The following is a 144,179-nucleotide window of genomic DNA, read 5'->3' as shown; positions in this document are numbered from 1 at the left end:
TAAAAGACAGTAATGAAACAAGGGAGAAGGAGTAGCTGGTTTTCACCACAAGGGGGGGAAAGTGCTGCTTCTCTGTCTTTAACCTGCTGAGCAGAAAACTTAATTCAAATTAAAAATTCAAAACTGGTTTAAATCAAAATTTAAAATAAGCATGTAAGAATTAAAAGGAAAATCTGAATAATATCCTATAATAACCATTGATAGCTTGTAAGTTATCATTAATGATCATGAAATTAATCAAACAGTGTGAGATTAATCAAAGAGGGTAAAAGTGGACATGCAATTCAAAACAGAATGGAAAAGACATAGGTCTGTTAGTCGATTTAACAGGAGACTGCCACTAGATGGCTTACCTTCTAAGGGGGTCAATCAGTGGTTGACCTGAAAACATCTAGATTTCCACTATTAACAATTACATTTTAATTCAAATCATGTTTGAACTAAACTCAAAGTAAATGTAAACAGTCAAAGGCAGGGAACATTCTTTTGTTTCCCTGTAATACTATTCGCACGAGCAAAGCTGTAAATGCAAATAATTATCGAGAATTTAGACATCCAATTCAAATATACATCACAGGGGATTATAAATTAGCAATCAGAGTGCATTATCTGAAATGGCCACAGGATGGCAGCTTTGCACTCATGCAAGCTGGAATCAGAAAGCAGGACGTACCCTGAAATTTCTAACCCACGCGTTCCTCGTGGTGTTTAGATAGAGGAATTACAATTTCAATATGACTTAGAAATTATCTGATCGTTTGTCAGGCTGATTTTCTGCATCAAAAATCACAAGTAACAAACAGAAAGTTTTAATTTCTGAGGTGCTATATTCACATAGGATGAAGGATCCGTTCACTTCCAAAACACAACTGTAATAAAAACAGGAATTTTCCAACTGTTGACTCCAATAAACATTTATCAAAATAGCACTTATGATTTAAATGTTTTAGGTTTAAAAATCGGGTAGCTAAGCCAATTTTAGACCAGGAGTTTTTATCGTTTTATTTTTGAATATTATTGTGGTTTACCACGAATTCAATAAGCAAGGCCTTTTTAACTGAATCAGAGGAACATCGCTCAGGTTCAGATTTACATGTTGCAACTATTAAAAGATTTCTTTATCTTTTAATTATTCATATTAAAATGTTTTCACTGTAAAAAGATTTTGGTCTTTCTTAACAGGATACTTTTAACATTATACTGCAGATTACTTTCATTAAAAATAACAGTGACTATACTGTTAAGTTTCTACAAATACCTAGCGCGCTCACTGACCAGCTTTTTACCTCAGTCAGTTAGGAGTGAGTTCGCGTCTTGCGACTTATCTCACAAGTAACGTTACATAATTTCATAGCGCACGTGCAGAAATTATTAAAAACCATATACACAGATTGATTGCTCACAAAACAAAGTTTGAAATGCCCGCGTTCCTCCACCAAAATGTAACAACAATGAGTTTTACATAGTAATTAACTCAAATGATATATAGGGAATTTGAATAATTAATCAAGAATTTGATTAATATATATCTCAGATGACAGTTACATTTAATTTTATTGATTATGAAAAATAGCTCAATTGCCAATACCAATACTAATCACAGGGCACTGTAATTTACTCATTAATATGTCAATATTACATTCTTCATATCAATTATTGTGATATCTCTTACTGTAAATTACTGCAGATCAAACCGTGGTATGTCCAGCACACCACTGTAGACCTATCAATTTTCAATAAAGTTATCACGCCTTATAATTCAAGGAAAAGTATTCTCTGGCCATGAAAATATTATCCTATCCTTATGATAAATTTAGTTTCTAAATTTAGAGCTTGTAGCTAAAGACCAAAACATTTCAGTGACTCGTAATGAGAGTGGGGTGGAGTCCAAGCCAATCCTTTTATATATGGGTTTTTAATAATTCAACTAGTAATACATCAAACTACAAATCACACAGAGTAAATATGTGTACGAAAATACAGACAATAAACATTTACAAGACATAACGGAATCCAAATAAAAGAGAGAGAGAGAGAGAGAGAGAAGTGGAGAAAGCGAGAGAGATCACAGAATGAGCTCAGGTATGAAAATCAGTCAGTAAACCTTAGTGGAACCAACAACGAATCAAATAATAGCAACACTTTAAAGCAGCATTTAAATCTCCATAGAAAACGATACTTGCATGGCCCAGTGGGTGAGCGTGGTACCGGCGACGCACGTGTGATGTCACGTGGTCCTTTGAAAACTGCGCGCGTGGGCCGGAGGCCGTGTGACGCGCGTGCAAGCTGCGCTGGATCTTGGCGTGAGCGTGGAGTCACGTGTTCCTTTGTTGCAAAGAGGTGTTCGTTCATCTTCGCGCGGTATTTGAAAGGTTCAACAAACAATGTTCCAGAATTCGTCTTCATTGTGTGGAGAGGCGAATAGTTGAATAAACTTAGTAAAGAAAAGAAAAGAACGAAACGAAAGCTTCTAAAGGAGCCATTAAAATGGCTTTTTCTCTCAGCCCCTGTGCTGAGGGGGGGCCTATGGCCGCGCGGAAACAACGTTGGAGAGCAGCGTATCCGAGAACGGGGAAGAGGAAGAAGAGCAAGAAGAGAGAGTGGACCTTGTTTGGTCAATTCTTATAGCTTGAAATAGTTCACGCCCATTTTCGAGGGAGCATCCAATGAATGTCCGCGATCTGAAGCGGAGGGAAAGTTCCTTTGTCTCGGTTGAGACAACCCCCTGATGATTTAGGGCCTGTCCGATTTCATCAGGAATATTAAAGCAAGTTCATTATTCCAGATTAAATACATTTTTCATTACTTTGCTCTAGATAAATGGGTCTGTCAAAGCATGACGATTACACAGATACTAAAATTAATATGTGCAAATGATCAAAACATGAAGATACATTCAAATGCAGAATTACACACATTTAAAGATTTGATTAACACATGATAACACTGCAGATATTCCCAATTTATATGGGAAACCTCTAATGTACCGCAAAAACAATACTATACACATTAAGACTACATTTGAGTACATTCTATCATTCTTTTGTAAGGATTAGGTTTCCTGTCCTGTGGTCCTGTGTGGTCGTAAAATTTTACGAGCTACCAAGGAGTGTGGGGGTTGCAGAACATTTCTTTTTGAGAAAGTATAAGATTGAAATCAAGCATTTCCACTTATAAGTCAGCACTTTAACCATTTACCCAGGATTAACCATTTTATGCAATACACAAACATTCAAAATACATATTTAATAAAGGACTTACAAAAGTAAGGAACAAAAAGAAAGGTTTCTTTTTGTGTGTGTGTGTGTGTGTGTGTGTTAAGGAATTTGGGGGGGGTTTCAGGTATCCTTTGAGGCTCGCATGGGTATCGTAAAGTAATTTAAATCCAGCCAGGCTGGCATTTAGTACCAACAGTCTGAATTTATAAAACAGAATTTAACCCATGAATCGCTGACCTGCATATCTGTTACAATCATAAACACACACACACATACACACTTATGCGATTTTTAATTTAAGACTTTGACTTATTAAGAGCTTTGATTTCCAATGTAAGATGAAATAACTATTAAACGCAAACGATTCGCAATACTTTGCGGGACAAACGCTACACAAATATCAATGCATTGATTTTGGGTTTGTTAAAAATCTTTGCATTTCAAACAAATGAAGTTAATGCCATATCTAACCCCGTCGAGATGAAAGGGCGTCTTTACGCACCAGGATCCGTGATAAAGGCCAGACGGTGTCTGATGTAGATCAGTCAGGTAACAGATACATTCAGTCAAGTTGTAAAACCATACAGGCGTAAATAAATCAACGTGTATGAGTATTAAAGATTTATGTTATTAGGGTATCCTCTACTGAAGTTTATTATATTTCGAGGCGTTCTCAAGAGACGCCCACACGGGGTACCCAGGCTTTAAAAACTAAAAGTTTTGTCATACTGATTACCTGCAAATTAACTTCAAGTCGTGCTACATCACAATAAAACAATAACGAAACCATGGCAGACAACTACCAGGGTGAGATTTTTATTTTATTCATTTTATTTTTATACAAATGATTTAAATATATTTTAAAGTGAATATTTGTTTAACGTATCGTGGATGATTTATAGGAGGTTTTGTGAATCAGGGTTTCGATGAAGATTTGGATCAGATCCTTGAAGAGTTATGTAAGTATTTTCCAATTTTATTAATTCAACGCCTAATAATAATAACGTCAATAACGTGGCTATCGTTCTTATAGTTGATGAGAACGCGTTGTTTGCTTGTGATGAACCCGGTGCTGTTAATAACGGTAATCCTTTTTCTCAATAAGTTAAAAATGAAGGTTCCCATAACATGCTTGCCAGAATAATAATGAAATGTTTTTTTTTTTTTTTGACAGACGAGCAAGGTGTTGTCAACAATCAGGAGTTGATAACCCCACCAGAAAACATTGCGCAAGAGGTTGAAATTACCACCGAATCACAACACGCCCTAGGACACGTCACAAATCCTGCCTCCGCCGACGTTCCGGCCCCTGAGGGTGGTTCTCACAATCTCCCAGATGTCTCAAGCTTACGCACCGAAGCTAGCGTTACGTGTAGACCGCGACACTCGGAGGGTCAGGGGGTGAAACGTTTGAGGTTACCGGAGTGGGGAACGGACGATGTACCAAGCACCAGTCGTTTAAGGAGTTCGGAGAATAACGGTATGTATTAAAGCAGTAAAAAATAGCTTTTACGTTTTATGTTTTGCATTTTATTCAGCAAAATAATTAAAAACCTTTATCTATATTTACAGAGCAGCGATATGATGAAGGAGGGGTGACAGCTTGGAGCGATTCTATGGTGAGCGCGTGGGATCGTGCGTCTTTTAGCGATTCGGCAAGCGAGGAGGAGACGGAAGAACTGCTTAACGAAGACCCTCAAGAGCTGTTCCGTGAACGTGACTTAAATAGAAGGCTTGATTATGATATGCTTCGCCGTGTTAATCGACGGTTTGGCACACTTTTCGATTTGAGCGGTCAAGCATTGTCCTATCGGGGGGCAGAATAGATCGTGGGTAATGCTCAAAGTGATGTGGTAGGGATTTTGAGGAACATCATCGAATGCCAGCAACAGCTCAACGAATCCTTACGTCACGCTGCCGAATTTTGGAGAAGCTGTCACGAACAACTATATGGTGAATTTCGTCAGTTTCAACAGCGCATGAACGGGGTACCGGGAGAAATCCATCAGGTACAAGTTGAACAAAATTTAATTGTTAATGCTCTTACTCTGATCACTGAACGTTTAAATCTAATGCAAAGAATGTTATCAGATTTGTACCGGCGTGATCATCCTTGATATGTATTGTCTTGTTGTTTTTAGTATTATTAATTTTTAAAAAATTTTGGCTTGGGGAAAAAAAATAAAAAAATAATATTGTTTATTATTTCTTACATGTATTATTGTTTTGTTCTAGGTAGTGAATTACCATTAGTTTTTTCATTTATTAATATTGTCTGTTGGCATTGATTAATACCATATTGCATGTTATTGTGTCCCACATTAGGGGTTGTTTTACTTGAGGAGAAAATATATGGTTTTGAATTTATAACAGCTGTATGTTTCTGTTTTGTCATCTATATCGCATTGTGAACTGGTGTTGGTGTTTTCACGGTATGCACGGTTGTGTTTAAAAAAAAAAAAAAAGGTGTTTTCGATTTAAAGTAAATAAAATAATAATTCAAAATGACTAGTAAAAGATGTCACGAAGATTTACATACCCATGCTTCAGAAGATGATCAGAGACCATTAAGACCCAGATATGATTTTCAAAACAGTACACAGCAGTTACACGAAATTAACAATCATTTACAGATGTTACCGCCTAATCCTCTTAACATGATAGATAGATTACACGAACTTATAGACGAACAACACGAATGGTTGGGTGCCGTTGTAGACATCGATGGTCAGGTCGGTGCAGGACCTTCTAATGACGATGCCTCGGGTTACGATCCCACAGCTCCAGATATGGGTCTCAGTCAGCATTACATAGATAGACTAGTGAGAGAAGGAGGTAGTGTGGGTAATTTTACGATTGTCCCAAGACCTCGATTTAATGGTTTAGAAATTCGCAGAACTTTAAATTTTCGTGAAATAGCGACAGATGATTTTGCAGCGTATAATATATTTTTACATGATATTTTGAATGAGATTGTTACGCTTTCCAGATTATTAGCTGGAGAGGGTTTTTTTTTAACATCTCTCTGCAAGGTGCAAGTCTCCCCACAGATATTAATGCCGTTCTAACACCTGATAACAACCACGACGTTAATGTGTTTGTAGAACAAATCGAACGAACCGTTCAAAGCAATACGGATGTGGCTTTTGACACCGCTTTAGAGTTACGTGTCTCTGTAGCGCGAAACAAACAAGGCGGTGGTCGTAGGAAGTTGGTTGATCTGGCACATAACCAGGTCATACAGAAAAATAGAATGCATTTGTTTGCCCCCACAGACAATATGTGTTTTAGCATGTGTATAGCTCACTTTCTAAATCCGCAGTGTACCGACGCAGAATTGATGACATTAGCTAGAAATATACATACCGATCTGGGTTATGATCCACAAGATAAAATTGCGTTGCATGATGTTTCTAAATTTGAAACCCTTCTAGACTTGAAAATAGTTATCTTTCACAGATCAGGTTCAGGTAAATTGTAAGTGTATAAAAATACGGATGAGCTGCATCACAAGACGCTGCATTTGTACCTGCATGAAGAACATTTTTATGGGATAAAAAGGTTTCTTAGGATACGCGTATGTTTGTGAGTACTGCTATCAAGGGTTTAGTGATCGTAGTCTACATCATTGCAAATTTACATGTAACGTATGCATGAACATATCTTGCTACACGCATCCCAAGAAATCGGTGCAATGCGATGATTGCTTGAGATACTGTAGATCTGATTTCTGCTATGAAATGCATAAACAAGCAAAAAGTGACGGATCAAAGTCTCAGTGTGATAGCATAAAATACTGTGATAAATGTTACAGACAGTACAGAGCAAAATGGACCCGTGATAAGCTATTAACGCACAAATGTGCACCATCCAGATGTGTTCACTGTGCCGAAGTTCTCATGGGTGAAGATCAGCACTGTTGCTATATTCAACCAACCAAGCCTAGTGAACATAGTCAAGACTATATTTATTTTGACTTTGAGACGATGTATGAAGACGGTCGTCATAAGGCAAATTATGTTTGTGCAATAACGCAAGCTGGGGATGAGTTTTCGGCGGAAGGTGTAGATTGTGTGGATCAGATGGTCAAGCATTTCAGACGACCGAAATTTGAGGGTTTCACATTTATCGCACACAATTCTTCAGGTTTCGACTCTTTTATACTGCTAGAGTATTTTACTAGTCAGGGACTAACACCAAAAATCACTTGTTTACATGTACGATCAAGCCTTTAAACAGAGATACATCGACAGCTATAGCTTCTTGCCCATGAAATGGTCAAAAATGACCTCTGCTTTAAACTTAAACACCAGCGAAAAAGGATATTTTCCACATCATTTTAATCGCTTGCAGAATGCAAACTATATCGGTCCGTATCCGTCAAAAGATTATTACGGATATCAGGCGATGTCTGACGCTGAACGTGTGAAATTTGATTCGTGGTATGAGGGTGTAGCAGGTGAGGTGTTTGACTTCAAAAAGCAACTAGCATTGTACTGTAAGAATGACGTTGTTTTGCTACGTGAAGGCTGTATGAAATACAGAAAAGAGTTTATAGAATGTACCAACGTAGATCCTTTCGGATGTATAACATTAGCCGGCTGTGCTATGAAAGTGTTCAAAACGCTTTTTTTAACCAAAGACACGATTGCCTTAACGCACAAAAGTGCTTACATCAATCAGTACAAAGCTTACTCAAACCCCTCCATACAATGGTTGGAATACATTAAAGCAAGCAGAAACGTCAACGTTCATCATGCTTTAAATTATGGTGAAGCCAAATTTGGACCGTATCATGTGGACGGCTATTATGAGGCTGATAATGGAGATAAAATAGCTTTGGAATTTCTGGGATGTTTCTGGCACGGTCATTGTTGTCGTTTTAATCCTAACGATTTGAATCCTGTGTCAAAAACACCTTTTGGCCTGCTCAGAAGACAATCTGACAATAAGCTGAACGTTTTGCGTAATACCTACAATCTCAAAGTGCACAAGATTTGGGAATGTCAGTGGGAGTCTGCTAAACAAAACGATCCCAATGTCATCGCATTTATGAGTAATTATAATGCACCAGCGAGACTGAATCCTAGACAAGCACTTTACGGCGGACGCACGAATGCACTCCGCTTGTACCACGAGACTGCCGAGGGCGAACGCGTGTCATATCTGGATTTCACATCTCTATATCTGTATGTACAGTCGTGTAAAACCTATCCTATCGGACATCCTGTGATCATTTTAAAAGATTTTGAACCGGTCAAATCTTATTTCGGTCTCATTAAATGCAGTGTACTGCCCCCACGTAAACTACTGCATCCAATATTACCTGCAAAATCCTCTCAGGGGAAACTACTATTTGCGCTGTGTCGCACCTGTGCTGAGACTCAGTATCAGGGTCAGTGTCAGCATAGTGATGACGAAAGAATCATTTCAGGAGTTTGGACCTCTGTCGAGCTCTCCAGGGCTATTGATAAAGGTTATTCGGTAGTCAGAATTGAGGAAGTCTGGCATTTTCCGCAGACATCAGACACTTTATTCAGCGGTTATGTTAAGACGTTTCTCAAATTCAAACAAGAGGCTTCAGGATTTCCATCACATGTAGTGACAGATGATGAAAAGGAGTCTTACGTCAGAGATTATTTTGAGAAGGAGGGAGTTCAGCTCGACCTTGACAAAATAGCGCTTAACCCCGCACGCAGATCTATAAATAAATATTTATTGAATTCGCTTTGGGGTAGATTTGGTCTTAGGTGTAATCAAGCTACAGCGGAGCTTTTAACAGACCCTGAAGATTTCGCCCGCTATATCTTTGGAAACGGACGTGTCATTAAACACTTCTCATTCGTGTCGGACACTGTGGCTTTAGTTCAATGGTGCTATGCCGATGAAGACCCCGCCCCCGCGAGTGATGTTAATGTATTCATCGCCGCATTTACCACGGCTTACGGCCGTCTGGAGTTATATGAGCTCATGGATCAGTTAGGGCCCCGTGTTTTTTATGTAGATACAGACAGCGTTATCTTTGTATCGAAAGATGGAGATTGGATGCCTAAAACAGGTGCATATCTTGGTGAATTGACGGATGAACTTGATGATGGAGATTTCATAAGTACTTTCGCGTCAATGGGACCGAAGAGCTACTCTTTTAAAACCACAAAAAATAAAGTAACTCTTAAAGCTAAAGGGGTCACGCTGCATTCCGCTAATGCAAAAATTGTAACTCTAGAAAGCATGATATGTCTGATACAGGGTTATGTAACATCACGTGACACTAGCCACCTGCTCACACGCACAGAGACCATTGTGCGGAATAAAAAGAAGTTCACTTTGCATAATACAGCAGTATTGAAAAGATTCAAAGTGGTTTATGACAAACGTGTGCTACTTCCTGATTACACCACACTTCCTTATGGCTACTAAGGGTATTTCTAACGCACAAAATGTGTATGTTGAAGAGGATTTTGACTTTCGTTTAGAATATCCATTCTCAGTCTTGGTGTCTGGCCCGTCAGGAAGCGGAAAGACTGTTTTTGTAAAGAATTTATTGCGTAATGCATACAAGTTGATCAATGTAAAAATTGACAGTATTGTATTTTTATACAGTTGTTGGCAACCTTTGTATGATGAACTGTTGTCATTGTATGATATCATATTTATTGAAGGTATTCCAAAGTCTTTAACCGATGAAACTTTAATAAAACCCAATGTCAATGTACTTATCATATGTGACGATCTGATGTGCCAAGCATTTTCAAACGCTGAACTCTCGCGAGCTTTCACACAATACGTGCATCATATACCATTTTCTATCATATTGATAACCCAGAATCTGTTTTTTTCACGGTAAAACCAGTAGGACTATCGCCCTCAATACTCACTATCTTATTTTGTACAAGAGTCCGAGAGACTCGATGCAAATAATGACTTTAGGACGACAGATTTACCCAGGAAACACAAAATTCTTTATGGAGTGTTATAAGGATGCTACCAATCAACCTTACGGCTTCCTTTTGATTGACTTTAAAGCTAAAACACCGGAGCGTTTTCGTCTCAGATCACATTTGTTTTCAGATCAACAGGTGGTGTATGTGCAGAAAAGAAAATGAGTGATAGGCTGTGTAAAAACTTACCTCTTTTAAAACTATTATATAAGGCTTCACCGAGACAACGTCGTGTTATTTTACAGTCAGTGTCAGATCAGCTGATTCTATCCCTGTGTGAGATAGCTCTTAATGTTCTTCACGGCAACATACCTCTAAACACCAACCAGTTCCGGAGGTTAAAAAAGAAAAAACAGGAGATCAAATACGCTGCTAGTAAAAAGATTAACATCAAAAGTAAAAAGCGGTTGATTAATCAACAAGGCGGTTTTCTTGTACCTCTGTTAAGTGTGGCAATACCATTTATCACTAGTTTAATAACCTCCAGACAGCATTAGAAATGGAATATGCCGAAAAACTTTACCTAATCCCTCAGAATCAGATGAATAAATTAAGGACTGCAGGTGTTCGTGAGACAATTCAACAAACTGTGGAGAACGATTTAGACGCGGCTATACGAAGCGTATTGCAGAGGAGCGATTTAGATTCTCATGGGAAGGCTAAACTTTATTCCAGCGTCTTACAGAGGTTTTTAACTATAGTAAAACAAGGTGATTTGGAGAGCAGTACTTTAACTCTTTCACTACCGAAAACGGACGCTATTCATCCCAATGAACCTGCTAATACACCTGCTACTGCACCTGCCACTGCACCTGTTATTGCACCTGCCACTGCACCTGTTAGTGCACCTGGCGCTGCACCGTCGCATGACGATGATGATGAAGGCGAGGATCAGCTTGTCAATGAAATCTTAAACAATGTGCCTCAAAGAAGTTTAAAAAACATCAAACTCATTCTGAATAAAATGTCTAATGCCAAACAAGTGTCTTCATGGACAAATTCTGGAGAGTTTCTATATAAAGGGAATGTAATTGTAGGTTCACACATGTTGGATTTGGTTAAAAGTATAACGGCACCTCACACGTTCCGTGATGAATACAGACCGCGCGGTTGGGATGAATTTCTGGATGCTTTTGCAACTTTAAATATACCATTTTCCACTATCACGAATCCTCAGGTTAAACGCACGGTTGAAACCCTTAAAAGGAAATCGCCTAACCCCACGAAAAAAGGCGGTCGTAAAAAGCACACGTCAAAGACTGACACAATCTACTACAGCTGTTGGACAGTTGTTTAATTCACCCTCACTCGATACTACTGCCTGGTTATCTTTTTAATTTTTATTTATTTTTGTGTACTTGTAAATATGTTTTTGAAATAATTGCGTTGTGTTATGTATTAAGTTTTTGATGTTAATAAAAAAAGATAAAAAAAAGAGGTCTGTCTATACGTTGTCTTTATTTATACAGTACAAACATATTATTGACATTCAAGATTACATACCATTTTTATTTATTAAACATAAAATAATAACACGGTTCTAGACGCACTAAAGGCACCTTTTACAATTTTGTACACAGTTAATACAATTAAATGTATGGCAGAGAGAAGGTTTCATTCTCTTTACAAATCGTGCAACCATATTATCATTTTTAATCAGATCATCATGGTACAGTTTAACAACGTTTTCATAATCATAACCCTTTGACATGTGATACAGAAAAAACACACAATGTTGTCCGCAAGTGTCGGATGTGAAGTCTTGAACCTGTTTGTTAGAGTATTGTACACAGATAGAGTTGTTTTTTAAAAAGGTTTGTACAGTCTTTGGAAAACGAGGGTCTTTTGGAGATCCTCCAAAGGTGTCAAAAAAGCAGCTCAAGCCATCCTCGGTTATGTAAATTGCTAACCAATGCAACCCCGGTTTTGTGGAGGGGTCAGAGTTAAAAATAAGCATAGATGGGGTTTTCTTTACGGTCACTTTGGGTAGATAATCGCTGGGGAGCACTCCTAAAATATTTGTATCGTGATCAATCTTTTCCATAACAGACGTTAGTTGTACCGTATTCATTTTCCTTCCTTCCTCCTCAGTAATAATCCACTAACACCTGTCTTCGGTTGGATATTTCAACAATTGAATCAAAAATCGCATATACGATAATTGTTATGGATTGTCTGAGAGGTTGTCTGAATCGCGCTTCTAGTCTAATATTACCCGATTTAATTAGTGAAACATGATTCGAACAATCTTCATCAGGGGTCAAATTAAACGCGTAGAGCGTGTATCCGTTTAGAAAATCCTGACAATCTATTACAAGAGGTCGATTTTTAAGATGTCTTCCGGTAGCCGTCACTAGTTGATAAAAGTCCCTAACTGCTGATCCGCTCTCATATTCCGGTTGAAACGGTTTGGACGGAATTTGGACGCCGTCTTGATATAAAGCCAAAAACTCCAGGTTAAAATGTTTAAAAGCAAATGGGTTTTTATCATACGCCCCCTGAAAAGGCTGAATTTTCGGTCATTGCTAAAATGATTGATTTTGGTAGTGTCCCGAGAAAAAGATTTTCTTGATTAGATACGCGAGAACCGGCTGGGATAGAAAAATTCTTCACACACACGCGGTCTATGGGGTATTTAGCAGTAGTACCTAGAAGCGCCTGAGCATGCCCCAACCGGACGCCTGGTGAAACAGTAACCTTTTTGACAAAAAGAGATGCTGACACAATATTGAGTCTATAAGCAACTGCGTCATCGCGCATTAGACAGAACTCATCTTTAGCTCTTGTCATTCTTATTTTTATATCTACACCGTTCAACTTTAATTTTTCTTGAAAGAAAATGTCACTATGAATGGGTGCTAGTAATTCTATCACATTACTAGCATTGGTAAATGCAGCTCTCTTCATTAATCCCGTATTTTCTCCAGCGGGTCCGTAGCATCCATGTGACCCGGTGTATCTTTGTAGAACAAACCGGCTGAAAAGACACTTTCGAGTGTGTCTGTTCCAAAATTAATCAGAGCTTCAATCAAACATCTGTACGGGTAGTTACTGGAACTCTGGGTTATCAGACGATCCCCCAGAGAGACATCCACCTGTGAGAATATACATGCCCCCGGATAGTTTATTAAACCGACAGGTGATCCATCTGGTATATTAGAACCGTCGGGTCCAGTTATTTTGAGTCTAGTGTATAAAAGAGTGTTATTAAGATCCAAATAATCCTCTCCCGTGCCAGCGATAAAAAATTCTAACGGTGATGAATCGGTTATTGCGGATAGAGGTGGTATTTCGACGTAAGTATTTTTTTCAATGGACGTCTGTGTCATGGGGATCGTAAATAAGTCTAACTCTGATTTAATACACTCCTCGGACATGCGATGGAATAGAGCCATGATTAGAAAATAGTGTTCAGAAGTCTTTTGGTACGGACGGTTTTCTTTACACGTTTAGTGCGGGGACGCCTGCTACGTTTTGGGGCAACGCGTTTGTTACTGCGACGTTTAGCTTTCTTCACACGGCCACTCCCCCTACGTAGACGCTCACCCGGTGGTTTAAAAGAACCTCGTGACATCACCATTAACCCGTGGCCATTTTGCCCATTATTATTATTATTATTATTGTCGTTATACGATCTTGATAGAACGCTGGTCACAACATCGCTAGCTATATTTCTAGCAGCAGTTTTTAGATGTGGTTTTACTATACTAAAACCTCTTTTCAACAGAGGTAGTGCCGTCCTAAAAAGAGATTTGAAGATGCCACCTATGCCTGCTCCGTACATAACAGGACCGCCTGCGTATCCTGGTAACCCGTTACCCGCCTGGTTCCTGTAGTATGTAACATATTGCTCAGGGTCCATAGCTGCGTAATAGTTTTGGTAAAAAACTAAAACTTATTTCACCGGTCTGAAGTGAAGTTTAGCCACAACTTTACCATAAGTGAAACGCACGTGTTTGTTCTGATCGTCTTTAACCTCAATGCGGATATCTGTAATATTAGATTTATTCACAGGTACGTAATGCGGCTTGTCGAATCTAACACTGACGCTGTCGTTAGATGTACCGTCTATATGTACAGTTCTCAGTAGCGGCACGTACGAATCACCTACTGGTTGATATTCGATCATATCACTGTATATGTACATGCTATAAAACGCACCTCTTATGTCAGCTTGATGCGGTGCGTATGTGACAACAGGTACACCGTCAGAACTATTTTCGGGTGATTGCTTTGTAGTTCCTAGAGACACACCAGAGTTTAATCCTAGAATAATAGCCAACTTCCCATAAAATATCAAAGATGTATTTGTCGGTGCTTTTAGAAATATCCTGTTTTTGATGTGATCATAACCAAGTGTGACTTTTGGTGGAAGGTTGGCGTTGATTTCTCTAACCAGAAATAGTACATCTTCATAATAACCAGGCTTTAACTTATTGCACACTTTAGATACATTTTGTAGATTTTTTTCTTTAATGTAGATAATCACATCACTGTCCTCTTTGTAATGTCTCTCATCATATCCCAGTATATTAGGATCTGTGTTAATAATAAATGCGGCATCCTCCTCATTAAAAGTGTACCAGGAAACAGTATAATAAAATTCAATTAAACCGACTTCCCATTGGCCCTTGAGGTTCATACTTCTTGCTAGTCTCGTTTTGTAATTTGAGATACGATTGTCAGGGTAAACATCCATAGATGCATTACCAGGTAGCGTGATATAAAAGCCGCCCTCACTCATGGTGTAGTTTTTCACAAATGCTACTTATGACTCCTCGGGTTGTTACTTTAATGGATTCTGTATGTCCACGATCTCCTTTTCTGGTAACCATGAGGAAAACTTAGTAGGCCAGCCCAACCACTTGACAAGACAAAGCACTTGGCGACCACTCTTTTTTCGATCTAAAATCTTTTCTATTTTAAACGATTTGTCTTGGTTCACAATGATTTTTTGTAATTCCTTTTCATAAAAGCAACCGTCGATAACATCGCCGTCATAATCTTGTAGTCTGTACACTGGAGGGTTTCGTGGTATACGAGCGGCTATAGTGAAATATTCCTCGGTGTAATTCTGTTCATAACCCTTCGAAAATACACCTCTAACTTTTGAAACTCTAACTACATCTCCTATTTTATACTTAAAGATAGGTGTTCCTTTATGTAACTTTCCATACAGATTATTGAACACGTCTGTCTCATTTTCTTTATTAACGTCCAACGGTCGCATTTTAATACATTTGTGATAACTGGCGTTATATCCTTCTATAAGATCTTGTAAGATATTGTAGTAACGCTTTGAATTGATAGCCATTAGAAACCGCCACATAAATGATTTAAGAGTGCGGTTAAATCGCTCAACACAAGACGATTTAACATCACTCGCCGTAGCAAAATGATGTATGTTATACTTTTTCATCAGTTGTTGGAAATGTTTGTTGAAAAATTCTGTACCTTTATCAGTCTGTAATTTTTGAGGTATACGGTTTTCTTTGAGTATAGAGGCGAATGCTTTCGTCACCTCTGCACCTGTCTTATTCTTCAGCGGACGCACCCATGCATACTTGCTAAAAACATCTATACAAGTCAGTAAAAATTTTATACTGTCGTTTTCTTTCGAAAAAGCAGACATGTCGACAAGATCTGCTTGGAACTGTACATCTTTTCCGTACACTATCACTCTATTCCGTTTGTATTTGATAGGTGCTGTCTTGTGTAGTGTATAAGTGTCCTGAGATGATAGCCAATCTGATATTTCTTTATCCTTCAGAGTTACCTTCTTTACCACCCAAAGAACCAGGGTGTGCTGGGTTGTAGTACACTTTTTTCATTAATTCAGACATCTTACCACCACTACTGTTTACACAAAACAATGCCAGAGTTATTAGGTCAAAAGCTTTTTATTTGCAATCGTTGCAGAAGACGCATACAATTTCAATTTGATTGGTCCTACATTGTCTAATTATACATCATCTAGATATTGAAGGAATTTCACACACATTAAAACATTTTTCTCTATCATATGTTCAACTAGCATGTCAATAATTTTATATACGTCTATCGGGTCATTTCTTGACAACAACATTACACACACATCGGTTACATAAGTACAAAGACATAACATGTTACCTATTTTAAGACTTTCTTCACATTCAGGCATAAGTTCAAGAATATTTTTAACAGTCATTTGTGGGTTATACGTGTTTGTGATGCACTGAGTTGTCATAACAAACCACTCCTCCGACATGCCCCTCACAGTTAACATTTGTTTTTTTAATTTCGTTAAACGTTTATTGTCCACATAACATTCACTCTCATTATCTATAATCTTATACAATAAAAAAGTTATTTCACTCTTAATTCTTTGTTTAAATATGAGTTTTTCCAGACAGTTTGTGCTGCAGAGGTTACCCATGTCCCCACGGTTAATCAGAATCAGCAGGTGTACTCTTCTTCCAGCTGTCAACAGCGTCGTAAATGGCCTGCTCGCAAGTTTCATCCACAAGTTTCGTCCGGAGTTCTGCCAGACCTTCCACTATGTACATCTCATCTCTAAGCTCACACAGAACGCCGTCGACAACCCCCTGAATTCTTTGCTGATGCGGTGTTAAACCAAACAGTTTCAAGGTTTGTGCCAGAATGAGTTTCAGATCAGGTTTTCACAATTTATGCGAGAGTTGTTCAAAACATCCTAGAAAATAGTACGCAGGTGCCTCATAGAGACATGAATGTTGTGTTTGCGAAGGATGATCGACCTGACATCCGTAACAATCTTTCTTAAGCTGCTTGTCAACCAGATGTTCCAGAATTATGGCAACCACAGCTTTAATGATCTTATGTCCAATCACCCCGATGCAACCGTCGACGGTGTCCGAAACGTTTTCAGAATTCGCCGTGTCAGATGGACCAGCGTGGGGAGGTGGCGGATTGTACTTTGCGAGGAAGGCGAGGTTATGGTATCCCAGTTCTGTACAGAATTTGTTCAGCCAGGCGTCATTGTCCTGCGTTGACCACGGGTCTGATGCGTTGTCATCGCATACAAAGTGTGGAGGTGTCGAAGTATCTTCTTGAGTCATGTTGGTGGTGGTGATGTCGCTCAAAGTCTATTTCCACAGAGGTGCCTGACGTGGGTATTTAATGATTATAGATGGTAGGCGGGGCCACATGAGTCCCTCTCCGGCTGGCCACACACCATTCAGGGTGAAACAGTTTCACTTTTATGTTGTTGTATCTGTCAAACGCCTCGCACCACTTAAACATTTTGTCTATCTTTCCAAATATCTCCTCTAATGCAGGCACGTCTTTCCACTGAAACAAAAATTTAATCTTATAGTATTTAAGATGGTCCGCTTCAGATATCGGCCATGCGCGTTCAGGTAAATCCAGGAGACGGTCGCTGCAAAGAATATATATATAATCGTCAGCGTACTTGTTAATGTGATCCCCAAGCACTCTGTAACGCATTCCTGGAATGACACTGTTCCATGAATAGAGGATCATCGCCTCCATCTTTTAAATCCCGCCAGACATAATTGTAAAATAAACACCAATCTTTTACTGTGAAAAACAGATCAGGATCCTCGCTCGTGTCGTACGTGACCCTTTCATCACTATCCACGGTACTCAGTCTGTCCTCGCAGTTGCTCTTGTCAAAATCGTAACTACAGATACGATTGCCGGATAGATGAAACTCACGCTTAACATTGTCCAAAGGTTCGTGGAGGAAATTGGTCAGACACGGACCATGTTTTACCTTCCTCGGGGCCAGCATTAGCTGTTCCATATCTAACTCGATACTCTTCTCAGGAGTTTTAGGTAATGATGTCGTAGCCATTGTTACAGAATAGCTGTCCAATTTTTCAATTCACAAAAAAAAAAATACCTTTCGTATTTTACAACTAGGTACGGATAAATTTGCTTCAACAAAATCCTCTTTTTAAACACTTGTTACACCCAAATTGACGCTGCTATCACGCCTACAGTGGGACAGTCTCTAGCGCTGGAGGCGTGGTTTTTTTCCAGAGCATTCCCCGAGCCTCATTCTAAGTGTGTCAGCGATGCTGTCAGTATCGCTCAACGGAGATGCCTTGACACTTTGCTGTGAGATCTTTTTTTCTTTCGTATAACTCTCTGTCAGTAATAGTCTAGATTTTTAAAGTTGTAGTTAGTGGTAAAGTACAACATAGATTTGATTTGAAGTATCTTGTCTGATGGATTTTATTTTTGATCCGCGTAATGCCTACCATATTTTTTCTTTTGTTTTTAACTTTTTATAACATCGTGACAAACACCAAGTTTTCTGGTTTGTATCGCCGCTTTACATTCATTTCTTTTTTAGTTTGAGGTAAGGTACAAATGCTAAATGCTTTCTTTTCTAACTGGTAACAAAACACCTTTTTACATTTTTACAAGCTCTCACATCTTTTTCACGTGTTGCTTAACGAAAACACATCTGATAGTTTTGACTTTTTTAGTTGTTTTAGATAAATAACCAGTAACCTATTTTTTTTTCTTTTTTATTTGTTACAACTTTAACAACGTTTTACACTTTTCCAACTACGAAAACAATCATTACATCGTTCCCATTTTGTATGTGTTTATAACCTTTTTCTTGAAATGCACTGTGTACTTAAAACCTTAATAAAAACTTCCCTTATACCATTTTAATGATTTCATCCCCTTTCCACAGTTAAAAAAAAAAAGCACATAGATCCCAACACATTTTCACCCTCCCTCACCGAAATTCCTTCTTAGGGTCGTAAGTTCATATCTAGGTCACCGGGGTGTACAGGGAGGGGAGGGGAGGGGGTGTACAAACAGGTGTCCAGAACAGATGGCTTTTATGACCCTCATCAATCAAATTTTTGACACATGGTGTACTATATCCTCTCTCCAGTATGCTAGATTTGAACACGTGTAAAATGAGTTTGTGTTGGCCTGATAATGCGTGGCTGTGTTAACAATTAACCCTTGATAGAAGAGTATTAAATCTACTGTGTGTAACTTATGTAGGATCGTGACGATTGGCACAAAAGTTCCATGCACCGGTGATCTAGGACAACCCATCAGGATCATGCTTCGGAGAGATAAAGATCGCAGGACCCTTACTCAGTTCAACATGCAGGCTTTATTTTATGTTTTGGTTTTTGCTTGTGCCGTGGCCGTGAGGGGCTGCCATGCTGTTTTGTCTTTTTTTTTTTTTTATTATTTTTTTTTTATTATTATTATTATTAAAGTTATTTGATTGTCCACCGGTTCCCGCCTCCCTCTTCCCGTGATCATGAAGTTGTATTTTTACATTGGATAAAATAAAGTCCAGGCCTGGTCCTCTCTCGTCCATCACTGTCGTTGCTCCTGTTTTATATCCTTCCATCTCCTCCGTGGGACTCGAGACCGGTGGGTCGAGGTGTCGCTCATCTCCAATCACTCCACCGCCACAATTACCACTTGACTGTTTTAGTAATTACAACATTGTGGTTTGTAGTGAACATGTTTTGTTGTATTATATTTACATTGTAAATTATATAATTGAGTTTAAATAGCAAACAGTCCTAGCTCCTGATATGAAGACTTTGATACCCAGCTCCTGAATGTTATTATACTCTGTAATATTTAGAGTTTATTAGGAGGACTAGAGCCACCGTTTTTCGATTGGCTTTTTTAAATAAGGACCTCCAACTACCTTTTGGGGAAGTACCAGACTCAACAAATTCAGTCCACTTAGTTTCTGGAAGTTCTTTTTAATGCTCTTAAATTGAAATATTTTACACAAACACAATAAAGAGCTTTCTTAGAAGTAATATTAAAAAGACCACGTTCAGGCGTCCTAAAAGAGGGCAGACTTCCTTCAAATTCCTGCCAGTCTCCTACATCCACAGTCACACTGATCTTGGGGAATACATTCTTCGACTTTACAACTTTTAGTGGCAGAACAGGAAAAAAAAAGACTTTAATTTCAGCTAGCAGCTTTTGGACAATTCGAACAGAATGTATACCAGTCTTTATGGCCAGTTTTTCTGTACTAATCCACTGGTCATTTGACCTAAGATGGCAGATCTTATATATTCCTGCTCTCACCGAACTTGTGCCTACAGTCTGACAATCCAATATCGCACTGGGTAGGTGAGAGTTAAAAATTAAGGGTTCTTCAAGATCCCAAAGAGTCTGGGTTACAGAAGTCTCCCTTTAACAATAAAAATCTGCAATGCATTGAGTACTGAGGCATAAAAAGATGGGAGCCCACTAAGATCCATCTCCTTTAAATTAATTAAAAAAAGATGTCGATCCAAATTCAACCATCCCACTCGATTCAATAAGGCACAAGCCATTTTTATCCAGCTCTGAGACTGATGATAAAGTAGTTTCTGAGCAGTTTGCAGTCTAAAAGCAGCCACTTTAGACTTAATATCCATAAGACCTTGACCTCCTTCATGAACCTGCAGTTACAAAACTGACTCTCGTAGCCAATGTTGTCCAGACCAGAAAAAATTTACAAACAATTTTTGGATAACTCCAATAAAATCTTATGGTGGATTCTATACAATTAATCGATGCCATAGGATAGAGGCGGCAAGATTATGTATGACCAGCACTCTTCCCCTATAGGAGAGCTGAGGCAAAATCAAGTTCCAATTTGACAATCTGGCACAAACTTTGTCCTTCACACCTTCCCAGTTTTTTCTTTGGTAGTTTTCAGAACCCATAAAAATACCTAAAAACTTCAAAACCAGTTTTTACCCACTTAACATTCTCATGATAACTGGTAAATGCATTTTTGTTTTATCATTACACCAAAATGCTTCTGTTTTACCCCAGTTCAGTTTTGCGGAAGATGCTCTCTCATACAATCTAATACTGTAATTAATAATATCAATATCATTTTGTTCTTTCACAATTACAGTAATGTCATCCGCATACGCAGTCAGTTTAACAGAATTCATATCATCACCAATCCTTAAACCAGACAGATTTTTTCTTAGAAGACATAAAAGTGGTTCCACTGCTAAAGCATAAAGCTGACCTGACAGTGGACACCCCTGCCTAATACCCTTCTGTATTCTTATTGGTTGGCTTAAACCACCTCCAATCTTTAAAATAGAAGATACATTCATATACAAGAGTTTGATCCAAGATATAAAAACATTTCCAAACCCAAATGCATGCAATGTTTCTAACAGAAAACCATGGTCAACTCTGTCAAAGGCTTTTTCCTGATCCAGGCACAAAAAACCTACATCCACTTCATAAAGTTTAGAGTAGTCCATAATATCTCTGATCAAAATTTTTTCATTCAAAATCATTTTTTCAAAATCAAAACAGATTTCATTCTATTGGCCAATAACTTAGCTATTATCTTATAGTCAGATGTTAGAATTGAAACAGGCCTCCAATTTTTTAGGAAACTCAAGTATCCTTTCTTAGGTATCAGTGACAACACTGCCCGTTGACAACTTTTGGGAAGTAGTTTATCTTTAAAACATTCTTGAACCACCCCATAAAAGTCTCTTCCAATGATCTTCCAAAAAGTCTTATAAAAGTCCACTGGTAGTCCATCGATTCCAGGTGCACGGCCAGCATTCATATGCATTACTGCATCAGTTAACTCCTTAAAAGAAACAGCACTGTCCAGAGACTGACTCCGCTCTTTAGAGATGGTAGGAAGTTGTTGTAATAATTGTGAAATGCATCCAGTATTGGTGTCCTCCTTTTTATATAGTCCTGAATAAAAATCCACCGCAATCTTCCACATTTTTCTTGAATCAGAGGTCTTTAGTCCATCTGGTGTTGTTAAACAGTGCATTTAATTTTGTTTCTTTAAGACCTTTTCTAAATTAAAAAAATACGCAGAGCATCCATGTCATGTATAGACATAAAACGCGCCCTTATCAGGGTACCTTTAGCCCAAACTTGCAATAAAGTTTCAAGATCTTGGTTCTTTTCAGATAACTTTCCATCCAATGATGGATCTGACTGTTGGATCATTCCAGATGTAATCTGAAAAATCTCTTGCTCTATTTCAGTTATTTTTTGTTTAATTTTTCTGGTAGACAAGAAAGTAAACTGTTGACAAAAAACGTTTATGGGTCTTTCCTATCTCCCACCACTGTATCAAACTTTCAAAATCATCCTTTTGGGAAACCCACTTACTCCAAAACAATTCAAAATTTTCAAAAAAATATTTTTCTTTTAATAACGCTACATTAAACTTCCAGTACTTTTATATTTTTGATTTGTCAAAGCAATATTCACAGTAATAAAATGATGATCTGATACACAACATGGAAAGATGTTACACTCCATTTATCTATTATTTTCTGTACGCTTAACATAGAACCGGTCAAGTCTACAGTAGCTGCACTAATCCTCCCTTGTGAAACTCTTGTCCATGTATATTGTTTTACTACATTATTCTTTTCTCTCCACACATCTATTAAATTGTGTTGAACAATAATACTTTTTAAGAAAGAAGCTGTCTAAGCTAAGCTAAGCTGTCTAAAAGAAAATTAAGAGTACAGTTCCAATCACCACCGACAATTATAAATTCATCCAGGGTAAAAGTTTTTAAAATATCTCCCAACTTTTTGAATAACAAAGTTCTTTCTGTACCTCTATTTGGAGCATAAATATTTATAAAAACAAATACTTGATTATGAATTTCAGCTTATACAATCAAAAGCCGCCCTTTCAAAAGCAATCATTACCGATTTAACAAATTTGTTACCATCAGCGAAGTATTTTAAGACATCAATTTTTTTTCCTTTAGTTTGATCCAGAAATTCTTTTAATTCTTCCACAAAATAAACGTCATTGATCGACTGACTGTAATCAAATTTAGACACTTCCGAACCACTATCACATTCCTCCATCTGAGCCTCATTGCTATCTTCATCTGCTACCAAAGCAGACTGCAAACCACTACCACTTTCCTCCTCAACACCAGTACTCAGTCCACTGTCCTTTACAGAATCAACTACATCTTTCGGCACAGTTGAGCCTCCTTTGTTTTCAGCATCTTGTTTAGATAAATTAGAAGCACTCACCTCTGATTTTGAACTCAGTTCTGAAGCACTTTGCTCTGTTGAGGATTTAACCTGGGTTGTTTCACTGGGTTGAGGAAATCCACAGGTAGAAACAGGTGCCTCGATATCATCACCTTGAGTTTCCTGCCTCTTTTGTTTTTTTGTTCGAATCGTAGTTTCTTTTACAATGTTAAGTCTTTTTTCCTTATCATGATTTTCAGTATTCTCGGTTCGATCTACAGTATTGTTCAAAATAATAGCAGTACAATGTGACTAACCAGAATAATCAAGGTTTTTCGTATATTTTTTTATTGCTACGTGGCAAACAAGTTACCAGTAGGTTCAGTAGATTCTCAGAAAACAAATGAGACCCAGCATTCATGATATGCACGCTCTTAAGGCTGTGCAATTGGGCAATTAGTTGAATTAGTTGAAAGGGGTGTGTTAAAAAAAATAGCAGTGTGGCATTCAATCACTGAGGTCATCAATTTTGTGAAGAAACAGGTGTGAATCAGGTGGCCCCTATTTAAGGATGAAGCCAACACTTGTTGAACATGCATTTGAAAGCTGAGGAAAATGGGTCGTTCAAGACATTGTTCAGAAGAACAGCGTACTTTGATTAAAAAGTTGATTAGAGAGGGGAAAACCTATAAAGAGGTGCAAAAAATGATAGGCTGTTCAGCTAAAATGATCTCCAATGCCTTAAAATGGAGAGCAAAACCAGAGAGACGTGGAAGAAAATGGAAGACAACCATCAAAATGGATAGAAGAATAACCAGAATGGCAAAGGCTCAGCCAATGATCACCTCCAGGATGATCAAAGACAGTCTGGAGTTACCTGTAAGTACTGTGACAGTTAGAAGACGTCTGTGTGAAGCTAATCTATTTTCAAGAATCCCCCGCAAAGTCCCTCTGTTAAAAAAAAGGCATGTGCAGAAGAGGTTACAATTTGCCAAAGAACACATCAACTGGCCTAAAGAGAAATGGAGGAACATTTTGTGGACTGATGAGAGTAAAATTGTTCTTTTTGGGTCCAAGGGCCACAGGCAGTTTGTGAGACGACCCCCAAACTCTGAATTCAAGCCACAGTACACAGTGAAGACAGTGAAGCATGGAGGTGCAAGCATCATGATATGGGCATGTTTCTCCTACTATGGTGTTGGGCCTATTTATCGCATACCAGGGATCATGGATCAGTTTGCATATGTTAAAATACTTGAAGAGGTCATGTTGCCCTATGCTGAAGAGGACATGCCCTTGAAATGGTTGTTTCAACAAGACAATGACCCAAAACACACTAGTAAACGGGCAAAGTCTTGGTTCCAAACCAACAAAATTAATGTTATGGAGGGGCCAGCCCAATCTCCAGACCTTAATCCAATTGAGAACTTGTGGGGTGATATCAAAAATGCTGTTTCTGAAGCAAAACCAACAAATGTGAATGAATTGTGGAATGTTGTTAAAGAATCATGGAGTGGAATAACAGCTGAGAGGTGCCACAAGTTGGTTGACTCCATGCCACACAGATGTCAAGCAGTTTTAAAAAACTGTGGTCATACAACTAAATATTAGTTTAGTGATTCACAGGATTGCTAAATCCCAGAAAAAAAAAATGTTTGTACAAAATAGTTTTGAGTTTGTACAGTCAAAGGTAGACCCTGCTATTTTTTTGAACACACCCCTTTCAACTAATTGCCCAATTGCACAGCCTTAAGAGCGTGCATATCATGAATGCTGGGTCTTGTTTGTTTTCTGACAATCTACTGAACCTACTGGTAACTTGTTTGCCACGTAGCAATAAAAAATATACTAAAAACCTTGATTATTCTGGTTAGTCACATTGTACTGCTATTATTTTGAACAATACTGTACGTGCTCTTCAATATTTCCGTCCTTCACTTCATTCTCCGTCTGTTTATTGTGCGGGCAAGTAAATCTCTTATTCCTCAAAACTCCGCAATCAAAGCAGTGCATACTATCTGTTGATGCGAATATCATGTTGTTTCATCTCCATGTTGTATGCGAAAAGATACTTCCAAAGTCTTAGAGGGTGCATTTAAAAACATGTAAACATGTCTTCGAAAAGACAACACATGTTCATTGCAGTATTTTTGTATCCAAGTGGAACTGCTTTGATGGGACTAGCAAACTTACCAAACGACCAAGTTCTTTGATTATTTCTTCATTAGAAATGAAAGGAGGCACGTTTGAAACCGTTACTTTAGTAGCAGGTGCGTGCAACGGCGTTACTTGCACAAAAGTGTCTGACACAACAATTCCGTTTTCAACAAGCCTGTTCACTAAATGTTCCTCTTTCAGGAAAACTACGACGGCTTTGTTCATTCTGGAGGCCGAGACTATTTTTCCATGTCCCACAATTTCTCCCATTGCTAGTAGAACATCTTCTACCATAAACGTTTGATCCGGAGCAACTTTACATCCATTCTTGATTGAGAAAACCGGCGTTCCCTCACCCGAGGGAGACGCAATAGTTTTTTAAATCAACAAACAGATTTTTTTTTTTTAAATAATAAAAAAAAAAAGATAAAAAAAGTCATAAATGAAAAAAAGAAAACCCCACCATAAAAAAACGGGAAAATTGAAACAAATTCAAATGCATCGCTCTCACACCCCACGCCACACGCTCGCTACCCAGCATGCAACACACCGAAGAGAGAGAGAGAGAGAGAGAGAGACATTTGACATTTGAAAATCCCTTTATTAATAAAATAACATTTGGGATTTATCTGCATAAATATTTACAAACCCGAAGAAGGGTTTTTTTTTTTTTTACAATGTGTAAAAAAACCAAAAACATTTTTAAAACATCCTCCATTAGACAATTCCACATATATTTTCATTCATATACACATTAGAGAATGTTTAGATTAAAGCTTTCATTCCCATCAGGCTCACACAGAAAATTATAAAACCCCAAAGATGAAAAAAAGACTGAACATTGTTTGTAATGCTATAAAAAGCATACTCTACTGTTAACCCTTTTTTTTTACAAAACATTTAGTCAATAAAATAGGATCAATACACCCACTTTCTTCAACTTTGTTTTTTCTAGTACACCAAATTGCCAACTTTACCATTCCATAAAGAAAATTTAGAATAATAACTTTCTTCTTGTTTTTTTGGCCCATGAATAAACAATGAAACATTAAATGAACCCATTAGCTCCAGACTCCAAACCTTCACTAACTGCATCAAGTTTTTCAGGCGATAACATTCCATAAATGCATGAATCACAGTTTCTGATGCGTTACAAAAAGGACAACCCTCCCCAACTAAAGGATTCAGTCGTGCTATGTGTCTGTTTGTGGCTAAAACTCCATGTACAATTCTCCACTGCAGATCTCCCACTCTCTTTTCAGTTGGATTTTTGTACAGGGCCCGCTAGCTACCTTTCGGGGAAGAGTCTGACCCCAACACTAAAGTCCATTTGCTTTCTGTTTGGTCTTTAAGATCTTGATAGTTCATAGTTTTAACACATGCTGTATATAAAGTTATTTTTGATAAATCATTGAACAACCCCATTTCTGGAGTATTCAAAGACAACAATTTTACCGGATCTTCCTCTTGATAATCCCTTTTCATCGAAAAGTCAAATTCAGGAAAAGTGAATGGCTCTGTGTCCTCTCCTGCACAAGTCTCTTTGAGAAATTCTTTAGCTGAAACAGGAAGTTCAGCTTCTAGATCTTCTAGCACTCGTTTAGCGAGACGCACAGACCTGAAACCCACTTTTCGAGCAAGTTCTTCAGCTTCAATCCACCCATCTCGTATCCTTAGATCCCGAAACATAGATATTCCAGCAGCCAACAAGTTTGACCTTATGGTGTCAGAGTTCAGAATCTCAGCAGGAAAAAGAGGATTGAAAAAAATAGATTTGATAGGGGCCGTTCACATATCGCGCCTAAAAACGTGTGGAAAACGCTAGGTGCACCGCTTTGTCCTTCTTTCCAAAGCGCTCGGACAGAAGCGCTCCTGAGGCATCTGCCTTTGCTTAGCAACTAGTATGTGCTCTCTCCATGAAGACGCGGAAATTTCAGCAAAGGATAAATGGATTTGCACCACAAAAAAATTGCTCTAAGTAGCTCTGCTACTAAATTTATTTCAAAATGCCAATCCATATACAGCTATGAACAGCTGTTCCTTCATCTTGGCTGAGTTTTCAACGTTGTTACGGGAAAGGATGAAGCTGATTGGTTGGTTCTTGTCACATGCGCTTGCGTCATGCTGAAAAGTTGAGATGTTTTTAACTCGATGCGGTGCGGATGCGCCTGGAAAAAATGGGCGCGTCGCACCGCGTGCGCGTCGCGACCGCGTCGCGTCCGCGTCGCTTACATTATGAGCGCGCATGACGCGCCTACATTGGAAATGACGAACTTGCGTGTGCAAAAGACGCGAAATGTGAACGGCCCCTTAAACAACCACGGACCAGGTTTTGACCACTCTCTTGAAACAGAAAACCATTGCCATAAATCCATTATATTGAGGTAAAATGAGTTAGGTCCACCTAGAGAAGTTCTCTTTAGAGTCATGGTGAAAAGCTGTTCATCTAAACCCATTCGTCCAGCCTTGCGTAGAAGAGCACATGTTAGTTCCATCCATCCATGCTGCTGGTGATATAGTAGGCGCTGAATAGCCTGCAGTCGAAAAACTGTCAGCCTAGCTCGAATGTCTATCAGTCCCTGTCCCCCTTCTTGAACAGGAAGATAGAGGACAGCAGCTCTCAGCCAGTGCTGACCAGACCAAAAAAAAAATTAACAAGTCTCTTTTGAATTTCTTGGATTAAAATCACTGGTGGATCCACAACCATCATTTTATGCCAAAGCATTGAGGCAATGAGATTGTTGGCTATCAGTACTCTTCCCCTATATGATGACTGGGGTAGCAACCATTTCCAGCTAGACAACCTCGCACAGACCTTCTCCACTAAACCCTCCCAATTTTTTCTTTTTATATTCCTCTTGACCAAGATATACTCCCAAGATATTTCAAACCAAGTGTACCCCACTGAATATTATTTGGGAGTTTTGGTAAAACCATATTGGTATTTTCAGTAGAACCATACCACACAGCTTCTGTTTTATCCCAGTTAAGCCAAGCAGATGACGCTTTTTCATAGATGTCTAGAGCCCCCTTTAAATTCTGTACATCTTTCTGCTTTTGAATTATCACAGTAATATCATCAGCGTATGCAGATAATATAATAGACTCTTTTTTAAACTACCATTTATAGTTAGACCATTTAGTTTACTTTGCAGCATACACAATAATGGTTCAATCGCCAAGCTGTACAGTTGGCCAGACATTGGGCAGCCTTCTCTGATTCCTTTTTGTATTTTAACTGGTACACTTAACCCACCTCCTATTTTTATCATACTCAAGGATCCATTATACAACAATTTTATCCATGATATAAAAACATCACCAAAACCAAAACACTTTAAGACATGAAACAAATACAGATGATCCACCTGATCAAATGCTTTTTCTTGGTCTAGAGACATGAGACCTGCACCAACATTGTACATTCCTAAATATCATAAATACATCTTTTAGGAACACAATAAGACTGATCTTCATGAACCAATGAACTTAAAAACATCTTTAAGTCGATTTGCAATTTACTTAGACAATATCTTATAGTCAGAGTTAAGAACAGCAACAGGTCTCCAGTTTTTAAGTAAACACAAATCTCCTTTCTTTGGAAGAAGAGAAAGGACTGCCCTTTGACAACTTTTTGGCAGTTCCTTCAGTTTATAACTTTCTTCAATCATTTAAAAACGTCCTGTCCAATTATTCCCCAAAACGACTTGTAAAATTCTGCGGTAAGTCCATCAAGACCTGGTACTCGGCCAGTTGAGAGTTGTTGTACTGCATCCGTTACTTCTTCAAAGGTAATGCTGGAGTCTAGAAAAAGTATTTCATCTTCTTTCAAGTTTGTTAAATCTTTAAAAAGTTCACATGTTGTATTCAGATCAATGTCTTCTTTTGCAAATAACTTAGAATAAAAATCAACAGCAGTTCTTCTCATCATTAAAGGATCGGATGTAATACTACCATCAGGTCTTCGTAAACAATGCATAAAATTATTATGAACAACCTTCTTTTCCAAATAAAAATTTTTTTGTAGGTGCATACATATCATTCATTGAAATAAACCGTGCTTTAACGAGTGCTGATTTCACTTTTTCATGTAAAATACCCCTTAATTAATGTTTTATGGATAACGTCTCGGTTACGTATGGTAACCCTCGTTCCCTGAAGGAGGGAACGGAGACGCCACGTCGGATGACCGACGAATATGGGATATCGCTTCGATAGACCAATCTACTTCGAGTGTAAACTAAACGAGCCAATGCACATTGGCATGCAATTATTGCATCCAGCTGCCGCTGATCACTGCGTGAGTATAAGAGGGCAGCAGGTGCAATGCATACCAGTTTTTCGCTGAGGAGCCGAGCCGGGAACCGAGCCGGGGACCCGGCAGCTCAGCGGCGGTACAGCAACCGTGGCGTCTCCGTTCCCTCCTTCAGGGAACGGGGGTTACCATACGTAACTGAGACGTTCCCTTTCAGTCGGTCACTCTCGACGCCACGTCGGATGACCGACGAGTATGGGATCCCTATCAAAGCGCCATGGGTGCTGCCCCTTCCAGTGCCCTGTGCGAGCCGCCTGCGCCCCTATTAGGTGTAGGCCGGGGCTCAGAACAAGTAGCTCCACTCACCATTGTCAAAGCACTACCTCACTGGGTGAGATTGGATAACACTGGGAAAACGTACCCGGTCCGCTTGGAGCCGGGACGCTGCGGAAGCCCCATCCTTCCCGAAGGAGGTCTCGGAGGCAAATACACATATAGCATCCGTTTAGGAGTATACGGAGAAATTTGAGGTGATTAAAACCCTCTTGGGAAGGCAGAAGTCTGCCGGGGAAACACGGGCTCTAAGGCTATACCGTGGACTATACACATACGAGTACCGCTTAGGTCTCAATATGGAGCCCAGCCTTCCATGGTTCTCACGGATTCATCATGAAGGCCTGGCGCCGGACGTTCCGCCGCGTCCAGCTGCCTAGGGTGATGGAGGATCTCAACAGGGTCTACAGTACGGACACTCTGGAGCAGTTTTAGCAAGCCGACACTAACCGGGGCTTCTCAGTGCCACTACCAGTTTGAGGTGAGAACACAGGAGGATACCGGCTCTACACGAAGGCTATAGAACCTAGCGAACGTGTTAGGGGTCGCCCAGCCCGCAGCTCTACAAATATCTGTCAGCGAGGCGCCACGAGCCAGCGCCCAGGAGGATGCAACACTTCTAGTTGAGTGAGCTCGCAACCTGAACGGGCAGGGCACATCCTGAGCCTGATAAGCCAGGGTTATGGCATCCACAATCCAGTGGGCCATCCTCTGCTTAGAGACGGCATTCCCCTTCTGCCGGCCTCCGTAACAGACAAAGAGCTGGTCTGAGGTCCTGAAGCTTTGCGTCCGGTCCACGTAGCACCTTAATGCTCGAACAGGACAAAGCAAAGCCAGGGCTGGGTCTGCCTCCTCCAGGGGCAGCGCTTGCAGGTTCACCACTTGGTCTTTGAAGGGTGTAGTGGGAACCTTGGGCACGTAGCCAGGCCGGGCCTCAGGATTACCTGGGAGTCAGCCGGCCCGAACTCTAGGCACGAATCGTCGACCGAAAATGCATGCAGGTCCCCTACCCTCTTGATGGAGGCCAGTGCAAGCAGGAGCACAGTTTTCAATGAAAGAAACTTTAGCTCAACTGAATGCAAAGGCTCGAATGGGCCCTGCTGTAGTGATTTAAGCACTAGAGACAGATCCCAAGAGGGTATACAGGGGGGCCGGGATGGATTTAACCTCCTGGCCCCTCTAAGGAACCTGATGATGAGGTAATGCTTACCCAAAGACTTCCCATTCACAGGGTCATGGTACGCAGCAATAGCGGCAAACCGGACTTTGAGGGTGGAGGGAGACAGCCTTCGCTCCAACCCTTGCTGCAGAAAGGATAGCACGACCGCAATCGGGCATCTTCGGGGGTCTTCTCGGCGAGAAGAACACCACTCAATGAACAGGTTCCACTTCAAGGCATAGGCGTGTCTCGTAGACGGTGCTCTTGCCAAAGTGATGGTGTTAACTACCTCTTGGGGTAGGTCACCTAGAACCTCCGCGTCCCATCCAGGGACCAAACATGGAGTTTCCAAAGGTCTGGACGCGGGTGCCAAATGGTGCCCCATCTCTGAGTCAGTAAATCCCTCCTCAGAGGAACTGGCCAAGGAGGGGCTGTCGAGAAGAGCACTAGTTTGGGGAACCAGGTCCGAGTAGGCCAATATGGCACTACTAGCAAGACTTGCTCCTCGTCCTCCCGGACTTTGCACAATGTCTGTGCGAGAAGGCTCACTGGGGAAAACGCATACTTGCGTAGGCCCCGCGGCCAGCTGTGAGCCAGTGCGTCCATGCCGAGAGTTCCCTCGGTCAGGGAGTAGAAAACCTGGCAGTGAGAGGTCTCTGGAGCAGCAAACAGGTCTACCTGAGTGGCTCTGAGCCGCCTCCAAATCAGCTGGACCGTCAGGGGATGGAGTCGCCATTCTCCCGGGAGCATTGCTCAAGACAGCTCGTCGACTGTACGACTGAGCAGGCCTGGAATGTGAACGGCACGAATTGACCTCAGAACCTTCTGACTCCAAAGGAGAAGGTGGCGGGCGAGTTGCGAGATGCGACGAGAGTGCAGACCACCTTGGCGGTTGATGTACGCAACAGTCGCAGTGTTGTCCAATCGGACCAGCACAGGCTTGCCTCGTAAGAGACCTTTGAGACGGTTCAAGGCAAGGTGCGTTGCTAACAACTCTAGGCAATTGATGTGCCACTGCAGCTGCAGGTCCGTCCAAACCCCTGAGACTGCATGCCTGTTGTACGTGGCCCCCCTGGCGGTGGTGGAGGCATGCGTGTAAACCACAGCATGCCTGGAGATCTGCTCTAGAGGCACCCCTGCCCATAGGAATGCCAGATCTGGCCACGGAGTGAGGGCTTGGCGACAGGCCGGTGTAACTTGGACCCGGTGAGTGCCGCGCTTCCACGCCCACCTCGGGACTTGGCCATAAAGCCAGTGCTGGAGCGGTCTCATATGTAATAGGCCGAGCGGTGTAAGTGCCGCTGTGGCCGCCATATGCCCCAGGAGCCTCTGAAAGAGTTTCAGTGGGATCGCTGTCCTGCTCTTGAACGTGTTCAAGCAGGCTAGCACTGACCGCACACGTTCCTCTGTGAGGCGTGCTGTCTGTTCGACCGAATCCAACTCCATACAGAGAAAAGAGATCCTCTGCAATGGTGAGAGTTGCTCTTTTCCCAGCTGACCTGAAGGCCCAACAGGGTCACACAACTGATCTCGAGACTGTGCTAGTATCAGCCAACCATCTAAGTAGTTGAGAATGGAACACTCTGCTCTCTGAGAGGAACAAGAGCTGCCTCCGTGACTTCCGTGAAGACACAGGGAGACTGGGACAGCCGGAAGGGCAGGACCTTGACCTGTTCTAGGAAAAGGAAATTAAATGATGATCTGAAATCGGGCTTGGGCATATTTTTGTCTCTTCTATTCTACTGCACATTGTATTCTTGACATAGAATCTATCTAACTGTGCTGCACTGATCCTGTTTTCTGTCACTTTAATCTGTGTTGTAATCTCTCTCAAAGATACTGCTGATAAAAAATGAGGTTCTTCTTCATTCCTATCACAAGTAAAATCTAATGTACAATTCCAATCTCCTCCAATTACTAAAAAAATCTTCATTTATAAAAGAGGAAACTACATCTTTAAGTTTAAGAAAAAAAGCTATTCTCTCTCTACCCGTTGCAGGAGCATAAACATTTATTAGCACAAAAACTCTTGTTTTTTATTTCTACTCTTAGTGCAAGTAGGCGCCCTCTCACTACTTCTTTCTTAGACAAAATTTTAACTTTACATCTAGGTGAAAATAATATTGCCACGCCTTCTTGTAGAAACACAACTTGAGTTTCTTTCAAATTTAGACACTCTTTTAATAAAGGCCATTTATTTCTGTCCCTTGCCCCGTTTATATTCAAGGATCCTATTTTAAGACCATCCATAAATAGGGGGAAGGAAAAAGAAAAAGAAAGAAAAAAACATAGCAAAGGCCAGATCCCCATGTGCATTTATTTAAGACTAGTTCTAGTAGGCCTACATTTACCCTTCATCTTTTGAATTTTTTGTCTGACTGCTGTCAAATATTTCTTTAGTCTAAACCTTTTTTGCTGCGACAAAATCTCAACGTTACATTCTTTACGAGCTTTCATTACGGATGCGATAAATTTCTCTAGGTCAGGAAAAAACTCTTCAACATTAACACTCCTCCCCTTAGTTTCATCCAGACAAGAGTTTATCTGTTCAACAGTAAACAAATCTCCATATCTGCCAACGTCTACATCAATGCATGAATCATCATCTCTAATACTCTCGTCTTCGGACTCTTTTTTCTGCTTCATCATTTGAACCTGTATTGTCTTCTTGCATTCTATCATATTTGAAGCAGAAAGCACCAGTAACACTACACCCAATAGACGAAATCTCTTAATTTATACCCTCAGTACTTCCAGTCGCGTTCACACCAACCTCTACTCTATCACCAGCTTCACTTTCTTTTTCTGCATCTCCGTCCTCATTCCGAGCACCCGCATCATTCACCGGCTCTCCCACCTCAGTCGCTCCGCTACTCGCGCTCGTCAAACCTGACGGCCCTGCTGTTTCCTCTGCCTGCAGCTGTTTATGAGGGCAAGACAATCTCTTGTGGCCAAAAGCTCCGCACCCAAAACAACGTAAAGTATCAGTGCTCGCGTAAACCATATAAGAACTCTCTCCACATGTCACTCGAAATGAAACGTCCAGTGTTTTAGTAGGCGCTGTCAGAAACATAAACGCTTGTCGTCTAAAAGACAATACGTGTTTAAGTTCGGTAGATTTACAACCCAAAGGAATCGTTTTCACAGCACTAGCCATCTTTCACTTTCGTGTCAATTCTCGCACGATCGAGTCATCTTTAATGAAAGGAGGTACATTGAAAATTGTCCCTTTTGTAGCTGGAGCAAAAAGAGGTGTAACAGGTAGAAAAGTTTCTTTCACCCAAATGCCGCTTTCAATTATTCTGATTACTAGTTGTTTGTTTTTTACAAATACGACAACTGCCTTGTTCATACGAGATGCAGAAACAATGTTTTCATGGCCTACCTGTTCTCCTGTTGCTAACAGCACCTCCTAAATCCCTGTGCCTGCCTCAGGAACACACCTGAAACCATTCCGAAGCGAGAGAGATGGCTCTTCCCCCGCAGGGAGAGAGGCCATCTTGTTTGACTAGAAAACACCTCACAAACTTGAATACAATAATCGGGAGCTCTGAGCAGCAGGAGAAGTCATGAGCGTGCTTCAGCTTCTGAGTCTGACTGCACCTTCAGAGATGAAGAACCCTCATCTGCACGAGATCCTGTCCTCGGGAGACAATGGACAACGGCTGATCACGAACGTGCATGAGAGGATGCGTGTGCACACCATCAGCGCAGCCTTCGGGGCGCTGCGGAAACTGTTAGGTTAAGCTGCAAAACTTTTTTTCACAAGATGTTTCAGTAAATGACTGTTGGCGTGTTGTAAAAGTGGTTTCTCTTTATTCTGACTAGTCTATAGTAACTATAACTCACATAGCAAATGTCTTCTGGCCCAGATCCGGGCCACACGTGACTTTTCCCTCGGCCCAAGTGCTGCAAAGAATGACGGCCCGGAAGCAGAGTATGTGAGCGGAGCGGAGTGGGAGCGGAGCGGAGCGTGGAGTGGAGCGGTGTGATTTTGACAGGAGCGAGGAGCAGATTTTTTTAAAGTCGGAGCGTTGTGGTTTTCCACCACCACCTCTCCATCACGAGTACAATTCATGCCAACGGCCCGCAGTATAAATGCATATTTAGCAAGTATTCACATTAAATATATTTAACTATAGCTAGTTACAGATGGATCTCTCAAATCAGAAGGTTACAATGACGACAATAGCCGAGCGGGAAGTTATAGGTTAGTTCTCAAGGAGTTTGTCTGTTCCTTTTACTGAATATTTTCAGGTCGAAGCATGATTTAAACAGTTACAGCACATTCACACGCAATCGCTTTCGCAATAATGCATTCAAACAAATGTAATCTTACAGTGTTACTTCATCTGTATCTGATTTTGAATGAGCAGAAATCTGTAAGAAATGCATTGGTCTGTAGATAAAATAAAAATGTACTGTTATTTTCATCACAAACAAAATTTGCACAGAAGAATACAGTAATTATATTAATGCTGACATCCATGTTATTAGTTTGGCATGTGGTAGGAAAAAAAAGTTTGCACACAATAGCCTAAACCACTTTTTATTTTATTTTAATATAGACTACGTTATGAACATAACATTTTAAACATACTGAAATACTTTAGCCACGGAGCGAAGGCGGAGCGGTGTTTCTGGTATCACTGAGCGCGGAGTGGAGCGGGAGCGGGAAATTGTGAACCCGGAGCGGAGCTGGAGCGGAGTGATTATTAAATGCTCTGAGCGCGGAGGGGAAATTGTTTCCACTCCACTCCTCTCACATACTCTGCCCGGAAGTGGCCCAGATCTGGATTAAAGACTCGGGCCACACATGGGCCATAACCGGCCCGAATCTCAGCCAGTTAATCAGCAAAACAGGTTGCATTATTGGTGCCAATTATCAGCCTTAAGTAAACCAGAATCCCCAGATCCGGCCCAAATGGATTTCACACATTAACATTTACTACATTAGAGCTGTCAAAATGGCTGAAAAACGAATTTAAAATGCATAATTTCAGTTAGGGTGAAGAAAGCTTTTTGCTTTATCCTGATGCCACAAGAGGGCGCATCGAGCAAAATATCACTAATGCACGTTTAATAAATGCATTAGAATACATGACTATGAAGTGAATAATATTTAAAAAAATATCTTTTTATAAACCAATTATAATTAAGTTGCTTAAACAACTATAAACAAAACAGCAACATGTATACATGCATAGTTTAATACAGAGCGCGGAAAGCCAATCACAGAGTCCATTTTACATTTAAAAACATGAGATGCAGTGGGATGGGGAAAACCCACCATAAATTCTCCAGATAAGTTTTTAAAAAGTTAATTTTAATTTTACATGGCTTCCCAAATATCCGTCTCTCTTGTGAGAGATGCGAGTGTGCGAAATGGGTTCTATGTGAACAGCTTGATTTAGGTTTTGATGTAAACAACGTCTTCTCCACATTTCCGCAATAATTTGAAAGAACGTCGCTGCAGCACTGCATCTAGTGGCTTTAACTGGAAAGGCTAAAAAGCATTATAAAAATTATAATGCAATGAAACTTACATTGTCATCCCATCTCGAACTGCACTGATAAAGGCCAAAATATACTTGGGCCATCCGCATACACGCTGCAATATGTCATTTTCATCATCAAGAGGGCTCGCAGACAGTTGCACACCCCACCCGCGTGTAGGCAATCATGAGACGTACAACAGTGCACGCACGAGGTGAATGATGAGACAGAAGTGGTACTGCGTGTCGAGCTCATCCGCCTTTGGAAAGCTTGGAATGTGAAGTAGGCCGGGCAGGGCCTTTTTTTTTTGACAGCCCTAACGTTACTAGGCATGTCCAGATACTGTTTTTTATTATAAAGTTATGTAAAATAACTCCTCAGTGCTGCTGCAACAAACAGCTCTGCTAATGCTAACTTAATTCTGTAAAAACTACAGTATATAACCACATAGACCTATTCGTTACTAGCTTAAACTGGACGGAGACAAAAAGCGCCCTGTAACTCACTGACCTGCCAGCGATCACAATTCACACGGTTCAGATGGGAGGGAGAACGGCTGACTACACAGTTTATAGGAATAAATTGTGTATTTCCCTCACAATGGTCACAAAAAAAAAAACTAAACTGTCTGTCTGGTATCTCTGCGAGTTGCTTTGCGAGATCATGCGGTGCAATTTTGTTCCTCACTGCTGCACGAGTCTGCGTGAGAATATGGGGGTGTGGAGTGAGAGCGTGAGAATTGGGTCAGTTGCGTGAGTCTCAAGCTGAATGTGTGAGAGTTGGCAGCTATGGTTTAAACATCTTAAGCAATTTTAAACACCATGTTCAATGGCATATTAAACACATTACAACTCCAACATTAGCAGTTCTATGCATAGATATGACAGCTTCTTAATCTCATTATCAAAACATGACTAATAGACTGCAGTTACAAATAAAACCTGTTACCTAAGCCCCTGACCCCACCCCCCAAAAAACTCCTTGGCCAAGGGAATTTGGAAAGGTTTTTACACTAATAAAAAACCTGAAACGGAGAATCTAGAAATATATATATTTTTTTATTATTGGTATTTTAACAAGACCATACAATATGTATTTAGTGAAAAATAAGAAATTATAAATTGTCTCAATATAAACCCACTTAAAACCATACCACCAAAAAGACATTTAAATATAAAGCAGAGAGAGAAAAAATAAAATAAAATAAAATAAATAAAATAGAAAAGTAACTAAACAAATGATTAAATAAACAAAGCTAAACAAATATATATATTAAAAAAATGAACATTCTTCTCTCTAGAATCAATCTTCCCTCCTTCCAATAGAAGTCAACTAATGTGTATTAGCACTGGTATCAGCAGAACAGAGTAAGCCTTTATGTTATGATCTAAAAAAGGTTTCCAGGTCTTATGAAAAGATTTAAGATATCCTGAAAGCGAGAATCGTAACTTTTCAAGCTTTATACAACAAAATATTTATCAGATCCACATATCATGTGACGGGGGAATGACATGTTTCTATTTGAGGAGAATAGCTCGTCTAGCTAAAATGGTAGTAAAGGCAATGACCTTTTTCCTTGAGGAAATGCCAAAAAGAACTGTCAAGGGGTTAGGGTCTAAGTCTATGTTAAGAGCATTGTTAAGTGTATCAAATACATCAGACCAAAAGTCTTTCAGCTGGGGGCAACTCCAAAACATATGGAGATGGTTTGCAGGAGATTGCCTGCAGTGGTGACAGGCATCGCTCCTTTCTGGAAATTTTTTGCTAGTTTGGCATTTGTTAAATGAGCTTGGTAGAGCACTTTACACTGCAATAGACCATGCCTGGCACATATGGAGGTATGAACCAGATTCAAAATGTCATCCCATTGCTCATCGGTAATAGAAATACCTAGGTCATGATCCCAAGATTCTCTAAGAGAAACAGTGGAGTCTACATGAACTATAAATAGTAAATAACTGAAATTAGATGCTTCTGGCCTGCACCTAATGTGAGAAAATGATCAAGATGGCATTCAGGAGGATGGTTGGGAAAGTGGGGAAACAATTTCTTAACAAAGTCTCTAACCTGAAAGAAACGAAACAAATGACTACTGGGCAGACTGTACTTAGTGGATAAAAACGAAAAAGATACGAACACACCATCTTCATACACAATCATCAGCCTGGACAGAACTGTTCCAATAGAGAATATTATTAATATTACAAGCCCAATAATATTGTTGGAAGTTGGGAAGTGCAAGTCCTCCCTTAGACTTGGGGAGCTGGAGAACTGATTTCTTAAGGCGTGCAGGCTTGTTTGCCCAAATTAATGAATGCAAAATACCATCAAAATTTGAAAAAAAAAAAGACTTCTTAATGCAAATTGGAATATGTTGAAAAAGATAAAGCAATGTGGGTAGGATAACCATTTTTAATAAATGAATGTGGCCAACAACGGACAAAGGAAGCGAAAACCATCTAGACATGTCTAACTTGGTTTTATCAACAAGCGGTTGAAAGTTTTTGGCAAATAAGTTATTAAACGAATTGGTGAAAAAAACACCCAAGTATTTAAAACCACCTGAAGCTATTGTAAAAGGGAACAAGAGAATACAAGAACTTACTAGCCTCTGGGTTGACAAAAAATAGTTCACATTTTTGCAGATTTATCTTGTAATCAGAGAGATGACCGAATTTATCAAGCATGTCCAGAATCACAGGCAAGGAAGAGAGGGGGTTAGAAATGTACAATAAAAAATCATCAGCATAGAGAGCAAGTTTATGAACTGAACCATCCCTCAAAACCAGTATGGATATGAAGCCAAATAGCTAGAGGCTCTATAGCAAGATTAAAAAGTAAAGGAGAGAGGGGACAGCCCTGACGAGTCCCCCGCTGGAGAGAAAAAAAGTGGTGAATGCAAGCCATTAGTTTATACTGAAGCAACCAGTGATGAGTAAAGAAGCTGAATCCAAGAAATAAAGTTAGGGTAAAACCCAAACTTCTCCAAAATAAAGAATAGATAAACCCATTCAACCCTGTCAAACACGTTCTCGGCGTCTAAAGACAGAATTATTTCTGGTGAGTCAGATGGAGGGGAGGAAAGAATATTAAGAAGCCTCCTAGTATTGAAGAATGAATGTCTCCCTGGTGTAAAACCCGTCTGATCTAGACAAATTAAAGATGGTAAAACCAACTGAAGACGACAAGATAAGACTTTGCCCAAATTTTTAAAATCAGAAGTAAGGAGTGATACCGGTCTGTAGCTAGGTGAGATCTTTATCTTTTTTAAGAAGCAGGGAGATTGAAGCCTCACATAATGTCGGAAGCAGGCGGCCTTCCTTAAAATAATCATTGAATAACCTGGCTGAGACAGGGGTTACTGAGGAGGAGAACGACTTTTAGAGACCAGGGGATTTACCAGATTGCATAGTTTTAATTGCTTCTTGTATCTCTGCCTCAGTGATTGGACCACCTAGGTTGTTAGCAAGGGTTTTATAAATTTTTGGAAAAGTTAATGAATTAAAAGAATCTAAGTTCGTTGTAAGATTTGAAGAACTCTCAGACATATATAATGTGGCATAGTGATAAAAAATGAATACCTGTTTGATCTGAAATCAGTTCAGCTGTTGTTGATTTGACTTTTGAAATCCACCTAGAGGCACCGGACATGCGAGTTTGTTGAGCCAAAAGCTTGCCCGCTTTTTCACAGTATAAAAAAAAAAAAAAAACTTTGCACTGTCTAAGTTGCCTTTCTGTTATATGTGTCATCAAATGATCATGCTCTGCCTGTAACTGTACATGTTTAGTATAAAGGGAAGAGGAGGGGGAAGAGGCATGTAAAGCATCTAGCTTGAAAAGATCATCTGCAATCGAATACAGTCTTTTGTTTAAGTTTTTCTTAAATAAGAAATAGAAGAAATAACTTGTCCACGAATAAAAGCCTTAAAAGCTTCCCAAAGAGTAAGACTGTTGATATCCGGAGTCTGATTAAGCTCAAAATATAAATTAATTTGTGAAGCAACAAAAACTTTAAATTTATCATCGGAAAGTCTAGATGAATCAAATCTCCAGGTAGGAGGTGTGAACCTGCCAGGGGATAAAACTACATCAGTAGACACAGGGGCATGCTCAGAAATTACTACTGTATGATAGGTACATGCCTTAACACAGTTTAACAATTTGTTATCCAGTAGGAAGAAATCAATCCTTGAAAATGTATGATGTACATGTGAAAAGAATGAGAAAACTTTATCTTGAGGATACTTGACTCTCCAAGGATCAGAGAGCCCCAATCGAAGAGCATAATCTAATACTACTTTAGCCGACCTGGATAGGAAAGATTGCTTAAAGGAGAAACTATCAAGCGAAACATCTTGGACCAGATTCAAAATCCCCACCAATAATTATATGATGATCATCCACATTTGGAAGGATTGAAAAGAACTTAACAAACAACTCATCATTATCCCAGTTGGGGGCATAAACTGAAACTAGAATGACAGGCACATTATGAAGCTTACCTGAGACCACCACAAAACGACCATTTGGGTCTGAAATTGTGTGGGTCTCTTCAAACATAACCTTTCTATGTATAATAATAGCAGCACCACGAGCTGGAATGGTACAAATGACCCATCCAGGCTCTCTTGATCCGGAGTAAATCTGCCGTTTGCAAGTGTGTTTCTTGCAGAAACATAATATCAGCCTTTAGGTGCTGTAAATGCAATAGTACCCTGCCAGCCTTGACACTATTATTCATTCCTTTGACATTCCAAGAGACAAGATGCAGTGCATGGCCTGTCATTGTAGTCACACTAGCCATTTTATAAATTTAAAATTGACAGAATTCTGATAAGGTCCACACTGAACGAGAAGAAGACGAGAAGAATGAAGAGACAACCTGGTCTCACAGAATTCCGTGAAATGTCCACGGGCCCTTAACACAAAATTCCGTGACCCGGCCACGGATATTTCTCCAACGCAAGTCAATGACACTGACCTCCCGTGGTCCACACACGGATACTCGTTTCAATGACGGAGTACAGAACTCGCTGAACGGACGTGCTTTCTCATTTGGAAACGCAACATTTGAAGTATTTGTTTATTTTCCAACATCAAATGCCATATGTAGTTGTTGTAAATGTAGTTATTGCATTGTCCTGTCATCATACAAATTACGTTTGTTTCAGTTAGACAGCCAAAGTCCCGTGATGGCACGGACCTCCACAACCTGACCTCACTCACTTGTTTAGGAACTTGTAAGCTTTTCGTCGACTCTGTTGCAATGGCATGTAATTAACTTGGCATTTTTTTCTCGTCCTGTCATCATAAAATCCATTTTGATGTCGTTTTACACACATTTTGGCTATAGTCAGAGCTAAAATCTGTGATAGGAGCACGGAGTGAGTCTGTGCTTAGATCACGGATAACTCTAACGCAAGTCAATGACACTCATCTTCCGTGGTCCACACACGGAAAGGCAGTTCGTGATTTTGTCACGTAATTTAATCTATTTATTCGTGGCAGGCACACGTTTATTTCCTTATTTTCATGATTGCAGCACGTTTTTTTAAACTAATGCATTTCAACTGGAGGCATCTTTCGTGCATCAGCACGATATTTTCTGATTAATTATTATTATTATTATTTTTATTTTCCACAGGACAACAGAAGAAACTCACTGAAACTTGAAAAAAAAAAAATCAGAGCTTAACTTACTGTAACAAAACTGAGCAACATACTGTATTGCTGGTGACAAAAACACATTAAAACTTTTTTAGCTGTAAAATGCGCAATGGTTCTTTTTTTACTTTTTCATTGATTTTTTTTTTTTTTCATAGGCCTAGATTTTTTTATTTTTTTATTACAGAAATCAAGTCCTTGACACATAACTGTAACACATTTTCACATTAAGAAACAATTTAGTTTAAATAAAAAGAACAACAATAAATAAATAAATAAATAAATAATTTATTTATTAGAGATAGGCCTACTGATTTTTTTTTTTTTTTTTTTTTTTACTCTAGACTCTAAAGTTAAAAGTTTTTATTAAGGTTATTGTAAAGGCTTCTTAAAAATGCTGTCGCTGATGAGCCTCTGATCGCTGTCAGATTCTGTGATATGAATGTCCGCTAATGGGCTTAGAATGAGCCCCGCTCGGCCCGTGTTCTGGCTTAATGTAATATTTCACCGGTAATAAGACCGAAATAATATAATTAAAATAAAGAAATGAATGAATACATGATAACATCTAAATAAATGTTGATAGATTTAGCGTTATAGTTTTAAAAATATTAATAAACAGCAAATCAACACAGCTTCAAAATAATAACCGAGAAAGACCTAAATAATAATAATACATAATTAATAAACAGCGCCGCCCCTCCCACTACGCGCATCACGCGCTGTGCGTCAACCCCAAAGCGTCAAAAACTGAAGCGTGGTCAAGCGCCTCTAGCGTCACTGACATGAGATGTTTATCGCTTTGAAATCACGTTCAAGAAGTCTCATTCAGCACACATCGCGATACTTTCCATCAGTTTGCAAGAGCCGCAGGTGGGGTGAGTTATACAGTCTATGGTGAGTAGTAGTAAATATGCTCTTTTAATGCCTGTCATAAAATTCTGTAAAATTCGTATTCTGTCTTCTTTATTAATCAGATGAGCGCCTTATGTTTACTCTCTGTATTACATCGGTCATCCGAGGCTGTCTTTGAGTTTCATTGTGTTTAACTAAATGAACACAGCTGCTAACTGGTTAAACTCTATCGGTCACGTGACGTGAGGTGCCACAGACCTGGGATCCGTTTTATATTCATTTCAGGTTCAAAGATGTAAGTTGTATTTGTAGTAAAATCATGTTAACCATGACACCTACAAAAGTAGGTAAAACCCAGTAAACAAGACATTTACCATGTTTTCTTTTTCTTTTCTTTTTTTTTTACCACAGTAACTGTAGTTTTACTGTGGTATAGTAATAGCACAATAATCACCAAAATAACTATAGTTGTACCACTGTAATGGTAGTGTTTTAATGTGCTTTTATATGACATATTTCACAGTAATCACATTTACTGTACCATGCTTGTAATACCTTTTTAATGTAAATAAAAAAATAAAAAAACATTTTTCCCATCTTGCAGTTCACTTCATATTGGTTTATATCTTAAATATTTTGCTCACAGATCACTATTAACATTCTGTATATAATTCTGTTTTATTTTCTTTCCCCTTGTATTAATTTCTTAGCTGAAAAGGCGTAAAGGAAGCAGTCACCCCAGTGGTGTTTGTGGAGAGGTATTCCTTCAGAAATGGAGAAGACAGAAAGCTGCAGAGGCAGGTTGGTCTGTGATAGTTTGTCCCTTTTATCAAACATTCCTGTTGTTATCATTTGCACAGCATTTGTTGTTTCTTAAACTGTTGTACGGTCCAAATACCCACACTTGCCATCATTGCACATTTCCTTTATTTGGCCCAAGTGAGCATGAAGATCACAATGTGTGTCGATCTTAACATGACAAAGTTCATTTCAACTTTGCATTTGAAAAGAAACTTCTAAATGTCTTTTCAGTAGTCCCTATTAAAGATGACAATTTATTTTGTGGTGCTTCTAATTAAGTGATGTACAAAATAAATATACTTTTCTGTGCACCAAGAAAACATGCAACACTTTGTTTCACTACTAAATTATTCTCAATTTCTAATTATTATTATTAATATTTCACAAACATTGGAAAGTTGCGTGACCTCCTGTGAGATCTCTGCAAAAAGTCTCACATTAATTCTAAAACATGATGCATGATGGGATACACTAAGCGTTGTATAGCGCTCCGGAGCAGTGTTGGAGAGGTTTAGTGTGAGTTAAGGACACTGTTCTTTGGCATTATTAAGACCGGGGACAGTCTCATAGTCACGTACACACACTCTCAAGTGAATAAGACCTCAAGTGTGGGTATCTGGAAAGGGGAAAAGTCTTTAAAATGATCCCTAAATACAGTCACACATCAAAGTCTTAATAATTCACTAATGCTTTCATGGTCTAAAAAATAATGTATAAGTAATGTATAAGTTAAAGTATATAGTAATGTATAAGTTGCATGTAATGAAATAATATTTCCTTTCTTTCTGTCTTACAGGATTGTTTGCAGATAATGCTGTTCTTCTTTTTCAGAAGTTTTTGGGGAGCCAACCCTCACAAACCTTCCTAAAAACTAAAAGAGCTATTACTGAGTCTCAGCGACTCTTGCCACGATCAGCTCTTCCCAGGTACATTTGTTTACTCATCAAATGCTCTGGTCTGAATCTTACTTTAAATTAACTTAATTATATGTTTAATGAGCAATATTGCTCATTGCACACAGAGTAAGATTATCTTGTTTCACAGAAGAGAAGGAAGACCAAGGAAATGATTTGCTCAGGATGAGGAATGAAGATGGTCATCTTGTGCTCAAGCAAACAGAAGTCCTCTGGTATGTGTGTGTTGAAGCAATGCTGTGTTACAGGACTTTATGATGATCTCTCACAGGACTGGTCATGTCAGCCGTAATTATTCTTTCCAATGTTTTTATATTTATTTTATTTTATTTGATACAGCTATAATAATAATAGCATGTTAGCAAAGTTTGACTGGAACATTTTTAATCTAAAGTTTAAAAAAAACACCACCTGTTATTCTTAAAAGCATACAAGTGTCATAAAAGTGGTTTAATTGATATAAACACCAATTGACATTATCTCACTGTTTTGTGAATGTTGTGTTATAAATTGTGAATTGATAGTTGATTGGTTTGAGCAAAGCCTTACACTGCACAGACTAAAACACATTTGTGAGAGAAGTCATTAGCTCTGGAGAAAGACTCTATAGGAAGAAAACACATTTACTGCAACAATAGATGAATTCTAGAGTCTCTGAGAAGTACACATGCTAATGGAGTCTCATGAGCAAGCCTCTGTAACTTTTTCTAAATTCTTGCATAATGAAATTGTTTATTGCAGTATTTTAACAATTTTACTTTGTACAGATGATCTCATCAACCAAATGAGGGGTTTTGACCAAGTGATGCTCTTGAAAGGACTGAAAGAAGAGGATGTGGTAAATTGTCTTCAGAGAAAAAGCTTCTCAAAAGATCTTAAAACAGCTTGAAGAATGTTAAGTGTACAGTACTACAAGGGTCATAGTTACTCACCCTGCTAAAATCACACAGAACATAAGCTGAGCTCTCTGTCCATTAAACAACTTCATCTGGATTGTTTGTTTCACTTTGACCAGGTCTGGGATCTTAGGACTGGGAGATCTCACTGGCACCCAGTTAACCTCCATAGAGAACATTTATCAGAAGCGCTGTCTGGGTAGGGCAAGAAACATCATCAAGGATGCCTCTCACCCTAACCATGGACTTTTCACCCTCCTTCCATCCGGCAGGCGTTACAGGAGCCTACGTTCTCGAACTAGTAGACTCAGGAAGAGCTTCTTCCCCGAGGCTGTGACACTCCTGAACACCGCACCACCAATCTAACCTGCACCTGCTCTTTTACTGCACTGGTCACAGTACTTTACATACATGTATTGCACTACTCATATTTTGCACAGACTGCACATGGTTAAATCTATTACACTATAAACTGTCTAAAGCTGTTACTGTACAAGCACAGTAAACTATTTCTACAATAAATATAATTGCACTACTATTATTTTGCATATAATAAATTGTTAAACTATACTTTTGCACACTCATTCAACTGTATTTATAACCACTGTTCTCACGTTCCTGCTATTCATAATGTATATATAATCCTTCTTTGCTCTGTTCATAATGTACATACAATCCCTACATTACATTCATATTTATATTCTGAATATACTCTGATCAATATTGTATATAGCAACTCCACTGTACATTCTGTATATCATAGCTTTACTTACTCTGCACTTTTATGTATATAAAACACTATATTCTTGCACTTCTGGTTAGATGCTAACTGCATTTCATTAGCTCTGTACTTGTACTCTGCATAATGACAATAAAGTTGAATCTAATCTAATCTAATCTTCTGGCTGAGAACAAGCTACACCACATCAGTGCTGGACATCAACCACAAACTGTTTCCAGACACGAGAGAAGATCACGATGAAACCAGTTTAGATGTGTTGATAAGGAATCATTATTTTCTGAAACAGTATCATGTCTTATAAGTATCACATGATCTGTATCACAGTTGACTGGATGGGACTGTGACTTTTAAGGACATTTCATCACTCATCTGTGTGAACTGATTAATATAGTTAATATAGGTTAATGTATTTTTGATGATGAATAATTATTTTCCTTGAATCTTATTTGTCTTGATGCTACTTTATCATCTTTATAGTCTATGCTTCAATAAAATGAATATGATGAATATTGTGAAGATTCTTGGTAAATACATCATTTTACTAGGTAGGCTCATATGTGTTTATTTTAGACTTGGAAAAACTACATAATCATTATTGGGATTATTTTTTACTTAAGACATAAAAATATTTGATCAGATTAATGACATCTGGGACATCAATACACCAGAAATTTATTATTGTTTATATTTAGTAACAAATGCCAATTGTTTTGTGAAAGAAAGGGAGTTACGAGATTAATTATTTTGCATTACAAGATGGTGCCATGGGCTTTATAGTTACAAACAATTGAGGGATAACTGAGAATGTAGCAGGAATGATCAACGTTGATTTTGTACTGCATTAAAACCAAGAGCACGCACATTACTGATGTCCAGCACCTGAGGAGCAAGATACGGGGGTGAGGAGGACATTTTTACACTGATTTCTGCTATTTAGTTATTAGTAATATATATATATATATATACATATATATATATATATATATATATATATATATATATATGAATGAATTTGTCCTTGTGTAATAGTGAAGTATCACAATGTGTATACATTGTCCTTGATTACTGCTTAACAGTGGGGAATAGATAATGGCATGTTGGGTTCATCCATTATATTTATTGATGTTTACTTCAAAAATCAAAGAAATAATCTATTATTTTCATTACTAAATCATTTCTTTATAATTTTTCCATGTTTCATCAGATGGCCTCACAATGTCCTGTCAAAAGGTATAATAGCAATGATGTAAGAATTAGAAAACAGAGGACTGTGAAAACTGTCAGATATAAATGTGACTCAGCTCAGTTTGTTGTCCATGATGAGGAGAATACATACATGTAGGTTTTACTGCCCTTCTACCCCCAGGGGCCCAGTAGCACCCCCCGGAAGAGCCCAAAACTGTACAATTCAAATGGCTGTAAATCAGAGTCCAATTAACATATCAAAGCGAAAATCAGCATGATTACTACTTATGCTATGCTGATAAAATAATGTTGGGCACAGTTTTCAGAAATAAATGGAAAGGTGGCATAACGGCATTTTACATATTGCATACTCTAAAATACTAAATTTCACCATGCCTCTCAAATATATCATAGTGGTTTACACAGTGAACATACTTATATGTCCAGTTTACCATTAAATATATTATTTATTTCATTTTGTTAATAAAACTTTTTAAACTACATTACCCATAAGCCTCCATCGTTCTATCTATGGAAAGGGAATACTAGGCGCTGTTTTTTGTAGTTCATTGAAGTTATTCTTAGGGTTAGTGTTAGGATCTCGCTAAAAAGGTTATTTTTCTCAACATAGAAACACCCAATGTTGAGTTAATATATTTACTAATGTGATAATAGCAGCAAAACATACTTTTGTAACATGATCCGCTGTTTAATATGGGTTAAAAGATAATCCAACCACAGACAGTCCTGCAGTGACAAGGGACATTCACAGCCAATGACATCAAAGCTGAGCAGCGTCATCACACTTCCTTAACCATTTATTGTCATTCATGAACGCTGTTTTCCGTTTTTCGGCGAAAGGGATAGATTGGTTAACAATAAATTAAATTTGCCACCTATTAGATAGTGTTTTATTAACGTCTACACCTTCTTCCAACAATAATGCAAATACAGAATTATTATTGTTATTCAGACAACAATTTGGCAATATCGATGTGTACATGTGTGTGTACAACAACACGTGATGTGAACTGCACAGTCACAGTTTTATCTTATCTAACCAAAAGATTAATTTCTTTCAATTTAAAAGATACATTTTTTTTCCTGACCAAAGACAAGAGCATTTACTAATAAAAAGTAAAGAGTGAAATTATTAAGTTATTAAATTATTCAAATTTGTTTCTGTGATTTGCCTTGCTTTACCAATTGATCTCTAGGAATAAAAACTGAAATAAAGCATAATGAACATACAGAATTTTGTAAGAATTTTCCAGTATTTATTGATATGTCAAACTCATTTAAAGACAAAGTGTGCATATTACTGCACTGTCACCAAGCTCGTTTTTGAAGAATAAAACTATGAAGAATAAAAAGGCAGTTATGTTGTAAACGTTAACAATTTTCAGTGTGCAAATTCTTTTATTAAAAAACAAAACATTATAAATATGGTATATGTCTTTCAGAGAACACCGGAAAAAGATAAATTTTCTTAAAAGATTCTATTGACCAAAAAGTGATACAACACAATGTAAATGTTTCAAACTCACAAAATAACATCATGAAGACATGCATGTCAAGTGTGCAATATCATCTATAAAACTCAATCAGCAGAGCATCACGTAAACACTGATTGTCCGAACAATGGAAGAAAGATAAAGTGTTCAGGAAAACAAGCACCTGCTACATAAAAATGCAGAAATATAACTTTAACAATAACATCATTCACTTCATGACTGGAACTAGGGGATTGCTGTGCATGAATATGTCCTTTACTAAAACTCCTGATGAGAACTGATGCTTTTTTATGATAAAAGCACCAGAAGTAAAGTTTACTGTATGAAGCTTGACAAAGAGAACACAATGCTTTATCAATATGATAAATGCTATTTTTTAACTATTGTTGTCATCACTGGTTCTGTATACAGTACAGTATATGGGTTGCTGGAAGGTCACAATGTATTCATTATAAGGTTAATTAAAACAAAGTTACATCTTCTGCAGAAATCAAACCACTGCAAAGTCTTGAGTCACTGATCCAGGAACCATTTCTGTGTGTGTGTGTGTGGGGGGGAGTTAAAGAGGTGAATCCTTGTGCATGACGGAGAACTACAGTGTTATCTGGAAACAATCCTGTAAGACAGAAAGGATAGAAATATTATGTAATTAAATGCAACATTACTGTGTTTTTTTTTTTAGACCATGAAAGCATAATCTGCAAAGATGCTGTATAATTAAATGTTAAATGCATCCATTATTAAAAGCAAGTCATTAATAGCAATATCTAGTCATGGAGATCACGTATAGTGGGAACATGAACTGATGGGGCTTATTTGAAGTAATTTAATGAGAAACCAATGAACAATATAAACTTTCTGACTGTGTGGGGCGACTGATTTTCCAATATTGTGATAGTGTCAGATGAGATTGTCCAGGGGCTTGTACAATATCATACAAGTGTTAAATTGAATTAGTGAATTATTAAGACTTTGATGTGTGACTGTATTTAGGGATCATTTTAAAGACTTTTCCCCTTTCCAGATACCCACACTTGAGGTCTTATTCACTTGAGAGTGTGTGTACGTGACTATGAGACTGTCCCCGGTCTTAATAATGCCAAAGCACAGCATCCTTAACTCACACTAAACCTCTCCAACACTGCTCCGGAGCGCTATACAACGCTTAGTGTATCCCATCATGCATCATGTTTTGGAATTAATGTGAGACTTTTTGCAGAGATCTCACAGGAGGTCACGCAAACCTTTCCAATGTTTGTGAAATATTAATAATAATAATTAGAAATTGAGAATAATTTAGTAGTGAAACAAAGTGTTGCATGTTTTCTTGGTGCACAGAAAAGTATATTTATTTTGTACATCACTTAATTAGAAGCACCACAAAATAAATTGTCATCTTTAATAGGGACTACTGAAAAGACATTTAGAAGTTTCTTTTAAAATACAAAGTTGAAACGAACTTTGTCATGTTAAGATCGACACACATTGTGATCTTCATGCTCACTTGGGCCAAATAAAGGAAATGTGCAAAGATGGCAAGTGTGGGTATTTGGACCGTACAACAGTTTAAGAAACAACAAATGCTATGCAAATGATAACAACAGGAATGTTTGATAAAAGCGACAAACTATCACAGACCAACCTGCCTCTGCAGCTTTCTGTCTTCTCAATTTCTGAAGGAATACCTCTCCACAAGCACCACTGGGGTGACTGCTTCCTTTACGTCTTTTCAGCTAAGAAATTAATACAAGGGGAAAGAAATTAAACCGAATTATATACAGAATGTTAATAGTGATCTGTGAGCAAAATATTTAAGATATCAACCAATATGAAGTGAACTGCAAGATGGGAAAATATATATATATATATATATTTTTTTTTTGATTTACATTAAAAATGTATTACAAGCATGGTACAGTAAATGTGATTACTGTGAAATATGTCATATAAAAGCACATTAAAACACTACCATTACAGTGGTACAACTATAGTTATTTTGGTGATTATTGTGCTATTACTATACCACAGTAAAACTACAGTTACTGTGGTAAAAAAAACACAAAAAACACAAAAAAAAAAAAACATGGTAAATGTCTTGTTTACTGGGTTTTACCTACTATTGTAGGTGTCATGGTTACCATGATTTTACTACAAATACAACTTACGTCTTTGAACCTGAAATGAATATAAAACGGATCCCAGGTCTGTGGCACGTCACGTCACGTGACCGATAGAGTTTAACCAGTTAGCAGCTGTGTTCATTTAGTTAAACACAATGAAACTCAAAGACAGCCTCGGATGACCGATGTAATACAGAGAGTAAACATAAGGCGCTCATCTGATTAATAAAGAAGACAGAATACATTTTATGACAGGCATTAAAAGAGCATATTTACTACTACTCACCATAGACTGTATAACTCACCCAACCTGCGGCTCTTGCAAACTGATGGAAAGTATCGCGATGTGTGCTGAATGAGACTTCTTGAACGTGATTTCAAAGCGATAAACATCTCATGTCAGTGACGCTAGAGGCGCTTGACCACGCTTCAGTTTTTGACGCTTTGGGGTTGACGCACAGCGCGTGATGCGCGTGGTGGGAGGGGCGGCGCTGTTTATTAATTATGTTTTATCATTATTTAGGTCTTTCTCGGTTATTATTTCGAAGCTGTGTTGATTTGCTGTTTATTAATATTTTTAAAACTATAACGCTAAATCTATCAACATTTATTTAGATGTTATCATGTATTCATTCATTTCTTTATTTTAATTATATTATTTCGGTCTTATTACAGGTGAAATATTACAGTAAGCCAGAACACGGGCCGAGCGGGGCTCATTCTAAGCCCATTAGCGGACATTCATATCACAGAATCTGACAGCGATCAGAGGCTCATCAGCGACAGCATTTTTAAGAAGCCTTTACAATAACCTTAATAAAAACTTTTAACTTTAGAGTCTAAAGTAAAAAAAAATAAAATAAAATAAAAAAATAAAAAAAATAAAAAATAAAAAATAAAAAGAATCTGTAGGCCTATCGCTAATAAATTATTTATTTATTTATTTATTTTTATTTTTTTGTTCTTTTTATTTAAACTAAATTGTTTCTTAATGTGAAAATGTGTTACAGTTATGTGTCAAGGACTTGATATTGAATTCTGTAATAAAAAAAAAAAAAATCTAGGCCTATGAAAAAAAAGAAATCAATGAAAAAGTAAAAAAAGAACCATTGCGCATTTTACAGCTAAAAAAGTTATAATGTGTTTTTGTCACCAGCAATACAGTATGTTGCTCAGTTTTGTTACAGTAAGTTAAGCTCCGATTTTTTTTCCAAGTTTCAGTGAGTTTCTTGTGTTGTCCTGTGGAAAATAAAATAATAATAATAACTAGAATTAAAAGTTAGTGAACTAACTTTGATGTTGGCTTGGCCATCTTGGCCATGGAGCAAAAGAGCCACAGTACTTGTGTGCCCAACATTCTTGAGTTGCCCCGCTGCAAAAAATAAAAAATAATAATACCATAAAAAATACACCTGCAACAGTCTTTTTCCATGGTCCCTTGCTGTTTTCTTTTTTAATAAAAAGCCTAGGCTATGATAACAGCTACGACAGGGTTGTCTAGCTGAATGCGAAATAAGTCATGCAAAAACCATAATCTCCTAAATACCATTCAATTTAATGTTATTTTAATAGTACTGACAACATATTTTAAGTTATCACACTACTGAAAAATTAAAGAAGGGACAGTATATATAGTATACTTCGGTGAGTCAAGAGCTAAACAAAAAGTCCTGTTTCATTACAAAATACTGTAACTTTTATAAACGTTATACTATCACCACAAAATTTTAATTAATATTTATTAAAAAATAAATATTTCATAAAACTGAAACTTAAATATATTATTTCTATAGACTATACAAAACAGAAAAGAAAAAAGACTAAATAATAAGGCTGAATAAGCTGATCTATAGCATGTTAAATGGTGGTTGCCTGTCTATGAATGGTACACCCCTCTAAGCACACAGAAGTGGTTTGACCCAAGTCCTCAGCAGCCAATGACACTGACCTCTTCAAACTGATTTTTAAGGCATACTTCACGTGTATTTCACGTGTATTTAACGTGTATTTAAAACGTGAAATACAAGTTAAATACACGCTGATTTTTCACGAGTAAACAACGCGTATTTAACGCTTTAAATACGTGTTGTCTACGCGTGAAATACACGTATTTAACGTGTATTTGACCCTCTTGGCCTTCCATACACATTAGAAGGGAGACGTGAAAAAAGGACATCGCGTACTTTATCACAGAATATTTGTTCGGCAGCACTTGTTTAGTTTAAAAGTAGACATGTCAAGCTTTCTATAGATATATCTCTCATGTCTCTTCGTTGAGTATTCATGGAGTTACAGTTCATTTTAATGACGTGTTTGTAAATGAAGATCAGCGCAGACAAGGTTGAAGACAGCACACCTTGTTTGTTATCTTTATTTTATAAGTGCACAAAGTTTTGTTGTTATTATGTTTGTATCCAAAAAAAGTAGACCCTTTACAGATTCGATTGATGTATTGCTCTTATCTGTACGATTAAAACTGAAAAAGTAATTTAAGTAGCCTAATTGTCAGGGTTATCAGCAGAAAATGACTCAAAACGCGTATATGCGTTAATCGACTCCAGAGTTAAAAGGCTGTCGTGACTTTTTTCCTTCCAGTATTCATAAGCTGTATCACGCTGTCAAATTATATTTCATTTTGCACACATAAACATATCAAAAACACCTGAATTCTGCTCTTGTTGTGTTCTAATGGGTGGATTAGTGCTGTGATATTATTTTTGGAATCTCTTAAAAAATGCTGATGAAGTGCTCATTTCTCTCTCGTCTTTCTCTCTGTTCTTTGGTCAGAGACATAATTTATTAATGAGATATCTGACCCGGTAATAATAACATATGTTGATTTAGCTTGAGTGAATGAAATGTGTAGCCTGTTTGTCTGATCTCGCCCCAAACGCGGCTGTCATGTGACTTTTTTTTCCTTCGCGATGTCAAATATTGCATTTTGCACACATACACGGCTCAAAAACCCCTGGATTTTTCTCTTAGTGTGTTCTAATGGGTGGATTGTGTGCATTTGCAGGAATATTTATTTTAAGAAGCTCTTAAAAATATATATATAAATGACTTTACCATGTTGTGACAATGGATAACAATTGATGTGAGGTTCAGCCTGACAGATAAAATCTCACAAGCACATATAAACACTCATTTTCATGTGTATAATATATTCTTCTAATTGTTTTGTGCCGTTTCGCTGCAGTGTTTTAATCTGACAGGCTGTAAATTCTCTTCAAGTGTTCAGAGAAATACATCGCGAGCTCGCGGACATTTGGCTGCCGCGAATATATCATGTTATTACTTTAAACAGTTCAGAAACATCTGATTTTAGCTCTTGGTGTGTTCTAACGTGTGGATTGCGTGCAATCGCCGTTTTAAAAGGTCTTAAATAAGAGTGAATTCGCTCGTTGTGAGCTCCGTGGAGACAGCAGCAGTCCCTGCTAACAACATTACGTAACTGTTACATAACTGCGACGTAATCTGGTGACCAAAGTTTCGTCGTGGCGACGTAACTAGTTACGTCGTGGCAACCGGAAAAGTGAAAGGTGCGTATACGTCGCCACAACGTAACTTTGTGACGTTGCCAGTAAGTAACTGCGACGTTGTGGCAACGTCGCGGATCGGTGGTCGTGTGCTGGTAATCAGTTGGTCAGTTGTTTTTTTTTTATAATTATTCTATGGGCGGACATGCAGCACTTGAACCTAATTTATGTCCTCATATGCCCAAACTAATTTAAAGGATGTTTCAGCAGCTGTGAAAGATTAATACATACTCGAAATGAATTCAGTTAATTTATTAACAAGCAAATATGAACAGTAATACACCCAGATTATTAATAAAAACAGGATATACAGCGAAATATGAATGAAAGCATTCAGCCCATACAGAAGCACATAGATTGAGATATATTAATAATAAATACTGTGGCGAGTGGGGCGGGGCCTCACTCCTCGTTCCCACGCCTCTCGGCCCCGCCCCACTCGCCACAAATACATTTCCATATATTGAAATATCTATACCCTTCTGTAAGCATCCAGGGTCAAAACATTATGCACAACATGCAAGTCTTAGTAGGCACTCAGTACATTGCATTTAAATATTATCATTAACAATGCACACATTCATCAACTAATCACAAGATCCCACAATAATCTTCAGCTAATCACACCCTTAACCAAACCACTACAAATAATTCATTGAAAATAATATGCAATAGCTTATGAACAGATGTATTATAGCAAATCAAGTTTAATGAATCTCACACCTATCATACAGCATTATGGCCAGTTCACACTGCCACAAAAATATATCTAAATATATACAGTATTGTTCAAAATAATAGCAGTACAATGTGACTAACCAGAATAATCAAGGTTTTTCGTATATTTTTTTATTGCTACGTGGCAAACAAGTTACCAGTAGGTTCAGTAGATTCTCAGAAAACAAATGAGACCCAGCATTCATGATATGCACGCTCTTAGGACTGTGCAATTGGGCAATTAGTTGAATTAGTTGAAAGGGGTGTGTTCAAAAAAATAGCAGTGTGGCATTCAATCACTGAGGTCATCAATTTTGTGAAGAAACAGGTGTAAATCAGGTGGCCCCTATTTAAGGATGAAGCCAACACTTGTTGAACATGCATTTGAAAGCTGAGGAAAATGGGTCGTTCAAGACATTGTTCAGAAGAACAGCGTACTTTGATTAAAAAGTTGATTAGAGAGGGGAAAACCTATAAAGAGGTGCAAAAAATGATAGGCTGTTCAGCTAAAATGATCTCCAATGCCTTAAAATGGAGAGCAAAACCAGAGAGACGTGGAAGAAAACGGAAGACAACCATCAAAATGGATAGAAGAATAACCAGAATGGCAAAGGCTCAGCCAATGATCACCTCCAGGATGATCAAAGACAGTCTGGAGTTACCTGTAAGTACTGTGACAGTTAGAAGACGTCTGTGTGAAGCTAATCTATTTTCAAGAATCCCCCGCAAAGTCCCTCTGTTAAAAAAAAAGGCATGTGCAGAAGAGGTTACAATTTGCCAAAGAACACATCAACTGGCCTAAAGAGAAATGGAGGAACATTTTGTGGACTGATGAGAGTAAAATTGTTCTTTTTGGGTCCAAGGGCCACAGGCAGTTTGTGAGACGACCCCCAAACTCTGAATTCAAGCCACAGTACACAGTGAAGACAGTGAAGCATGGAGGTGCAAGCATCATGATATGGGCATGTTTCTCCTACTATGGTGTTGGGCCTATTTATCGCATACCAGGGATCATGGATCAGTTTGCATATGTTAAAATACTTGAAGAGGTCATGTTGCCCTATGCTGAAGAGGACATGCCCTTGAAATGGTTGTTTCAACAAGACAATGACCCAAAACACACTAGTAAACGGGCAAAGTCTTGGTTCCAAACCAACAAAATTAATGTTATGGAGTGGCCAGCCCAATCTCCAGACCTTAATCCAATTGAGAACTTGTGGGGTGATATCAAAAATGCTGTTTCTGAAGCAAAACCAAGAAATGTGAATGAATTGTGGAATGTTGTTAAAGAATCATGGAGTGGAATAACAGCTGAGAGGTGCCACAAGTTGGTTGACTCCATGCCACACAGATGTCAAGCAGTTTTAAAAAACTGTGGTCATACAACTAAATATTAGTTTAGTGATTCACAGGATTGCTAAATCCCAGAAAAAAAAAATGTTTGTACAAAATAGTTTTGAGTTTGTACAGTCAAAGGTAGACACTGCTATTTTTTTGAACACACCCCTTTCAACTAATTGCCCAATTGCACAGCCTTAAGAGCGTGCATATCATGAATGCTGGGTCTTGTTTGTTTTCTGACAATCTACTGAACCTACTGGTAACTTGTTTGCCACGTAGCAATAAAAAATATACTAAAAACCTTGATTATTCTGGTTAGTCACATTGTACTGCTATTATTTTGAACAATACTGTATATGTTTAAGCAATTAACATTAAATTCTAAAATCTTAAGTAATTCTTACTTTCTCTATTCTTGCAATATTCTAGTGTTCATGTCCCTGAGTAATATCTGCATCCACCGAAGTCTGAAGAGCTGAAGAACACAATATGCTAGTAGACAGCAATCCTCGTGAGAGAGAGGTCTGGTGTGGAGGGTGGATCTGGAACTGACTTCTCTTGATTATCTCTTTTCACAAACTGCCCTGAAATACAATTCAAACATTAACAATGATTGTTATAAATGTAATGTAAGGCTCTTAAACTCATAATGCTCATTTTGGAAATATAGTTAATATCACTAATATGCAGCATGCACGATACAAGGAAGTGGTCAGTAATTACACTTTGAGGTATTATATCTATGTCAGTAAGGCTACCTTTAAGAAAAAATAAAATGAATAAATTAAGTTGTGTTATGCATTCAAATAGTTAGACATGCTAAAATACAGAATTTGTTAACAATAATAATAAAAAATAATATGCTGGGGAAAAAATTAGGGCCCTAAATATGTTTTTTTTTTAATGTTTAATAAATTGATGTGAAAATGTATGTACTACGAAAAAGGAGTAGAGAAAAATGAAATATTTATTTTATCATTGAGGATTTCTTAAAAAAAATATATATATATATCGTCTCGCTCTCATGAACCCAGTCTCGTGTCTCGTCTCATCTTGTGGGATAAGTGTCTCATCACACCCCTAGTAGCCAGAGCAAGAGATACATTAGATTTCTTTTGCATGTCTGACAGTCTAACATTAAGCAGAAGTGTTTCAAAAGAGTTAAACCTGTATCCTGTTTTCTGGGTAACATTGAGAATATCACTATATATTGTTGCAACACCTCCGCCACGACCAGTCTGACAGGGCTCATGCTTATAGCAGTAGTTTGGTGGAGTTTAGACTAATGCTAAATCAAAAATGCCTGTCAAAATTAACACTGGAACAAACACAATCTTTATTGTAGTAGTACTTCTATTTGAGCGTGTAGAACAAAATTCATCATAGCAGTTATTTGAGAATTGGCTTACTAGTCATATGGAGCGAAGTGTCCTGGAGATGTTGTCCAACAGGAGATCTAAAAAGCCTAGCTCCCAGAAAAGATTCCAATTATTAACAAAAGGCAGTTTCTGTTCTTTACACCATGACTATAACCATTCGTTTAAAGCAAAAAGTCTGCTGAACCTTTCATGTCCTCATCTATACGTGGGAAGTGGTCCTGACACGATGATCATCATGCAGGCGATATGCTGCGCACCGTCTTGATCAGGCTCCTGAAGTCCCTCTTCAGCGTCTCCGTCCACTCTGATGCCCACCTCACTCTTCAGGGAATCTGTGCAGAAATATCAAGAACATGAGCACCAGGGAAGTAGTCAGTGTGGACTTTACCTTCAGCTAACATAGCGCAAACGTGCCGGACGATGGAGTCTCTGATGATCACAGCGTTTTGTTCTGTCTCGCGAAGTGGAGCGAATCGGGTTCTGGTGGAGATCCTGAAGACCGGAGGCGGCGGATGGAGAGAGGTCGTCGCCCAGGGCCTGGATCATGTCTTACACTATGAAATAGGGTGAAGGACATCTGGGAAGATCGCATCCTGGGTACACCGGGTCTTTGCAGAGAACCACACAGAGTAGAGGTGGTAGGAGGGTTAGCTGTATACTTACCCTGGACTTATGAGCATCAACCCCTGAATATTTCCAGCACAGCTCTCCACTCGCTCAGCTGGGCCTGCTTCTCCACAATATCATGGATCTGTATCTTCACGGCCTCCAGCTCCTTATTAGAAATAAACAAACTAGAGAATAGGGGAAATGCAGAAAAGAAAAATAGCAATATGGAAAACATACAAACATCTTTAGATACCAGAATTCACATGTTTAGATTTTACAGATGCATGATGATATATTGTAAAAAATAAATATGAAGTTATTTAATAAGCTTTGTAGCATCACCTGTGTTTTCTATCTCTGTCAGCAGCTCCCGTTAGACATTTTCTTGGAACTGCCCCTCTGTTTTAGAGGGTTTTTAAGACACTCCTGAAATCACTGTACAATTTTTTTTATCAATATTTGTTTACAATGATAAATCAGAACAAGCTTGAAACAGTGGTTTGAAATAGTTTCAGCCCATTTTAGACCGCAAGTGACGTCACTGATAGACTCTACAGTGCAGATTTTTAGGTTAAATTAATTAGCTTAACTTTACTTCATTTATCTATTGACAAATTACCATCAAAAACATTTACAAAACGATCAAAACCGATCCTTTACGCATAAGATGTAATTAAAAGGCCAAACTTTCATTAATAAGGGCTCAAATCTAATATGCTATAACGTTAATTATGTTTCTATGCTAGCGTAATACTTGATAGCAGACATTTCAGGAAAAATACCATAATCACAGAGGTATAAATATTAACAAAAAGTACTTAAAGTAGACTGTGGATGATATTAACGTGTTACTTAACAAATCTGTCGCAGTTGTTGGCCTTTTCTTTGGTATAACTGACGAGAAACAGAGAAAATGTCAGACGAGTCCTCTCCTCTCCAGCAGCTGATGTATACGCGGTTGCCATGGTAACTCAACGGCTAGAAGGCTAATAAAAACAATAAAATAATAAAAAAAGGTTTTAGCGACGTTAGACTTTTGTTTTTACTTTGTTTTATACATTTTATCAACCAACTTATTTATTATAAATTGTAAAACTCACTTCAGAAAGCTAATTCTCCTGTCAGACACAGTTGAAGTGAAAAGTGCGTCAAACAAACGCGCTGTCCTTCTGATACAACATACATAACAATCTCTGCTGCAGATGAGATGGTGTAGCCAGTCTGTGTCACTATTTCACGTTCATAACTCCTTACGAGATAGAAAGTTTCACAACTCTTTTCTTGTCAATACTGTGCGCGCGGTGCGTCAGTTGTGGAAGCGCGCGCCTGTATGTCACGTCACTATATATTAAAAGCATGTCCATATTCTGACTTGGTGAAAAGAAACATATTTTATCTTTAAGGAACGTTTAATCTTGAGTCTGAAGTTTAATTACACTTTTTAAATGGCTCTATACTCAGAGAGCATATAAAGAACGTAAAAAAATATATGGTAATGATATTACGTGCATACGACGTTGTAGTTACGTTGCCAGTAAGTCATGAAGTTACCAATATATTACCAATAGAGGACCTATCTGGGACGTTCTTGGTTATCTGGTCACGTTGGAAGGACGTACTGACGACGTTGTGAGTTGGTAATGTGATGGTAATAAAATTACGGGCATGCGACGTCGTAGTTACGTTGTCAATTGGTAAGTCATGGAATTACCAAAAATTACCAGTACGTTAAGTAACTGTTACGTCGTGTGTTAGCAGGGGTGATTCTTCTCTCGTCTTTCTGACTGCTCTCTGCCCAGAAATCAATTATTAATGAGCCCTGACCCCTGTAATAATCAGATATGTTGGTTTAGCTTGTCAGTTTGAGTGAAATTGTATTATTTACTTGGTATTTTTAACCGGTTTAAAAGTGAAACAAAACCCGACTCCTCCCTTTAATCTCGGTTATTGCAACTAGGGGCGCAATTTTTCTCAGATAATGTAAGTCTATGGGTAATGTATTTTGACATTTAAAAATTAATAAAAAAAAAAAACTTTAAGTCTGATCAGTCTGAAAAGATATAGCAACCAGCACCGCTCTATCCCGCAGGTGTCTGCCGAGTTTGGGGCTTGTGGCTTTAAAGCCCTAGGAGGAGTAGCGTACAGAATTTCTGTCAGAAAAATAATAATAAGAAAAAAAAGAAGCCAACATAATAATTAATCAGAAAATATCGTGCTGATGCACGAAATATGCCTCCAGTTGAAATGCATTAGTTTAAAAAACGTGCTGCAATTACGAAAATAAGGAAATAAACGTGTGCCTGCCACGAATAAATAGATTAAATTACGTGACAAAATCACGAACTGCCTTTCCGTGTGTGGACCACGGAAGATGAGTTTCATTGACTTGCGTTAGAGTTATCCGTGATCTCAGCACAGACTCACTCCGTGCTCCTATCACAGATTTTAGCTCTGACTATAGCCAAAATGTGTGTAAAACGACATCAAACTGGATTTTATGATGACAGGACGAGAAAAAAATGCCAAGTTAATTACATGCCATTGCAACAGAGTCGACGAAAAGCTTACAAGTTCCTAAACAAGTGAGTGAGGTCAGGTTGTTGAGGTCCGTGCCATCACGGGACTTTGGTTATCTAACTGAAACAAACGTAATTTTTATGATGACAGGACAATGCAATAACTACAACAGCTGTCTAGTTAAAGTCTTTATGGCATTTGATGTTGGAAAAGAAACAAATACTTCAAATGTTGCGTTTCCAAATGAGAAAGCACGTCCGTTCAGCGAGTTCTGTACTCCGTCATTGAAACGAGTATCCGTGTGTGGACCACGGGAGGTCAGTGTCATTGACTTGCGTTGGGGAAATATCCGTGGCCGGGTCACGGAATTTGGGGCAATTCCGTGATGGCTTCACGGATTTTGAGTTAAGGGCCCGTGGACATTTCACGGAATTCTGTGAGACCAGGTTGAAATACCTCGAGACTTTATGTTGGGTTTTTGTTCCCCATCCCACTGCATCTCATGTTTTAAATGAAAAAAAAAATGTATTCAGTGTTACTGGTTTTCCACCATTTTTATTTATTTAAGAATGCATGCATACATGACGCTGTTTTGTTTATAGCTCTTTAAGCAACTTAATTAATAATAATTGGTTCATAAAAATTATTAAAAATATTTTTTTTTCACAGTCATGTATTCTAATGCTTTGAATAAACGTGCAGTAATATTTTGCTCGATGCGCTATCTTGAGGCCCCAGAAGAGAAGCAAAAATCTTTTCTTCAACCTAACTTAAATTATGCATTTTAAATTAAAATACAATTCGAATTTTGATCATATTTAAGTAAAAAAATTTTATTTAGTTTTTCAGCTATTTTGACAGCCCTAGGCGATTTTAGCCTGAATCTGTATCTGTGTGCATGTGACTGTCTGAATACCGGCAGAATTCACATTTCTGTTGTAGAAAGAGAAACATTGTGCAGAAGTATTATTTGCTGTTATGCATATGTGTCCGAAGCTGCAGATGCTGTGTGATGCGTGTTCCAAAAAAAAAAAAAAAAAAAAAAAAACGTGCTCCGAGAGAAGGCCGTTAAAATTAATTTCCTATTTTTGTTTTAGAAACTTGGGTTGGTTGGTCCAATCGATTTGTGCAAAAGATTTTTGAAGTTTTAGACTAGACTAGTCTCAGATTTTAGAATAGAAGGGATGGTAAAAGATCTGGGCACAGTTTCTCCAGAATTTAAAGTTAAAGCGGTGTCGAGCTGTTTTAATAAATTTTTTAGATGTATTATGGTTCCCGAACCCGTATGACTTTGAACAGTGACCGCGAACATTTAGTTTACTGCAGCCGCAGCCATCATTACCAAGCGCGAACTGTTGACTCTGACAGTGAATGAGAGCCATAGACAGTAAAAGAAATGGACACAGCGACCCCATTGGAACTCAATTGAGACAAATGAAGCCCAGTTTTAGGGTTTTTTAGCACTTCCGTTTCTGACGCGCAGACTCAAACGAAGCTTGACGACGTCAGCAACCTGTCTGCCAGATGTAAATCTTCTAAGTGGCTGTGCGTGCAAACTGCCATCGTTAATCTTGCAGAGACGGCGATCTTGAGCGGGGAGTTCTTTGTCGTGAGTGAGCAGGAGTAAGTATTCTGATTAATTATTTTGTATAGTATTTTAAAATGTAACGCCAGTACGCCATATTAAGTTAATTGCCTGCGAGCTTCTCCTCCTGTCTGTACGGTAATGCGACAGAGAGCCGAGTGGTTATGACGCAATCGTTAGCCTATTTTTTACAAAAACTGTTTATATGGGGCCATAATGTAACATAGAAGGTAATGGAGCCCTTTATACATTGTCGTGTATCTTTAGACATAAATAATGGACAAACAGAGTCTTTAAACGCCTCAGATGTAAAGTTATTCGCTGTCAAAGTGACGCCAAAATGAATGGGAGTCAATGGGAATGCTAACGCAAGTGAAGTTCTGCTAAAAGATGGCGGCACCCACCCGACTTCAACTTCCGGTCGACTTCCTTGCCCCTTGATGAGAGCAGACAAAGTGAATGCACAGGACATTGAGTGACATCCGTTAACCAAGATAGAAGATAGCCTGCGTTTGTATGTAGGCCTAGGAAATTTATATATTTACAATATTTAAATATAATTAATATTATTTTATTGCTTTTGTATTAGTTGTTTGAAGAGTAAAAAAAATCGGTCGGTCTTAACGCAATCTGCAAGTCGGTGGGACTAATAGCAAAAAAAAATAAAAAATTGACTCGGTGCTAAATTGACAGGGTCGGTCGGGTTACGGCAAACAAGAATATTTTTAAGGATGGCCTGATACGGTCTAAATCCTGACTTGAATGGTTAGTGTCCACAAAATGTTTAAAAGGGAGCATCAAATTAAAGTGTTACTATGAAGGCTTCTTAAAAACTCATTTTTAAACACATAATCAGTGCTGGACCAGCAGTAATGAGTGGTTATACTTTATTAAGATGTCCTTACAGTGTAATTATACATTTCAGTAGATTAGATTAGATTCAACTTTATTGTCACTGCACATGTAAGGTACAAGGCAACGAAATGCAGTTAGCATCTAACCAGAAGTGCAATAAGCAGTAAGCACAGAATAAAGGTCTATAATATGTACAATAACTATACAGATAAGTATTATGAATATAATTTACAGATTTTAAATACTATTAGCACATTAGAACACAATAGAACTATTAGAACATATGAACATAATTACATTATTGCAATGGACAGTAAAGTGCATAGAAACTATTTCAGTGTGCAAACGGATTATTCAGTGTTCCTGGATGAACAGACAGTAGTTCAAGTAATAACAAGTTTTTTGCTTGTTGTAAATAAATAAATAAATCAGTCAGATGTAGTGTTGAAGAGGGGGAGGAGTCTGTGTGTGTGGTGTGGGGGGTGTTGAGGGGTGTCAGAGGGCAGAGTTCAGCAAGGAGACAGCTTTAGGGAAAAAGCTGTTCCTGAATCTGCTGGTCCTTGTCCGGAGGCTCCTGAAACGCCTCCCAGAGGGCAGGAGGTTAAACAGTCCGTGGTCAGGGTGAGAGGAGTCCTTGAGAATGCTGCGAGCTGGACGTAGACAGTGTTTCCTCTTGATGTCCTCAAGAGCAGGAAGTGGTGTCCCTGTGATGCGTCGGGCAGTTTTAATTAACTACATAGGGTTAGGATTTGGGTTTGTCTCAGGGTTACTTGCATGTAATTATGCATAATTTATTGTTATTATAATATTAAGAACATGTAACAAGGACAGATAAAATAAAGTGTTACACTATAATCTAGTTATAGTAATAATCTTAGGCTACTTTGTGCAATACCTAGAAGTGTAACTGATAACTAATAATATTTCAGTAATAATATTAGAGTTACCATCCATAAAACAGCTCGTTGATACCTCGGATCCTACTGATTTGAAGTCCAACAGTCCAATAATTGCACTTATTTTGTGAGGAGACAAGATGATCTGAACACTGATGAGTAAGTGCACATTACTTTGCTCTGGTGTTACCTGGCCTGCCCTCATCCTCTGATCCTCATATAAACTCTATTACTAGAATTAAAAACCTTTTTAGATAAAATACATGATGAAATATAACCATAGAATCATAACTGACTGTGATTTAGTCTATTGTAAGAACAATGTCCTTAGAAACAGTTTTCTTTAACTTTCACTAACTGTTGTACGCATGAACCACAATAGGTAGCCGTTAGCAGAAACTGTTTCTAACAATTTAAATATGGATATTTTTCTTACAAAAACACACTGATTTGCTGCAGGAGGGCTTTATCCCCCAATCGCCTGTAACTACATCCTCTCTCTGGCTCAGCTGGCAGACCTGGATTCCTCTCCAGCCTGAGCTGAGCTTCAGCGAATATGTGTGTGGAGCAGTGCAGGCCGAGCGACGCTCCAAGTAGAGCAAGGTGACCAGTGTCAGAAACACTACTGTAGTCTAGATGGAAATAGGGGTCCACGCGCAGCCCCTGGCTTTTTAAAATCCTTAAAGTGTTTATTTTCAGAATCTGCCAGGTGCCAAGCTGAAATAATGTCCCAAAGGGTTATTTTTTAACCGTTTGCTGCACCCGACCGGAACCCGAAAAATCTAAAAGTGAAATAGAAAGTGGCATATCATTAGAGGTAAACAACATACAGAGACAAATGAACACATTTTCCCATACAATTCTGACCCCAGGAATTTAATGGAATGGTTATTTTTGACATTTGACAACATATTGACCTTATTTCTGGACAAAAAGAGCAAAAAAAAAATGGCCAAAGATGTGTTGAGGATCAACTATTTTTTCGTTTTCTCAAGCGCATGGGGTGATTTTTTTTCCACAACATATTATTTCTTTATCATTCAAGTGTCTATTCTAAAATTAAATTGGGTACCAAGCTGAAATAATGTCCAAAATGCTTAATTTTTAACCCTTTGCACCAAACCAGAAAAATCTAAATATGATTTAAAGTGGCATAACTTTTGATGTAAACAACTAACAGAGACAAATGGACACATTTTTCAATACAATTCTGACCCCAGAAATTGTTATTTGTCATGTTTTATAACATCTTGACCATCTGTGGTCAAAAAGAGCAAAAAAAAGTTCATTTGACAGCGTTTTTATTATACTTAGCAGCCTGAAATAGGATTTATTTTAACCTTTTACTTCACCTATCCTGAACCTGAAAATATTTAAAATAGTTTTACTTTTGAAGTTAACAAAACAAAGCAAATTAGCTTAAATAAATAAATAAATAAAATAAATAAATAAAAAACTACAGAAAAAATCCAAAATGGTCCAAAAAGTTGACTGAGCACAAACTGCAAGTTTTTGAAATTTGGGGCTTTGCAGTTGGTGGTCGTCGGTTGGTACCTGCAGATTGCCATCTCCCACTGCTCTCTCTTTTGGAAAAATTCAGTAAGTATTTGAAACTATAATGATATATATATATATATATATATATATGGTATAAACTACCATACTAATGAGTATGGTAATTTTACAACACTCAACACATGCAGGTGGGGAGGGCAAGCGAGAAGCTATCATATCTACACAGTATATGAGATATGAGACTCTGTAAAGACGTCAGTTCACCATACCACATGAGGGATATTTGTGAACAGGTTCCATTGAAATTTGAGAACTTGTCTTTGGATACAATTGGCTATCACCAATACTGCTATAAAACCTTTACAGGGAAAATAAATCGTTTACAAGTGTCAAAGGCTTCTACATCTGGTGAATCATTATCATTGAAAAGGGACTCTCTGCGCCATGTCAAATCACGGTCAGTTCAATCTGAAGGAGCTCCAAGAAGGTGTTCCTTCTTGTTTCCCAATTGGTGCATTTTCTTTGACAAAACAAAATCCAAGTTCAAGGGCAAGACTGAAGAGCTTACAAAGTTTCAGAGTTGGAAACACAAGGAACCAGGCTGGAAAGTTATTGAACCTAGGGCACAGGAATTAAAGAAAGAGGCTCTTTATCACAAGGTGCAGGGCAAGGACCTATTTGTAATGGAAGCTAAGTATCATCCATCGTGCAGAAACAACTTCAACACAGAGTACCAAACCCATGAGCGTGGAAGGGAGAGAGTAGAAAAGGCAGCAGACAATACTGACAGCCTGCAGGCCCAGAAGATAGCAGCACATAACAAGTCATATTGTGTGCTAAAGGATTACATTCTTAGGAATGTGATTGAATGCAAAGAGGTTGTCCAGCTAAGATCCATCTGCAACTTGTACATGAAGACATTGGAAAATCAAGGTTTTCCTAATCCTGAATACCGCAGTGAGAAATTGGCAAGACGGTTACAGGGAGACAAAGACATCTCTCATGAACTCACTTTCTCCAAGGTGCAACAACATGAGTGTATTAAGCTGAACCTCATATACAGCTCAGCATTACTGTAGATGAAGCAGTTGGATGTGCATACAAACTTGGAACAGCTGACCAACTTCAAGAAGCAGCACCAGTTCCTCTTTCTCGATTTTTCGGGTTCCGGTCGGGTGCAGCAAAGGGTTAAAAAAGAACCCTTTGGGACATTATTTCAGCTTGGCACCTGGCAGATTATGAAAATAAACACTTTAAGGATTTTAAAAAATCAGGTGGCATAAAAAAAGCCGGGGGGTGCGCGTGGACCCCTATTGGGTGATTCTCACGAAATCGTAGTTTCAAAGCTTTCATATATGACGTTTAAAAAAATGTTTGTATCAACAAATTTTCTTTTTAAGCATTCAGAGCCGGGTCTGAAGTGTCAGTGACCATACATTTAAAAAAGTTTTACTGACAATTTAACAACTTTTTGAACATATTTTCCAAAACATGTCCTTAAAAATCTCATTACCGTAACACTCTGAAAAGTTCAGTGATGTAGGGAAAAATAATACATTTTCACATTTTTAAAAATGTTTTTATAACAGTCATGCACAGTTACTTGAAACTCTGGAATAAAATATATTTTTATAATAACATTTTTATGTGATTTTGAATTATTTCTCTCATTACCGCAACACCTTCTGCATTTTGCAGCCAATTTTTTATTTATTTTTTCAGTAAAAACTGAAATATTTTCAAAATGATGCTGCAAACCTGAAAGAACACAATGTATAGATTCTGCACATACATTTAAAAGCAGACTACTATTTTTCAATTTCTCAAATAAATCTTAAAATAACACATGTTGCGATAATGATACATAGGTTACGAAAATGAGGTTCATGATTTCGGTAATGATAATAGGCATATTAAGTATGTGGTTTAGTCAAACAAATAATATTAAATGTAGAAAATAAATTAGATAATATTGGCATAAATTATTTTGCAGTGCTTCATAACTAGATAACATAGGGTATAAACACCAGGGGCCATTTTCACAAAATATTTTAAGTGAAACTAAATGTTGCTCCTAACTCCACATCTTTAGGACTCTTTGACTCTTCTTCAAGTACTTCATAAAGTGTTTTTATGTAAAAATCAGCTCTTAAATCTGTGAAAAGGTAGTGGTAGTCAAGAGGACACCTAAATCACAAAGACCAAATCCTAAACAATCCTAAAATGGCTGTTTCCACAGCAATCCAGTTTGGATTTCTTTTACCTTTGTACTAAATCTTACTGTCATATCAGCCATAATAATTCTAGTCTGTTAATTAAAAGGCTGCTTATACATATAACAATTATTTATAAGATGCAGACATGTAGAAGCTGACAATTAGCTGAACATATGCTTGTTTAATTAGTGACACTCTAGTTCAAACTTTATTTGAATATTGCAACATTTTTATTTTGAAATCTTTATTTGATTATGGCAACATAATATCTCATTCTACAATATTTCTATTATAAAATAACTGACAGAGACCCATCCCTTATCAGCCAATCACTGTGGGTGTAGTTAGTAATCATGCTGACATCATCCATACCAAAAAGGTCGTCCTCACTCTTTTGCTTAGCTTAAGATTTCTCCCCATTCCTTAGTAAAATTCTGTCACCGCTGCTTTATGAATAGGTTTTATGAGAAGCAGTTTAAAGGGCACCCTGTGGTTTTCCACAAAAATAAATACTTAATAGTGTAATGTTAGAAAACAAAGAAGACTAATATTAGTTTTGTAATTTTAGTTTTATTATTAAAAAATTATTCACAATACATTATTACAAAATAATGTTTCTTATTTTATTTTATATTTTATGTAATAATCATATAATTATGTAATAACTATTTATTAATAGTCATTGACAGTGGGAATGTAGTCTTTGATAACTCAAGTGGATTTTTTTCTTTCTACTGAAAGAGTTGGTTCTGGTAAAGAGTATACCCAAGTGTGAACCTAAAGTTTTTCCAAAATCGCTCATTCCTAAAAAGATGATTCACAATATATTTTTCTTTTTTCCTTAAAGATGTTCTCATTCAATTTAACCCTAACCATTCTATAATAATTGTTTTTGAATTAGAATTTCAAACTGCTGCATTTTTTCATATTTAAATACACTGCCATTCAAAAGTTTAGCATCAATAATAAAAAAATAAAAAAAGTTTTTTTAAAGCCTCTTCTGCTCATCAAGGCTGCATTTATTTGATCAGAACTACAGTAAAAACAGTAATATTATGATAAAGTGATTGTTATCTTTTTAATATACTTTAAACCAGAATTTTATTTCTGTGGTGACAAAGCTGAATTTTCAGCACCATTACTCCTGGTTTCAGTGTCAAATGATCCTTTAGAAATTATTTTAATATGACATACAGCCAAGTATGGTGACCCATACTCAGAATTTGAGCTCTACATTTAACCCATCCAAAGTGCACACACACAGCAGTGAACACACACACACACACACACACACACACACAAGTTCTGTTGCTCAGTATAAAAATCATTACACTTATAGGAAGTCTTCATAATGATAGATGCACCAACATTTGTGTAGGCTTCCCAACAATTTTTGATAACTACTCCTGCTGTAACCTCTAACCCATAATGTCTCTCTCCTTCCTGGGATTTGGTGGGTTGGTATAAACGTTTTCTCTGAAATTGGTCACCCTAGCTTTTGCTTAAGCTTTTTTGTTTTGTTATTAAATAATATTTAATTTAATAACTCATTATATACATTTAACAATAGTCTGTATGATTACATTCTCATTACCGAAAAAGAGGTTCTCTCTACCGCAACTGGCCTTAAATTGTTGCGGTGAGTGAAAATGGTGTTGCGGAGGATGAGGTGTCTTAGCATGTTTTGCTAACAACAGAGAAGCCATGATGATTTACCTAATTTTTACTCTGTGTATAAAATCATTCATTAATGAAGTATATTTTCATAGAAAATGTGTAATCTAATATTTTTCTAAATGTGGAAAACTACCCGTTTCGGTGATGATAATCAATTTGTCGTGTACACGTTCTGACAAGAGAATTTTACACTTTTAACTGGAACAATATGAAGATATCTGCCTACCTTGTTGGTATTTCGAAGGTTCTGCCTCATGTGTTGCTTAATTTAAAATCAAGATTTATATTTAAAAAAAATTGTGTGTGTAAATGACCCTCAAAAAATATTGCGGAGGATGAGAACATTAGTCATGGACACTTTATATTTCCACTATTGTATCATTATTATTATACATGAATATTCAGTCTGTCATTTTTCTGTCATGTGAAAAATTATAGAAGAATATCCATTTACTTTTTTCAGAATATTTTAATTGTAATTAGTTTAAATTACAACATAACATAAGTTAAGATACAGCTGGACGCATTGCGGTAATGAGAATTTCAGCAGAAAATGCAATAAAATGCAAAAATAATTAATTCCTATGTTGAAATTACTCTTTGTGCAAGGTAGAGAACAGTATTGTCTTTATTATGGTGTTTTTATATATTACTAAATTGCATGTTTAATATCTAAAATCACTAGTGACATGGCATTTCAACTGTTTCATGAGAATGACCCTATTTCCATCTAGACTACTGAGTGAGTGTGTGCATTTCAACCTGTGCCTCTAGAAGAACAAGTATGTGAACCACATCACTGACCCACAAACTGAATAATTATAGACCGCTGACTAGAAGCTGAAGACTCAACTGCATTCACTTTACACTTCTGTTTAATGTGGTAAACTACGTGACATCTAGCACTCATTAGATTTAGAATTATAATTAGTAGAAATAGATGAATAGCTGTTAACATTTTATTGTGATGCTCCCAAACAGACATTCAGCTGACTAAAAATGTGCAATCTACTGTACACACCAGCTAACTCTAATCAGAGAATTAGTAAACTGTTAGGTTAGGGTTTGGTTTAGCAGAAGAAAATGAGATTTTTACTTGCAGAGTGACTGGTATTCAGATCTGGGTAGATTACTTACAACGTGTAGGTAATTACTCATTTACTCATTTTAATTCATGTAATCTGGCAACTTTTTTAGATTACGTTTAGATCACTTTTTATCAAACTTGTTCTAAACAACACATTGATACAAAAAAGGAAAGAGAAAGAAAATATATATTCCATGTTTTGATGTCAACAATATTGTTGATAGTGAATAGTGAGTTCATAAAAAAACTAAAAATGAATTCAATTATTAAAATGCCAGATAAAATCAATTTAAAGACCTGTCAGTGTGAGATTTAAGGGGTGACAAAAATGTTTGGGTGTCCCTGCATTAAACTCAAATTAATAAACATGAAAACAACAACCACACGGCCAAAGTCTTCCAGGTTTAATCAAAAGAAAATATATGAATAATTGACTGCCGTCATGTGAATAACGTAGTCTTGTAATCCATAAAAGGAATTATGATTACAAGCATTTTAAAAATATGAAATATATACTCTAATTAAGTAGTACATATTCTAAACTTTTGGAATCTGATCACATGTAATCATTACTTCCCAGCACTGAATCAAAATCAAGTGTGAGCAGATATTAAGCAGACAGAGTTTCTGACGATCAGTATAAAGTGTAAGTCTGCATTCTTAGACATAATTCTGCCATCCTCTAGTTATATCTTCTGTAAGTGATAACAGTAACCAAGGCACTGGTGTGTGTGTGTGTGTGTGTGTGTACCATTTAAAGGGAATTTCCCCTCACCTAATAACCATCACATCAAATGAAATGATCATCAACTCTTGTCCGAGGCAGGAATGCCTGGGTGTTCCTCCAGGGCTGAATAAACAGAGTGTTATGTCATCTATGTAGTACTGGTTTCCTGCAGTGCTGTCGCTCCTGACTCTCACGTGTTGTGTTTCTCTGCTGATAGGAGAGTTCAGAAGGTTTGTAATGAGATGATTAGCAGTAGTGGAGCAGCTGTGGCAGAGCGGCACACATGAGAAGCCAGCAGGCATGTGAGCTCACACACTCCCCCCGTCCCGACCCATCAAAGCCAGACAGCAGATGTTCTCAGCGCTGCTTGGGAAGTCCTGCTGGCACCACTTGGGGCAGAGGGCAGGGGAAGCACACACTCCTGCAGGAGATAATCCTGAAATAAAGATGGCACGCTCATCACTGTCTTACGCAGCAGCTGTTATAGAGGCGAGGGGAAACAGGAGGCCAAGAGAGAAATCCCTTTGTCAAGAAGAGCCAGTGAGTCTAAGGGGAAACTGATCTGGCACAGCAAAAGCTTGAAAAGCACAGAGAAATGCTCATGAAGAACCGCTTCTCAATATTATTAACTCGTCGTTATCTTTAGGTCATGTCCCAAAACCATTCAAGCTGGTGGTTATTAAGCATCTTATTAAGAAACCAAAACTAGAACCTAGTGAACTAGTAAATTATAGGCCTATTTCAAATCTTCCATTTATGTCTAAAATTTTAGAAAAAGTTGTGTCTGCTCAATTGAGCACCTTCCTGCATAAAAATGATCTGTATGAAGAATTTCAGTCAGGTTTCAGGCCCCACCATAACACAGAAACTGCACTTGTTAAAATTACAAGTATTCAAGGGCAGGCTCTAAGATGGTTTAGATCCTACTTGTCCGATCGCTACCATTTTGTTTACTTAAATGGGGAGTCATCTCATTTATCACCAGTATAATATGGAGTGCCACAAAGATCCGTCCTAGGTCCCCTTCTATTTTCAATATACATGTTGCCCCTTGGTAATATTATTAGAAAATACGGAATTAGCTTCCACTGTTATGCTGATGATACTTAGCTATATATCTCAACGAGACCAGATGAAACTTCTCAATTATCTAAGCTAACAGAGTGTGTTAAAAATGTAAAAGATTTGATGACCAATAATTTTCTCCTATTAAATTCGGATAAGACAGAGATATTAATTATTGGACCAAAAAACACTTCACAGAATCTTGTAGATTACAATCTGCAACTAGACGGATGTACTGTTACTTCCTCTACAGTCAGAAATCTGGGTGTTATATTAGACAGCAACTTGTCTTTTGAAAATCATATTTCCCATGTTACAAAAACTGCATTCTTCCATCTTAGAGACATTGCCAAGCTACGAAACATGTTATCTGTTTCTGATGCAGAAAAGCTAGTTCATGCATTCATGACCTCTGGACAGCACGCCAAATATGCATACCATACCTCAGCTAATTATATGTAAGCATGAACTCATGAATAGGCAGTTGTTGGTGACCTGCCAAAACATTAGACTGTAGGAGGAACCAGATCTGAACATCCTGACCCGTGTGGGACTCACAAACAAGCCTCATTCACATCACTGACACAGTTAAGGCATTCATTCATCTATGTTTAAAGTCAGTATTATCTGCTGTCCTTAATGCACACACACACACACACACACACACATTTACATATGCATGTAGTACAAATACATACATAACTTAAATCGAGTGATTACTGCTCAATAATAAATGTGTCTATAAGCATTTTTATCTACTTACATTAGTTTGATTATGATTTAGTTCATGTTTTAAGGTTATAAGTGGCAGAAGATCATATGTCTGGACAGGGAACATGATGAACAGCTCAGCAGTCGTCTGGTGTTGTGAGAGTGTGTGAGCTCACACACTTCTGTGTGCAGTAACAACTCTTTGAATTTGCTCAAAAAGAACAAATCTACTAGTCACATTTCTTTGGTTGTTAAGCTGTAATAAATTCAACTCTTTTAGTGAAAACATCAAAGATGTCCGTTAAAATTGTTTGAAATAGCATGGAGCATTGGAGTCAGATTATTAGTCATTAAAACAGACAGCTACTTCTTTTTGAGAGTATCTATTATCAAATGATAGGACAAAGAATTAGTCCACAGAAAAAAAAGTCTATTTATTTTATGTGAAGAGGATCCATCTGTTAAAAATAAATAGTATTTCAGAGAAATGTGCACAAAATATTTATTGTGTTTTATTGATATAAAACATTTTATGTACAAAGTAGCATTATTCTGGAGCCGTGTTCTGCTCTGAATGTAGCAGTTAACCTCACTTGACGATCTTGTGTGATCATACGGTCTGATTATGATCAGCTGATACTGCCAGGAAAACAGAGAGAGAGAGAGAGAGAGAGAGATGCTGAGTTGGCTGTTCAAAGTTCACATAGTTTACTTCCGTTCTCAGAGCATCTGTCCACCACGTCAAGATCTCTCGCTGCAGTCTTTGAATGCATCATGTCTTCTGTCTAAATGACAGCACTCAGAGACGGAGTATCGCTCTTCTTTACTGATCTTACCACCTCACGTGAGCAGAAGTCTGAAATACATGCACATTTCCTAAAGTGACTTTTTCAAAGAATCCAGACCAATTTGACAATGTATTTTTACAGGTCCTATGCTGTGCAGGTTTCCTTTAAAGGTGACATATCATGAAAATCTAACTTTCTGTGTTCAAGTCCTATAATGGTGCATCTACCAACCCAGAAAATGTGTAATAAAACCCAATATATTTTTTGATAAGCCTTTCTCTGCAAGTTTGTGAAAAAATGAGCCACTCATTTTTCACGTTTTTCATGTCTGCAAATTGAAGTGACACCAATAGCATAATATTTAGTACCAGGAATGTGAATTTTAGCAGGGTTACCTTGCCAAAAACCTGTATTTTACCCGCAGAACATGAATTGACACTGTTCAGAGTCCCAGCCTCAGAGGAGACGAGAGAGCAGTGGATTTATTGATTTATTTACTGTATATTACACTGCTGCCGCACAGATAAAGTAAAGTAAAGCATTAAAACACAGAAACGTAAAAGTGTGACCCCATTCATATATATGTGGCTCAGTTCCAGCACAGGCCTTTAAAGGCATAAAAGAAACCATGTCATAGACAGAAATGCTGTGAACTTCACCAAAAGTGGTTCCACAATATCAGGAAAATCCCACCCACCTGTCTGAATACTACACAGTTCTTCTGCCATTCCAAGACTACTGCAGTTTAATGATGGATAAATGAGAGAGAAGATCAGTCTGTACAGAATAGACAATACACCCTCATTATCTAAGAGATAAGTCTAGATGGGACTTTTATGGAAGTTTAAGTTTGTTGTAAATCAGTGTAGATATCATTGACAACTGAAATCCATGGTCTCTGTAATATGAAATGCTTTATCAACATCACAAAATGACTTCAGTCAGTAATATTTCTCCATTACTTAAAATGACCCAAACACATTTGTCTTACAGACAGTTTGCTGCATTTCTGTGACCTCAGTATATAGCAGATGAATATGCTTCTCTTTACTAGACTGTTCAGTGGACTATCTACAACAATCTTTTGGAAAAGTACAGTTATGGCACAAACTATAGATAATACAGATAATATTAGCAAAAAAATACATTACATTATTTTGCATGTTCAAACAACTAAAATCTGCTCACGTTTTATTGCTTATTAATATAAACATTCACAAAGAAAAAAATGGGCACTGATTTCCTACAAAACTGATTTAAATAAAATATTTTACTTTGGCAAAATAGCTTTTTAAAACATTTATTTGAAAAATTTTAAAAACAAAAGTTTAATCTTAAACCTTTACAGTTTTAAACATGGTGAAATAATTCATGCATAGTGCGTTCAGTTATTCCCTCATTTTGGTGAAGTCTTCTTCACATGTGCCACTGAGAGAGTCTGTTCCTCAACAGAGCACAGTCATCATGAACAGAGGGGGCAGTGAATTCCTCCCGTGAGGTCGGTGATAATGCCAGACATCACCAGACTCTTGAGGAAAGCCGTCTCGGTCTGAACATTATGCGTGACTTCCTTCAGCATGGATGACATGAGTCTGTGGTCATAGTAATGCAGAGGAGCGTGCGTCTGGCTGAGGTTATAGCCAAAGCCTGCTAAACTCACCTCATCACACAGGTATGTTGCCAGATTGAGCGCAGACACCCCTAACGTAGGGACATTCTGGAGAGGAAACACAATTTAAGAATTGATTTTAAACACACACACACAAACAAACACACACACACTAGATGCTATGAAATATTTCAGGTCCTTCCTCGGAGGAATTGGCCAGGGAGGGGCTATCGCGAGGAGTACAAGATGGGGTGCCATGTGCAACGGGCATGCTGCGCCAGGCTCCTCGACAGGATTGGCATGTCAATTGCCTCGAGTTGCTAGCAGTACGTCTTGCTCTGCACCGCTTCAGGGCCCTGCTGAAGGACAAGCACGTTCTGGTCCGTACAGACAACACTGCTACTGTAGCGTACATCAACCATCAGGGTGGTCTACGCTCCCGCCGCAACACTGAGACATGAAAGTACGCGTCCTTCAGGTCGATCGCTGCAAACCAATCCATCAGACGAATGCATTCAAAAATGCGCTTGGGCGTTAGCATCTTCAACGGGAGTCTGTGCAGAGCTCGGTTCAAGGCACGCAGGTCCAGGATTGGCCGTAACCCACCTGTCTTCTTGGGTACTATGAAGTAAGGGCTGTAAAAGCCGGATTTCATGTCGGCTGGAGGGACCGGCTCTATCGCGGCCTTTGCCAGCAGGGTCGCGACCTCCGTGCGCATGACAGGGGCATCTTTGCCCACCATCGTCGCGTTGACCCCCCGAAACCTGGGGGGACGCCGGGCGAACTGAATCGCGTAGCCGAGCCTGAGCGTCCGGATGAGCCAGCGGGAAGGCCTGGGGAGCTCTAGCCAGGCTCCCAGGAACCGAACCAGCGGGGTCAAGGCGGCGGGGTGGAAGCAGCAGTGGGCCGCCGGGGCAAGATGTGTCTGATGGCCTCAGACTGCTTCTGGGCCGCAGAGAACTGCTGGGAAAAGCTCTCTACCGGGTCGCCGAAGAGGCCATCCTGGGAGACCGGGGAGTTGAGGAGCTGAGCCCGATCAGACTCCCTCATGTCTGCCAGGTTCAGCCATAGGTGGCGCTCCTGGACCACCAAAGTGGACATCACCTGACCCAAGGAGCGCGCAGTGACCTTCGTCGCCCGGAGAGCGAGGTCGGTAGCAGTGCGCGCCTCCTGAAAAACCCCTGGGTCAGCACCGCCCTCGTGCAGCTGCTGGAGCAGCTTGGCCTGATAGACCTGAAGTGAGGCCATGGCATGCAGGGCAGAAGCGGCCTAGCCCGCAGCTCTGTAAGCCTTGGCCACAAGCGTGGATGAGAACTTCCAGGCCTTGGAGGGCAGCTTGGGACCACCACGCAAAGCGGAGGCGCTCTGAGGACACAGTTGCATCGCAACAGAACGCTCCACCGGGGGAATCCCAGCATACCCCTTGGCCGCCCCGCCATCGAGGGCAGTGAAGGCGGAGGAAGAACCAGAACAGTTTCGGGCAGTTAAAGGTGCCTTCCATGAACTAGTTACTTCCTGGTGCACTTCCGGGAAGAAAGGAACCAGAGGGGGGTGCTGGCGATCCGCATGAGCAGCCCCCAGGAACCAATCATCCAGCCTCGAGGGTGGAGGATTCCACTCAAGCCATACGGTCGACATACGGTCCTCTTCGCGAGCCCCGAATGAGATGTCAGGAGCCTGAGAGGGTCCAGCAAACTCATCCGGGAACTCGACTGGCTGCGGCGTATGTGAGGGGGGTGTGGCCCGAGGAGGTTCGCTCGTCAGGGAAGCCCACACGGTAACCCTCAGATCACTCTGGCCACCAGCCGAAGTAGCTCTCTTACGAGAAGAAGAGCTAGAACGGGGTTTGGCAGAGGGCACTCTATACCTTTTAAGGTAATTGAGTCTCGATCTCAACGACGAGATGGTCATGTCCCCGCAATGAGAACATGAGCCATCCACGAACGCAGTCTCAGCGTGCTGGAAGCCCAGACACGTGACACAGCGATCGTGACCGTCACAAGGAGCAATATATCGACCGCACCCAGACACACGGGCGAAATGACATCTTTAAAAAGACGCAAATCGGCCTGTATCTCTTTTGTGAGAGAAATTTGTCTCTTTTAGAGTTGTTGAAGCGCTCAGGGGAATGCGGGAGCTGTCGCAGGAAACCCAGACGAACCGCTGTCACACCAACACCAGCTCTTGTTTGTAAACACTCCGGTGATTGCAGCAAGCGATTGCTCGGCTCCGAAGCGAAAGCTTGAATGCGAGTTGCTCGCGTTGCTTCTTATATACCCGCTCTGCGGGGCAGAGCTCGCGATGCAAATTCCGCAGACCAAGGTACCTTGTGTAACATTGGCTCGTTTTGTACAACTCGAAGGTGATTGGGCTCTCGGGTGAGATCCCATTCGTAACGTTGAACGTGACCGATTGAAAGGGAACTAAAGTACAATTGCGTTGCAGCCGAACACTTTTTTTACGGTGCAACAGGAAAAAGAATATACGTTTGGTAAAGGTTATTCTCCGTGTGTGAATATAAGAGTTACTAGTGTTTGAGCAAAGAAGTAAAGAAGAGGTTTTTCTGTTTTGTTTTTTGAATTGGGTATTTTTCAAGTGAACTCATTCCCTCTTGGTTATACGCAGCCAGCGAGGTATGCGTATTATGTTTGTATTTCCCGAGTGTATTTGCATTTATTTCTTTATGGTTTATGTGAACGTGTTTCTTTTACATTGTCATATTTTAGTTTGACGGTGGAATTCATTGACGATTAATAAGATGGCGGAGAGAAGGATGACAAGTGAAATAAATACATCAGTAACCAGAACCACGGTCTCGTTTATTTCCTGGAGGGAGTGATAACCCGGATCCTTCTTCTACACAGCCATGATGTTGTAATTGATGCAGTATTTGGTCTGGCATTGTCATGTTGCAAAATGCAAGGTCTTCCCTGAAAGAGATGATGTCTAGATGGGAGCATATGTGGATCTAGAACTTGGATGTACCTTTCAGCATTGATGGTGCCTTTCCAGATGTGTAAGCTGCCCATGCCACACTCACTCATGCAACCCCATACATCAGAGATGCAGACTTCTGAATTGAGCGCTCATAACAACTTGGGTTGTCCTTGTCCTCTTTAGTCCAGATGACATGGTGTCCCAGTTTCCAAAAAGAACTTCAAATTTTGATTTATCTGACCACAGAACAGTTTTCCACTTTGCCACAGTCCATTTTAAATTAGCCTTGGTCCAGAGAATACGCCTGTGCTTCTGAATCATGTTTAGATATGGCTTCTTTTTTGCCCTATAGAGTTTTAGCTGGCAATGGTAGATTATATAGCCCAATTATCAATTTCTAATTTTTTTATTAAATTGTATTCATGCTAATTACAAATGAAGTTCCATTAAATATATTTTGTAAGCCTACATAGGGATTTTTGATAAAAGCATCTGCTAAATTACTAAATGGAAATGTACATGACACCCATGTCTGGTTGTTGCCCAAAAAGATGGGTTACATTTCTATATTTGTATGCTTTTAGCCTGACCCTGGAGTTGGTTCACCCTCCGTCTATGACTCTAACAGTCTGTCACAGGCAATTCCACTCACATATTTCATCAGTTAATTTCTTAAATTAACCTTTGACTATGTTCTGTCCTGCCATCCAGTGTTGAATTAAAAAAAAAAATTGGCCTGATGACAAAGTTACTTGCCGACCCCTGGTATGCTGCTAAAGCTGAATGTTTACAAACATTATGAAAAAGTCATTAGTTTTTCTCCACAACAAATATTCAAAGTTAAGGCTATGCATTTAAGCTATAAAAACGTCAATCCAAAAACAAATTACTTGAAGGTGAAACTGAAGCCTACCTCTGTAATTCGGCATGAATCCAAATGTTTCCATATTCACACTGTATCTGGATGCTATAATATGAACAGGGTTCCCATTCCTTGATGAACTTCAAATTCAAGGACCTTTCAAGGACTTTCCAGGTCCAATACCCTCAAATTCAAGAACTTAATGTAGGGACACATTTCAAGTGAGAGAGAGGTTACATTGTGTTATTTTGTAAGATACATTGATTTGAGTTTTCATGAGTGATTGAGTTTTCATGAGTTTTCACTATGCAAAAAAAAAAAAAAAAAAAAAACATTTTGGCCATATGGTAGAGATCTGATATTCTATTTGTTGTATTTCTGTTTTGCATAAAACTGAAGAATATTCGGTACATCCTATACTGTCTTCTAAAATGATCTGAGATTAATTTTTGCATGGATTTTATTGAAAAAAGCTTAAGCTCATGTAACCAGACGTTTTAAGATATATGAACATGCTTTTAAGTTTTTCTTGCTTCATTGGTTTACATTATCTTAACCAGCAAAGCAATGCAACATTGATTTCTGGGTGTGTCTATGAAACATAAAGGTACCATCCTAGTAGTTTTGTGTGCGCATGAACCATATTTTGACTTTTTTTTAGTTTTATATTTTAGTGGGTGTGGGCGGGGCGGGGTGGGGCGGGGCTGGGGTGTGGTTTACTGGTGGTTAAAGTATTTCCCAAAGTTGTGCAATGATAATTTCCCAAATATCAAAACTGAAAATATGTAAATACATATTTTACAGTCACTGTTATGCATATTGATCATAAACACAGCTAAGGCTGATTTATACTTCTGCTTCGGACCTACACCGTAGCCTTGAACTCAGGTTGAGAATGAGGAGAAATGACTGACGAGACCATGCTGGAGTATTTGCTGCTCAAAAGATCCTGAACTCATTGACAAATATCTGATCTTGTAAGATGTGCTCACTTTACACAGAGCGCGTGTAATCACGAATTCGAAAGGGAAAATAAACAACGCAAACACTCATTCAAAAATATTTAAAAACACCACATCCTGAGAGCGGCTCCCTGATGGCCCAATGTATATACAATATTAGAAAGACTGGACATGAAAATCACGGAGCAAAACACATGTTGCGGGAGCAGGCAATAATGGTCAGAGATTCAGTCGAGGGAGATTAAGAAATCAGCCTAATCCTGGACATTTTGGGCAAATAAGAAATACCGTCTGGATGCACTTTTGTAGGTCCAAAAAGAGGACATATCCAGGGAAAAAGGGACGCATGGTCACCCTATGATTAGAAGTATTTTCCTTTGTGAAAACTGTTTATCAAACTGTTGTGTAAAATCAGCACTCTTGCTGTGAGATATTGCTAACTTACATCATATGATTTATATAAAAAGGTGATTTTTTTGTCTTCATTTCTAGAATTCTAGACTCATATAACTGCATTCTAACAGATTCCATCATGCAGTCAGTCGTCCTGTATCATGTTCGTCAGACACTGTAAGATGATGGAATGAGGTTTTGCGTTAAATATGTTCAACATTTGAACACGTAAAACCTAAATATATCCCCCTATAAAAGAAATGAAAAGCATCCCACCTGGTCCCAGTCCGAGAGTCGCTCTTTTACACTGGGATAGTGAAGCAGATCCAAAGCTGTCTCTCTAATAATCTCTGGATTCAGCAGACGGTACTGGGAGGCCTTGAGAGGGAGACTCCCTGGAACACTCTGCCAGAAATTCATCCAGTCCCACAGCGACTGAAATTGGAAAAGTTAAATCTGACATTCAGATATACTGCCCTGATCAAGTAAATCATCTGCCTGATGCACACTCACAACGGACGTCTTGGTAATCATGGCACGAAGCCAGTGGAAGTCAACAGACTTATAGATCACAGCCACAAATCTAAGATTCGAATCCATGTCTTCCCAGACCTTCGGGGAGCCCTCAGGATAACTCATCCTGATGGAGGTGCGGTTCCCAACGTCTGCACTGAAACCTCGCACAGGACCGCTGTTCAATCTGCACACAAACAACAGTCCTGTATATATATATATATATATATATATATATATATTAGGGGTGTAACGGTTCACAAAATTCACGGTTCGGTTCGATACGATACACTGATGTCACGGTTCGGTTCGGTTCGGTTCGATACGTTTTAGATACAGCAAAATGTAAAAACATCTCAACTTTTCAGAATGCCGCAAGCGCACCGCGGGTCATGTGACAAGAACCAACCAATCAGCTTCATCCTTTCCCGTAACAACGTTGAGAGCTCAGCCAAGATGAAGGAACAGCTGATCATAGTTGTATATGGATTGCAATTTTGAAATAAATTCAGTAGCAGAGCTACTGCAAGCGATTTTTAGAGCTGCAAATCCATTTATCCTTCGCTGAAATTTCCGCGTCTCATGGAGAGAGCACGTCATTGTTGCTTAGCAAAGACAGACGCCTCAGGAGAAAGACGCGCTTAGCGTTTTCCATGCGTTTTTAGGCACGATATGTGAACGGCCCCTAAGGCGCTCGCTCACTCAGCACGCGCTGAAGGCTCGTTGCAAAATGTCTAATGCATTTAACAGACCAGAAATAAAAGATCCTAAAATAACCAACAGGTCTATAGTGTCTAAATGCTGCAGGGATAGTTTGCTGCATGCATGTTTCTCCTTTTTTTCGTCTTTTCCCAGATAGTACTGACGCATATATCCCAGATATTCCCGCTGTTTTTTTTTTTTTTTTTTTTTTGTAATCCCGCTCGTGTACCCTGTCATGTTGCAGATGCGACATACCGTTGTTTATTTATCCACCACTCTCTTGCCATCACCATTATAGCTTAAAGGGAATCCAAAGTGCACCCAAACACCAGACCTGTTGGTTATTGGAGGATCTTCTCATTTCTAGTCTGTTAAACGCATTGGCTATTTTGCAACGAGCCTTCAGCGTGTACTGAGTGAGCGAGCGCCTGCTGAGTAGCCTAACATAAACATATAAGATGGTGTTTTTTTCTTCTTCGGGAGTGTCAGGGGCGTTGCCTGTTACGTTGTTTGGGTTATTGGGCTACCTTGTTGAACGCATATCATTATATTTCTTTCTCTCTCTTTTTTTTTTTTTTTCAAATATAATTAATTACTCCAACGAACCGTTCGGTATACATAATGCGTACCGCGTACCGAACCGAAAGCGTCGTACCGAACGGTTCAATACGAATACGCGTATCGTTACACCCCTAATATATATATATATATGCAAACTCACATGCACACGCTTTAGGTAAAATCAGACAAAGCAGAGCAGATTCTCACCTGATGATGGTATCAAACTGGTTAAAAAGAGGTCCGAGTCCTAGTCCTTTCAGTATTCCTCCATTTCCAATCACTAGACATCGACGACAGTCCCTCGCTCCACGTCTCTTCTCAGAGGAGGCTGGTAGGAGTTCCAGGATCTCCTGAAGATAGGTCTCCATGTTCAGGAAACCAAACGGTAAGGGATACTGGAATATTTGTTCATTCAGATGAGTGTTGTCCAAGAAGGGCTCTAGCACTGGTGTGGAGCTGTAATGTTCAGCCACCATTCTCTGCCGGGCAAAAGAAGGTCTGCATTCTTGGGCCAGTATGTCTCGGACATAGGACTGGACACGCTGTAAGTGAAAATACACTGCTTAATGCATACACACGTTAACCCTACTGAAAAGTGAGTTTTGAGCAATTTAACGGCATCAGCCAACATAGAAAATTAATTTCATGCTTTGGCAATCATGGACAGGCGCTAGTCTGGTTTAGATCCTACCTGATATTGCTTAAAAGGGGTCATATAATGCAATTAAAAACAAGAACAAACAACAAAACAGCAATGCATTTTATGAACGACTGGTTCATAGGTTTCCTGAACCTAAGAGAGGAGATCATTCTGACTTTACTACGACAATCTGCTGCTTCTGAATCAGCTACTGTAATTATGCTTTGTTATTAGTTTAAGTATTTGCATTTGAATATCCCCATGTTAAGAAATAGGTGATAAAATGTATTGTGTAAAATTAGTGTGGTCAAGGTAAATTTTTCATATTCTTATTTGACGTTTAATATCTCATGAAAGAAATAAGGTAAGAAAAATTCTACTTGTGCAGTTTCATATGCGTTATAAATTCACGAGTAAAATCAGATATAAATGACGAAATTATAGTCTTTTGGGCTCTTTTTAATCAGAAGAATATGCTCTAAATATTGTTGTCATATTTGCTCAGCGCTCCTTAAGAGTTAATCGAAATGATCACAGTCATTATTTAGCTGAAATTCTAAGCTTTAAAATGATACCTATTTGTGTTATTCTATTCAGGGGTTGCGTTGTAATTCGTTTTTTTTTTTTTTATGTGGAAGTGTGTGGAAGGTGTTAAGCTAAGAGTGTGCACTTTAAGCCCTGAGTCCAGATATATATTGGCCTAACTATATATAAAAATAGTATTAAAAAAACTTTGAGACTTTTATTTGGCTGATACTATGGGCTCAAGTGCTAAAACATATTTTCTAAATACAACCAAATTACAAGCAATAGCAGAAAAAAAATACAATAGAACAGACAAATAAGAGCTTGGCAGGTTTTTTTCAGTAGGTCTTTTTTGCAAGTAATTTAATTATCAAATTAAAATGACACTGCATAGTCTTAACTGTAAATATTAAATATAGATTATCATTATTAAGGTTACAAAAGTTATTCAGCCTCACCTTGTACCTTTGGAAGTTTTTAAAAACATGAGAATGAAATGAGATTAAAAGATTTCACATGTTTGTGGTAAGGCACAGACATATACATTGCCTATTTTTAATATATATATTGATGTTTAACTTGTCACATCGAAACATTGTTGACATTTGATCAACTGATCATTACATCCCTATTGTTTAAGTGCTATGGTAAGACTTAAGACACAGTTATATCAAAATAAGTTTATATAGCGCATATCTTCACTTCTGACATGGGTTTGCTAATGTAACTGTGGTTTGATATTAGACACTCATTCAAGCGCTCATTCACTCATTTAGTGCAGTTCAACATAAACTTGCATATAGTAAAAACAAACAGATCTGCATTCAATCATTAAACTTCTGGCAGTCACTAAAACACCTGCATAATAAGTTTATTTTTAGAAATACTCCATGCTATATTTTTGAAAACAGAAATTAGAAAGAGCAAGGAATCAAATGTTTTCTTATTTCTATAATTTTCCATGCAGTAGTGTGCACTTCTAACAGAGCTGAACTTCTGATCTTGACACCAAAGCAGGCACTGTGCACAAACTGCCTACTGTGTGACCTCAAGTATTACACTGTGCTGTTAGCTTAGGCTTCATCAGAGCAGACACGACTCGTCCTCTCGCCCTTCAAACAGGAACTGACAGCGTGCCTGCAATTCTCCAGAGAGGACTATATACTGAGCTCCTGGTCACATCCTTCAGTTCACTGAACTTCACCATCATCATTTATCAAGACAATAAAAAGAACTAAAGAAGTCAATCACAAAAAGCAGTTATTTTAGGAATTTTTAGATTTTGGCAGATTTCGTTATGTAATTTTCAACACTGTAGAATAAAGTCATAAAAACTATAAAATATCACTCATATCATATCAGTTAATAATTAAACTCATGTATAGGCACATAAAAAATTTTGAGAAGCTATCTGAAATTTAACAGTCGAAAGGAAGCACAGTTTTAGGAGTTCATGATTTCTATCACAGGAAATGGGAAGTCGTGGCCTAATGGTTAGAGAGTCAGACTCGCAATCGAAGGGTTGTGAGTTCGAGTCTCAGGCCGGCAGGAATTGTGGGTGGGGGGAGTGCATGTACAGTTCTCTCTCCACCTTCAATACCACAATTTAGGTGCCCTTGAGCAAGGCATCGAACCCCCAACTGCGCCGCAGCATAAATGATGCCCACTGCTCTGTGTGTGTGCACTTCAGATGGGTTAAATGCAGAGCACGAATTCTGAGTATGGGTCACCATACTTGGCTGAATGTCATGTCACATGATCAGGTTGGAAGAGACGGATTAGATGTGGGTTTCTCAGAATAGGCTTGGTCACAAGTTCAGCACAACTCTATTAGCAACAACAGAACTTGAAATCATAGTGTTCTGCTTTTATGTGCCAGCAAACAGAGTCTGAATTTGGCACCATGAATACCAGACAGTCAGACAGAAGTCAACAGAAGCTAAGTTCATGATGATCCCGGACATGGTGCAGATACTTCCTGAATCTGATGTAAAGACAATGTAAAAGAAAGACAGATTCACCTTTCTATAGACGGGGTCCACCGGCACCTCCACAGGCTTTGGGTCCGAGTGAAAGACAGGCAGTTTCAAAAGAGCCAGCGAAATCAACACCAAGCTCAGAAGAGGAATCAGCAGCCTTCTGCTGGAGTAAAAAAAGGGTCTGTTACTAAATGTGCTCAAACTTACAGCATCAGTGACATGACACTCTCAGGTGAATTCCTCCTAGTATTCTCCTGTCCTGTGTTTACCTGGGTTGACACTGCCTCTGTCTGACGGCTCTCCACATGGTAGCAGAGCATTCAATCCTCTCTTCACGTCTGCTGCCTTCAAACAGTGGTGCACGCTTCCGCATGTGGTTGACTGCACCATAAAAGCAGAAAAAAAAACAAGTTGTTTACTTAAAATAGCACACAATGCAGTACTGAAACAAATGCTGAATACAAGGCTCTCAGTCCTGTTAGCAAACTGTTCAATTCAGCAGTTCCTCTTTAATCAGAAGACATATTATAGTGCTCTTCAGAGCAAGTCTATTTGCATTTTGGGTTGCAATAATGAGAATTCTTTCCTGAAAGTTATGAAATAAAACAAATTTTCCAATGCAGGTTTACGGGCATTTTTGATCAACAGGTAAGCATATTAATAAAATATTATTTTATGCAAATGAGATTAGACTGTATCATTTTTATTAAAGGGGATACTGAAATTATTCTGTCCCAGCCACTGTTATTTTCTGACAAGAGTATCCTACTGAACCAGGATAATATAATATAATATAATATAATATAATATAATATAATATAATATAATATAATATAATATAATATAATATACACATTTTAAAAATAATTTAAAGGGGCGGTGAAATGCTATTTCATGCATACTGAGTTTTTTACACTGTTAAAGAGTTGGATTCCCATGCTAAACATGGACAAAGTTTCAAAAATTAAGTTGTACGTTTGAAGGAGTATTTTTGTTCCCAAAATACTCCTTCCGGTTTGTCACAAGTTTCGGAAAGCTTTTTCGAGTATGGCTCTGTGTGACGTTAGATGGAGCGGAATTTCCTTATATGGGTCCTGAGGCACTTCTGCCGGAAGAGCGTGCTCCCGTATAGCAGAGCACTGAGAGCACAACAGACTTCACTGATCAGAGCCAGAGCGTCGCGAACAGTCACAAAAGAAGTGTGTTTTTGGTTGCCAGGGCAAGACAACCCTGCACAGATTACCAAAAGAGAAACAGCATTAAGGGACCAGTGGATGGAGTTTATTTTTACAGAGCATCAACGGAGTTTTGCAAGTGTTTGTGTTTGTTCCCTGCATTTCGAAGATGCTTGTTCACAAGGCCCAGTTTGACGACGGATTTGTGTATCGTTTATTTCTTAAGGATGATGCAATCCCAACGAAAAAGGGTCACGATCGTGTGTTGGAACCGCATGCGGTGAGTAAATATCAATACTTCAAATATCTCTGCCTCCTTGTTAGTGCTTCCGCCTCCCCGAGACCCGGGTTCGAGCCCCGCTCGGAGCGAGTCGTTGCTGCTGCTGCTCTCGTTCAGTTTCAGCCTCTGGATCTGATTCTGGATCATAAATAAACGTCTGAATCTGACTGACTGTTAGCCATGGTTTGTTTTGGGTGGTTTTTTCCTCACGGTAATGTCACAGCTTCCAAACGCTCTCAACGCAAAAGCCTACTTGCGCTCGTGATTCTTTAGCTCCGCCCACACGTCACGCCTCCAGCCGGTCGTGTTTTTCCGGGAAAAATCGGTACAGACTATCTTTCTCTTATGAATATAATAAAACTAAAGACTTTTTGGAGTTATGAAGGATGCAGTACTACTCTATAGGTACTCAAGATTAACAGGAGATTGAGTGAAAACCAGCATTTCACCCCCCCTTTAAATGTTACATAATCTTTTGGTCATTTACATTTACCAATTTTACTCAATGAAAGAACTATTCATGAAGGAATAATTATATATATATATATATATATATATATATATATATATATATATATATTTTTTTTTTTTTTTTTACTTCTGGCATTTCTAGAGGAGGAGTGCAGTGAGACCTTCAGAGGTATTAAAGCTCTTCTATCGGGATGAATGAGTTCTGAAGGTGTGAGAAGGGGACTTCTGCTTTATCATTTCATTGCTGACATCAGTTCACACACCACTGTCTTATGAAATACAAAAGATGAAGCAGAAGATGCTCCTCAAATTATAAGCACGTTGCAACATCACAATGACTATACATTCCCCCCATCCATGATTTTAATAATCATTAAGAAATAATATCCATTTCCTTGTGTTTCTTTAGAGGAGTGTATTCATTTATGCCAAGTACTGTATATAGACCCTTAACAGTTTTTCTCAAATGCTAAAACACATTTCACAAACGTTTCCTCCATGTTCCCCAATGTCTAAACACAACACCCTTTTCTAAAGCTACATAAACAACCACACCTGCTCACTTCAAAACTCAAACTTTCACACCAAAAGAGCAGCTCGAAGCTTCCAAAAATCCAAACACTATACACATCATTACACACTACAGCAAAACAATTAAAAACACAATGCTCAATTTGTGAGAAGGTTCTTTGTTTCATAATAATATTTTTAGAAACTTTACAGTAATGGGTGTTCGTAGATCTCTGCAGAGGATTAGGCATTTAGATTTGGGAGTTTCATATGAAGAGTATAAATCTACAGTAAATTCTGCATGTACACTACTATAACACATCTAAACGCAAAAACAGAATCTATTGCACACAACAGTACTCGCACAAAACATGATCAGGGTGTGAAGTTTTTTTATTTACTTTATTCACACCACAATCACTGTGCGGCATCATGTCGCTGAGCTGCATCAGGCCACATTTTTATGCAGATGACACCATTATTTACTGCTGTGCTCCCTCTCTTAAACAAGCCATTGCACATTTACAGAATGCCTTCACTGTGGTTCAAAACACGTTGCTACAGTTGAAACTTGTGCTTAATGCAGAAAAAAACAAATGTATGCTCTTCACGGGCACTCGGAATAGACCACTGAATGTTCCTTCAGTGATTACTCTTGACGGACATGAAATACAGACTGTTACAACTTATAAGTATCTTGGAATTGTTATTGATGATTGCCTGTCATTTAAGCCTCATGTTCTAAAATTGGGTTTTTACTTTCGAAATAAGCTGTGTTTTTATTTTAATGTTAAAAAACGGTTAGTGGCATCCACTTTTTTATCTGTGTTGGACTATGGTGATATATTATATATGCATTCATCTGCTCAATGCCTTCAAATGATTGACGCAGCCTATCATGCATCACTGAGATTTATTACTAATTGTAAAGCTCGCACCCACCACTGTGAGCTGTACTCTCGTGTAGGGTGGTCTGCTCTGGCCACACGGAGGCTTTGTCATTGGTACATATTTATATATAAAGCTATTCTTGGTGTGCTTCCATCCTATTTATGTTCACTTCTTATGAAAAAAAGTGCTGGTCATTACTCTCTGCGTTCTCAGGCTGTTGTCTTGTTTTCTGTCCCACATATCAGTACTGAGCTGGGTAAAAAGGCCTTTGTTTATTCTGCTCCCTTTACATGGAATTTGCTGCAGAACAACTTAAAACTTAGTAAATTGATTCCATTGAGTGTTTTTAAGTTAAGAATGAGATGTTTTGAGTTGGACTCCCTCACATGTCAATGTTTTTAATTGAGATTTCATTGTAAGTGCATAATTGGCTTTCAAACTGTTTCTATTAATTAATATTTTATTTTCATGGTTTTTTGAGTGTGTGTCTTTGTACGTATGTAATGATGTGATGTAATTCAGCTGCCTATCTTGGCCAGGTCTCCCTTGCAAAAGAGATTTTTAATCTCAATGGGCTTCTCCTGGTTAAATAAAGGATAAATAAAAAAAATAAAAATAAAAAAAAAACATCACCTCATCCACATCGCAGGCTATATTGTCTCTTGCCAGGCACAGCGGGAAAAACGCCCTGGAATGGCGAATCCATCCTTTGAAGGCCTCCACTGGGATGTCAACACAGGCCAGCTCCATTTCCCTTAGGAGGTTCTCTCTAGTTTATGGTTGTCTGTCATAAACCTTCCATCTCCACGATGAGAAGAACTCCTCTATAGGGTTCAGGAAAGGGGAGTAGGGTGGCAGACAGATGTTTAAAAAGTGGTTACTGTTGGTGGTGAACCACTCTCTGATTTGGTTTGTTTTGTGGAAGCGTACATTGTCCCAAATGATCACATAAATGTGATGTGCGGGCCCAGGATGGTGTTGTTGGTGGTCCAGGAGGATGTCTTTTAGCTCCTCTAGGAAGGTGAGGAGACGTTGGGTGTTGTAAGACCAAAGGACAGCATGCCGGTGGACAAGCCCCTCCAAACCCATGGCCGCACAAAGAGTAGCATTCCTTTGTTTGTTTTATTTTTCAACAGTTTTTATATATGTGAGAGTGTGTTTTATGTTGAATGTGAATGTATCTGCATGATTACCATCTGTTTGAGTGCAAATCAGCCCAAATCAGCTCGCTATTACTGTATGATCACAGCTATCAAAGTGAATGCGTCTATATGAATAGAGAGAGTGGATTATTTACTTTATGGCACATTTGTGTTATTACTATCTGTATAAGTGGCCATCAGCACATCAGCACTCATTTGCATAATTCATTGTAAAAGCTGCATTTCTAGCAATCTCAGGATTTTCTGTAATTGGCAAACAAAGTTAAATCTTTTTTAATTTTTCTTATTATTCTTATTTTTATTACTCAGATTATTCTTATTGTATTTTTCTAGTGCTCAAATTAATCACTTATATGATGTCTAAGTTTCTCATATACATAGACATAGTCTCATAAAAATATTTGCAGGAGTCTCATTTTTCATGATATCTTATTCAGATTTTAAATAGAAATTCATGAGACGTGGCTTTCAACCCATTACTTTTCTAGATTGCTCCTGGACTCATTTCATGTAATTTTATATAAAATAAAAAAAAAATTTAAGTGTGGAAAAAAATACATTTCAAGTTATAGACATTTGTCTATAACTTTTAATATTTTTGAGCATTATCAAATCTGATGTCTTCTTTCCAAAGACACCAAAATTATGTTTGTAACACACTGATGTAGGAAACTGTTACAATTATAAGTTAGGTAGAGCACTTTCAGCTGTGATGAATGGGGGTGCTGGCTAACAGGTTAATGTCACGACCGGTGATACAAGGATACACGTTGAGAGATCCAGTTGCAGGTAAGTCTTTATTTAAGGGGTAATCCAGAGAGAATAAACAGTCCAAGCAGGGGTCGATACCAGACAAAACCAAACCAAACATAAACAAACAAGGTCACAGGGCAAGAGCACGACAAGATGACGGACATGAATTAACAAGGACTCCGTGACACATACTAAGACAGATCGGGTTAAATACACAAGGAGAGACAAACGCTAATGGGAATTAGACCGAGTGTAATAATTAGTAACTAGTGACAGCTGGGTGCAAATTAAGCAGAGGACGTGAGGAATGATTAATAAAGTGACAGACACCGTAGGGAAGGAGGACACCTAGTGGATTCCCAGGGAATACAACCCCATACACTGTGACAATACCCTCCCTCTACGGAGTGGCTCCCAGACGCTCCACGACAAGACATAAAACAGAGACCAGGAGGGAGGCAGACAGGTGGAGGCTCAGGGGGAGGGACGGAGAGGGCCAGAAAAGAAACATGGGAAACAGACACCAGAAGTGTAAACACAAAACAGGGAGACCAGGAGGGAGGTGGACGGGAGGAGGATCAGGGGAGGGACGGAGGACCAGGCTAACAGAGGGGAACCGACAGGAAACACAACAGAAAACGAAAAACACAAAACATTAATCCATGAAGGACATCACGTGGCGCCCACCAGGGCGGAGCAGAATACCACCACAACCGTTTGGTCAGGGCGGAAGCCCCCCAGGGCGGAGCAGAAGACCCCCACAGCCGTGTGGTCAGGACGAGAGCCCCCCAGGGCAGAGCAAAAGACCACCAGAACCGTGTGGACAGGGTGGAAGCCCTCCAGGGCGGAGCAGAAGACCATCACAACTGTGTGGTTGGGACGGATGCCCCTCAGGGCGGAACAGACGAACACCACCTCCTTGTGGTTGAGGCCGGAGTCCCCCAGGGCGGAGCAGAAGACCACCACATCCTTGTGGTCGAGGCCGATACATGGTGAGAGATCCAATTGCAGGTAAGTCTTTATTTAAGGGGAAATCCAGAGAGAATAAACAGTCCAAGCAGGGGTCGATACCAGACAAAACCAAACCAAACATAAACAAACAAGGACACAGAGCAAGAGCACGACAAGATGATGGACACAAATTAACAAGGACTCCGTGACACATACTAAGACAGACCGGGTTAAATACACAAGGAGAGACAAACGCTAATGGGAATTAGACAGAGTGTAATGATTAGTAACTTGTGACAGCTGGGTGCAAATTAAGCAGAGGACGGGAGGAATGATTAATAAAGGTTTACATGTGACGGTCAGGCTGTGCATCTCATTTGACCATCAACCTTGATTACTTGCCCCAAATTTGACAATCTCTTTTCCGAGTTAAAATTGTCAATGATTGTTCTAATGGTGTTAATGTTGAAAGCTGTTCTGTGAAAGAGTTGGTTGGTTAGTGGACTTGCTTCTGACTTGTGAAATTAGGAATTGATCTACAACATCCTGTTGCCTTTCTGAGGAATTCAGCTCCTCATGTTTATACCATGGTCCTGATCAGACCTTTGTCTTGTCTGGTTCGGGTCTGATACGCTACAGTTACACACCTAGTTAAGGGTCTTTCTCACCCCTATCAATTCAATATTCCATCTAGCTAGTAGTAATATATGTTAAAAAAACACGGTCACCTTTCGTTAATAAATACGTTTATACTATGATATCGAACAAGAATGTGAACTGCATTTGAAGCTACTTTATACAGCTAGATATAGAACAAATGTAGATTTACATTATACTATACATGAGAGCTAGTCTGTCTGCGTTTTACACAAGACATCATCGTTTCACAAAATATACGGATAGATACAGTTAGCTGAATGGATGCATACCTGTTTATCAGAATGCAAGCAAGTTCGGTATCTCTCTGTAGTTTCAGCTTGTCACGAAACTCTATCTTGAAAATGCAACTCCAATATTTACCCGTGTCTTGTTTCTTATCTTGTCCCAAAACCTTCTCGGGTCATTAATTTCACCCGTACGTTTGCGCTTTACAGAACGTGCAGGCAAAGCATAATCATGACCCATAACTAAGTTATTGATTGAGGTATAAATACGAATATAAACAATACAAATATAAAATATAATAGTCTCGATCAAGGCTAGCTACTACTTTTTCTTCTTCGTCTCGTCTTTGCTTCTGTTCACCTTTGTATTTGGCAGTTCCACAGGAAGTTAGATAAACTAGAGGGGTCAAAATTTATATGACGCCATAGACGGGCGACAAAACGGAAATAAAGAAACGTGCTGTGTCTTCTAATTAAACTATAATTTTCTCCGGATTTGAAAATTCGTGGAAACTGTCGGGATAATGTAAGTACACAACAACAAAAAAAAAAAAAATTACATAGATATAGTGATTTCTGCTATTTTTAAACAGAAAAAATACATATTGCGCCTTTAACCTGATAACTGTCACTCACGTTTTTGAAGATAGACTTGAATGTGTATTATACAAACCAAAATTTTTATATTTCATGACTGAAAACATTTTGTAACATGATTTTGATGTGCCATTTACATGGTAATGCAATGTCTGATTTTAAAATGGGTTTTGAAGGATGAATTTTGAGATTTTATGTTTTCAAGTGATATATAACTTCTGATGATTTCTAAAAAGTGATAGAGAAAAAGGCAACGAGGAAGTCTTTTTTTTAAACAAAGGTCAAAGCTCCTTTTGTAATGTAGATTTCTGAGGGTGCACTCTTGTCATAAATTCATCTATTACTTTTCCTACATAATTTTTAACAAAAAATATTGGTATAATATATATTTGGGAGTCTTAGACCTTTCCAACAATATATTGTTTGTCAAGATTAGATTAAATTTGATTGTAATATAGTATAGTCAATGTTGGCGTCCCGTATACGGGACGGGGTGACATTTAACAGGTTAAGGGTCTTTCTCACGATCACACATCTGGTTAAGGATCTTTCTCACGGTCACACGCCTAGTTAAGGGTCTTTTTTCATGGTCACACGCCTAGTTAAGGATCTTTCTCACAGTCACACACCTAGTTGAGGGTCTTTCTCGCAGTCACACACCTATTAAGGGTCTTTCTCACGGTCACACATCTGGTTAAGAGTCTTTCTCACGGTCACACGCCTAGTTAAGGATCTTTCTCGCAGTCACACACCTAGTTGAGGGTCTTTCTCGCAGTCACACACCTAGTTGAGGGTCTTTCTCGCAGTCACACACCTAGTTAAGGGTCTTTCTCACGATCACACATCTGGTTAAGGATCTTTCTCACGGTCACACGCCTAGTTAAGGATCTTTCTCACAGTCACACACCTAGTTGAGGGTCTTTCTCGCAGTCACACACCTATTAAGGGTCTTTCTCACGGTCACACATCTGGTTAAGAGTCTTTCTCACGGTCACACATCTGGTTAAGAGTCTTTCTCACGGTCACAAACCTAGTTAAGGATCTTTCTCACGGTCACACACCTAGTTGAGGGTCTTTCTCACGGTCACACATCTGGTTAAGGATCTTTCTCACGGTCACACGCCTAGTTAAGGATCTTTCTCACAGTCACACACCTAGTTGAGGGTCTTTCTCGCAGTCACACACCTATTAAGGGTCTTTCTCACGGTCACACATCTGGTTAAGAGTCTTTCTCACGGTCACACATCTGGTTAAGAGTCTTTCTCACGGTCACAAACCTAGTTAAGGATCTTTCTCACGGTCACACACCTAGTTGAGGGTCTTTCTCACGGTCACACGCCTAGTTAAGGATCTTTCTCACAGTCACACACCTAGTTGAGGGTCTTTCTCGCAGTCACACACCTAGTTAAGGGTCTTTCTCACAGTCACACACCTAGTTGAGGGTCTTTCTCGCAGTCACACACCTAGTTGAGGGTCTTTCTCACGATCACACATCTAGTTGAGGCTCTTTCTCTCAGTCACACACCTAGTTGAGGCTCTTTCTCTCAGTCACACATCTAGTTGAGGCTCTTTCTCTCCGTCACACACCTAATTGAGGCTTTTTCTCAGTAACACATCTCTTTTGCCTAGTTGAGGGTCTTTCTAACGGTCGCGCCAAGTTGAGGGTCTTTTGCTTAGTTGACGGTCTTTCTCACGGTCGGGCGCCTAGTTGAGGGTCTTTCTCATGGTCAAACACCTAGTTAAGGGTCTTTCTCACTGTTGCATGCCTAGTTGAGGGTTTTTCTCAAGGTCACACCAAGATAAGGGTCTTTCTCATGGTCACATGCCTAGATGAGGCTCTTTCTCTCAGTCACAAACCTAGTTGAGGGTCTTTTGCCTATTTGAGGGTCTTTCTAATGCCAGCGCATAGTTGAGGGCATTCCTCAACTTTGCACGCCTATCTTTCTCAAAGTCACACACCTACATGAGGGTATTTCTCACAGTTGCATGCCTAGTTGAGAGTCTTTCTCAAGGTCACGCGACTAGTTGAGGGTATTTCTCATGCTTGCATGCGTAGTTGAGGGTCTTTACCACGGTCGCACGCATGCTTTAGGGTCTTTTGCCTAGTTGAGGTTTTTTCTCACCGTCACACTCCAATTTAAGGGTCTTTCTCATGGTCACACTCTTAGTTAAGGGTCTTTCTCATGGTCACACACCAAGTTGAGGGTCTTTCTCACGGTCGCGCGCCTAATTGAGGGTCTTTCTCAAAGTCACACACCTACATGAGGGTATTTCTCACAGTTGCATGCCTAGTTGAGAGTCTTTCTCAAGGTCGCGCGACTAGTTGAGGGTATTTCTCATGCTTGCATGCGTAGTTGAGGGTCTTTCTGAGAGTCTTTCGCCTAGTTGAGGGTCTTTCTCACGGTCACGCCTAGTTGAGAGTCTTTCGCCTAGTTGAGGGTCTTTCTCACTGTCGTGCCTAGCTGAGGGTCTTTTGTATAGTTGAGGTTCTTTCTCAAGGTCGCACGCCTAGTTGAGGGTCTTTCACACGGTCACATGCCTAGTTGAGGGTCTTTCTCACTGTCCCACGCCTAGTTGAGCTCTTTCTCTCAGTCACACACCTAGTTGAGGGTCTTTCTCTCAGTCACACATCTAATTGAGGCTTTTTCTCAGTAACACATCTAGTTGAGTCTCTTTCTCACAGTCACACATCTAGTTGAGACTCTTTCTCTCAGTCACACACCAAGTTGAGGGTCTTTCTCATGGTCACGCGCCTAAATGAGGGTCTTTCTCACAGTCACACACCTACATAAGGGTCTTTCTCACAGTTACATGCCTAGTTGAGGGTCTTTCTCACGGTCATGGTATTTTTGGGGCCTGGAGAAGTTTTGTCATGCCCTGATATTTGTTCTTTTTTCAGTTTCTTATAAATATCTAAATGGGTAACGTCTAATATCACTGTAATCAGCACAAACTGGGCTATAATAATATGTGAAATGCATGCATGTACATGATTGTATTTTTGAGAAAAAAATGTTATGCATGGTTATTGAAAAACTTAAAATGTTAAAACACATACATAACATTGGTTCCCGGGATTGTTGAGAACTGGAGCTTGTAGCCTAGAATTTTTCTTTCTAAATTATGGGAAAATCATCTTGTTTACTCATTCACAGAAAACAATATATTGATTTAAATTTTCTAAGACAATTTTTGTTGGTAAAAGTCATATGCGAGTAGGCGTCAACTATCATGGATATCATTATGATTTACACCAGAGAAGACAAAGGCCTGCATAATGAGCCTCTCATTCAGCTGTGCCACTGAGTGAGGAGTTACAAGAAAGAATGTGAGAAGAAAATAAATCTATATAATTTTATTATATAAAATTAGTTGAGGGTCTTTCTCACAGTCACACACCTAATTAAGGGTCTTTCTCATGGTCGCACACCTAGTTGAGGGTCTTTCTCATGGTCGCACACCTAGTTGAGGGTCTTTTTCACGGTAGCACGCCTAGTTGAGGGTCTTTCTCACGGTCGCAAGCCTATTTGAGGGTCTTTCTTACAGTAGCACGCATAGTTGAGGGTCTTTCTCACTGTCACACTCCTAGTTGAGGGTCTTTCTCACGGTCACACTCCTAGATAAGGGTCTTTCTTACCGTCGCGCACCTGGTTGAGGGTCTTTCTCAAGGTTGCGCCTAGTTGATTGAGTCTTGCCTAGTTAAGGGTCTTTCTCATGGTCGCATGCCTAGTTAAGGGTCTTTCTTACGATCACACTCCTACTTAAGGGTCTTTCTCACCCTCACACTCCTAGTTAACCCTCTTGGCGCCACGGTCGAGTTTACTCGACAAGATGAGGCACTGAATAAAATGGCCGATTTTGTCAAATAGGGTGTCAAATTTCATGCAACCTCCCCTGCACCAGATAGCAGACATGTAATACTTCATCTCTGACTGAAAAAAATGTCATGCTCCTATACAAAATCTTCGAGCTAGAGCGCATTGAATCAGTGCAAAAAAAAAGCGGAGCTTGTGTGAGAATGAGCCATTTTATCTGACCAATATTGTCAACGTCAGCGAGTATTGGCATTAGATTATTAATATTTTCATTATTATTATCTAGTGGCATCAATATAGCTTCAATAAAGCCGCAATGAGGTTTTGGAACTTCTATTTGCGGACACTGATTCTGAAGGGGAATATCTGCATTCAGAAGATGACGGTCATACTGAAAGTGAAAGTATATAGCCTACACCAAGCACAGACGGTGAATCCTTTGCCCAATGTAAATAAATGGTCCTTTGCCAAATGTCAGAGGTGTGAACAATGTTTGCCGGGGTCGGAGTGTTCATCGCGAAATTAGCAGGCATGTTATTGTTGCGGGGACGAGGCGGGAGATTTTTACTGCGCTAGACATGTATATTTGTCTTCTGACCGCACCTCTCCACAATCGCGGCGACAGTATTGTAGTGGAGACTTTGTCTAATGCCACTGGGTATGTTAGACGAGGTCGAAGTATTCATAGGATAGTTAGGAGGCAAGGTGGAGAGTAGCAATGACACTGACAGTAGTCCGAGATGTGCACACTCAGCGCGTGCGCAAGGCAGATCTGGCCGCGCTGCTCGTAGCAGAAGCAGAGGCGATGTGACACGGGGCATAGCTTTTGAACTAATCAGGTCTTGTCTACTCGTGTTTGTGTGTCATATGAATAATATATATGTGCCCCATACATGGAATCAGAGTGCCTGCTGCATGTAGTAAATTGAAAATCCCAACCGCTACATGCATTTGGTTTGTTTCTACCATTTATTAGTAATGATTTACAGTTTGTTTACTGCTTACTATTTACCTGAGCATTCAGTATTGTGCAATATAGCATACAGAAGGTGAGGGACATTTTTGGGGGGAAAGAAGTGCTCCATTTTATCATTTAAACATGTGACTTTTCATGAAAATTCTATAATTCAAGATGACCAGCCCCATATGACGTCATAATATGCAAATTAGATTGGAAAATAAAATCCCTACATAAACATTGGGTCATCCTTAATATTTTTATGATTGACAGAAATTCTCTATCTTTTAAAAATTTTAAGATATAGTCTTTTGAAATTAAGATGTCAAAATTGAACGTTTTAGGAAAAAACCTCTGGCGCCTAAAGGGTTAAGGGTCTTTCTCATGGTCCCACTCTTAGTTAGCGTCTTTCTCAAGGTTGCACACCTAGTTGAGGGTCTCTTTCACAGTTACACACCTAGTTGAAGGTGTTTCTCACAGTCACACTCCTAGTTAAGGGTCTTTATCATGGTCGCACAACTAGTTAAGGGTCTTTCTCACGGCCGCACGCCTAGTTGAGGGTCTTTCTCACAGTCACACACCTAGTTTAGGGTCTTTCTCACAGTCACACACCTAGTTGATGGTCTTTTTCACGGTAGCACGCCTAGTTGAAGGTCTTTCTCACGGTCGCAAGCCTATTTGAGGGTCTTTCTCACGGTCGCACGCCTTGTTGAGGGTCTTTCTCTGACCCTCACACGCCTAGATAAGGATCTCTCTTACAATTGCGCGCCTGGTTGAGGGTCTTTCACCTAGTTAAGGGTCTATCTCACGATTGCATGCCTAGTTATGGGTCTTTCTTACGATCACACTCCTAGTTAAGGGTCTTTCTCACACTCACACTCATAGTTAAGGGTCTTTCTCACTGTCACACATTTCTCTCTCACAGTTGCAAGTGTAGTTGAGGGTCTTTCTCGCGGTTGCGCACCTAATTGAGGGTCTTTCTCACGGTAGAGCACCTAGTTGAGTGTCTTTCGCCCAGTTAAGGGTCTTTCTCACGGTCACACGCGTAGTTGAGGGTCTTTCTTATGGTCACACTCCTAGTTAAGGGTCTTTCTCACTGTCACACTCCTAGTTAAGGGTCTTTCTCACGGTCACAAGCCTAGTTAAGGTTCTTTCTTACAGTCACACTCCAAGTCAAGGGTCTTTCTCACCATCAAACTCTTAGTTAAGGGTCTTTCTCAGCATCACACTACTAGTGTGCTTCTGGCTTTGCTACCGTTCGGACATTCTAGCTTACTGCTCTGCGCTTTGCTTCTTATTTCTGTACTTTTCTCTGATTTTTCTAAGATTTTTACTTCAGCAGATCAGCACAGTGCTCAAACAACAGATTTTTGGCACAAACTTTAAAACTAAAAACACTGGGACTGGAATAATACTACAAAAAGAAGACTTTCTCTCCCACTGCGAACAGCTTACATTCCGGAGACGGGAAAACAACTGTCTACCAAACAGAAGAGAGAGAAAATGCCTCCTGTTGGATCTACTTGTTGCATGAACTGCTGCAAACTTCTACAAAGGATTGTGATTCTTGAAACAAAGTTACTTTCTGTACTTCCAAAACAGACGGAACACTTAGCAGACCGTCGTCATGGACCCCCTCAGCATACAGCCGGTGAGTCCCATGAATCTTCTGAATCTCAACAGTTTATAGCAAGTGTAGAGGAACAAGCCGAAACTGATCGCCACACTAATCGTTGGCACAAACAGGGAGCAAGACCCAAAGGAACACGAGATATCAGATTGTCACGAGTTTCTCGTATTGCTGCCATAGCTTCCTCTACCCCAGATTCGACTATGACAAGGCTTGTAAATACTGGTATTCTACCACCCCCTATACATCTGGAGAACAGATTTCAAGCATTAATAAATGTGGGTGAGGAATCCCCAAATGTATTTAAACATGGATCTGATCAGCCAGCAGCAAACACCACTACTAACAGGCGCTCAAGGACGAGCAGACAGCGGCTTTCAGCTCAGAGCGCAGCCGAGCCAAGGACTCTGATAGTGGGTGACTCTGTTATCAGAAACATCCGTAGCAGGACTACGACAACATGCTGCCTTCCTCAAGCAACGGTCTCTGATGTGAAAAAGGAACTTCAGAACATTCTGATGAAGCACAAGACTGCAAATCAAATCATCATCCATGTGGGGAAGAATGATATTTGGAAAGAGCAGTCAGAACTCCTTAAGAAGGACTTCATTGAACTCTTTGAAACACTTCAAAGGCTCAAAGTTCAGTCGTTCATCAGTGGACCACTCTCCCACTCATTCGCTGCTTGCCCGCAGATATCAACTAAAAAACAGCGGGCCCACCAACCATCAAAGCCTGTGGGCCCTGTTCCTATGAGAGCTCTCCGACCGCTGCCACAACGCCAGGGCCCAAACCCTCTGTCTGCAGAAGGTGAACCAAAAACAACTGATAGCAGCTCTCAGTGATATGTGTCGGGTCCCCGCTATTATAGAAGCAACATTGACAAATGCCTACTGAACAAGCGGGAACCCAGTGCGCCTGTAGCTTTCTCTATTTCAGTTTTATCACATGATAGAAAGTCTAAGGCCTTCTCAAGCCGAAGGGCAAACTCATCTAATATGCGGCCTATTATGCATCAAACTAAGATTGATGTAAAGACACAAAGCACTGCCATCAAGTTAGCACTTTTAAACATTCGCTCACTAAAAAATAAATAATTTCTAATCAATGACTTTATATCCACAAACAATCTGGATTTTATGTTTCTAAATGAAACATGGCTAGAAGACAGCTGCAGTGCAACAATCCTAAATGAAGCAGCCCCTCCTAACTTCACTTACATGAGTGTCTGCAGGACTGTTAGGAGGAGGGGGGGTGTAGCTGCTCTATTTAAAGATGTCTATCAATGCAAGCAAGTGTCATTTGGTCAGTACTTGTCTTTTGAATATCTAGGGATTGTGCTGAAAGGTGCTCCACACATTCTGTTTATTATTATTTACAGGCCTCCAAAATACTCTCCAGCCTTTGTTGAAGAGGTCACAGAAATGTTATCAATGATTTCCTCAGAGTTTGACTGTTTTGCAATTGCAGGGGATTTTAATATTCACACAGATAATGCAGAAAACAAAACTACAAAAGAAATGATAACGGTTCTAAACACCTTTGACCTGATTCAGTATGTGCATGGATCCACACACAAAGGTGGACACAATCTGGATCTAATCATCAGTAGGGGTCTAAACATTTCATCCATTGTTATTAAGGATGTAGCACTATCTGATCACTTCTGTATTTTCTTTGATATATTGATCTCTGCTACCACTGAATCTAGATCTGTCTCTGTCAGAAGGAGATGCATAAACGAGAACACAAGTGTACTATTTATGGAGGCTATATCTTTAACACCAAGCATTTCTGCAGACTCTGTTGATATTCTCCTTGATTCCTTCAACTCAAAAGTTAAGAATGTTATTGATGATATCGCACCAATAATAGTCAGTAAGAAAACAGACAGAAATCAGTTTGGAGAAGATCAACAGCAGTTCAGACTATGAAAAGACAATGCAGAAAAGCAGAGCGGTTGTGGAGGAAGACGAAACTTGAAATTCACTATAGCATCTATAAAGACAGCCTTCATGCTTTTAATGTGATACTAGCCACAGCTAGACAGAACGTCTTCTCAAACCTAATAAACAGTAACTTAAATAACACTCATACTCTTTTTGCCACTGTTGAGAGACTGACAAACCCCCCAAGTCAGATTCCCAGTGAAATGCTATCAGACAGCAAATGCAATGAGTTTGCTTCTTTCTTTTCTGAGAAGATCATAAATATCAGGAAGGCGATTAGCACATCCTCAAGTAATGCAGAGGTCAGACAGATTCGGCCAAAATATCAAAAAGATACTATGTCTATTTTTGAAACAATTGATAGCAAAATTCTGGAAGACATAGTGCAGCAACTAAAATCATCAACCTGTTGTCTTGACACACTTCCCACATCTTTTTTCAAAAGTGTGCTTGACTGCTTAAAAGCAGATCTCTTAGAAGTGGTGAATGCCTCACTTCTTTCTGGGACATTTCCAAACTCCCTAAACACTGCAGTTGTAAAGCCCCTCCTGAAAAGACCAATCTTGATGACACAATTTTGAGCAATTTTAGACCAATATCTAATCTTCCTTTTATAGGCAAAATTATAGAAAAGGTAGTTTTTAATCAGCTGAACAAATACTTAAACTCAAATGGATACCTGGACAATTCTCATTCTGGTTTCCGACCACATCACAGCACAGAGACAGCACTCATTAAGATAATAAATGATATTCGCTTAAATTGTGACTCTGGCAAAATATCGGTGCTGGTATTGCTAGATCTCAGTGCTGCGTTTGACACTGTCGATCGTAACATACTACTAGAGAGACTGGAAAACTGGGTCGGGCTTTCTGGGATGGTACTCAAATGGTTTAGATCATACTTAGAAGGGAGAGGCTATTATGTGAGTCTAGGAGAGCATAAGTCTAAGTGGACGTCCATGACATGCGGAGTCCCACAAGGGTCAATTCTTGCACCGCTCTTGTTTAGCCTGTATATGCTTCCACTAAGTCAAATAATGAGAAAGAACCAAATTGCCTATCACAGCTATGCTGATGATGCCTACATTTACCTAGCCTTATCTCCAAATGACTACAGCTCCATTGACTCCCTCTGCCAATGCATTGATGAAATTAATAGTTGGATGTGCCAGAACTGTCTTCAGTTCATTGCATTTGGAAACAAAGATGAAGTGTTCAAGGTGAATGCATACCTTGACTCTAGGGGTCAAACAACTAAAAATCAAGTCAGGAATCTTGGTGTGATTCTGGAGACAGACCTTAGTTTCAGTAGTCATGTCAAAGCAGTAAATAAATCAGCATACTATCATTTAAAAAACATCGCAAGAATTAGATGTTTTGTTTCCAGTCAAGACTTGGAGAAACTTGTTCATGCCTTTATCACCAGCAGGGTGGACTATTGTAATGGGCTCCTCACCGGCTTTCCCAAAAAGAGCATTAGATTCTGACTAGAACCAGAAAATCTGAGTGAAGTGAAGTGAAGTGAAGTGAAGTGACATTCAGCCAAGTATGGTGACCCATACTCAGAATTTGTGCTCTGCATTTAACCCATCCGAAATGCACACACACAGAGCAGTGAACACACACACACACTGTGAGCACACACGCGGAGCAGTGGGCAGCCATTTATGCTGCGGCGCCCGGGGAGCAGTTGGGGGTTCGATGCCTTGCTCAAGGGCACCTAAGTCGTGGTATTGAAGGTGGAGAAAGAGCTGTTCATGCACTACCCCCACCCACAATTCCGTCCGGCCCGAGACTAGAACCCACAACCCTTCGATTGGGAGTCCAACCCTCTAACCATTAGGCCACGACTTCCCAGCTTTCCTGAGCATATCACACCAGTCCTCAGGTCCTTACACTGGCTTCCAGTTACATTTAGGATTGGTTTTAAAGTACTTTTACTTGTATATAAGTCACTAAATGACCTAGGCCCGAAATATATTGCACATATGTTCACTGAATATAAACCTAACAGAGCACTCAGATCACTAGGATCAAGTCAGTTAGAAATACCAAGGGTTCACACAAAACAAGGGGAGTCTGTCTTTAGTTACTATGCTGCCCGCAGTTGGAATCAGCTTCCAGAAGAGATCAGATGCGCTAAAACACTAGTCACATTTAAATCTAGACTCAAAACGCATCTTTTTAGCTGTGCATTTGTTGAATGAGCACTGTGCAATGTCCGAACTGATTGCACTATATTTTCACTGTTTTATTATTTTTTTTTTTTTATGTAAAATCATTTTCTAACTGTTTTTAAATGTTTTAATCATTTTAAAAGTTTTAAAATTGCTTGTTTTATTTTTGTTATTATTTTTCTTCATGATTATTTTACTTTATTTTATGTAAAGCACTTTGAATTACCATTGTGTACGAAATGTGCTATATAAATAAACTTGCCTTGCCTTGCCTAGTTAAGGGTCTTTCTCACCATCACACTCCTCATTAAGGTTCTTTTTTCACTGTCACACTCCTAGTTAAGGGTCTTTCTCATTGTCACACACCTAGTTGGGGTCTTTTCTCAAGGGCACCACAGTTGTATTGAAGAGGGGAAAAGTTTTGTTTTCCCCCAACTTATCTTACACCCATTTAATAACAAAATTGAATGCATGTTGATTACCTTTTTCTAATGTTTCATTCATGATTCATTCATCTTGTTCTATGTTTTTTATTTATTTATTTGAGCTTTTAGACCATAAAGTTATTTTCAAAATAAGTTCATTTAAGTTCATGTCATTTAGCCCTACCTCTAAAATGGACGTTCAGGTCTGACTTGACCGATTTTGAACCTTTGTGAATATGTGTTAACACTCAAGGCATAATTGATTGCATTTCATGATGTTACACAATGGGTGTGTCAAGTCAAGTCACCTTTATTTATATAGTGCTTTAAACAAAATACATTGCGTCAAAGCAGCTGAACAACATTCATTAGGAAAATGAATAATTCAAAATGACAGTTAAAGGCAGTTCAGCCCAGTTTAAATAGTGTCTGTGCATGTATTTGCAATCAAGTCAATGATATCGCTGTAGATGAAGTGACCCCAACTAAGCAAGCCAGAGGCGACAGCGGCAAGGAACTGAAACTCCATCGGTGACAGAATGGAGAAAAAAACCTTGGGAGAAACCAGGCTCAGTTGGGAGGCCAGTTCTCCTCTGACCAGACGAAACCAGCAATTCAAATCCAGGCTGCAGCAAAGTCAGATTGTGCAGAAGAATCGTCTGTTTCTTGTGGTCTTTTCCTGGTCGTCATCTGAGACAAGGTCTTTACAGGGGATCTGTATCTGGGGCTCTAGTTGTCCTTTCTAGGTGCTGATCCACCATCTGGTCTGGATACGTACTGGATCCGGGTGACTGCAGTGACCCTCTGATCTGGATACACACTGGATCTGGTGGCTACAGTGATCTCGGAATAAGAGAGAAACAGACTAATATTAGTGTAGATGTCATTCTTCTAATGATAAAGCAAGTACATCGGGTGTTATGGGAAGTGTTCCCGGTACCGGTTTACCTAATTAATGCAGCCTAAAAATCCTTTAATGGATTTGGATATTAAAAGCATATTAAAAGGATCTTCCATCCGCAGTTGATTTAGATATTCTAGGTATTATCAAATTGCCTGAGATTTGAGAACATAGCGGATGTAGAGGATTATAATGTAAAAGGAGCTCATTCTAATACTGAGGTGCTAAACCATTCAGGGCTTTATAAGTAATAAGCAATATTTTAATATGGTCATACTTCCTGGTTCTAGTAAGAACTCTTGCTGCTGCATTTTGGACTAGCTGTATACTGTTTACTAAGCCTGCAGAACAATCACCCAATAAAGCATTACAATAATCTAACCTTGAGGTCATAAATGCATGGATTAACATTTCTGCATTTGACATTGAGAGCATAGGCCGTAATTTAGGTTTATTTTTTAAATGGAAAAATGCAGTTTTAAGAATGCCAGAAACGTGGCTTTCTAAGGAAAGATTGCTATCAAATAGCACACCTAGGTTCCTAACTGATGACAAAGAATTGACAGAGAAGCCATCAAGTCTTAGACAGTGTTCTAGGTTATTACATGCAGAGTTTTTAGGTCCTATAATTAACAACTCTATTTTTTTCAGTATTTAGCAATAAGAAGTTGTTCGTCATCCATTTTTTTTTATATTGACTATGCATTCCAATAGTTTTTCAAATTAGTGTGTTTCACCGGGCCGCAAAGAGATATAGAGCTGAGTATCATCAGCATAACAGTGAAAGATAACACCATATTTCCTGATGATATCTCCCAAGGGTAACATATACTGTAAAGCATGAAGAGTACCGGCCCTCGTACTGAGCCTTGAGGCACTCCATACTGCACTTATGATCGATATGATACCTCTTCATTCACTGCTACGAACTGATGGCGGTCATATAAGTATGATTTAAACAATGCTAATGCACTTCCATTAATGCCAACAAAGTGTTCAAGTCTATGCAAAAGAAATTGTGTCAAACGCAGCACTAATGGAATTTTAGGGAAGTCGTGGCCTAATGGTTAGAGCGTTGGACTCCCAATCAAAGGGTTGTGAGTTCGAGTCTCGGGACGGACGGAATTGTGGGTGGCGGTAGTGCATGAACAGCTCTCTCTCCACCTTCAATACCACGACTTAGGTGCCCTTGAGCAAGGCATCGAACCCCCAACTGCTCCCCGGGCGCCGCAGCATAAATGGCTGCCCACTGCTCCGGGTGTGCGCTCACAGTGTGTGTGTGTGAGTGTGTTCACTGCTCTGTGTGTGTGCATTTCGGATGGGTTAAATGCAGAGCACGAATTCTGAGTATGGGTCACCATACTTGGCTGAATGTCACTTCACTCATAGTCGATATAAAAAACTGGATGACTAGTAATTTCTTACTGCTAAATTCTGAAAAAAAACAGAGGTGTTAATTATAGGACCTTAACTCTCTGCTTGTAATAACCTAGAACACGGTCTAAGGCTTGATGGCTGCTCTGTCAATTCTTCGTCATCATGTAGGAACCTAGGTGTGCTATTTGATGGCAAACTTTCCTTAGAAAGCCACGTTTCTAGCATTTGTAAAACTGCATTTTTCCATCTCAAAAATATATCTAAATTATGGCCTATGCTCTCAATGTCAAATGCAGAAATGTTAATCCATGCATTTATGACCTCAAGGTTAGATAATTGTAATGCTTTATTGGGTGGCAGTTCTGCATGCTTAGTAAACAAACTACAGCTAGTCCAAAATGCAGCAGCAAGAGTTCTTACTAGAACCAGGAAGTATGACCATATTAGCCCGGTCCTGTCAACACGGCACTGGCTCCCTATCAAACATTGTATAGATTTTAAAATATTGCTTATTACTTATAAAGCCCTGAATGGTTTTGCACCTCAGTATTTGAATGAGCTCCTTTTACATTATAATCCTCTACATACGCTATGTTCTCAAAAGTCAGGAAATTTGATAATAACTAGAATATCAAAATCAACTGCAGGCGGCAGATCCTTTTCCTATTTGGTGCCTAAACTCTGGAATAACCTACCTAACATTGTTCGGGAGGCAGACACACTCTTGCAGTTTAAATCTAGATTAAAGACCCATCTCTTTAACCTGGCTCACACATAACATACTAATATGCTTTTAATATCCAAATCCGTTAAAGGAATTTTAGACTGCATTAATTAGGTAAACCGGAACCGGAAACACTTCCCATAACACCCTAAGTACTTGCTACATCATTAGAAGAATGGCATCTACGCTAATATTTGTCTGTTTCTCTCTTATTCCGAGGTCACCGTAGCCACCAGATCCAGTGTGTATCCAGATCAGACACAATCTAGAAAGGACCCCTACTGCCCTGAAAGAAAGCGGAGACCAGGACCCCTAGAGCCCCATATACAGATCCCCTGTAAAGACCTTGTCTCAGATGACCACCAAGACCACAGGAAACAGAAGATTCTTCTGCACAATCTGACTTTGCTGCAGCCTGGAATTGAACTACTGGTTTCGTCTGGTCAGAGGAGAACTGGCCCCCCAATTGAGCCTTGTTTCTCCCAAGGTTTTTTTCGCAATTCTGTCACCGATGGAGTTTCAGTTCCTTGCTGCTGTCATCTCTGGCTTGCTTAGTTGGGGTCTCTTCATATACAGCGATATCATTGACTTGATTGGAAATAAATGCACAGACACTATTTAACTGAACAGAGATGACATCACTGAATTCAATGATGAACTGCCTTTAAATATCATTTTGCATTATTGACACACTGTTTTCCTAATGAATGTTGTTCAGTTGCTTTGACGCAATGTATTTTGTTTAAAGCGCTATATAAATAAAGGTGACTTGACTTTACTTGACTAAGATCCAATAGAACTAATATAGAGATACAACCACGATCAGATGATAAGAGCAGGTAATTTGTAACTCTAAGGAGAGCAGTCTCAGTACTATGATACGGTCTAAATCCTGACTGGAAATCCTCAAAATCTCCCATTTTTCTCTAAGAAGGAATATAATTGTGAGGATACCACCTTTACTAGGTTCTAACAGCCAGTTTGAAGGTTTTGGGGACATATCCTAATGACAATGAGGAATTAATAATAGTCATAAGAGGATCTATGACTTCTGGAAGCACCTCTTTTAGGAGCTTAGATGGTATAGGGTCTAACATACATGTTGTTGGTTTAGATGATTTAACAAGTTTATACAATTCTTCCTCTCCTATAGTAGAAAATGAGTGGGACTGTTTCTCAGGGGGTCTATAGTGCACTGTCTGATGCGATACTGTAGCTGATGGCTGAATGGTTGCAATTTTATCTCTAATAGTATTGATTTTAAAAGTAAAGTAGTTCATAAAGTCATTACTGCTGTGAAGTTGGGAAATGTCAGCAATTGTTGAGGTTTATTTTTCGTTAATTTAGCCACTGTATTTAATAAATACCTGGTGTTATGTTTGTTTTCTTCTAAAAAAGAAGAAATATAATTGGATCTAGCAGTTTTTATTGCTTTTATGTAGGATAGGTTACTTTCCCGCCAAGCAATACGAAATACCTCTAGTTTTGTTTTCCTCCAGCTGCGCTCCATTTTCCAGGTTGCTCTCTTTAGGGTGCGAGTATGCTCATTATACCATGGTGTCATACTGGTTTCCTTAACCTTCCTTAAGCGTAAAGAAGCAACTGTATTTAAAATGCTAGGAAAGGGAGAGTCCATAGTTTCTGTTACATCATCAAGTTGTTCTGAGGTTTTGGATATGGTAAGGAATTTGGATAAATCAGGAAGATAACTTAAAAAGCAGTATTTTGTGGTAGAAGTGATGATTCTACCATACTTGTAACAAGAAGTAGAATTTACAATTTTGGCTATATGAAGTTTACACAGAACTAAATAATGATCTGAGATATCATCACTTGGCTGAATAATTTCAACACTATCAACATCAATACCATGTGACAGTATTAAATCTAGAGTATGATTTCGACAATGAGTAGGTCCTGAAACATGTTGTCTAACCCCAATAGAGTTCAGAATGTCTATAAATGCTGATCCCAATGCAGCTTTTTCATTATTGACATGGATATTAAAATCAGCAATTATTAAAACTTCATCTGCAGCCAGAACTAACTCAGATGTAAAATCACCAAACTCTTTAATAAAGTCTGTATGGTGCCCTGGTGGCCTGTATACTGTATCCAGTACAAACTTCACAGTGGATTTATCATTAACATTTGTTTCTCTGGATAATGTTATATGAAGTACCATTACTTCAAACGAGTTATACTTGAAGCCTGCCCTCTGAGAAATCCTGAAAACTTTGTTATAAATTGAAGCAACTCCTCCCCTTTGCCTTTTAGACGTGGCTCGTGTTTATAACAGTAATCTTGGGGGGTGGACTCATTTAAAATAATGTAATCATCAGGTTCTAGCCAGGTTTCTGTTAAACAGAGCACGTCTAGATTATGATCAGAGATCATATTATTTACAAAAAGTGTTTTCGTAGAAAGGGATCTGATATTCAATAATCCAAGCTTTATCATTTGTTTATCCGTATTGCATCTGTTTTTTATTTGTTGAACCTCAATTAAATTGTTAATCTTAACTTGGTTTGGACGTTTTTTTTATTATTTTCTAGTTCGGGGAACAGACACAGTCTCTATAGTGTGATATCTAGGTGAAAGAGTCTCTATGTGCTGAGAATTTATTATGACGAGTTCAGATACAAAAGCCTTTTAGTGCCATTTGAAATTTTAATCTAAAATTAGGATTTTTATCAAGCTCCGGAGTCATTTTACTTTAATGGCAATGTGCAGGTCCTTTTCCAGGCTATTAAAGTGAAATAACTGAACATAAATATCGGAGCCTGATAAAAATCCTAATTTTAAATGAAAATTTAAGATGGGACTGAGAGGCTTTTGCATCTGAACTCTTCACTAAAACCAGTGTTCGAATTGAGGGGTGGGCTGGGGGGTTCCGGGACCCCCCAAAAGCATCAAGGGATCCCCCATAAGGTTAAAAAAAATGACTTTGGAGGGTCCCCTGGTTTTTCATTAAAACTAAAATAGAAACAATATTTGACATAGCTTTATTTATTTATTTATTTTTTTTTTTTTTTATGAAAGTATTGCGCTGCGGCTTCCATAAAAAGCTACTTCAAATTAGTTGTGCATCTGAAAATACGCTCAAGTGCGCCACACGCTGTTTTCTGAAGGAATTTACAGACTGCGGGCGCGCTGTGTGATTGGCTGACAGGGTGATCCTTCCTCATTATTTTACCTCACGATGACGGTAAGATAATATTTATTTGTTTTATGATTGTTTAGTACACCTAATTTACTGCTACTAAATAAGTGTTTATCTTAGAATCGGACAGTCACTTTTATTATAATCTTGGTCTGTCAATATTTGTTTTTTTATGTTTTTTTATGTTTTTTTATCTTATGATGCTAGCTTACTATTGGATTGTTAGTTGTAAATTAGCTATCTAACGTAATTCTGAGGGGGAAAAAACTAGCATTGCACCCATTGTGAATTAAACAAATCATTTTAAATCTATTAACCTTAAGGCCGCATGTCCACCAAAGCGTTTTTCCCCACAGCTATTTTTTCAGTTGTTCTCAATGGGAACGCCAGGAGCGTGCTGAGCGCTGAGCATTTTTCTCGCGCCGAGAGTTGAAGAATGTTCAACTTTGGATAAAACGCTGCACTCATCACTGTCACTTTCTAGTCAGCTGACCAATCAGAGTGCAGCAGGGGCGGGCAAAATTACACACCAATCAATTGTCACAACTGTTATTTGTTACAACAATGTGTCAACAAGCGCAAAAAAATGGAATATAAATGAATATTTCTGGTTTCTGAGCATCCAGAGCATTTAAGTCAGAAAAAAATGATTTACCAAATCAGATACAAGTAACAGTTTAGCGGTTATTCCATATCATAGCAACCAAAGTGTCTCAACCACTGATCTATAATATAGATATACTATATAGATCAGTGGTCTCAACTGAAAAAAAATGCAGCCTGTATTATTCTCGTGTAGTCACTCAGAATAGTGTCGTACCAAGAAATAACCAAGAGCACACATGTTTGCGTCTAGCTTCCGTCTTTACTGGATATCAACTGACTCTCATACAGAAAGCTACCAACCAATCAACATTCAGTATGCAAATAATCACATGTGAATCGATAACATTATACATCCCCCTCTTTGTGAGATACTTTGTTACCACGTAAGTCTAATATGGCAAAATTAAACTTCCCTTGAACATATCGGTTCCCATCGGGACAATACTTAACGTTGTATTTGTAGAACAAATTAACTAAGGTTTCATAACCAATGAAATGCAGAACTTGCATTTAGAAATACTCTTGTGTGTAACATCCATACTACTGCCACACTTGTTTTATTATATTTTACCAAATGTCAGAGGTTTATAGGTCAAGAATGTCTCTAGGTTTTACCATGCGACCAGAGCGTGTAAAGTGAGGAGTCACTCTTTTTGATGCATGCTACCATTGTTTTCTTTCAATTCTCCTGTATTCACAGGTGCAGGAATGTGCATGCTCTCAGGTGCTGGCTCATTTGTTTCTGATGCCATTTCTTTGGTTTCCATTAAGTGTCGACGATCACGGCGGAACACTTGGTCATCGTGAGTACGGATAAGGTATGAACGGTGTGCGTCCGCAGGTTGAAAAACAGTGGCGGGCATCCATCGACCATTGGTTTGTTGAAATCGAACATTATCCCCTTGTGCCAATGCTGACAATGGCTGTGCTGTGCGATCATAGTACTGCCTCTGTGTTGCTTGCTTTAGCTTTCACCAGCTTTTGATCCACGACCTGAGCCTGTAGCTGTTTTTCTGACATAGGGAGGATGGAGCGAAGACGTCTACTCATCAGCAACTGTGAGGGAGACTTAAATCCATCAACAGGGGTGCTCCTGTGTTCAAGTAAACTGAGGTAAGGGTACTTCTTATCAGCCTGTGCTTTGCTCAGCATGGCCTTTGCTGTTTGTACAGTCTTTTCATTGCTTTGCGGATAGTGTGGGCTAGATGTTACGTGCACGAAGTCCCAGCGAATTGCAAAGTTTTTGAAGTCATGCGAACTGAACTGTGGGCCATTGTCTGAAATTATTTTTTCAGGTATACCGTGCCTGGCGAAGATGGCCTTCAGCTTACGGATGACTGCTGATGATGTGGTCGAGTGGAGTCTCTCAAGCTCGAAGAATCTGCTATAGTAATCTGTGGCTATTATATAGTCATCTCCGTTCCACATGAACAAGTCTGTTGCAACGACCTGCCAGGGACGTTCTGGTATCTGGTGAGATATCATGGGCTCTTTTGCATTGGATTTGCGACGCTCTAAGCATGTGGTGCATCTTTCCACCATTTCTTCAATTTGCTTTTTCATGCCTGGCCAAAATAAAATATCTCTGGCCCTTTGCTTACTCCTCTCTATTCCCATGTGTCCAGTGTGTATGCGCTCTAACATTTCTGCCCTAAGCGCATGTGGAATGATGATTTTCTCACCCTTAAACAGGAGCCCATCGATCTCTGAGATCTCATTCCTGTGATTCCAGTACTCAGTAAGGTTATAGGGGCACTTTTTCCTCACATCAGGCCATCCAGATTTTATGACACTTATCAGGGAAGAAAACTGTGGATCTTGCTCTGTTGCTTTTCGGATGCTCGTTAGCTTACTGTCGCTTACAGGTAGATTATCTACAACTGTGTGAATTTGTGCATCCATATCCTCATCCAGTGATTTGATTCAGTACGAGATGGACTTCCTGGACAGCGTGTCTGATATTGGAATGTCTTTTCATGGACGGTGCACAATTTCAATATCATACTTCTGTAGTTGCAAGATCATTCTCTGGAGGCGTGGAGGCGCAGCTGCAAGAGGCTTTCTCAGGATGGGTTCTAATTGTTTGTGATCAGACTCGACAATAACCTTTCTGCCATAGATATATGCGTGAAAACGTTTGCATCCAAACACCACAGCATACAACTCCTTTTCGATCTGCGCATAGTTTTCTTCTGTTGGTGTGAGGGATTTTGAAGCATACGCAATTGGCTTTTGGTCCTGGAACAGTACGGCTCCTAGGCCGCTTTTTGACGCATCGACCTGTAGGTGGAGCTCTTTACCAGGGTCATAGTAAGACAGGACCAGGCTCTCGTGTGATCAGTTCTTTCATCTTCTCAAATGCTGTCATCTGAGTAGCGTCCCACACGAACTCACTGCTCTGTTTCAGGAGCTGCCTCATGGGTGCATTTATTTCAGACAGATTTGGCGCAAATCTAGATAAATAGTTAACCATACCTAAAATGGTCTCCAGTTCTGACTTATTTTTTGGAGGGCTCATGTCACTTATCGCACTGATTTTTTCTGGTTCAGGTTTGATGCCTTCTCGTGTTAACTTGTGCCCGAAATAACTGACCTCAGGGACACATATCACACTTTTGTCTGGGTTGAGGCATACTCCTTTTTCACAGGTCCTCACTAGCACAGCGCGCAAGTTTGCATCATGTTCCTCTTTTGTTTTCCCAAAGACGAGTATGTCGTCTACAATGGCTGCAACTCCGTCGAGCCCTTCATAAGTCTCATCTATCTTTCTCTGAAACTCATCTTGAGCAGAGATCAGTCTAAAAGGTAGACGTAGAAATCTGTACCTTCCCACAACAGTATTGAATGTTGTCAATTTTGACGATGACTCTGACAGCTTGATTGCCCAATACCCAGATTTTGCATCAAGCACACTGAAAAATCGTTTTGGGGTTATGTCATCCAGTGTCGGCAGGGGGTAATGCAGCCTTTTGATCGCTTTATTCAAGTCTCTGGGATCTAAACATACCCTGAGTTTTCCAGTGCGGGGCTTTTTAACAACCACCAGGGCATTAACCCAGTCTGTGGGTTCCGTCACTTTAACAATAATGCCTGATTTTTCCATGCTGTCCAGCTCCTCCTTGAGTCGACTGCGCAGCGTGAAAGGAATCCTCCTGGGCGGATACACGACAGGGACACCTGTAGGATCTATGTGTATAGTACATTCTCCTGGATATTCACCGATCCCATGAAAAACATCCTGGAACTCTTGCATGATATCACAGGTCTTGCTTGTATCTGCATCAACTGAAAAGACAAGCTTTATCAACCCCAACTTCAGTTCTGTTGTGCTGAAAAGCTTTTCAAATCTACCGGCTGGAATAATGTTCACCTGGGCCCCAGTATCCAATTTGAAGCTGACTTTGCTTGCTTTATGTCCTAATTCAAGTTCTGCAAAAGCCTGTTCACATTCTGTGCTTTCATGCTCTTTATTAATTGCATCAATGAACAGCTCATCCCCCTCCAAGATGTCTGTATTTCCCACTGTGTGTACAGCTTTATGTGTAACAGGTTGTTTTGATTTACATACTTTTGCGAAGTGGTTGAGTTTATTGCATATTTTGCACCGACGGCCTTTTGCAGGGCAGGCATCCCTCTGATTGTGTTGCAGTGCACATCTGCCACATGGCCTGTTTCTGTCTGTAACTCTATCCGCTTCCTTCGCGGTTGCTCCGTGTTTCTGTCTGATGTTGACTTTTTGCTTATCACTGCATGTGCTGCACGGTCCTGTGCTGCGGTTGCACGTGAGTTTATCATCCTGAGCTGGTCTTGCGCAACCTCGTGCGACCGTGCTATATCAATAGCCTTTTCAAGTGTTAAATAAGCACTTTGATTTAGCAGTTTTTCTCTGACTTTTGGGGAGTTCGTTGCAAAAACAATACGGTCCCGTACCATTTCGTCACTGTTTGTATACCCACAGTCTTTCACAAGAAGTTTAAGCTCTGTAACGAAGTGCTCGAATGTCTCGTGCTCTCCTTGTATTTTTTCATGAAACTTGTACCTTGCAAAAATCGGGTTTGCTTTTGGCATGACATACTCTTCAAACTTATCATAGTAAGACTGCAGTTTTTTGGATACATCGGCTGATAATGTCCATTTATTATAAACATCTCGCCACTTTTCACCTACCCAAAGGAGCAGATAGCTACACATGGTCTCCTCTTCCTTGTCGTGCAGCGGCCCGGCGAACATGAGCTGGACATGCTGACGAAATCTCCGCCATGCATCCGGCAAGTTTACGGAGTCCCAATCCATTTTCGGCGTAGGAACCCCTGACGAATCCATCATGCCACAATTAATAAACTTCTGACACCATGTATTATTCTCGTGTAGTCACTCAGAATAGTGTCGTACCAAGAAATAACCAAGAGCACACGTTTGCGTCTAGCTTCCGTCTTTACTGGATATCAACTGACTCTCATACAGAAAGTTACCAACCAATCAACATTCAGTTTGCAAATAATCACATGTGAATCGATAAAATTACACAGCCCACAAAAAGCGCTCTCAAGCACTCACAGCTGGGTGTTTTCAGCAGAGCGCCTGGCTTTTTCAGCTGCCTAAAAACGCTTTGGTGGACACAGGGCCTAAAGCCGCCTTTCCACTGTCTCCGACAAACGACAAGCGACAGACCGGAAGTCATTCATTTCCAATGAAAAGTAATGCGGGAACTGCTTGGAGTTCCGATCACATGCATATGCGGAAATTTCAGATCCGATTTGAGCCTCGGATACGTTCAAATATTTGAACTTCTGCGACTAGACTGTATGTGAACGCCCAACCGGATGTTATGTATTCTAATCAAAACTATCGGTGCGAGGTCAGAATTACCAATATTTTGTTAACATTAACATTATCCATTAAACACTATTTCTGTAAAATGGTGGTTAATCATAATTATGGCAGAAATAATTATTTAATAATTATTAAACCATTATTTACATTGATTAGCCCCATAAAACCTACTGTTTTTATTTTGGGGGTTTATTATGTATAGCCAAATACAATTAGTTTAGTATTTAAGGTTAAATGGAGAAAAAGGTTTTAAATTCAATGTAAAGAGGCATATTAATGCAAGAAAATGCTGAATTTAACCCAAGAAAAGTAAGTACAGTAGGCCTATTCATGTGAATTGATAGTGAATCACGAGATCGAAATTGATTAATGGTCATCAGCATCGTAATCGTATCAAATTCTTTCTATTTTTCCCCCTCATGTAGAACTACTATTGTTGACAAAACATATAATGTAGTCTCTCATTCACCACTATAGAGGTTTACCCAAATATGACAACTTCCGCTAGAAAATATGAAAGGGTTATGTAACTACATTCAAGATAAATTAGTTTTTTTAATTGAATAAAACCCATACATGTGCACTGTTCAAAGTATATCGATTTTTATTTAATTTTACATATAGTAAATGGTCAGCTGCAAAAACATGTTCTGAAACACACAAAGTAAATGAAATTCACAAGTTAAGTAAATACAATTATATTATTATATGAAATAAATAAATACAAATATATATTAATTTTTGTTTGTTGTTGTTTTTTTGGGTGGGGTGGGGGGACCCCCCAAGAGCTTTGACACAATTCGAACACTGACTAAAACTATGCAGCAACGAATTGAAACATCCAGAAGACGTGCAGAAAGACGTTCAACTTTCATTTGGAACTATTTTTCAACCATGACGGGACGTGTCGGACGGACGCCTTTTCAACGGTCTTTAAACGTAAATTAATATTTATAAAGTAAGCGGAGTGTTTTCACCGCAGCAGGAGAATCCCGCTCTGCTCCAGCGCCTCCTCCTCACACACACACACACACACACACACAATGATCACATGCGCATGATTACAGAAAGATGTACGCTCTCTTCCCGAACACACGATATAAAAGAAACGGTGTCAGTTTAATAAGCCCAGTTGGCATAACCACAATGGAAGCCCAAATGCAATATGATATATATTTGTAATAACTGAAAATCGTTCAGTGTGTAAAGCATATTATTAATTATTAAGAAACAGTACCTGCATGCCCCAGAGAGAGAGATTGTATGTTTGTGTTTCTCTCGATGAGTGCAGAGTTGATGGTATGTGCTGCTGCAGGCTCGCAGCGCGCAAGAACAATACACAATACAACAAGCTTGGAGTAGGGCGGATCTCTGTGCCACTTCCGATCTGAGCGTGCTGTCCGGACGCAGACCCGCAGCCCTGGAATAACACCGACACCGAGTTAATCAGCTGGAGTGAGGCATGTGTGCGCGGACCTCTGAAGCGTTCATATTATTAGGATTCCGTGTGGTTCTTGCTGAAAGCAGGTGATTAATAAGAGCTTATATTTCATATCATACAGAATCTTGCAAAGCAGCTTCACAGTGATAAACAGGAAAGTAACTGTTTATGTTGCAAAAATGTATTCAAATCCGTTCAAGTTTTGTTCTCATCCAAAGCCACTGCAGTCAAATCAGTAATTGTGTTCTGTGCCCCAGTGAAGCAAGCCAAAGGAAACAGTATGAAGAACACCAAACTCCATCGGATGACAGAAAAAATAAAATAAAAATCTTTGGAAGAAACCCGATTTAGTTGTCTTCTGATCAAATGATCAAACACAGTGATTTATGAATACAGGTTGCAGAATGAATCAGATTTGTGAATAGATGGACATGACTCATTTTCATATTCAAGAGAACGCTGTACCAAAGGCAGCACTAACATAAAGTCACAACCATGATCAGAATGAAATGGACTGAACCCTGTCTGAAATTCCTCGCAGATATCTTTCCAAGAAGGAACAAAGTTGTGAAGATACCAGTTTTTCTTTTTTTTTTTCTTTTTTCTTTTAATAGAAAAGAGAGATTTGGAATTGAACTGTAGTAAAAAAAAAATTCTCAATCGAGTTGCATTTCAGAAGTGGAAAAATTTTGCTCAGAAATTGCTAGTAAATTTCACAGTTAATTACAAAGGAATGGCAAAAAAAAACTGAATTAAACATAATATTTTAAAGTAAAGAGACTAATATATATTTTTGTAAAATGTACTCCAATAAACTTTCTTAGCCCAGCCCGAGCCTTATTTATGCCAGGGTCATGCAGATGTTGGCAGTAATCACATTTAAGTGGGTTTGCCAACCACCCACCATTAACCCTTGTGTGTTGTTCAAATTCACTACCCTTTCGTTATGTTCAGGATGAAAACATCTACTCAATTAAACTGCTGTAAAAATGTATCGGATAATTCAATATTATTATTTCTTTTTTTTTTTTTTTTTTTTTTTTGCATAAATCTATTAATCAACCTCAGTCCTGTTCAAAACTACCATATGTTAAAAAAAATTACAACTCTTTAATTGCCAAGTTCATAAATGATGTCACTGGTTTGGGGGAAAAACACAGACAATTACTTATTTACAAAATAAAGAGTGATTGTGGCTGGATATTTTATTATTATTATTATTATTATTATTTTAACCTTTTATCCCAATCCTGGGCATGTCAAAGAGTATTAACAACATTACTTTGATGCATTGATAGTTTTTGTCCAGCATTAGATTGACATTTTTCTCCCTCATTTACTGTTTGTGGCTATTTTTGCCCCGTTGACTTCCATTATAACAAAACGTTTTGATTGCAAAGCCATGACAACATAAAATCATGTATTCTTGATTGTTTGTTTATTCCCTGTTGGGAAGAGGTAAAATTGTTTAGGCCTATGAAAAAAAGGTTCGTTTTTTAAGCTGGCTTGAACATGGAGCTATATGTAGTATAACAGCATATTATATTGTGTGGGTATGTGTGTTTGTGTTTGTGTGTGTGAGAGAGAGAAAGAGAGAGTGTGTGTGTGTGTGAGAGAGAGAGCTTTGCACACTTACCTTGATGTATTTGAGAAAATAAAAATTTACACCTCAGCTCTCTACATGCTGTAAACAATAACAATGTTTATTTATGCACCTGCTGCCTTGTAATGGTGGTGACAAGTACAGACTAAACAAAAGCAAAGTACGTGGATTTAAACACTTGCATGCCATCCTGCTGGTCATTTGATGGTGAGAAAGAGCAGCAAGCAACACGAGAAAGGGCTTGACTTGTACCAAAGTTTTAGAAATGATTATGCAGCTTGAACCCTCCAGCATAAAAAAGTGTAGCACTGAAGGATTTTAAGGATTTAAACAGCTTTACCATCAAGAAAAGACATGCATTTCACACATAGGCCATCTGTACTTTTCACCATCAAAAGGCAGCAGGTGCATAAATACACTTACTTTGTTTTTATTTATTCTTATATTTATTTATTTATTTATTATATTTATTGTTTTTATTTATGGGCGGCAGTGGCTCAGTGGTTCATGTAGGTTGTCTACAAACCGGAAGGTTGGTGGTTCGATCCCCGGCTCCACCTGACCAAGTGTCGAGGTGTCCTTGAGCAAGACACCTAACCCCAGCTGCTCCCGACGAGCTGGATGGCGCCTTGTATGGCAGACACCGCTGTCGGTGTGTGAATGAGTGAGTGGATGGGTGAATGTGAGGCAAATTGTAAAGCGCTTTGGATGGCCATGTGGTCTGTTGAAAGCGCTATATAAATGCAGTCCATTTACCATTTACCATTTACCATTCTGTGTAGTGCTGAGAGCTGAGATGCATATTTAGATATTTTCAGATACATCAAGGTAAGTGCACAAAGGTCTCTCTTTCTCTCACACACACACACTCTGCTTATTGTACATTTAAATATATGAACTTTATATCAATTGTCCCAAAATCATAACTGTGACAAACAATGTCTATACTATGGTAAAATGTTTACATCTGACAATGTCTTTATACAGTGTGTGCATATAAATACATAGAGAGAGTGAATGTGTCTTGTAATATATACATAAACATACATTATACATTTTATAGTTTTTTGATGCCGTGTATTGATCTTGTAATTTTTTTTATCAACAATTTTTTATCTTAAAAATCTATTTTATACACCATCATTTTAGTTTCTATAACGTGTGAATATATCCTTTATCATATTCTACAACAAAAACAATCAGAGCAACTTGTTATCACTAGTTTTATTTTGATTTCCCAAGTTGCCGCTAATCCCGCTTGCATTGCTAATACTCTATTCACACACATTACCATTGCTTATAATGTTATGATCGAGGCTCTGGACTCTAAGCATAACTTGTTTTTCTATCACAAACTATAAAATATTTTCTATAAAAATGTTAATGTCCTTTCAGTGACAAATGGTTTGATTTATATTTAATATAAGTTATAAATTGAGATTTAGGCTACAATAAATATTTTAACTGCTTCTATGTAAAAGGAACGCTGCTGTAAAAAGCGACTTATTAGTTTAAAGTGTTTGCAAACCAAATGTTATTGCACCTTTGCTCATATAGCAGTAGGCCTACTTTTAAATGAAAAAAAAAATGTAACAATGCAATTAATTGAGAATAATGTTTCCATAGATAAGACCCTTATTTCTCAGCTGGGGTTGTGTAGAGCTCTTTGAAGCTGCAGTTTGGACCTTCAAATTGTTGTCCACCAAATCGAAGTCCAATATATGGAAAAAATCTCGGAATGTTTTCCTCAAATAGCTTAATTTATTTGGAACTATGGATAGAAAGAAAGAAAGAAAGAAAGAAAGACATGAACATCTTGGATGACATGAGGGTGAGTTAATTATCAGGAATTTATTACAAACCGATTCCAAAAAACTTGGGACACTGTACAAATTGAGAGTAAAAAAGGAATGGAATAATTTACAAATCTCATAAACTTGTATTTTATTCACAATAGAATATAGATAACATATGAAATGTTAAAAGTGAGACATTTTGAAATGTCATGCCAAATATCGTCTTTTTTTGGATTTCGTGAGAGCTACACATTCCATAAAAGTTGGGACAGGTATCGATAAGAGGCCGGAAAATTTAAATGTACATATACAGTAAGGAACAGCTGGATGACCAATTTGAAATGTATTAGGTCAATTGTGAACATGATTGGGTATAAAAAGAGTCTCAGTGTCTCTCAGAAGTCAAGATGGGCAGAGGATCACCAATTCCCCCAACGCTGCAGCGAAAAATAGTGGAGCAATATCAGAAAGGAGTTTCTCAGAGAAAAATTGAAAAGAGTTTGAAGTTATCATCATCTACAGTGCATGATATCATCCAAAGATTCAGAAAATCTGGAACAATCTCTGTGTGTAAGGGTCAAGGCAGGAAAACCATACTGGATGCCTGTGATCTTCAGCTCTTAGACAGCACTGCATCAAATACAGGAATGATACTATGGAAATCACAACATGGGCTCAGGAATACTTCCAGAAAACATTGTCAGTGAACACAATCCACTGTGCCATTCACCGTTGCTGACTAAAACTCTATAGGTCAAAAAAGAAGCCATATCTAAACATGATCCAGAAGCGCAGGCGTTTTCTCTCGGCCAAGGCTCATTTAAAATGGACTGTGGCAAAGTGGAAAACTGTTCTGGTCTGATGAATCAAAATGTGAAGTTCTTTTTGTAAAACTGGGACGCCATGTCATCCGGACTAAAGAAGACAAGGACAACCCAAGTTGTGATCAGCGCTCAGTTCAGAAGCCTGTATCTCTGATGGTATGGGGTTGCATGAGTGCGTGTGGCATGGGCAGCTTACACATCTGGAAAGATGAGCACCATCAATGCTGAAAGGTTTATCCAAGTTCTAGAAAAACATATGCTCCCATCCAGACATCGTCTCTTTCAGGGAAGACCTTGCATTTTCCAACATGACAATGCCAGACCACATACTGCATCAATTACAACATCATGGCTGTGTAGAAGAAGGATCCGGGACTGAAATGACCAGCCTGCAGTCCAGATCTTTCACCCATAGAAAACATTTGGCACATCATAAAGAGGTAGATGTGACAACGAAGACCTAAGACAGTTGAGCAACTAGAAGCCTGTATTAGACAAGAATGGGACAGCATTCCTATTCCTAAACTTGAGCAACTTGTCTCCTCAGTTCCCAGACGTTTGCAGACTGTTATAAAAAGAAGAGGGGATGCCACACAGTGGTAAACATGGCCTTGTCCAAACTTTTTTGAGATGTGTTGATGCCATGAAATTCAAAGTCAACTTATTTTCCCTTAAAATTATATATTTTCTCAGTTTAAGCGTTTGATATGTCACTTATGTTGTATCCTGAATAAAATACAAAAATTTGAAACTTCCACATCATTGCATTCTGTTTTTATTCACAATTTGTACAATGTCCCAACTTTTTTGGAATCGGGTTTGTATTCTGGAAGTTGACTTTAGGAAGTACAGTTCTTTAAAATGTACCTCCCCCTTTTTCAAGGGACCATAAGTACTGGACAACAGACTCAAAAGCTGTTTCGTGGACAGATGTGGGCTATTCCGTCATTATTTGTACATCAGTTAAGCAGGTTCAAGGTCTGGAGTTAATTGTAAGTGTTGTGTTTGGAGACTGTTGATGTGAAGCACATCATGCGTTCAAAGATCTCTCCATACAAGAGAAACAGATGATTGTTAGGATTCAGAAACTAAACAGATCCAGAGAGAAAGAGAGAGAGAGCAAGTATAAGAGATATAACATTTGGGGAAAAAAAGCAACTCAGGAGTTTTTGAAGGTAGAAAAGTGGATTATTTTGCAATGGCTGTGTCAATCTCCTGATCTCAACCTGATTGAGCAGCATTTCACTCTCTGAAGACAAAACTAAAGACAGAAAGAGCCCCAAACACACAACAACTGAAATCAGCAGTAAGAAACTCTGATGATTTCCATGAGTCCAGACGTAAGACAGTCATTGCCTGCAAAGGATCCTCAACAGAATATTAAAAATCAACATTTTATTGATGATTATATTTATTTGACAATTACATTTGAGCCCCTGAAAATGAGAGGACTGTGTATAAAAATGTTTTCTTTTTTATGGTATATTTTTGTGCACACCTTGAATTAAATCTTAAAGTCTGCACTTTAGTTTAATCTAGATTGTTTCATATAAATTCTATTCTGGTGGCGTACAGAGCCAAAATTATAAAACTTGTGCCAGTGTTCAAATATATATGGACAGAACTGTATATACTAAAAGATGCTGAAAATCCAGTTAAAAAAATAACAGCATGTTTCCACTGAAATAAATCCATGGATGAATACAATCATATTAAATGTACAAATATATCAATGCCTGTTTAAAAACAGTAATATTAATCTGTGCAAAGTTTGTTGTATTCTGTATGAAGTCAATTAATTTATCATTACTACTGCTGATGTATACAGGACGCTTTAATACGGCACTTGTCTGAGACATGGGTGAGGGGCTTGGAAAGTCTTTTTGTTTAATATCCTTCATCGCTTCACTAATCCACTAATCTGATCTGACTCCAGTGACAGAGGCAATATAAGGAAACTGCACTCAGAAGCAGGTATGAATTACCTTTATTAATCCTCATATCCAAGCTGAGGTGATGGAGATCAGAGGCGGACGGTAGTGGAGGATTTTTACTTTACTCAAGTAAATTAAAAAGGTATCTTTAGCTTATCAGAGTGTTTTTTTCTTTGGAAAACTTTACTTCACTACATTTCATAAATAAAAGTTGTTTGTTTTAACTTTAATACTTAAGAACAACCCTTATGAAACAAGAATATATTGCAATATATTAGGCATATATTCTTATATATATTTATTTTTTATATTATCTTATATATTATCATTTTTATATTTTGCAATATATTATATAATATATGTATCATCAATATATTATTAAATGTATTCAAATATATAAAATATTAGAAAATAAAAAGGGAAAATAATAAATTACAATATATCACAATATATTTTCCTTTCGTAAGGGAATAAAATGTAGTACTTTTTTGTACTCAAGTAAATCTTTGAATTCCTTTTATTTAAGGAAAAGTAAGAAGTAATAGATTTCTAATGTGATTAAGTATTACATGATATTTAATATGAATTGTAGTGCAGTAAAAAGTACAATATTATTCTTTGAATGTTGTGAAGTAAACAATGAGATGCATTTTTTTTTCTAAAGAAAAACACTTTCATAAAGTACAGACACTTGAAAAGTACCTTTAAAGCAGATTAAAAATACTTCTTTACTGTCTGCCTCTGATTGACATCATGAAAGATGTGCATGAAAGCATTAGTCTAATCTGATATGAGCAATATGATCTGATATGAATCTCCCTCTATACACTCACACCTTTGATCTTTGAGGTTCACTTCGTAAGGCAATCATATTTTCATCTCCATTTGAGTTAAGCTTCTTGACAGCAGGCATCTCTCCATTGAATTCCAACACTGTCCAAACATATAAAACATGATTAAACATTTACAGTCATGGTCAGACTTGGTAGACCCTTGGCAAATACGAGCAGAGCAGGCTGTGAAAATAAACCTACATTGCTTATCTTTATGAACTTTAAATAAATGTTTTTCTCCAATACACGTTGTCCACAATTATTAGCAAACCTAGAAATTCTTAAGTATTTCCCCATTAATATTTACATCTATTAGCACAAGCTGACTAAGATCATGAACTTGTTTAGCCATGATTTCTTGTTTCACAGGATTATACATATAAGAAACACCATATTCTCCAATGAGGAAATACAAAGAATATAGCTCTGAAGTGCAGTAAAAGTTTGTTGAGCTTCAAAACAGAAAGTGGCTGTAAGAAAATAGCTGAAGAACATCCCGTTCAGATAGATGGCATCAGATTCTAACAAATACCAACAGATTGAAAATCTTATCCAAAACAAACATCAGAATCAACCTTCTCTCTCTCATCATGTGCTCTCTAACCTCACCAGTCATTAGATTCAGAGAAGACCTGAACAAATCATGAAGTTTAAAGTTAATTATTAGAAAGAATAGCTCAACACAAGTTCACAATTAACATATATTGTTTAAATTGTTACTTCCTTGAGTTATTACTTTGGAATAAATGTAAATCTCTTAAAAACACTAACTTAATGAGAATACTGATTACACTGTAAATGTAAAAATATAAAAAAAATATTTTTTCTTTTTTCTGATGGTGTACTGTAAGTGATGTTTATTTAACCAAGAAAACTGGGACATAATTTTACATTTGATAAAAAAAAGAATACATTTCAGAACACCACCGAACACCAATAATATATATATATAAATATATATATATATATATATATATATATATATATATATTGTCACGGGGTGAAGAACCACTCGACAAGAGGTACGTGAAATCAAAAGCCCCGGAGGGTGGGTTTATTGAAAAGTGAAGGGTGCCTGGTGAAGTGTCCTGATCTGCTTTCCGCTGGTTGGTGCTCCCCGTGTGCTCTCCGTGCTCCTCTGTGCCAATCAAGGGGAAAGTGGGTGTCCAGACGTGCTCCAAAGGGTGTGGGCTGTCGGTCACTCGCTGCTTTCTGTGGGGATAGGAGAGAGGGGTTAGTCCAGCTTTGCGTTCTGTTTGAGAACCTCTTCTCAGTGCAACATGTGCTGCTTTTCAATGTGCTGGCTGATGGGGAGCAGCTGTGGCCGATCAGCCGGTGACGAGGACGTGCAGGTGTTTTGGTTTGGTTTCCAGGGCGACGCTGATTCCTCTGGGAGTGCTCGTCACATCCCCCCCCCCTAAGCGTCGTTCTGGTCCTGCGAAGACATGTAGAAAGTAGGGGTGAGATTAGGGGAGGGTGGGGAATGACCCCTGACAGACCTGCATAAGCTGTCCAGATCCGGGAGAGGCCATCGGCGTTCGCGTTGGCGGCCCCAGCTCGATGGCGGACTTCGAAGTGGAAGTCCTGGAGCGCTAGGAACCAGCGAGTCACCCTGGCGTTGGTGTCCTTGGCGTGGGCCATCCACTGTAGGGGCGCGTGGTCGGTTACCAGGGTGAACTTGCGGCCCAGGAGGTAGTACCGGAGCTCCAGGACTGCCCACCTGATGGCCAGGGCTTCCTTCTCCACAGCGGCGTATTTCCTCTCGGCGGGGGACAGCTTCCTGCTGATGTAGATGATCGGATGCTCCTCACCTTCCTGAATTTGGGAGAGGACCGCTCCTAGTCCTGTGTCGGAAGCATCCGTCTGCAGCAGGAAGGGGCAGCTAAAGTCCGGGGCGCGGAGTACCGGCGAGGACGTGAGTGCTGCTTTCACCTGGGAGAAGGCTTCTTCCGCCGACGGGGTCCAGCATACTTTCTCCGGCTGCCCCTTCCTGGTCAGGTCTGTCAGGGGGGCGGCTAAAGAGGAGAAGTTGGGGATAAAACAACGATAATAACCCGCCAACCCCAAGAAGGCTCGTACCTGGGTCTTTGTCTCCGGTCTTGGTGCGGCGTGGATGGCCTCAACTTTCTTGTCTTGCGGCCGGATGAGTCCTCGGCCGACTTGATAGCCCAGGTACTTGGCCTCAGAGAGGGCTAGGTGGCATTTTCGGGGGTTGGCGGTAAGTCCAGCCCGCCGGAGCTCCGAGAGCACCCTCCGCAGACGATCCAGATGTTCGTCCCACGCCTCGGAGTGGACCACGACGTCATCCAGGTAGGCGGCCGCGTAAGCTTGGTGAGGCCGCAGGAGGATGTCCATCATCCGCTGGAACGTTGCGGGGGCCCCATGTAGGCCGAAGGGAAGGGTCCGGTACTGCCAGTGGCCACTGGGGGTGGAGAAGGCGGTTTTCGGCTTGGCGGCCTCGGAGAGCGGTACCTGCCAATAGCCCTTGGTTAGGTCTAGGGTGCTGATATACCGGGCCCTTCCTAGCCGGTCCAGCAGTTCGTCCACCCGAGGCATGGGGTACCCGTCGAATTCGGAGACTTCGTTCAGGCGGCGGAAGTCGTTACAAAAGCGGAGGGTGCCATCCGGCTTTGGGACCATCACAATGGGGCTGGACCACGGACTCCGGGATGGTTCTATTACCCCCAACTTTAGCATCTGTTGGACCTCTTCCTCAATAGCCTGCAGACGAGCCTCCGGGACTCGGTAGGGCCGTTGCCTAACGACGACTCCTGGGGGCGTCCGGATATGGTGTTGAAGCACGTTGGTCTGCCCGGGCTGAGAGGAGAACACATCCTGGAACTGACTGACCAGGTGCTGCAGCTCCGTCTTCTGGGCAGCCGAAAGGTGGGGGTTGATATCCACAACCACGGGCTCGGTGAGGCTTAGGGCAGCTACTTGGTCCCGGGTCCCCACCCATTTCTTTAGGAGGTTGACGTGGTAGAGTTGCTCCGCCTGCCGTCGTCCCGGCTGTCTCAGGCGGTAAGTGACCGGTCCAACCCTCTCGACGACCGAGTAGGGCCCCTTCCAGGAGGCCAGAAATTTGCAGGCGGAGCTGGGGACCAGGACCATGACGCGGTCTCCCGGTTGGAACTCCCGTGGCTGGGCTGTCCGGTCATAATGACGTTGCTGCGCTTGTTGGGCCCTGGTGAGGTGTTCCCGGACTAACGGCATCACTCGGTCGATCCGTTCCCTCATTTGCCGGACATGTTCGATGACGGTACGATGCGGGGCCGGCTGCTGCTCCCACGCTTCCCGGGCCACGTCCAAGAGGCCCCGGGGTTGACGGCCAAACAGGAGCTCGAAGGGGGTGAAGCCAGTTGAGGCCTGGGGAACTTCGCGGATCCCGAAGAGCACGTAGGGGATCATGAGGTCCCAATCCCGCTTGTCCTCCGCCGCCACACGTCTGAGCATTTGCTTGAGGGTCTGGTTAAATCTCTCTACGAGGCCATCAGTCTGGGGGTGATAAACAGTGGTACTCAACTGCTTCACCCGCAGCAGCCGGCAGAGGTCAGCCATTAGCCGGGACATAAAGGGGGTTCCCTGGTCAGTCAGGATCTCTGAGGGGAGGCCGACTCGGCTGGCCAGCAGAAACAGCTCCTGGGCGATGGACTTTGCGGTGGCCTTCCGCAGGGGGACTGCTTCTGGGTACCGGGTGGCATAGTCGACGATGACCAGGATGTGCTCATGCCCTCGGGCAGACTTCGGCAACGGCCCCACTATGTCCATTCCAATCCGCTCGAAGGGCACCTCGATGATAGGCAGCGGGATGAGCGGGCTTGGGGGAGGAGTCCGGGGCGACGTGGCCTGACAGGTCGGGCAGGCCTGGCAGAACCGCTTTACCTCGGCGTCCAGGCCCGGCCAATGGAAACGGTCGCGGATGCGTTGGGCAGTATTGGCTGCCGCGAGGTGTCCTGCCATGGGGTGGGAATGGGCCAGCTCCAGAATGGTCTCGGTCTTGGCACGAGGCACAACTAGTAACTTTTTCTCCTCCCCCCTACGCTGGGCGACACAGTACAGCAGGCCATTCTCTACGACAAAATGTGGGAGAGGGTGGGGCCGGGGGAGGACGTCCTCTCCATCCACGACTCGCACCTGGCTCCAACAGTGCTTGAGTCGGTCGTCCTCCCGCTGTTCCTTGGCGAAAGAGCCCCCTCCAGCGGCCTGTTGGTAGACATCATAAAACAGATTAGTAGATTGGGAGGGGGCCTCACCTTCTCTCCCACTGTCGGAGACGAGCAGGGCCGGTCGGCGGCGGGGTCCAGGCGGCCGCCTCGGTCTTCGACGGTTCCCCTTGGGGCTGGCAGGCTGGGTAGCGGCGGACAGCAGCTTCTCGAAGCCGGGCCAATCCCTTCCAAGCAGTACGGCCACCGGCAGGTCCTTCACCAGGCCTACCTCCACTGGCCAGGTGCCTTGGGGGGACGAAATGACCATTTCACGGGCCGGTACTTGACGAGTGTCTCCGTGCACACAGGTAATCGGTAGGAAGTTTTTCCGGCCGCTTCGCGGGGCGCACAGCCGCGCCTGGATGAGGGTGACCGCACTGCCTGAGTCCAACAGGGCCCGGAACCGTCTTCCATCCACCTTCACATCTGCTTCGGGGGCTCCCGCCGGCACCCGTTGGTGAAGGATGCAGCCTGCCAGCCAGGCTCGCGGAGGCGACGGTGGTTCGGCACTTGGCATGGGCTCATCTCGCGGTGGGGGAACCGTCGGCCTGCTGACGGGTCGCGCGGTGCCTTCGAGCGGGCGTCGCTCCTGGACCACCCTCCGGGGGAATGGCGGCAGCCGGTCCCCTGCCCCGCTGGGATGAACGGCATCCGCCAGCTCGATCGCCTCCACTAGTTCCCGGACGTCACATGGGTCCCTCATGCCGACGGCCTGTCGGTGGGCGCGAGGTAGTGCGCGCAGGAGGCGATCGACCACCACTCGTTCCGCTACCTGTGTTGGTGTGGGGTTTCCTGCCAACAGCCAGTGCTGGGCGAGGCGGCTGAGTTCGGCTGCCTGGGCACGGGCTGGCACCCGGGGCTTGTATTCCCACTCGTGGAACTGCTGGGCGGCACTTACAGGGGAGAGGCCCAGCCTCGCCAGGATCTCTCGCTTCACTTCGACATAACTGTCGGCACTCGTCAGGGGGAGCGAGAAGTAAGCCCTCTGTGCTTCACCGGTGAGTAGGGGTGCCAGCGCACGTGCCCACTCGTCCTCTGGCCATCCCTCTCGGTGGGCAGTGTTTTCGAAGACCTGAAGGAAGGCTTCCACATCGTCATCGGCCGTCATCTTGGGCAACAGACGGGTGGCTTGTGCCCGAGGCTCAGGTAGCGGAACGCACTGGGCCGCGGCCGCCCGGATGGCGGCGAGTTCATCCTCCGTCCTGCCCAGGCGAGTGGCGAGGTGTTCCGCTATTTGCTGCTGGCGGATGCTAACCTCAGCGAGGCGTTGTAAGACGTCCTCCATCGCGGGGCCGCGCGTGCCGCCTTCCGTGGTGCTGCTGACAGAAAGCAAAAAAAAAATTAGGAGTTGGGGCGGTGACCTTGTCGGTGATTCCTCACTGTTCTGCCCGCATTCTCCACCACTGTCACGGGGTGAAGAACCACTCGACAAGAGGTACGTGAAATCAAAAGCCCCGGAGGGTGGGTTTATTGAAAAGTGAAGGGTGCCTGGTGAAGTGTCCTGATCTGCTTTCCGCTGGTTGGTGCTCCCCGTGTGCTCTCCGTGCTCCTCTGTGCCAATCAAGGGGAAAGTGGGTGTCCAGACGTGCTCCAAAGGGTGTGGGCTGTCGGTCACTCGCTGCTTTCTGTGGGGATAGGAGAGAGGGGTTAGTCCAGCTTTGCGTTCTGTTTGAGAACCTCTTCTCAGTGCAACATGTGCTGCTTTTCAATGTGCTGGCTGATGGGGAGCAGCTGTGACCGATCAGCCGGTGACGAGGACGTGCAGGGGTTTTGGTTTGGTTTCCAGGGCGACGCTGATTCCTCTGGGAGTGCTCGTCACAATATATATATATATATATATATATATATATATATATATATATATATATATATATATATATATATTAGGGAATATATAGGGAATCTCTGAACTTTTCATAGTTATTTAATGAATTTTTGAGAAATGGACAATTCATTTTGTTTTTCCCTTCTCCCTTTTTATGATTTGTTACTGTATGTAACTGGTGATTTTAGAGCTATCTGGGAAAAATGTACAATTTATATTTATTTCTGTAAAAGTGTAGAAAGAAACATATCTTAGCTAATCGTGGTTAAAAGATAATGGTGTTTAGGACACTGTGAGAAAAGCTTAGACTAACTGTGTTACAATGCTCATAAATAATAATAATAATAATTCCTTACATTTATACAGTGGTTCTCTGGGCTCTCCAAGCACTGTACACAGAGGGGGAATGTCCTGGTCCACCACACACAGTTTACTGGAGGAGAGGAGACAGTCAGTGTATGGGACGCTCAGGGGTCATGATGGTCAGAGGACAATGGCTGAATCTGGCCTGGATGCCAGGGTTATACACCTACTCTTTCCTGAAGGACATCCTGGGATTGTTAAAGACCACGGTGAGTCAGGACCTCGGTTAAATGTCTCATCCAGAGGACGGTGGTATTTGTCCCCGTAACTACATGGGGGTCTTGGGCTGCAGGCTGATAAACAGCTGTTTTGGAAATGGACCTTGAAACAGTTTTTTACATTATTACATCACAGCAGATTAAAACCAGTGACACATCACATGCTTGATGACCCACATCAGACTTTTTTCCCTCTTCACAGCATACAGTAAAGATTAACACATCACAAAATTACTTTTAAAATAATTGATTGTATTAATTAGGAAAAAGAAAGACACACTGATGAGGAAAGAACTAACAATGTACCTTACGTCTTAAATATCCAAGACATGCTAACACACAGTTCCCTGAGAACAGGGAACTTCGACAATACGTCAACAACGCTATGGGGATCGCCTCAGGTGTGACAGGTGTCTGAAATCAAATATCAACTCACAGCAATCATGCTGACCGGCGACAGCCGTGAATCATCAGCTTGAATGATGAGCGTGCGACCTGGATATAAAAAGGGCGCCTTGAAACCATGACAATATCCTTTTCGTCTTCAGGGACTGTTTTGTCTGATTTAAACGTCTGCTTACAGCGAAGAAATGAAACGCACATCTAAGGCAAGTCCTAAAAGTTTTGTGAAATGTGCTGACCCGTGCCCAAGATATTTGTCGCCGGGTGACACTCACGAGATGTGTGTGTACTGTTTGGGTGAAGAGCACGCACAGGATGCTCTTGAGGGAGCGTCCTGTGCAAATTGTGAGCGTTTTCCTATGAGAACGCTCCGGTCTCGTCGGGCTCTCTTCTCGAGGGAAGAGAGTTCAGCGTCTGGTCCTCGCGGATTGGGTCCCGCTCGTGCCGAGGCAGAGCGGCGACGTGCTTCATGGGGCTCCCAGATGGAGCTCGCTGACAGTCTCGAGAGGGGCATTAACCTCTCGTACGCATCATCGGCTGACGAGAGTGAGCTGCAGGTGGATGACGGAGACTTTTCTCCTACTAATACTGCAGCGAGTGCTCTTCAGGCCGGGCAAGACATGGCTGAGGAGGATGATTTAGATCCTCAACCTCGTCAGCCATCCTGCCCCGTGTACGCAGAGCTGGTGGAAGTTATGGAGCGCGCCACTGACAAACTTCAGTTGCCATGGCGGCGCGCTCAGGGAGAGATCGTTCGGGTTGTTTGGATGATCGGTTTCTCCCTGAACATAGACCACCAGCTCAGCAGAGCCTTTCATTCCTTCCTGATCTCCATTCAGAGATCGAGAGGGCATGGAAGAAACCGTACTCTGCCCGTATTCATCGACATCAGCGGGGCAACTTCGCTGATGTTGAGGGGATCGGTGAGTACGGTTATGTGTCGATGCCGCCTGTTGAAGAGACGTTTGCGAACTATCTCGTTTCTGGGCGGGTGTCGACACTAAAAGCTCCGACTCTGCGATCCAAGCCCCTTAAAGCCACGGCTCGCTTGAATGGCAGAGCGTACACGGCAGCAGGTCAGGCTGGTGCTGCCCTTCATACCATGGCAGTGCTCCAAGCCTACCAAGCTGACCTGCTGCAGGATCTCGACCAGGGGGCAGGGCTGTCCCCTGAGGCGGTCGCTGAGTTGCGCCGGACCACAGATTTGTCCCTCCGGGCCACTAAACAGACTGCTGCCGCGATCGGCCGATCGATGGCGGCGATGGTGGCCACAGAGAGGCATCTGTGGCTCAACTTGGCTGATATCGGGGAGAAAGAAAAATCCCTTCTCCTTGATTCACCAGTTTCGCCTGCTAAACTTTTTGGCACCTCCGTTGAGGCGGTGGTTGGAAAGTTTAGGGAGGCGAAGGCGCGCTCAGCTGCATTTAAGACCTGTATACCTCTGAGATCCGGGCCCCAGCCCAGGCAAGAGTAGGACACATAGGAGGCGGGCCTCCCGCAAAAAGAGGGACTTAAGGGAGGTCATTCAGCACAAGCGCTGCAACACTCAGCGGAAATAGGGTTTGATCTCCCTGGAGGGCCTTTTCTACCAGCCCTCTCCCTCTTCTTGACTCCCCAGGCGTTTACGTTACACCAGCCCTGGGGATGGGCCTTATGATGAGAACTATGTTCTGATGGCCCACCGTATGTGCACAGGTTGATGTGAGCGCCTCTTTTAGGCATGTAAAAGTGGTGGACCCCAGATTCATTGAGAACTCTCTGGCGAGTCTTCACTCCGCACGCCGCAGGTGAACTTTTGGTTTGTAAAATTCTGTGTGTATAACTAACACTGATTATATTTCTCTACAGACCCTGTTCCCTGTATAGACCTAGGGGGTCATTCTTAGAGGAGCAATTAAAGTATGGACTTTAGGGCCCTGAAGCCTCCCCCAGTTGGTGGCCTTCCTGTCATAACATTTTATATGCGTGGTGGGCCACCGCTCATTTCTGTTTAGCCTCAGAGCTATTAGCCACCCAGAGGGTAGAGTAGTTGTTCTTCCTAAAAAAAGATAGATCTTCAGATAGATGTCCTGCCTATCTGTTTGTGACATTGGTATCCTGAGTACTCGCTCCCCTGAGCTCTGTTGGGTTTCAGTAGGTTGAGTGTTTTCACAGCCTCTCAATCAAGTAGGCTGTGGCTCCTCCGAGCCCTCAGGTAGATCTCTGCTTGTAGGTCGGCCCTCATCCGGGCCGCCTCTGTAGCTGGCCTAGGCTATGCTAGGGATATTGGAGGCGTGTTGCTAAGTATAGCTGCCACATTCATTATGTGTTAGGCTTCCTCCCCTTGATTTCAGCCTCCTCCCTTAAATGGGAGTTGTTGGCCAAGGTCCGCCCCTTTCTCTGCATTCAGGGGTGAAGAGTAATGCAGGGTGGTAGCTGAGGTAGGATCAGTCTGGCAGGGTTAGGCCATCTTTCGCTCTGCGAAGTGAGAGTTTGTCAGACCCTGCCGAACAGAGATGTTTTTGGGCCTCTAGAGCTGGCTCCACTCAGCCCGTTGAGCTAATCGCTCGACCGATGGGTTGAAGTGGGTTGGCTTGCAATTTAGCCCCCCCGCTCCCCTAGGCTGGGCGCAGGACAAATCCCTGTCACCCTTTGGAGCCACTTGCAGGCCTGTTCCCTGTCTAACATTGCAGGGGCATATGGTTGTTACTCCTCCGCTAACTCAGGGTAGTTTTGAGTAGTCCATTCTCAGCTCTGTATGTATCTACCTCACACCACGATGGCTCCGGTTGAGCAGGGAGTTCTAAACTACATTTCATTCCGGTTTTTGAACTCCGCTCCCTTTGAAGCCAGAGCATTGCCATGGGCTGACGCCTATGCATTTAGTAGGTAGGCCCCTAATGGGGCCTCCACTAGGCAGAATGGCGTATGTTGTACTCCCCTGCTATAAGGGTATTGCTATTTGCTGAGTACACTGCCTCTGGCAATGTGATTAGGTACCAGGATGCTGTAGCAACAGCTTTCTGCCGCGAAGGCTGCACAGTTGGGTAGTAGGCCCCAGCAGGCCTCCTTGACGGAATAGCCCCCAATAGGGCTCCTAGGCCAGCTCACCTTCGGTGGTTGGCCCTGGTAGTTCAGGCAGAAGGCTCACTGCTGATTAGTAGGCCTTAACAGGCCTCCTCTGAGGTGGGTCGCAATATTGTGGAACATACACTTGGACAAAACTATAGGAAAAGTTTTTAATAGTATGGTTCCAGCAGTGTTCGTTAAAGTAGCAGAATAGACTCGCTATCAGCTAGCAGGCTCGACCAGGCCTCCCTGTTAGGCGAGTCCCCAGCAGCAGTTACATCCAGCTGATTAGACTGTTTCAGGTAGTAGGCCTCTTCAGGCCTCCCTGAAGGTGGGCTCCCACATTTTGTGGTGGTCAGGTAGTAGGCTTTACTAGGCCTCCCTGAGGGTTTAATCCCACATACTGTGGTTACTAGGTGGCAGGCCCCACAGGCCTCCCTGGAGTTGAATTCCCGCTTCTTTGAACTGTCAGGTAGTAGGCCTCATAAGGCCTCCCTGAAGGCAAAGCCCCAAAGACAGTCAACTGGACTGCCAGTCTGGCTCACTATCAGCTATGGTTTTCAGGTAGTAGGCCTCTCCAGGCCTCCCCGATGTTGAGCTCCCACATACTGTGGTTGTCAGGTAGTAGGCCTCACCAGGCCTCCCTGGAGTTGAGTTCCAAATGACTTTCAGTTTCCACTTAAGGTGGTTATCTGGTAAGAGGTAGTAGGCCTCTCTAGGCCTCTCTGTAGGTGAACTCCCACATATTGTGGTTATCAGATAGTAGGCTTCACCAGGCCTCTCTGAAGGTGAGCTCCCACATACTGTGGTTGTCAGGTAGTAGGCCTCACCAGGCCTCCCTGGAGTTGAGTTCCAAATTTCTTTCAGTTTCCACTTAAGGTGGTTATCTGGTAACAGGTAGTAGGCCTCTCCAGGCCTCTCTGTAGGTGAGCTCCCACATACTGTGGTTGTCAGGTAGTAGGCCTCTCCAGGTCTCCCTGGGAGTAGTTTCACGGTGATGCTGGGTTTTGTAAGCTAGTGGCCACTTACTTTCAGTTTAGCAGTCCTTATCAGGCAGCTACCGGAGGTGAGTTTGCGCCCTGGCTCGGCTCAAGTTTTTATTCTCTGCTACGGGTTCCCTCCTGGAACCTTTTTATCCTGCTACAGCCTGGTTGCCTACCAGGTAGATCTTATGCTCCCCTCACTGAGGCAATGTGAGTATGTGGTCTCCTGAGTCTGGTCAGTCGGTCGTAGGCCTCTCATGAGGCCTCCCAGTTAGATCAGTCCTTAGGCCCTCACAGGCCTCCTCAGTGTTTTTTGAAACACAAACACTGGGTAGATCCGTGGATCGAGTAGAGAAACTCCCCTCGCTGGCAAGGGTTGTAAAGCACTATGCTGAGTCATACTCTCCAGGATATCCCGTCTCTGAGATCCGGGCCGAGTGGTTCACTGCCTGCTCCGCAGTTCCTCGGGCTGGATGCCTTCCTAAAGGCAAGTGTCCAGAGGCTCTGTCTTCGGACAGACAGGAAGTGGCCAGTCTGTAGTGTCTTATGTAGTGACACCAGGTCAGGCCTGCCTGGTGGCATTTCAGGTGGTACATTCCCCTGAATAGTGACTGGCTGGGGTTCCCTCGGGTTTCCTAGCCACATTCCCTAGAAGGGACCCCTTCTAAGAAGTTGAAGTTGTGGTCCTAGGCCCTTGAGCAGGCCCAGGTAGACCTTTCACTAAACTATGTTTATGGAGGTTTTCTGTGGTATCATATAGCTTGGGCTATGACCGTAGGGAGTGCTGTCACTGACAGCTCTGTGTGACCTGAGGGTGAGTGGTTCTAGCGTTCATTGAATTGCTGGTTCTGACAGTTGTCACTGCCATTGGGCATGCACTCCCTTTAGCATGGCGGCATGGGTATTTCGTTCCCCATAGCGTCGTTGACGTATTGTCGAAGTTCCCTTCGAAAGGGAACGTCTCAGGTTACAAATGTAACCTTGGTTCCCTGAGAACAGGAAACGAGACAATACGTCTCCCAGCCATGCCTCAGGGTCTGCCTGCCAAACAGTCCCTTCAGACGAAAGGATATTGTCATGGTTTCAAGGCGCCCTTTTTATATCCAGGTCGCACGCTCATCATTCAAGCTGATGATTCACGGCTGTCGCCGGTCAGCATGATTGCTGTGAGTTGATATTTGATTTCAGACACCTGTCACACCTGAGGCGTTCCCCATAGCGTCGTTGACGTATTGTCTCGTTCCCTGTTCTCAGGGAACCAAGGTTACATTTGTAACCTGAGACGTTTTATGTAAAACGTAACTTTATATTTACTCGTTCATTAGGAATCTGTCTCTCTCAGGGTGTATCATGACAGCCGATGTACATGTACCCCACGATCACAAACTCTAAAACTGATTCAAGGGGTCATCGGATACCCCCCATGACAGTAAGGCAAATAGAAATAACGTGTCAGATGTAGTCTGGAACAATTTTGAAGAATAAAGCAGAGATGAATGTAGTTTCTCTTTACAAGATGTTTACTAGACTGAACTGTTTCCTTTCAGTGTATTTTCTACAGCAACGGCTCCATCTGTTGGTAGAGTATTGCACTGATAAATCAAAATATTACAGATATACAACATTAAAGGTAAAAGATATAACAATTAAATAAAATTAAAAATGACCCCATTATTTACTCTCCCTCAAGCCATCCTAGGTGTATATGACTTTCTTCATTCACATGAATACAGTCGGAGGTATGTAAAAAAATGTCCTGGCTCTTCCCAGCTTTATAATGGCAGTGAGTAGTGGTCAAGATTTTGAAGTCATTATAAATAGTGATCCACATGGCTCTGGGAGGTTGATAAAGGCCTTCTGAATTGAATTGAACCGCTGCTTTATCAGCTGTAATCTCTAGCTTCTGTTAACTGATTTATGTATGTTCATAAGAGAATAGAGTTCATCGTATGACATCGGCATAGCGTAAGCTCTCGACAGAAGTGATGAACGCAGAAGTATAGAGGAGAAACAAACAAACAAACACTGGAATTAGTTCAAACTAGTAAGATTAGTACAAAACAGGGATTTGTAAAGAAAATTGTCAGAGGATTTCAAAATGATCCAAGAGGAGACTAGTTTTCCTTTGCTGTAAACAAAACTTGGTTTTCGTGAGACTAGTATATTCTCACCACATCTTACTTCATCCGCTGAACTCCACTTTCATGTACGTGCGTACAACAGTTAGCAGAAGCTAGAGAATACAGTTTAAAATATTTAAAAAATATTGATATTATTCTTATACAGATTTACCCCAGGAGGCCTTTATTAACCTCCAGACATCATGTGGACCAATTTTTTATATATTTATTTTTATAAAATGGATGTACTTTATTGGACTTAAATTGGTCAGCTGAATATCAACAGCCAATCACTGCCATTATAAAGCTTGGAAAAGACAGGACATAAAAAAAAACTAAATATATATATATATATATATATATATATATATATATATATATATATATATATATATATATATATTTAAATCATATACACCCAGGAAGGTTTACGGGTGAGGAAATTGTTTGTTTATCTATTTATTTATTTATTAATGTGTGAAATATCACTTAGATTTTAACATGCAATGTGTTCTTGTCAATCCACCAGTTAACATTTAAAAATATGGGCCAATTTTATCTTTGAATAGAACAAAAACAGCAGATGGGCTCAGGGGTGCTGGACTGGGGGTAAAACAGGGCCCCAAAGGAAGAGAGGGCCCTTGGAAAGTCTGGAATATATATTTTCAAGGGGAGGGGGGCCCATTAGGACTGCCTTTGCATAGGGCCCGGGATCTTGTGCAGTGCCCCTGGAATTTTGGAATGGGAGAAATATGCCAATTTTCCGGGTAACAGCAGTACACAAAGCAGTGCAGCACCTGACTTTGAGGCATGCAGTACGCATAATTATTCAGTGAAATAATAACCTTTTAAAGTTTGTTCATCACATTAAGCCATACCTCAATTCTTATCTTTACAACCCCAAATTTAGGACTTCTTGAAATAATAATTAAGACTTTCTTTCTTTCTGCGATGTAGCTACTGGGGTGCCTCAGGGCTCGGTGCTTGGACCACTTCTCTTCTCTGTCTGCATGGCATCACTAGGTTTTATTATTCACAAACATGGCTTTTCATATAGCTGCTACGTCATTGCTATGCTGATGACACTCAACTCTACTTCTCATTCCATCCTGATGATCCGATGATAACTGCTTGCATCTCAGCTTGTCTAACAGACATTTCTTGCTGGATGAAGGATCACCACCTTCAACTCAACCTTTCAAAGACAGAACTGCTTGGGGTTTCAACAAACCTATCACTTCATCACTTTTTCTTTATCCAGCTTTAGGCGAAACAACCATAACTTCTTCCAGAACAGACAGTCAAGATATAGGAATGGGGCCCTTTACATTTGCACACATTTACCTGGATCAACCTTGAGTTACCTTCATCTGTTGTGATGCTTGCTGCTGCACAACGGTGCCATATTGTTGTGTCCAGTGTTATAAAGGCTTTCTTTCATGTTGTAGACCACAAAAGTGAAATCCCACATTGAAATGTCAGAGCGATGTGGTGTGGCTTAGATTTACCATGCTATCATTTTTATCCCATCCAGTGTGTGGTTACAGTATTCACGTTTAAAAATGTGATGTATTAGAGTAGATTGGACACTAGGTGGTGCTGTGGGGTATTTATTATTATTATTATTTTACTGTGCAGTTGCCTACACACTCCAAAGGCTGTCTAATTCTAAACTTTAAAATACATTTATTTTTAGATATTTAAACTACAAATTTAAATTAAACTGAAACAATTTTTTTAAAGTGTGTCCGCACTTAATACACCTTGTATATGAAGAGCATTTTAGGGGGCCCTTGACTTTTGGGGACCTAAGGCAGTCTCCTATCTATGCCGTATGGGTTATTCCACCTCTGCAGCCAGGACCCTTGGAGTTATCAGACAACATTGTTAGAACTGCACAGTCCTGCACATTTGCTTTATACAACATTAGAAAGATCAGGCTCTTTCTAACAGAACATGCCACACAACTCCTTATCCCACAAAACTCCACAAACCCAAGCACACAGTGGAAGCGAAACAATTCAGTAATTGCTGATAAACTTGACAAATTACAAAGAAACGGCAAGTAACATTGAATTAAACATGACATTTTAAAGTACCAAGACTAATATAGTATATTCTTGTAAGAGCATTCTTTATTTATTTACAGCTTTGTATAAACACTTCCAACACACTAGGATCCTTTAGGGCAGCTTTAGAGTGTGATGCAATGAACTTCTCTTTTAACAGCCTTAATGTTCCTGCTTTTATCATGTTGTTTTAAAGATGCATGAGGATATTATAAATACAACATTCTTATCTTTATCTCTGTTGTATTCTTTTAACAGCCACAACCTCACATTGTTTCACATGAGCCGGTTTGGAGAGACCTGACCTGTGTGGAGGGAGCTGCTGCACTCACTCACTTCATTCAAAGTGAAATCGTTGTCTTGATTTCAGATTATTACACAGATACTATTTAAACTGAACTCGGCTGAATGATGACATCACTGACTTCAATGATGAACTGCATTATTGAAACACTGCTTTCCTGATTAATGTTGTTCAGTTGCTTTGACACAATCTGTTTTGTTGACTTGACTGTACTCAGCTGTGTTGAAGCTGTTGAAGTGGCTTTGTAAATATCTGAACAGAAAACCACCAAATTGTCAATATAGGTTATTTTAATATATTGCTTTTCAATAAGGCCCATCATATATAGCTTTATTATGCAATTAATTCACATATAAAGTGTATTACTGGTAAAAGCAGCGTTGTGGCAAATTTGAGTCTCATTCTCAAAAATCAATTTGATCATCTTATGATGTTATGTTTGTGGGTCTATTGTCCAGTCTTCAGGTCATCGTGTGTTGTCGTATCATCTCTGTTGTCTGTGTTAGCTTCAGCTGTGATGATCGTCTCTTCCACAGTCTGTATCACAGAAAACCTAGAGCTGCCATTAGAACCATCACCAACAATCACCGTTGTGTTTGCACTGATTTTGTCCTGTGGTTTCTCTTGTAAAGTGTCTTCATCAGTCTTCTGGTTCTCTGGGCTGCTCTCTCTCAGAGTCTCCTGTAATTGACTCACGCAGGCTTTATTTGAGTTTTTATCTAAAGCGGTTTTGGTGAGATCTGTGGGAGACGCAGCGCCGGAGCTCCAGCATTCAGATAACTGATCAGCGGTGCTCGACGACTCCTTGTCCTCCACACACACCTCCTGTCCTGCTTTAGTCTCCACAGCACTACCAGCCTTATAGAAGCCCAGCAGTGTCACACTTTTCTTGCGTTTGCTGAGGTTGGGGACTTTGCCGTTCACTGCTCCAGCTTCTTTGAACATGTTGCGGATGTTGTATTCCTCCTGAGGTTTTTTGGAAGTGTCTTTGAGCCCCGTCCTGCTGTCTGAGAGAGTTGTGTCATTCGATGTGTTCCCAGGCTTTGGTGTAGGAAGATTCATCGAACCTTGCAGGCTGTTCCTCTTCTCCATGTGAGTGACACGAAATCTGTCAATTTAGGCAAGTATACAGACGGTATTTAGCTTGGCAATATTCTTTAAACTTGCATGTGCATAATGCACATCTTAATTATATTCTACAATTAATACCTTCCATCCATGGATAATATAGTGGCACTTTATTTTACAGTCCTGTCGCTCATGTACATACTATGTACGTATTATAGTAATTATAATCAATAGCTAGGTAATAACTAGGTACTAACCCTGAACCTAAGATTACACCGTGTAATTACCCGATATTACCAGTACTTTCTTAGGTAGGTATACTGTAAATAACTGTAAGTGCACATACTGTAAAATCAAGTTCAACCGATAATATTCTGTAATACTTAAACTGCTGTAAACAGTGACACACAGTCAAAAGACTGGACACACATTTCTCATTATCCTAAAATGCTCATGATCATGAAGGATAATCTTTAAATGCTTGAAATGTCTATGAATTTTATTATCAAAATCGGGGGCAATGTTAGTGTATTATAAAGGGGTCATGAAATGCCTTTTTATTATTAATTGTATTTTGTTTTGATCCCCTCATCAGAAGGCTATCTATTAAAAAAAAAAAAAAGTTAACAAGTTGACTGTTGACTGTTGTTGACTGTTCATCGTTTGGTTTCTGTGTAGACCAGGGGCCTGTACCATGAAGCCGGATTATTTGGCTAGCCAGGTAAGTTTCAGGTTAGTTTGCACCAATCCTGGGTTTTAGGTACCATGTAAGTGGCTTGGCTTTTAGCTGCGTTTATTACCATATTAACTTACACTCCACAGCTAACCTGCTCTGGGGCAGGCTATGTTCTGGGTTAGAGATCTTAAACTGGAGCTGGACCAATCAGATGTGAGAGAAGTGACACATGTCTGACACAAAGTCACTCCAGTTTATCTTGCTCCAAATTAAAGGTCACTATTGCTAAAAAAAAAAAAAAAAAAAAAAAAAAAAAAAGAAAAACCAACAAAAAAATTATAATTACTGAGTCTTTTTATGATTTATATAATTATTGTGATTCATATTATTATTTATCTTTTACACACAAGCAATTTTACTTTAACAGTTATTATAAATAGTTTATTTTAAATAGTAATGTATACAGATAAGATACAGATCAAAAGATTGCACTATTTATAAAATAAAAAATCTGACTTTACATGTTCTAGTCTCTATCACTATATATTTTCAAATGTGTAAACTAAGTTAACGAGTTTCACTTGTGACTTCACTTATAGAGCAAGATTATTTATTTTATTTGTCCTGTTTAAATTTGTCATATTCATCAATATCTTAACCTTTAGCAAAACCTTTAACCTTCAGTTTTGAATCTCACTGGGTCTCTCGCGAGAAGTAAATCAAACTTGCTTTGTATTGCAAGGCCATGATTGGCTGTTCACCAGTGATGTCACACATTCATGTGCACGTGCTCCACAAACTCAGGATCAAAGCCTGAGTTGACAAAGAAAGTTGATGATCAGCATCATGTTGCCAGCAAAGCCGGACTGGAGAGGTTTGGTTTGGTTTGTCAACTCAAAACTAATCCTGTAACTCTGAATTTGTTCAGCTGCCATCATGGTACAGGCCCCTCTCATTATTGACATAACAGGAGCTAATTGTTGGGCGGGGCTAAACAGGCAGTGATGTAGAATCGGTGGGCGGGGCTAATCAGGCAGTGATGTAGAATCGGTGGGCGGGGCTAAACAGGCAGTGATGTAGAATCGGTGGGCGGGGCTAATCAGGCAGTGATGTAGAATCGGTGGGCGGGGCTAATCAGGCAGTGATGTAGAATCGGTGGGCGGGGCTAAACAGGCAGTGATGTAGAATCGGTGGGCGGGGCTAATCAGGCAGTGATGTAGAATCGGTGGGCGGGGCTAAACAAGCAGTGTTGTAGAATCGGTGGGTGGGGCTAATCTGTTTTAATATAGCAATATCTTTGTTGTACAAACATACCCTAAATAACATCCTGGGTTCTCATGTGGTTAGCATTTAGGTTTATTATTTAGATCTGTTAAAGACTTAATGTTTGTTTTCTATGTGCTGTGTTTGACACATGATGACTGTAGTATTGTTCTGAAGAGCAGGGCAGTAGTGAAGAATGATGAAGAACCTCACCTGCCCACAGAAAACACGGTCTGCTCTCCCGTCCGGGCTCTGCTTCGAGACACTCGGCTCCTGCGGCGAGTTTTTAATACGTGGCTCTGCATACAGTGAACACACGAGCTGATCTCTCCTCCCAGATGAACTGTGTGATGGTGAAGGGGAAGACCACCGACGCTATCTTTGTGCCGCAAGCTGCTGAGAAGAAGAGTACTTCTGATACATCTACACCCATTCAGAGACCAGTGTGCACACTCGTTCACACACAAACATGCCTTTGCTTGTCCTACATCCCTCTGGGACCAATGCTGAACTCAGTACTCAATACAAACCTGGCTTTTTATACTCGACATTCTACTTCAATACATTACAACTAAAATATTCGCAAACAAACTGAAAGATCCTAAATAATCTCAGTGTGTGTCATGTAAAAAAACAACATAAATGCAGACCTAACAAAACATGTTTATGAATTGGTGTTTTTCCAAAATACATATTTAAAGAGTCTCAAAAATAACGATCATACCGTGGATCGTGAAGTTCGCAAACATTTTGGCCAACCAGCATCTCTTTGAAAGCCTCCATATTGGCTGTAACAGAAAAATAACAGCATTTTCAACCACGGAAATCACTT

The 144,179-nt window shown here is 40.0% G+C and overlaps 3 protein-coding genes and 3 long non-coding RNA genes across 19 annotated transcripts in view; 1 reads left to right on the top strand and 5 right to left on the bottom strand.

The window, feature by feature from the left end:
* The window catches only part of LOC127971085 (uncharacterized), a 3,362-nt gene extending 2,743 nt beyond the window's left edge, over nucleotides 1–619 (bottom strand). The window contains exon 1 of the mRNA XM_052573839.1: nucleotides 1–619. This exon is cut by the window's left edge and continues 493 nt beyond it. The gene's annotated coding sequence lies outside the window, so the exon portion shown is untranslated.
* A 22,824-nt stretch (nucleotides 620–23,443) lies between these two features.
* Nucleotides 23,444–58,536, bottom strand: LOC127971920 (uncharacterized). Of its 3 annotated transcripts, none has more exons than XR_008156963.1 (3): nucleotides 58,237–58,536; nucleotides 57,232–57,411; nucleotides 23,444–24,090 (listed from the first exon to the last, which is right to left on the bottom strand). It is a non-coding gene; the product is annotated as an uncharacterized LOC127971920 (long non-coding RNA). The 3 variants fall into 3 exon arrangements; XR_008156962.1 differs by lacking the exon at nucleotides 23,444–24,090 and adding an exon at nucleotides 55,720–56,222; XR_008156961.1 differs by lacking the exon at nucleotides 23,444–24,090 and having other exon boundaries at nucleotides 56,235–57,411; nucleotides 58,237–58,292; nucleotides 58,391–58,536.
* LOC127971923 (uncharacterized) lies at nucleotides 43,720–45,668 on the top strand. The gene is made up of 4 exons (XR_008156968.1): nucleotides 43,720–43,859; nucleotides 44,656–44,785; nucleotides 44,904–44,988; nucleotides 45,541–45,668. It is a non-coding gene; the product is annotated as an uncharacterized LOC127971923 (long non-coding RNA).
* Nucleotides 58,537–58,548: 12 nt separating the features above from the next.
* On the bottom strand, nucleotides 58,549–60,570 carry LOC127971921 (uncharacterized). 4 transcript variants are annotated; one of them, XR_008156966.1, is made up of 4 exons: nucleotides 59,916–60,570; nucleotides 59,158–59,801; nucleotides 58,870–59,000; nucleotides 58,549–58,760 (listed from the first exon to the last, which is right to left on the bottom strand). It is a non-coding gene; the product is annotated as an uncharacterized LOC127971921 (long non-coding RNA). The 4 variants fall into 4 exon arrangements; XR_008156965.1 differs by having other exon boundaries at nucleotides 58,870–58,981; XR_008156967.1 differs by having other exon boundaries at nucleotides 58,870–59,250; nucleotides 59,673–59,801.
* Nucleotides 60,571–75,349: 14,779 nt separating this feature from the next.
* st3gal5 (ST3 beta-galactoside alpha-2,3-sialyltransferase 5) lies at nucleotides 75,350–117,762 on the bottom strand. Of its 2 annotated transcripts, none has more exons than XM_052575105.1 (7): nucleotides 117,610–117,762; nucleotides 86,407–86,518; nucleotides 86,180–86,297; nucleotides 83,201–83,535; nucleotides 81,731–81,917; nucleotides 81,494–81,652; nucleotides 75,350–76,171 (listed from the first exon to the last, which is right to left on the bottom strand). In XM_052575105.1, exons 2-7 carry the CDS (start codon nucleotides 86,508–86,510, stop codon nucleotides 75,917–75,919), a joined length of 1,158 nt encoding a protein of 385 aa, XP_052431065.1. In that variant the 5' UTR covers nucleotides 86,511–86,518; nucleotides 117,610–117,762; the 3' UTR covers nucleotides 75,350–75,916. The 2 variants fall into 2 exon arrangements, with proteins under 2 accessions (XP_052431065.1, XP_052431064.1); XM_052575104.1 differs by having other exon boundaries at nucleotides 86,180–86,300; nucleotides 117,610–117,761.
* A 22,318-nt stretch (nucleotides 117,763–140,080) lies between these two features.
* rell2 (RELT like 2) overlaps nucleotides 140,081–144,179 on the bottom strand; it is a 7,262-nt gene continuing 3,163 nt past the window's right edge. For 7 of the 8 annotated variants that reach the window (XM_052575162.1, XM_052575166.1, XM_052575163.1 and 4 more), the window contains 3 exons: nucleotides 144,072–144,135; nucleotides 143,561–143,743; nucleotides 140,081–141,448 (listed from right to left, as the gene is read on the bottom strand). In XM_052575162.1, the coding sequence (XP_052431122.1) occupies nucleotides 140,788–141,448; nucleotides 143,561–143,743; nucleotides 144,072–144,135 (908 nt within the window). In that variant the 3' untranslated portion in view covers nucleotides 140,081–140,787. The remainder of the gene's footprint in view (nucleotides 141,449–143,560; nucleotides 143,744–144,071; nucleotides 144,136–144,179) is intronic. The other variant, XM_052575169.1, reaches the window with a different exon arrangement.

This window comes from Carassius gibelio, chromosome B14 (genome assembly GCF_023724105.1).
Source record: "Carassius gibelio isolate Cgi1373 ecotype wild population from Czech Republic chromosome B14, carGib1.2-hapl.c, whole genome shotgun sequence".
NCBI lineage: Eukaryota > Metazoa > Chordata > Actinopteri > Cypriniformes > Cyprinidae > Carassius > Carassius gibelio.
The sequence above is the reverse complement of the archived record's forward strand: the minus strand, read 5'-3'. Positions and strand labels throughout refer to the sequence as shown.

Bases quoted from the DNA above. Each gene is read 5' to 3' on its own strand.
- st3gal5 (XM_052575104.1), bottom strand. From the start codon at position 86,510: ATGCGGAAGCGTGCACCACTGTTTGAAGGCAGCAGACGTGAAGAGAGG. The intron at 81,918-83,200 runs GTGAGAATCTGC...GTTTGTGTGCAG, and splicing joins CAGTTTGATACCATCATCAG to ATTGAACAGCGGTCCTGTGC. The intron at 81,653-81,730 runs GTGAGTGTGCAT...TTCCAATTTCAG, and splicing joins TGATTACCAAGACGTCCGTT to TCGCTGTGGGACTGGATGAA.